This window comes from Notolepis coatsorum (assembly GCF_963971535.1).
Source record: "Notolepis coatsorum genome assembly, contig: SUPER_6_unloc_1, whole genome shotgun sequence".
Lineage (NCBI taxonomy): Eukaryota > Metazoa > Chordata > Actinopteri > Aulopiformes > Paralepididae > Notolepis > Notolepis coatsorum.
The window spans coordinates 399957-544135 of record NW_028174883.1 but is presented as its reverse complement, the minus strand read 5'-3'; the positions used below and the strand labels follow the sequence as shown (position 1 = coordinate 544135).

Genomic DNA, 144179 nt, shown 5'->3' with positions numbered 1-144179 from the left:
CAGAGCACACGCCCGCTGCGACTGCGACTGTTCACGGTCAAGTCCACTGCCGAAGAGAGCTTCCTGCTCCTTTCGCCGCCAGGTAACTCCCTCTTCCTCGTTGCTTTCCTCTCTCCTCCGCTACACCTGCCACCACTGCCACTCCGCCCCCTGCTGGCAACCTCCACTGATCCCACTCTAGGACCGCTCCAGAAAGGGAAAAGGTGCTTCAATGTTATTGTTAGTGACCCATACTGAAGCCGGAGAAGAGTAGCACCTCACCTCGTTATTAGACTGGGCGAGCTATCCAAAGGAACACTGTTTATCACACGTTATACACACACAGGGAAAGTAACAGTTAGTTAGCACTTCTGAATACTTAGTAGAATATTCAGGCTGCTACACCTGGATGATCCACGATGGAGCCGCTATATAGTAGAAACATTTCATCACCAGAATGTATCAGTGTTTTCTATTAGAATGTGGCCATTTTCACATTCACATCAAATCTAATTATATTCATCTTGCTTGAAAAATATTGTATTGTATGATGATACACAAATGGAAAATAACCAGATTTTGGAAAAACAGAAATAAATGTTTTTATTAAAAAAAGAAATCAATTTTTTCTTTTAAATATTCTATGTACAACATTAACACTATATACAATAACTTTAATGGAAAAACCGCCTAATAAAGGAGAAATGTCGAAATGTTGTTGTCAAGTCTGTAATGGAAAGTGTTGCGTTGAACTTCCACCGCACTTCCTGCTTCAGACTAAACACTTCCTGCTTCAGACGAAAGCACTTCCTGCTTCAGACTAAAGCACTTCCTGCTTCAGACTAAACACTTCCTGCTTCAGACGAAAGCACTTCCTCCCTCAGATGAAAGCACTTCCTGCTTGAGACTAAACACTTCCTGCTTCAGACAAAACACTTCCTGCTTCAGACGAAAGCACTTCCTCCCTCAGATGAAAGCACTTCCTGCTTCAGACTAAACACTTCCTGCTTCAGACAAAACACTTCCTGCTTCAGATGAAAGCACTTCCTCCCTCCGACGAAAGGCCCGACAACACACGTTAATGTCCCCATGGGCCGGACACGTCTTCTTTAAGGCCCGACAACACACGTTAATGTCCCCATGGGCCGGACACGTCTTCTTTAAGGCCCGACAACACACGTTAATGTCCCCATGGGGCCGGACACGTCTTCTTTAAGGCCCGACAACACACGTTAATGTCCCCATGGGCCGGACACCTCTTCTTTAAGGCCCGACAACACACGTTAATGTCCCCATGGGCCGGACACGTCTTCTTTAAGGCCCGACAACACACGTTAATGTCCCCATGGGCCGGACACGTCTTCTTTAAGGCCCGACAACACACGTTAATGTCCCCATGGGCCGGACACGTCTTCTTTAAGGCCCGACAACACACGCTAATGTCCCCATGGGGCCGGACACGTCTTCTTTAAGGCCCGACAACACACGTTAATGTCCCCATGGGCCGGACACGTCTTCTTTAAGGCCCGACAACACACGTTAATGTCCCCATGGGGCCGGACACGTCTTCTTTAAGGCCCGACAACACACGTTAATGTCCCCATGGGCCGGACACGTCTTCTTTAAGGCCTGACAACACACGTTAATGTCCCCATGGGCCGGACACGTCTTCTTTAAGGCCCGACAACACACGTTAATGTCCCCATGGGCCGGACATGTCTTCTTTAAGGCCCGACAACACACGTTAATGTCCCCATGGGCCGGACACGTCTTCTTTAAGGCCCGACAACACACGCTAATGTCCCCATGGGGCCGGACACGTCTTCTTTAAGGCCCGACAACACACGTTAATGTCCCCATGGGCCGGACACGTCTTCTTTAAGGCCCGACAACACACGTTAATGTCCCCATGGGCCGGACACGTCTTCTTTAAGGCCCGACAACACACGTTAAGGTCCCCATGGGCCGGACACGTCTTCTTTAAACAAGTCAAGAAGAAACATAACAATAAGTCAAGAATAAAACAAGAACACTATAAGGTCCAACAAATTTAAAATAAATGCAAATAAATGAATGAATGCAACACTCCCAGACATACCCCACGCGAAGGTAAGGAAAAACTCACTAAAACCTAACAATAGGGGAAAAAGCACCACAAGCAGTGTGGAGGAGAGAAACCTTAGAAGGGCCATTCAAGGGGGGATCTCCCTTCTTAGATGTCGGTGATAGTAGTGTTGCAGACTAACAGTTGGTAAGCATGCACTCGTGTGTGTAGTGAAACACAGATGAGTGCATGCAATAGCAACTGAACATTTTGAAAAATTAAAGATAGAGCTGATAGCGATAGCAACTGAACATTTTGAAAGATTAAAGATAGAGCTGATAGCGATAGCAACTGAACATTTTGAAAGATTAAAGATAGAGCTGATAGCGATAGCAACTGAACATTTAGAAAGATTAAAGATAGAGCTGATAGCGATAGCAACTGAACATTTTGAAAGATTAAAGATAGAGCTGATAGCGATAGCAACTGAACATTTTGAAAGATTAAAAATAGAGCTGATAGCGATAGCAACTGAACATTTTGAAAGATTAAAGATAGAGCTGATAGCGATAGCAACTGAACATTTTGAAAGATTAAAGATAGAGCTGATAGCGAATCTATTTGAGGCACAGGGGCGACGCAAAGAGGGTCGCGTCCTCCTTGTCTTAATCACGGGACGTTCAACACTCCGGTCATCGCTCCGAGACAGCCGGAGACAGGGAGATGGGGGGGGGGGGGGGGGGCGGCGCAGAGAGGGTCGCAACCTCCCCGACATCATCGCGGGACGTCCAGCACTCAGGTCAACACTCTGGGACAGCAACTCTGACAGGGAGCACTTCCTCCCTCCGACGAAACACTTCCTCCCTCCGACGAAACACTTCCTCCCTCCGACGAAACACTTCCTCCCTCCGACGAAGGCACTTCCTGCTGGGCGTAGATGGTGGGCGGGAGGGCGGGCTGAGCGGCAGACGAGGGCACTTCCTGCTGGGTGTTGATGGTGGGCGGGTCCTTGGGGCCGGGCTGGGCAGCCGATGAAGGCACTTCCTGCTGGGCGTCGATGGTGGGCGGGTCCTTGGGGCCGGGCTGGGCAGCCGATGAAGGCACTTCCTGCTGGGCGTCGATGGTGGGCGGGGCCGGCACGGAGACGAAGGCCACGGAGCTGCTGACGGAGATCACCCCGCTGCCTCCTGACAGGACGTCCTGCGGGAGAACAACTCAACTGTCACCTGTCACAGGGAGGAGCAACGCACCTATCACAAGCCCCGCCCTCTATCACAAGCCCCGCCCTCTCTTCTTGATCCTTTTTCTTGGAGGATCAAGAAAATAGGGCGGGTTTGAGATAGATGGGTCTATTGAGACTCGCATTTAAGCGGTGTCTTTGAACTTTAGACTGTGGGGTTAATAGGGCTAGATCCACAAAGAATGGATTGCACGGTGCTAATTGCACCCTTACTTACAATTCATTATGAATTGAAAATGGTGGACCCTGATGTAAACAAGACAAACAATCACTGCGCAGGTGATTGATTGAATGCACATTTTATTAACAGATTGCAGAATGGGTACAATACAGTACGGCTCAATACACACAATTGTTAAGGGGATGCAGACCAGAGAAAGACGTTTGTCTTGTTTACATCAGGGTCCCCCATTTTCAATTCATCATGAATTGTAAGTAAGGGTGCAATTAGCACCGTTCAATCCATTCTTTGTGGATCTAGCCCTTACTATTGTTTCTCTGTTTACAGACGATCCAGCCTTTCTCTTGCTGAGAGACGACAAATTCTGCCGTGACTGCAGACCGGATCGCTGAAGACGACCAGACCAGTACCTTGTGTTTACAGGTGAATGTAGTGTCTCTGTGTTTACAGGTGAATGTAGTGTCTCTGTGTTTACAGGTGAATGTAGTGTTTGTGTGTTTACAGGTGAATGTAGTGTTTGTGTGTTTACAGGTGAATGTAGTGTTTGTGTGTTTACAGGTGAATGTAGTGTGTGTGTGTTTACAGGTGAATGTAGTGTTTGTGTGTTTACAGGTGAATGTAGTGTGTGTGTTTACAGGTGAATGTAGTGTTTGTGTGTTTACAGGTGAATGTAGTGTCTCTGTGTTTACAGGTGAATGTAGTGTGTGTGTGTTTACAGGTGAATGTAGTGTTTGTGTGTTTACAGGTGAATGTAGTGTGTGTGTTTACAGGTGAATGTAGTGTTTGTGTGTTTACAGGTGAATGTAGTGTCTCTGTGTTTACAGGTGAATGTAGTGTCTGTGTGTTTACAGGTGAATGTAGTGTTTGTGTGTTTACAGGTGAATGTAGTGTTTGTGTGTTTACAGGTGAATGTAGTGTTTGTGTGTTTACAGGTGAATGTAGTGTTTGTGTTTACAGGTGAATGTAGTGTTTGTGTGTTTACAGGTGAATGTAGTGTTTGTGTTTACAGGTGAATGTAGTGTCTCTGTGTTTACAGGTGAATGTAGTGTCTGTGTGTTTACAGGTGAATGTAGTGTCTCTGTGTTTACAGGTGAATGTAGTGTTTGTGTGTTTACAGGTGAATGTAGTGTCTCTGTGTTTACAGGTGAATGTAGCGTCTCTGTGTTTACAGGTGAATGTAGTGTTTGTGTTTACAGGTGAATGTAGTGTCTGTGTGTTTACAGGTGAATGTAGTGTCTGTGTGTTGACAGGTGAATGTAGTGTCTGTGTGTTTACAGGTGAATGTAGTGTTTGTGTGTTTACAGGTGAATGTAGTGTTTGTGTGTTTACAGGTGAATGTAGTGTTTGTGTGTTTACAGGTGAATGTAGTGTCTCTGTGTTTACAGGTGAATGTAGTGTCTCTGTGTTTACAGGTGAATGTAGTGTTTGTGTTTACAGATGAATGTAGTGTTTGTGTTTACAGGTGAATGTAGTGTCTCTGTGTTTACAGGTGAATGTAGTGTTTGTGTGTTTACAGGTGAATGTAGTGTTTGTGTGTTTACAGGTGAATGTAGTGTCTCTGTGTTTACAGGTGAATGTAGTGTCTCTGTGTTTACAGGTGAATGTAGTGTCTCTGTGTTTACAGGTGAATGTAGTGTTTGTGTGTTTACAGGTGAATGTAGTGTCTCTGTGTTTACAGGTGAATGTAGTGTCTCTGTGTTTACAGGTGAATGTAGTGTCTCTGTGTTTACAGGTGAATGTAGTGTCTCTGTGTTTACAGGTGAATGTAGTGTTTGTGTGTTTACAGGTGAATGTAGTGTCTCTGTGTTTACAGGTGAATGTAGTGTCTCTGTGTTTACAGGTGAATGTAGTGTTTGTGTGTTTACAGGTGAATGTAGTGTTTGTGTGTTTACAGGTGAATGTAATGTTTGTGTGTTTACAGGTGAATGTAGTGTCTGTGTGTTTACAGGTGAATGTAGTGTCTGTGTGTTTACAGGTGAATGTAGTGTCTGTGTGTTTACAGGTGAATGTAGTGTCTCTGTGTTTACAGGTGAATGTATAGTCTCTGTGTTTACAGGTGAATGTAGTGTCTCTGTGTTTACAGGTGAATGTAGTGTTTGTGTGTTTACAGGTGAATGTAGTGTCTCTGTGTTTACAGGTGAATGTAGTGTTTGTGTGTTTACAGGTGAATGTAGTGTCTCTGTGTTTACAGGTGAATGTAGTGTTTGTGTGTTTACAGGTGAATGTAGTGTCTCTGTGTTTACAGGTGAATGTAGTGTCTCTGTGTTTACAGGTGAATGTAGTGTCTCTGTGTTTACAGGTGAATGTAGTGTCTCTGTGTTTACAGGTGAATGTAGTGTCTGTGTGTTTACAGGTGAATGTAGTGTTTGTGTGTTTACAGGTGAATGTAGTGTCTCTGTGTTTACAGGTGAATGTAGTGTCTCTGTGTTTACAGGTGAATGTAGTGTCTGTGTGTTTACAGGTGAATGTAGTGTTTGTGTGTTTACAGGTGAATGTAGTGTCTCTGTGTTTACAGGTGAATGTAGTGTCTCTGTGTTTACAGGTGAATGTAGTGTCTCTGTGTTTACAGGTGAATGTAGTGTCTCTGTGTTTACAGGTGAATGTAGTGTCTCTGTGTTTACAGGTGAATGTAGTGTTTGTGTGTTTACAGGTGAATGTAGTGTTTGTGTGTTTACAGGTGAATGTAGTGTCTCTGTGTTTACAGGTGAATGTAGTGTCTCTGTGTTTACAGGTGAATGTAGTGTCTGTGTGTTTACAGGTGAATGTAGTGTCTCTGTGTTTACAGGTGAATGTAGTGTCTCTGTGTTTACAGGTGAATGTAGTGTTTGTGTGTTTACAGGTGAATGTAGTGTTTGTGTGTTTACAGGTGAATGTAGTGTCTGTGTGTTTACAGGTGAATGTAGTGTCTGTGTGTTTACAGGTGAATGTAGTGTCTCTGTGTTTACAGGTGAATGTAGTGTCTCTGTGTTTACAGGTGAATGTAGTGTTTGTGTGTTTACAGGTGAATGTAGTGTCTCTGTGTTTACAGGTGAATGTAGTGTCTCTGTGTTTACAGGTGAATGTAGTGTCTGTGTGTTTACAGGTGAATGTAGTGTCTCTGTGTTCACAGGTGAATGTAGTGTCTCTGTGTTCACAGGTGAATGTAGTGTCTCTGTGTTTACAGGTGAATGTAGTGTCTCTGTGTTTACAGGTGAATGTAGTGTCTGTGTGTTTACAGGTGAATGTAGTGTCTCTGTGTTCACAGGTGAATGTAGTGTCTCTGTGTTCACAGGTGAATGTAGTGTCTCTGTGTTTACAGGTGAATGTAGTGTCTCTGTGTTTACAGGTGAATGTAGTGTCTCTGTGTTTACAGGTGAATGTAGTGTCTCTGTGTTTACAGGTGAATGTAGTGTCTCTGTGTTTACAGGTGAATGTAGTGTCTCTGTGTTTACAGGTGAATGTAGTGTCTCTGTGTTTACAGGTGAATGTAGTGTCTCTGTGTTTACAGGTGAATGTAGTGTCTCTGTGTTTACAGGTGAATGTAGTGTCTCTGTGTTTACAGGTGAATGTAGTGTCTCTGTGTTCACAGGTGAATGTAGTGTCTCTGTGTTTACAGGTGAATGTAGTCTCTGTGTGTTTACAGGTGAATGTAGTGTCTCTGTGTTTACAGGTGAATGTAGTGTCTCTGTGTTTACAGGTGAATGTAGTGTCTCTGTGTTTACAGGTGAATGTAGTGTCTCTGTGTTTACAGGTGAATGTAGTGTCTCTGTGTTTACAGGTGAATGTAGTGTCTCTGTGTTTACAGGTGAATGTAGTGTCTCTGTGTTTACAGGTGAATGTAGTGTGTGTGTGTTTACAGGTGAATGTAGTGTCTCTGTGTTTACAGGTGAATGTAGTGTCTGTGTGTTTACAGGTGAATGTAGTGTCTCTGTGTTTACAGGTGAATGTAGTGTCTCTGTGTTTACAGGTGAATGTAGTGTCTCTGTGTTTACAGGTGAATGTAGTGTCTCTGTGTTTACAGGTGAATGTAGTGTCTGTGTGTTTACAGGTGAATGTAGTGTTTGTGTGTTTACAGGTGAATGTAGTGTCTCTGTGTTTACAGGTGAATGTAGTGTCTCTGTGTTTACAGGTGAATGTAGTGTCTGTGTGTTTACAGGTGAATGTAGTGTTTGTGTGTTTACAGGTGAATGTAGTGTCTCTGTGTTTACAGGTGAATGTAGTGTCTCTGTGTTTACAGGTGAATGTAGTGTCTCTGTGTTTACAGGTGAATGTAGTGTCTCTGTGTTTACAGGTGAATGTAGTGTCTCTGTGTTTACAGGTGAATGTAGTGTTTGTGTGTTTACAGGTGAATGTAGTGTTTGTGTGTTTACAGGTGAATGTAGTGTCTCTGTGTTTACAGGTGAATGTAGTGTTTGTGTGTTTACAGGTGAATGTAGTGTCTGTGTGTTTACAGGTGAATGTAGTGTCTGTGTGTTTACAGGTGAATGTAGTGTCTCTGTGTTTACAGGTGAATGTAGTGTCTCTGTGTTTACAGGTGAATGTAGTGTTTGTGTGTTTACAGGTGAATGTAGTGTCTCTGTGTTTACAGGTGAATGTAGTGTCTCTGTGTTTACAGGTGAATGTAGTGTCTGTGTGTTTACAGGTGAATGTAGTGTCTCTGTGTTCACAGGTGAATGTAGTGTCTCTGTGTTCACAGGTGAATGTAGTGTCTCTGTGTTTACAGGTGAATGTAGTGTCTCTGTGTTTACAGGTGAATGTAGTGTCTGTGTGTTTACAGGTGAATGTAGTGTCTGTGTGTTTACAGGTGAATGTAGTGTCTCTGTGTTTACAGGTGAATGTAGTGTCTCTGTGTTTACAGGTGAATGTAGTGTCTCTGTGTTTACAGGTGAATGTAGTGTCTGTGTGTTTACAGGTGAATGTAGTGTTTGTGTGTTTACAGGTGAATGTAGTGTTTGTGTGTTTACAGGTGAATGTAGTGTTTGTGTGTTTACAGGTGAATGTAGTGTCTGTGTGTTTACAGGTGAATGTAGTGTTTGTGTGTTTACAGGTGAATGTAGTGTCTCTGTGTTTACAGGTGAATGTAGTGTCTCTGTGTTTATAGGTGAATGTAGTGTCTCTGTGTTTACAGGTGAATGTAGTGTCTCTGTGTTTACAGGTGAATGTAGTGTCTGTGTGTTTACAGGTGAATGTAGTGTCTCTGTGTTTACAGGTGAATGTAGTGTCTCTGTGTTTACAGGTGAATGTAGTGTCTGTGTGTTTACAGGTGAATGTAGTGTCTCTGTGTTTACAGGTGAATGTAGTGTCTCTGTGTTTACAGGTGAATGTAGTGTCTGTGTGTTTACAGGTGAATGTAGTGTCTCTGTGTTTACAGGTGAATGTAGTGTCTCTGTGTTTACAGGTGAATGTAGTGTCTGTGTGTTTACAGGTGAATGTAGTATCTCTGTGTTTACAGGTGAATGTAGTGTCTCTGTGTTTACAGGTGAATGTAGTGTCTCTGTGTTTACAGGTGAATGTAGTGTCTCTGTGTTTACAGGTAAATGTAGTGTCTGTGTGTTTACAGGTGAATGTAGTGTCTCTGTGTTTACAGGTGAATGTAGTGTCTCTGTGTTTACAGGACGTGTGAAGAGTTTAGATACCAAGCTGCTGGTGTTGCTGGTGATGACTTCTCTGATGCTCAGGATCTGGGCTTGAGGGTTGATCAAGGAGCCGTACTTGGTCCATTGAATCTCCAGGTGAAGAGACAGGGGGAGGCTGCAGCCATGTGCTTCCTGGAGAAACATGTTAACAACATGTTAGAGACAGACACAACATGTTAGAGACAGAAACAACATGTTAACAACATGTTAGAGACAGAAACAACATGTTAAAGACAGAAACAACATGAAACAACATGTTAGAGACAGAAACAACATGTTAACAACATGTTAGAGACAGGTGGGGGGGGCCTGTGCTTCCTGGGGGAACAACATGTTAACAACAACAATAAATCATATTCAGCCTATGGATTTACTTTGTCCTACATAATGCACGTCATAGCTACGCCCCGTGCGACACCTGTTTGAGCTGCGGGATGAGGCGCGCTTGTTTCTGATAGAATGCGTCCCAGCTCGCTGCCCACCTCCGATGCCGACTGGATAACAGGGCTAGCATATTTGTCTTGCATATTTGCTCAAATTAATGGACTTAATCTGTCACTACAAGGTGAAAACACAACCATCCTGTCGTTCAATGATAAAATACAAGCGTTCACAAGGAAACTTGAGCACTGGAGTAGAAACGGGCCGGAATTTATATGTTTCCAGAGCTTGATGAATTTATGGAGGAAAATGAACTGAGTGTGAGCAAGATGTCTATAACTCACCTCCGAGCCCTTCTTGAACGGTTAAAAAAGTATTTCCCAGAGGAAATCAAGCGACCTTAAAAACAGTGTTTCAGTCCAAGCCGCTGGCTGCGTTCTGGATATCAGCTGAGGGGGAATATGCACAGCTATCCACCATTTGGATCCACCTACCTATGCGAAAAAAACATTCTCTGCACCGACTTATATAAAAAATAAGTACAGATCACGTCTGAATGAATGTGGAGGATGATCTCCGAGTCGCGATCCAAAACGTTCCTATAAGCGATCCAAAACTATCCAAAGCGTGGTTCTAAGCGGTCAGAAAACTGTGTGCCCTTTCCCCGTCTACACCCCCCAGCTGATTCCCATCACTCATTTATGTCCTCAGCTGCGCCGTGGCTGGTCCGTCTGACAGGTGAACCACCCTGTTCATTCAATTGGCTACACAGATAAATCATAACATTCACATAAATCAATCTATTTGAAATAATAATAATAATAATAATAATAATAATAATAATAATAATAATAATAATAATAATAATAATAATAATAATAATAATAATAATAATAATAATAATAATAATAATAATAATAATCCATAACCAAAACACTCATACACTCATATCTCCCAGGTTTCGGCACCAAAATACTATTATAATAATGTGACATTTATTTTGCATCAATATCCATTCATGCCGCGACGGGCTGCTGTACCTCTAAGAGGGGGGGCTGTACCTCTAAGAGGGGGGGCTGTAAGAGGGGGGGCTGTACCTCTAAGAGGGGGGGCTATAAGAGGGGGGGCTGTACCTCTAAGAGGGGGGGCTGTATCTCTAAGAGGGAGGGCTGTACCTCTAAGAGGGGGGGCTGTACCTCTAAGAGGGGGGTCTGTAAGAGGGGGGCTGCACCTCTAAGAGGGGGGCTATAAGAGGGGGGGCTGTACCTCTAAGAGGGGGGGCTGTACCTCTAAGAGGGGGGGCTGCACCTCTAAGAGGGGGGGCTGCACCTCTAAGAGGGGGGGCTATACCTCTAAGAGGGGGGGCTATAAGAGGGGGGGCTGTACCTCTAAGAGGGGGGGCTGTACCTCTAAGAGGGGGGGCTATAAGAGGGGGGGCTGTACCTCTAAGAGGGGGGGCTGTACCTCTAAGAGGGGGGGCTGTACCTCTAAGAGGGGGGGCTGTATCTCTAAGAGGGGGGGCTGTACCTCTAAGAGGGGGGGCTGTACCTCTAAGAGGGGGGGCTGTACCTGTAAGAGGGGGGGCTGTACCTCTAAGAGGGGGGGCTGTACCTCTAAGAGGGGGGGCTATAAGAGGGGGGGCTGTACCTCTAAGAGGGGGGGCTGTACCTCTAAGAGGGGGGGCTGTACCTCTAAGAGGGGGGGCTGTACCTCTAAGAGGGGGGGCTGTACCTCTAAGAGGGGGGGCTGTAAGAGGGGGGGCTGTACCTCTAAGAGGGGGGGGCTGCACCTCTAAGAGGGGGGGCTGTACCTCTAAGAGGGGGGGCTGTAAGAGGGGGGGCTGTACCTCTAAGAGGGGGGGCTGCACCTCTAAGAGGGGGGGCTGTACCTCTAAGAGGGGGGCTATAAGAGGGGGGGCTGCACCTCTAAGAGGGGGGCTATAAGAGGGGGGGCTGTACCTCTAAGAGGGGGGGCTGTACCTCTAAGAGGGGGGGCTGTACCTCTAAGAGGGGGGGCTGTATCTCTAAGAGGGGGGGCTGTACCTCTAAGAGGGGGGGCTATAAGAGGGGGGGCTGTACCTCTAAGAGGGGGGGCTGTACCTCTAAGAGGGGGGGCTATAAGAGGGGGGGCTGTACCTGTAAGAGGGGGGGCTGTACCTCTAAGAGGGGGGGCTGTACCTCTAAGAGGGGGGACTGTAAGAGGGGGGGCTGTACCTCTAAGAGGGGGGGCTGTACCTCTAAGAGGGGGGGCTGACACGCCCTCAGCACCCCTACTTCCCGTGGCTGTGAGTACATGATACCTAAGCGCATACAGTACATATATCCTCATAAGTATCTATTCATTCGTATCAATTAGATACTCTTTGGGCTTGTTTTTATCTACTTATTCTGAAAGAGTTGAACTAATTATTTTCGCTAGCAAGATCTCATTTGATGATTCATGCCATTAAGCCTACTGCCAGCAGGCAAAGTTAAAGAAATAAAATCTGATTGATTGGGTTAATGAGGCACTTAAAAATGTGCCTATACATTTTCCAAACACTTACGCATTTAACTAGAACGTTAGTTAGAACGTTAGAAAATCATGGTTTCGGGGATCGACGCTTCCCCCTTTTAAAGTAGGATGGCCAGGCGCAATTATCCTGATTACTGAAGTCTGGTTCCAATTAACGAGATTGTTTGAGCGCGAATCAGCCTTTGAGAAACCGAGATAGCCTGACTTCAATCATCGGGTTAATTTAAGCAGCTGGCTAATGGGACTTTTGATCGGCTTAGTTGAACCAGCTTACGAGGAACGGGGCCCAGATCTCCAACAACATAATGTTCATTATCCATGTATCCAATGCCTCAGGCCACACCCCCCAATGCAGCAGGCCACGCCCCCAATACATCAGGCCATGCCCCCCAAGACATCAGGTCACCCCCCCAATGTATCACACGCCCCCAATACATCAGGCCACCCCCCCAATGCCTCAGGCCACCCCCTCCAAGGCATCAGGCCACGCCCCCCAATGCATCACACGCCCCCAATGCATCAGGCCATGCCCCCCAAGACATCAGGCCATGCCCCCCAAGACATCAGGCCACCCCCCCAAGGCATCAGGCCACCCCCCCCCAATACATCAGGCCACACCCCCGATGACTCAGGCCACACCCACCCCTGGTTTGGAGTTGCTGGTGACGGGGACCCAGTCCAGCGGGTTCTGTGTTGGGGCCGATCCGAAGGAGGCCACTAGGCGGGGCTGGTTCTGCCCCCGCAGGAGCCCCAGCAGAGCCTCCGACACCAGGGAGCAGTTAGCGGCCTCCTCCAGCCTGCAGGGACCAGGCGCCGGGTCAAAGGTCAGTCAGTCCTTTAACCCTTTCACTGCCACACCACAGAAGGTTAGCCCCTCCACTGTGACAATACAGAAGGTTAACCCTTTACTGTCACACAACCCACGGCGATGCTCCATCATTAGCATCATTAGCTCCGCATCCGCGGAGCATCGCCGTCGGTTGTGTGACGGTAAAGGGTTAACCTTCTGTCGTGTGGCAGTGAAAGGGTTAATTATAGTAACAACAACAATGATAATAAGTAGTGGTGGTTAATCGAATTAATCAGAGACTTTATAGTTACCAGACTAAGATGTATTATACTTTATACTTATAGCACTTAGAGTCTGGTCTCCTGTGAACGGTAACATTCTGACACAACAAAGAGAAATCATCGTGCCATTAAAAGCATCCATTTTGTTTTAACTTTTCATTCTTTCTGTAGTTAATTAATCTAAATGAATGTGATAAAGTCCCAGCCTTAATAATAACCAACACATTCCAGGTGTGTGGGGAGGCCAGCGGGGCAGCTTGACCTCTGACCTCTCTCACCTGAGGGTGCAGCCCCCGCTGGTGTCCAGGCCGAACAGGACCGGGGCGCGGCGCTGAGGTCCGTGGAGACAGTCCTGCTGCGCTGCCCCCTGCAGGACAGTCAGGGCGCCCTCTGGGTCTGCGCTCTGAACCATCCCCCCGGTGGAGAGAGAAGGGTTAAGGATCATGTGACCCGAGTCCAGATGGGTTCAGTGTGGTGGGTGAACCTCGGCCCCTCTAGGGGGGGCATGCCCGCTGTACCTTTTTTTTTGTACATTTTAAAGTTCGATGATCGATGTCATACTGTGACACTGAAATGAAAAGATATTTCATCACCTAAAATATTTAGTCAACAAAAATATTTCATCACCTAAAATATACAGTACGTCACGCCTCTCCCTGCCGTCTGCAAGCGGCTATTCTTGAGTCTCCGACCCCCCAGTAAGCTAACCATGGATAAATCCAAAAAGAGGAAAGTCTGAGGAAAATAGAGGGTTTAATTCAGCGTGGACAGATTAATTTTCCTTTCACGACTAACGATGCAGCTTACCTGTATGCCTGATATGTGGTGCGAAATTTGCGAACAATGACATTTTTACTTTTTATTTTATAGATTTTCCACAAACACGGGAAGGACTCTAATAGAGCTGCATAGTTCAGGGTTTTATTTCAAAGTAGGTCTACAGATGCCAGTGTTTTTTCTCCTTTTCTGTGTTTTATTTCAAAGTAGGTCTACATATGGTAGTCTTTTTTCAAAGTGGACTACTTTTTATTTTATAAATGTTCCACAAATAAGGGAAGGACTCAAATATACCTGAATAGTTCAGGGTTTTATTTCAGTCGGTCTACAGACACCAGTGTTTTGTCTCCTCTTCTGTGTTTTATTTAAAAATAGGTCTACACAGCCAGTATTTTTTCTCCTCTTCATAAGAGTTTGAGGTTTGTCAGGCGTTTTATGCTAAATGTGGGGTATGCTTGGGGATATATAAAACGAGTTATCTTCATTTTAAGGGTAAATAGGTTGTGCGGCTCCCTGAGCATTTAAATTTGTGGGAGGGGGGAAAAGTGGCTCTTTTGATAGTAAAGGTTGCTGACCCCTGGACTAGAGCAGACATTTGAGCCATCAAAGAAATGAAGCAAAAGTGTTCACCTGTGTTGAACTGGTTTATTTTTTAGAAAATATAAAAATATAGTGGATACTGGATACACACTACAGAAGGTTAACCCTTTCACCACCACACTACAGAAGGTTAACCCTTTCACTACCACACTACAGAAGGTTAACCTTTCACTACCACACTACAGAAGGTTAACCCTTACACTATGACACTACAGAAGGTTAACCTTTCACTACCACACTACAGCAGGTTAACCCTTTCACTACCACACGACAGAGTACAGCAACTTGCAATGGGCCTGGTCTACAAGATACACTACACGACCAAGGTACCCATGTACATGTCAAAATACTTCCCAAAGGTCAGTGAATACCACGATCACAACACCAGAGGGAGCTCCACAAATCATGTAAAACCCAGATTCGGCTCAAACAAGGGACTAAACACGTTTCGCAATTATGCCACAACAATGTGGAACGCCCTACCCAAAGCTGTAAAGGAATGTGAATCACTACCCACCTTCAAAAACGCTCTCAAAGAACACCTACGGGAGACTGCAATTCAAAACTGGCCCCTACAAATGTCCTAACCCAGTTGTACAATAAAGACCAAGCATGGCTTTGTCAGTATTCCAATGTACAGCCCCACCCAACCCCACCCCACCTACCCAACCTCCTCCAATGTACAGTTTCTATGTCAAATGTATGTCAGTATTCCAATGTAGTGTTCCCCCCCCCCCCCCCCCCCCTCCAATGTACAGCCCCACCCCACCTACCCAACCTCCCCCAATGCACAGTTTCTATGTCAAATGTATATACACTCTTTTTCTGGATTTTTTTAGTATCACAAACAGTACTGTATTTGAAAATCTGGTATGTCATAAATGTATAGATGTAGCAGTACTGTCTATCTGTATGTCGTGTGTGTCATATGATGAATTGAAAATGGGGGACCCTGATGGAAACAAGACGAAAGTCTTTCTCAGGTCTGCATCCTCTTAACAATTGTATGTATTGAGCTGTACTGTACTGTACACATTCTGAAATCTGTTAATAAACTTTTCAATCAATCAATCAATCAATCAATCAATCAATCAATCAATCAATCAATTCAATCAATCAAAACACTACAGAAGATTAACCTTTCACTACTACACTACAGAAGGTTAACCTTTCACTACCACAACACAGAAGGTTAACCCTTTCACTACCACTACAGGTTAACCTTTCACTACCACACTACAGACGGTTAACCTTTCACTACCACACTACAGGTTAACCTTTCACTACCACACTACAGATGGTTAACCCTTTCACTACCACACTACAGAAGGTTAACCTTTCACTACCACACTACAGAAGGTTAACCTTTCACTACCACACTACAGAAGGTTAACCTTTCACTACCACACTACAGACGGTTAACCCTTTCACTACCACACTACAGGTTAACCTTTCACTACCACACTACAGAAGATTAACCTTTCACTACCACACTACAGAAGGTTAACCTTTCACTACCACACTACAGAAGGTTAACCCTTTCACTACCACACTACAGAAGGTTAACCTTTCACTACCACTACAGAAGGTTAACCCTTTCACTATCACACTACAGAAGGTTAACCTTTCACTACCACACTACAGAAGGTTAACCCTTTCACTACCACACTACAGACGGTTAAGTGTGGTAGTGAAAGGGTTAAAACCATCCAAACTTTCTACAGAAAAGTGCATCTGCGCTACAACCACGGAAGGCCATTTTGATTGATTAATTTATTTGATGTTTGTAATTGATTGATTTGTTTGATGTTTGTAATTCAATCAATCAATCAGATTTATTTATATAGCACATTTAACATGACACGTGTCAACCAAAGTGCTGTACAGAGGGTAGATACACATAGATACGTATTGACAACAATCACACTCCGTTTTATGGGAGGGCACACAGGCAAGCACACAGGAAAACGGGGCATAAGTCAGTGAACGGGAAAGGCTAGTAGGTAGAAGTGGGTTTTGAGCCTCGATTTGAAGGCATCTATCGAATTGAAGACATTACACCTACTGTACACCTAAATGTAAACAAGACCGTTTGTATGTTTTTCTCTAAAACCAACACAATTCTGCATTGTACTGTATAGTATATTGTATTGTAACTCAGTTACTTTTCTACTCTGCATTGTATATTGTATATATGTATATATTGAACACTTTTGTCTATGTACTTGACTTCTATTTTATACTTATTATACTTATTTTATACTTTCACAAGCCTCACAGTTATCACCACTGCCATATTACCCAGAAGTATAGACTACTTTCTCTAGAGTATTAAATTGTACAGCAACGCTTGCCTTGTTTTAAATATGTTTCACGGACTGGCTCCCCCACCTCTGAGTCTGTATGTAGCCAGAAAGGACAATAGAAGACACACAAGGTCCTCAGGGAACATATTCTTATTTACAATCAGCTTATTATCTGATCCTGCAGCCAGTAAAGGATATTCTGCTGCTCTTGATGCAGCCACTAGAGGGAGCCCCACCACATAGCCAGGATTCCCACTGTAGTGGACCAACACCTCTTCAGCATTCTCCTGTAAAAAAAAAAGAGATATTTTAAAGAGATTATTGGGATTATTGTAGTTTTCCTTTAGTGTAAATGACACTGTAGATTGGCACAGGACTATAATCATGGATGTGTTTAAGTAATCATTTCTTTCTGGACTTTCACAGCTATATTAAAGGAACACACCAACTTTTTGGGAAATTAGCTTATTTGCCATCTACCCTGGAGTTAGACCAGCAGATACATCCAGGGGTGCAGTCGTGCACACACGCGGTTACACGGCGTGTTATTAGTAGTCACTCAGGGCAGAAGTGCGCGCAATGATAAGTACCCAGCCGTTGTAGAAAGCTACCCGGCCGGCGGCCGGCACTTCTCACCTAGACTTTGCATAATAATAGGAACCTACGAGAAGGTGGGGGGCTGCTTGATCTCCATTGTTATGCATAATAATCATCTGTTCTGTGCGCAACTGAGGGAGCGCGCGTGCACGTGGCGTGTAACCAGTTCCCATATTACGACTGCACCACTGGATACATCTACCCTGGAGTTAAACCAGCATCTACCTGGAGTTAGACCAGCATCTACCCTGGAGTTAGACAAGCAGATAGAAACCCTTTTCTTCTCTGTGCATGCATTTGGCTTAGGGAACAGCCGCACCGTTAGCCTAGCTAGCCATGGTTACACTGGTGAATCCAGCAACGTTTTTGTTGCTGAATGATTACGTTTGCTGTCCAAGTTAAAAAGAAACGCCGTTTTGGCAGGATAACTCGTTGTCCTACTGGCAACGCTGAAATTGTGTTTCCGTTTTGGATACTCGCCAAAACTTGCAGACAATGGTGCCATGTAATCTGCGCGAGCCGGATACGGAGCCATTGTTGCTCAACGCCCATGCGCAGTAGAGACCTGCACGGTTATTTCCAGTGTTTACAGCGGCTACCATGTGTTGTCAAGTTATTGTTATAAGGACCCCAGTCCAAGCTACAACAGTCTGCATCCCCTTAACAATTGTTTGTATTGAGCCATATTGTATTGTACCGATTCTGCAATCTGTTAAATAAAGTTTACATCCATTCATTCTGCTAGCATTAACGTTACCAAGCTGCTAGCCACAATGCTATACTGTTATACTGACATATCCCAATCACGTTAGCACGTAAGCTAACAAAATCAGCAACGATCTTTTTGTGAGACTAAACTCCGCTCTTGGTGGTCAATTGTGTTGATGTTAGTTTTGTTTCATCAACAAATGAGGCAGAACACACAGTGAATGTATCCGTTTTGTTTATTGCACTTTTATTGCACTTTCTTCGCTGAAAAAATGCTACGTTGGCTAAATGGCTCACGTGAGGCATTTAAAGATGGTGGACTTGTTGATTTTTTGCAGGAAGTGTATTGGCACATTCAACTTTTCTGATTGGTTGAAAATTGCCTTCATGTTCGCCACCTACTGCCAACTACTGCTTTGGCATTGTACTACATCACTGTGCTCAAGAGGCAAAAACAATGTCTAACTTGCCTGCCATTACGTTGCGTTCTGAAAAGCAAAACTGACCCTGACAACAAAACGTGTCATTCACTGGAAGTAGGTGTGCCAGTGTAGCCTAGTTCCCAACAGTCACAAAATGCACTCCAAATACAACTCCAAAACATTCCTGTAAACATGTTGTGACCTGTGTATTTACCACGTTGAGAAATGGAAAAAAAGAATTCGACATTTTCGTTTTCTAAGCAGATATATACTCTGAATTTTGTTTTGCCGAACCACTGCTGCCTGGGCATAGAGCTCAGTACCTGTTAGTTAGAGCTCAGTACCTGGACATTAGAGCTCAGTACCTGGACATTAGAGCTCAGTACCTGTTAGTTAGAGCTCAGTACCTGGACATTAGAGCTCAGTACCTGTTAGTTAGAGCTCAGTACCTGGACATTAGAGCTCAGTACCTGGACATTAGAGCTCAGTACCTGGACATTAGAGCTCAGTACCTGGACATTAGAGCTCAGTACCTGTTAGTTAGAGCTCAGTACCTGGACATTAGAGCTCAGTACCTGGACATTAGAGCTCAGTACCTGGACATTAGAGCTCAGTACCTGGACATTAGAGCTCAGTACCTGGACATTAGAGCTCAGTACCTGTTAGTTAGAGCTCAGTACCTGGACATTAGAGCTCAGTACCTGGACATTAGAGCTCAGTACCTGGACATTAGAGCTCAGTACCTGGACATTAGAGCTCAGTACCTGGACATTAGAGCTCAGTACCTGGACATTAGAGCTCAGTACCTGGACATTAGAGCTCAGTACCTGGACATTAGAGCTCAGTACCTGGACATTAGAGCTCAGTACCTGGACGAACGTGGCGCTGAACTCCTGCTCCAGCCACAGGGAGGCTCCATGGACGGTTCCGAGCACCAGGGAGGCCGTGACGTTCACTATCTCACCAGCCGGGTTGTACCGAACCACGTAGGCAACCTGAACCAGAAAGTAGTTTTACACATACAAGGAATTTTATTTGGCCGCTTTTGGTGCGACATTAACAGGACAGGCAATTACGGTAGAATAAAATAAAAAGGTAGAATAAATTAAATGGAATATAAACAAAAATAAAATAGAAGCACAATAGAATAGAATAAAATTATAAAAGAGGCCAGGGCTGTTTGTGCAGCAGACAATTCTACAAATAAATACTGTGGGGAAAAAACATAAAACAACCCCCCCCCCCCCCCCCTCACCATCCATAAACAGGGTTCCCACAGACATTGCAAAATGAAATGCAAGGACTTTCAAGTACTTTTTCAAGCACTATTTTCATTTTAAAAGGGCATTTAAAAGGATACAATTCACCTTTAAATGCGTTTTTTTATATAAAAAATATTGGATCCAATATTTATGGCTTAAAAACTATTTCCGACAATTAGTTACACTTTAAATTTAAAATAAATATTTCTTGATTCAGAACAATTTGATCATGGATGAACAAAACTGTCAATGCGAAGGGTTGATTTGAATTTCAAGGACTTTTTAAGCACCTTGTTAAAAGATTTGCTGTTTTCAGGGAATTCTAGGCCTGGACTTTTTTTTGTAAAAAATCAAGCACTTTAAGCACTTCAAGGACCTTGTGCGAACCCTGATAAAAGAATAACATTTAGGAAGTGAAGTGACTTGAAGGTCTCACCTGCAGAACCACGTTGGAACACACGGTGGCGCTCAGTAGAACCGGGTCGAGGTCTCGGTCACCGGCGCTGACCTTCACCTGGGCCCCTTCCACAGACTGCAGGATGACTGATGTCATCTCCACGGCAACCGCCTCCAGGGAGCAGAGACAGTCAGCCCGTCAATCAACATTCATCCGACTCCACATCTGCATAATGTAGTGAAAACCACTGGTCGGCCCCACAGCTGCGCTTCAGTTCAAACAGGCCCCGCCCACCAGCAGAGGCCCGGACTGACGAAGCAAACGTACCCTGGATCGACCAAACATGTTCTCTAGTCTTTCACCTTGTAGAGGAACAGAACAGAACATGTTCTCTAGTCTTTCACCTTGTAGAGGAACAGGACAGAACATGTTCTCTAGTCTTTCACCTTGTAGAGGAACAAAACAGAACATGTCCTCTAGTCTTTCACCTTGTAGAGGAACAGAACAGAACATGTCCTCTAGTCTTTCACCTTGTAGAGGAACAGAACAGAACATGTTCTCTAGTCTTTCACCTTGTAGAGGAACAGAACAGAACATGTTGTCTAGTCTTTCACCTTGTAGAGGAACAGAACAGAACATGTTGTCTAGTCTTTCACCTTGTAGAGGAACAGAACAGAACATGTTCTCTAGTCTTTCACCTTGTAGAGGAACAGAACAGGCCCCTCCCCCTGCCCCCCCCCCTCCCCCCTCCCCTGTGTAATATCACTGTTGCTCTTCAAGCCAAAACATACAGGATACAAAACGTTACTTACTGTAGCATTTCTGTCCTTCCCCTGTGAAGCAAACAAGACAGAACATATTAACTGTTACATATTAACTGTTACATATTAACTGTTACATATTAACTGTTACATATTAACTGGATCTGGATGCAGATTAGAGTGACTCACCGAGAGGATCTGGATGCAGATTAGAGTGACTCACCGAGAGGATCTGGATGCAGATTAGAGTGACTCACCGAGAGGATCTGGATGTCAGATTAGAGTGACTCACCGAGAGGATCTGGATGCAGATTAGAGTGACTCACCGAGAGGATCTGGATGCAGATTAGAGTGACTCACCGAGAGGATCTGGATGCAGATTAGAGTGACTCACCGAGAGGATCTGGATGCAGATTAGAGTGACTCACCGAGAGGATCTGGATGCAGATTAGAGTGACTCACCGAGAGGATCTGGATGCAGATTAGAGTGACTCACCGAGAGGATCTGGATGCAGATTAGAGTGACTCACCGAGAGGACCTGGATGTCAGATTAGAGTGACTCACCGAGAGGACCTGGATGCAGATTAGAGTGACTCACCGAGAGGATCTGGATGCAGATTAGAGTGACTCACCGAGAGGATCTGGATGCAGATTAGAGTGACTCACCGAGAGGATCTGGATGCAGATTAGAGTGACTCACCGAGAGGATCTGGATGCAGATTAGAGTGACTCACCGAGAGGATCTGGATGCAGATTAGAGTGACTCACCGAGAGGACCTGGACCCCAGTGTAGGTGTGGAGGCTCAGGGCCAGCAGAGAGCTACAGTCCCTCAGGAGCTCCAGGCTCCGGGAGCAGCGAGCGCCTTGCTGCTGTAAGAAGGCTGAGGAGACAACCAGGTAAATTTTTTCAGACATTTCCGAGTTTTTGAAATTTTTCGGACTTTTCCGATTTTATTAAATTTCTTTTGACTTTTCTGAGTTTTTGAAAATGTTCTGACTTTTCAGAGTTTAAAAAAAAATCTGACTTTTCAGTTTTTGAAATTTTTCAGATTTTTCAGAGTTTTTGAATTTTTTGGACTTTTCAGAGTTTTTTAAAAAAAAATTGGACTTTTCTGAGTTTTAAATTTTTTTTTGTACTTTTCCGAGTTTTTGAAATGTTTCTGACTTTTCAGAGTTTTTGAAATTTTTCAGATTTTTCCGAGTTTTTGAAATTTCTCTATGACAAACGGTTCAAGAGATACACTAAGGGGGTGTGGCCTAAGGGGGCGTGGTCTAATGATCGGGGGAGTGGTCAACATCGACCAATGAAAGAGGATATCCCTACCGAGTCCAATAGCACAACCCGCAAGTCTCTACGACAAGCGGTTCAAGAGATACACTGAGGGGGTGTGGCCTAAGGGGGCGTGGTCTAAGGATCGGGGGAGTGGTCAACATCGACCAATGAAAGAGGATATCCCTACCGAGTCCAATGGGTCAACATAGACCAATGAAAGAGCACATCCCTACTGAGTACAATGACACAACCTGCAAGACAGAGGGCGCTGTCAAGCAATTCAGTACTGCAACACAGAGGGTAACTTAAGGGTTAAGTCCATGAGAGGTCATTGGCAGGTCAGCTGTAGCCATGGGCCATGAGCCACACACCTGTTAGGCTGATGCAATCATGCATCAGGTGATGCAATCACGATTGACTCTGCACTTTCACTTTGAATGTATTCCAATGAGGGCAGACGCATGACTGCATTGTCACGATGATTAAAAGCAAACGATAAGAGATGAAGCGTTGTGACGCTTCAAGGAGTAGGTGAAGGGTTGTGTGCGATATTGTGGCATTCCGTCGACAATTGTGGCCGCGGTGATGATCGGAACAGAAGGGGGGAAAAGCAAAATAATCTGTTTTTTTCTAGAGTGGCTAGCCATTGGTGTCTATGGGGAGGAGAACCTTCAAACAAATGGTCATCAGTTGTGATAGAAATGTCCAATTCCATTTATTTTTCTTTTGTGAGCGAACAGACAGCCGTGTCATCGTTTTGATGTGTTTTTTTTTTCTACGTCCAAAATTTAGATCAATTTACCCAAGGTGGTGGAAAAAAAATTATTCCAACTCCTGCACTGTAACTTGCAATGCATTTCCAATGGGACCGAAATGTTCCTGTTTAAAGTCGATTCGTAGCCAAACGGTGCGGTGAAACTTTCCAAAAAGCAATAGCGATGTTGCCATAGTCAAGCCGGTCGTTTTGATACCTTTCACGTGTATGGGGCGCGAACGCTCTGGCACGAGTTGTGTTTGCAAAATCGGTGGAATAAAGAATAAAGAATAAGAAATAAAAAAGAGTATAGATTACTATAGTGTGGGTGGCAACCTGGCTTCGCCAGGTCACCCACACTAATAAAGAACCTGGGAGGACTAACCCCTTGGATCAAATCTGAGGTCACTAGTCTCGAGGTTATCATAGATTCAGAACTGAACTTCAATTCTCATATTAGCAAAGTGACGAAAACATCGTTCTTCCATCTCAGAAATATAGCAAAAGTACGACCATTTATTAATCAGAACGATGCTGAGAAGCGAATTCATGCATTCATATCTAGCCGGTTAGACTACTGTAATGCACTTTTCACAGGTCTCCCTAAGAAAACCACAGAGAGGCTTCAGCTAATCCAAAACTCTGCAGCCCGACTGCTAACTAGAACCAAAAGGAGAGAGCACATTAGTCCAGTCTTAGCTGTTTTACACTGGCTTCCTGTAACATTTAGAATTGACTTTAAGGTCCTTCTCCTTACATACAAAGCTCTAAATGGACAGGGACCTAGCTACATCGCCAACACTCTAATAAATTACACACCAGCAAGAACACTGCGATCATCAACTGCTGGACTACTAGAGGCTCCCAGAAACAGTCAAAAGAGGATCGGTAATGCAGCCTTTATCAACTATGCCCCAAAACTGTGGAACAAACTACCCCAAAACATCAGAGAAGCCAACTTGCTAGACATCTTTAAAAGACAGCTTAAACCCTATCTCTTTGCTCAGGCATTTCACTGTGGGGTAATGCAGGCAAATATCTGAAGATAGATATCTGCTACCACCTAGTGGCAAGGGTAAATATTATTATAGAAACATCAGGGATATCCTGACACAAATTGTACTTACCTGCACTATTCTTACCCTGCCTACTTTTATACACTGCCTATCAAATTTATGTGTCGGTTATCACACTTTTTACTTCTTACTGATGACTATTTTTAAACTGAATCATTTTAAACTATTTTTTATTATTTGTATTACTGAATCAAACTGTAAACAGAGCTATATTCTTACCCTACCTACTTTCATACACTTCCAATGAAATTCATATGTCGGTTCTATGATGTTCTGTTGTGAGGAGAAGATGACTTTTGACCTAAATCTAGCAAAGTTGTTTACCATTCCAGTTAGGTACATCGTGCCAAGGTTGATTCTCCTAACTGGGCCATTTTCATCTGCTTGAACAAGCTTATCACACTTTTTACTGTAACATTGCTATTTACATTTTAAATTTTTATGCTCGCTTATGCCTGTATTTTTTACTGTTGTTGTATGTCCGTTCCATTTTATAATTTTTAGACTATTTTTTAACTTAATAATTTTAAACTATTTTATTATTTGTATTACTGAATAGAGAGCCTATTAGGATGCTAGATCCTAATGTGAAACACTGTGATTCACCATACCTTGCTATGCTCGCTCATGCCTGTATTTTTTACTGTTGTGAAGCACTTTGAACTGCAACCTCTGTATGAAAAGTGCTATACAAATAAAGTTATTATTATTATTATTATTATTATTATTATTACCTACCTATAGGATTCATGTCAACATTACCTACCTATAGTATTCATGTCAGCATTACCTACCTATAGTATTCATGTCAACATTACCTACAGGATTCATGTCAACATTACCTACCTATAGTATTCATGCCAACATTACCTACCTATAGGATTCATGTCAACATTACCTACCTATAGTATTCATGTCAACATTACCTACCTATAGTATTCATGTCAACATTACCTACCTATAGGATTCATGTCAACATTACCTACCTATAGGATTCATGTCAACATTACCTACCTATAGGATTCATGTCAACATTACCTACCTATAGTATTCATGTCAACATTACCTACCTATAGTATTCATGTCAACATTACCTACCTATAGTATTCATGTCAACATTACCTACCTATAGTATTCATGTCAACATTACCTACCTATAGTATTCATGTCAACATTACCTACCTATAGGATTCATGTCAACATTACCTACCTATAGTATTCATGTCAACATTACCTACCTATAGGATCCATGTCAACATTACCTACCTATAGTATTCATGTCAACATTACCTACCTATAGTATTCATGTCAACATTACCTACCTATAGGATTCATGTCAACATGACCTACCTACAGGATTCATGTCAACATTACCTACCTATAGGATTCATGTCAACATTACCTACCTATAGTATTCATGTCAACATTACCTACCTATAGGATTCATGTCAACATTACCTACCTATAGTATTCATGTCAACATTACCTACCTATAGGATTCATGTCAACATGACCTACCTACAGGATTCATGTCAACATTACCTACCTATAGAATTCATGTCAACATTACCTACCTATAGTATTCATGTCAACATTACCTACCTATAGGATTCATGTCAACATTACCTACCTATAGTATTCATGTCAGCATTACCTACCTATAGTATTCATGTCAACATTACCTACCTATAGTATTCATGTCAACATTACCTACCTATAGTATTCATGTCAACATTACCTACCTATAGGATTCATGTCAACATTACCTACCTATAGTATTCATGTCAGCATTACCTACCTATAGTATTCATGTCAACATTACCTACCTATAGGATTCATGTCAACATTACCTACCTATAGGATTCATGTCAACATGACCTACCTATAGGATTCATGTCAACATTACCTACCTATAGGATTCATGTCAACATTACCTACCTATAGTATTCATGTCAACATTACCTACCTACAGGATTCATGTCAACACAGTGGGTGGTAACGCCTGGAGCCGGTAAACGCATGGCACGCCTCTCGCCCTCCTCGCCCACTGCTGCCACCACGTCCCCGAACTGAAACCACGAAGCCACAGCAGGTGAGACAACAATCTACACGCTTTGGTCATAAAGCAGGAACAATTAGGAATTAGAAACACAAAGTCATCAACTCAATAGTCACTCCATCAAGAGTACAAAACAACAGACAGAAATCGGATGTCTTTGCCTGCATCCCTTCAGTCCATTCACATGTACATCCAGGCCAGGAGAACTAGAGTGAGTGAACGTAAGGTTATTCTATAACCCTAGTTATATGAGTATAGCGAGCGCTCTGCTCTTAGTGGAACTATCCCTTTATCCACTCTAATAATGAATAATTTTCTCCACATGCACACACCCATCCGCCTGGCCACACCTACATTGATTGATTGATTGAAAAGTTTATTAACAGATTGCAGAATGGGTACAGTACAGTACAGCTCAATACATACAATTGTTAAGGGGATGCAGACCAGAGAAAGACTTTCGTCTTGTTTACATCAGGGTCCCCCATTTTCAATTCATCATAACATATATGACATACATGACATACAGATAGACAGTACTGCTACATCTATACATTTATGACATATCAGATTTGCAAATACAGTACTGTTTGTGATAAAAAAGTGTCCAGAAAAGGAGTGTATATACATTTGAGGTAGAAACTGTACATTGGAGGAGGTTGGGTGGGTGGGTGGGTGGGGGCTGTACATTGGAGGTGGGGGGGGGGGGGGGATTGGGTAGGGGGGGGACACACATTGTACACTGTACATTGGAATACTGACAAAGCCATACTTGGTCATTTACATCTGCTCCTCTACATAAGCGGGGGCGTGGCTACACCATCAGCTCCTTCCCAAGTCTTTCACCACCGAAGGCGAAGACCACAGGGTCCTCAGTGAGTCAGAGCAGAGCGCTCGCTATACTCATATAACAAGGGTTATAGAATAACCTTACGTTATAGATCGTATAGCTTACGCTCTGCTCTTAGTGGAACACAGGAGCTGAGCAGAGCGGAAGCTCGACAGATGTACCCGCTGAGGCCCCCCACAACCATCAGAACCGGGGAGGACGAGCCCCCTGAACCCCCCTAGTGGAGGACGAGAGGGAATCGGATCCGACTGTGCGAAGAGGGTTTAGCACCTCAAAACGCACAGGGTGAGCAGACCGTGGGACTTACCTTCACTCAGAAGGACCCGCAACTACTCAGGTGCGCATCCCACATGCCACCAGGGAACGGATGGGAAGCAAAAACACCTCCGTCACAACCCCCAACATCACAGGGTTGAAGGTCAAGAACCCAACCCCGTGGCAAGGCCGTAGCAGCGGAGTGCGGAGGTCCCAGCCCTAGGACAACCTGAGGGCCAGGACCCCCCGAAAAAAGGGGCCTGGTGAGGCCAACGAGGCCGCAGCATCGGGGCCCCACCAGACGGTCACTGGTGACATCACCCCCCACATCGCCAGCGCATCAGACAGGGCCCAAACAAGAGCAGACCCTTCCCCCCTGGCACGCCGCCCTGAAGCACCCTAGCTTACTGCACCTGGTATTCCCAGGGGGTCTCCCATCCAAGAACTAACCAGGGCCGAACCTGCTTAGTTTCTGAGATCTGACAAGATCGGGCGTGTCCAGGTTGGCATGGCTGTAAGCCCCGAGAGGCTACCCCCCCACAATACTGTGGGGCCAGACGGCGCCCCGGGGAGACAAACCGGGGAATAATTTCACCCACCCCCTCACCACTTCACCCCTGATACGACGCCAAAAGAAAAAACAGAGCGATGACACCAGGTGCATGGCGCGGCAGATGAAGCACATACTCACCTGTAGAGTAAAGCTTTACATCATGCACGCCAGCCACAGCCGATAACCTCGTTTGAAAACAGGTTTTATCCACGGCTCTGCTTATGTGTGAAATCTTGCCACTCGTTATTTTTACCATTACCCTTAAGTAAAGAAAATAACAAGCTAAAAGAGGGCTCAGGCCCTCGATCACATGCCACTATGTACAGCGCTGCAGGTTAACACCCAGCCAGTTGTGGACTTAGCCACGTTGTCTAAATGAACACACACACAACTTCTCATCATACAACAAAAAACCCCAGTTCATTTTTACTCACGTAAAAAATAACACCGTTTTTAGGTAGAGAGAACGACACAAGCCTTGGCAAATGCTAAAACCCAAGCTATACAAGACAGGGACCAAGACAATTCTCACACAGCACACGTCGTATCTCCAAATGCAGTGAAGCAACATATGTTTTGTTAAACAAAGACATCGTTATTAATCAAAACATTCGGGAGGGGGAGGAAGGAAGAGTGGGGCAATGTCCAATGGACATCTTACCTGCACCTCGTACGCAGGACGAAAGGCCGCAACACAGGCTGGTCTACCACGTTGACGAAGCCTCTCGCTGGCTGGGCCAGAAGCGGCGGCAGCTGGAGCCTCACTCCAGAGATGACGCCGCAGTCAGAGTGCCAGGGCCTGCTACTTCCTCACGGCTAGCGCCAATGGTTGTAGCACAAGCTAACAGTTTAACTCCAGGCTAACTGATAGCATCAAGCTAACGTTTCGAGCCGAGCGTAGCCGCCAGCTAACGTCGTAGCTTAACAGCTAACTGGCTAACAGTTAGCTCATACCGGCTATCGATAGCCACTAGCTAGCGCAGAAGCAAGCTAAGCGGCTACTACTGAAGCTGTACAACGTGGGAAATAGCGATACAGGCCAACACTACTGACAGCCGCCGTCTCTTCCTCTTTTTATCCGAAGAAAAAAAGGGGAAAAAGGCAACACACGTCCCACTCACAGGACGGTGTTTACCAACAGCGGTATCGGCAGCAAGCCCCATAGCAAATGCATCGCATCCACGCGGACTGCAGCCGACCTGAGCTCGGAGATATTCTCATAATGAACACCAAGCTCACCCCCCTCACGCCGGGTGTTTTTCGTCTTGAAAAGCGGGGCCAGCGCAGCGGCAGAGGGTATCCGTTTGTCCAGAGACCCGGGGAATTGAACCGCAGATTCGGAATCACGGTCCCAGGAAAACAAAGCTACAGATTCAATGAGGAGGATGCCAGGCGGATGGGTGTGTGCATGTGGAGAAAATGATTCATTATTAGAGTAGATAAAGGGATAGTTCCACTAAGAGCAGAGTGTAAGCTGTACGATCTATAACCTGCTATTGTTGACTGAGTTAAGAGAAGCGACCGGTGTCTACTGCTGAGTAGTTCCTCCTTCCAGAAGTAACTGTAGGTAATGAAGTTACTGAAGCCCAATGGATTACATTAAAGACTTTAACCCAGTGATCTGCAACAGATGACATTTTTAAAAGGAACCTTCCCAAAACTCAGAAACTCACCAGGTAGCCAGCGGACGCCTCCCCTGCAGACGCTGCTGCCCCAGCCTCCCTCTCAGAGCCATGGATGTAGTCTGCTGCCCTCCTGAAGAGCCCGTCAAAGTTCCTGGCTGACGGCACGGCGGGCGGAGGATGAGAGAGGCCGTCAACACCTGGATGGAGACAAACACAACACTTTAGGATGAGAGAGGCCGTCAACACCTGGATGGAGACAAACACAACCCTTTAGGATGAGAGAGGCCTTCAACACCTGGATGGAGACAAACACAACACTTTAGGATGAGAGAGGCCTTCAACACCTGGATGGAGACAAACACAACACTTTAGGATGAGAGAGGCCTTCAACACCTGGATGGAGACAAACACAACACTTTAGGATGAGAGAGGCCTTCAACACCTGGATGGAGACAAACACAACACTTTAGGATGAGAGAGGCCTTCAACACCTGGATGGAGACAAACACAACACTTTAGGATGAGAGAGGCCTTCAACACCTGGATGGAGACAAACACAACACTTTAGGATGAGAGAGGCCTTCAACACCTGGATGGAGACAAACACAACACTTTAGGATGAGAGAGGCCTTCAACACCTGGATGGAGACAAACACAACACTTTAGGATGAGAGAGGCCTTCAACACCTGGATGGAGACAAACACAACACTTTAGGATGAGAGAGGCCTTCAACACCTGGATGGAGACAAACACAACACTTTAGGATGAGAGAGGCCTTCAACACCTGGATGGAGACAAACACAACACTTTAGGATGAGAGAGGCCTTCAACACCTGGATGGAGACAAACACAACACTTTAGGATGAGAGAGGCCTTCAACACCTGGATGGAGACAAACACAACACTTTAGGATGAGAGAGGCCTTCAACACCTGGATGGAGACAAACACAACACTTTAGGATGAGAGAGGCCTTCAACACCTGGATGGAGACAAACACAACACTTTAGGACGAGAGAGGCCTTCAACACCTGGATGGAGACAAACACAACACTTTAGGATGAGAGAGGCCTTCAACACCTGGATGGAGACAAACACAACACTTTAGGATGAGAGAGGCCTTCAACACCTGGATGGAGACAAACACAACACTTTAGGATGAGAGAGGCCTTCAACACCTGGATGGAGACAAACACAACACTTTAGGATGAGAGAGGCCTTCAACACCTGGATGGAGACAAACACAACACTTTAGGATGAGAGAGGCCTTCAACACCTGGATGGAGACAAACACAACACTTTAGGATGAGAGAGGCCTTCAACACCTGGATGGAGACAAACACAACACTTTAGGATGAGAGGGGCCACAGTTTAACCCTCTACTGTCTGTACAGCCACAGTTTAACCCTCTACTGTCTGTACAGCCAGTTTAACCCCCTACTGTCTGTACAGCCACAGTTTAACCCCCTACTGTCTGTACAGCCACAGTTTAACCCTCTACTGTCTGTACAGCCACAGTTTAACCCTCTACTGTCTGTACAGCCACAGTTTAACCCCCTACTGTCTGTACAGCCACAGTTTAACCCCCTACTGTCTGTACAGCCACAGTTTAACCCTCTACTGTCTGTACAGCCACAGTTTAACCCCCTACTGTCTGTACAGCCACAGTTTAACCCTCTACTGTCTGTACAGCCACAGTTTAACCCTCTAACAGCCACAGTTTAACCCTCTGTGTGTGTGTGTGTGTGTGTGTGTGTGTGTGTGTGTGTGTGTGTGTGTGTGTGTGTGTGATTGATTGATTGATTGATTGATTGATTGATTGATTGATTGATTGATTGATTGATTGATTGATTGATTGATTGATTGATTGATTGAAAACTGTATTAACAGATTGCAGAATGGGTACAATACAGTACAGCTCAATACATACAATTGTTAAGGGGATGCAGACCAGAGAAAGACTTTCGTCTTGTTTACATCAGGGTCCCCCATTTTCAATTCATCATAACATACATGACATACAGCTAGACAGTACTGCTACATCTATACATTTATGACATATCAGATTTGCAAATACAGTACTGTTTGTGATACAAGAAGAGTCCAGAAAAGAGAGTATATACATTTGACGTAGAAACTGTACATTGGAGGAGGTTGGGTGGGTGGGGTGGTGTTGGGTGGGTGGGGGCTGTACATTGGAGGGGGGGGGGGGGTTGGGGTAGGGGGGGGGACACACTGTACACTGTACATTGGAATACTGACAAAGCCATACTTGGTAATTTACTGTACAACTGGGTTAAGACATTTGTAGGGGCCAGTTTCGAATTGCAGTCTCCCGTAGTGTGTGTGTGTGTGTGTGTGTGTGTGTGTGTGTGTGTGTGTGTGTGTGTGTGTGTGTGTGTGTGTGTGTGTGTGTGTGTGTGTGTGTGTATGCATGCGCACACATATGCGGCAGCAGCTATTGCGGATTCGCGCTTGTTAATGTTTTCTTAGGACAAAATGTAGTAGATTTCTTATATTGTGGGGCGGCGTGGCTCAGGGGTAGAGCGGGTCGTCCAATGATCGAAGGGTTGGTGGTTCGAATCCCGCTCAAGCCCATGTCCATCCCACTGCCGTTGTGTCCTTGGGCAAGACACTTAACCTACTTGCCTCGTATGAATGTGTATGCATGTGAATGAATGTTGGTGGTGGTCGGAGGGGCCGTAGGCGATGATTATTCGCCACGCTTCCGTGAGTCTGCCTCAGGGCAGCTCTGGCTGCAATTGTAGCTTACCACCACCGGTATGACTGTGTATGAACGAATAATGGACTCTGTAAGCGCTCTGGGGTCACTGGGGTGTCATGAAGAGCGCTATATAAATCCAATCCATTATTATTATTATTATTATTATTGTAATTGCAGCCCAGATGTAGAAAGCGCCCCGGAGCACTCTGTTAAACCTGACTTACGGTTCTGAGACTGAATACAGAAGACATCATAGTTAAGCTCCTTCTGGAGCGCGGTGTGCAGCTCAGACAGACCCTCCACGGTGCTGCCTAGAGAGTAGTACGCCACCTGCTGGCTGCACATCTTACTGCTTCCACTGGAGGGACAGAAGCAGCTGGGTTTAGCTGGGCAAAAAACATACTTACAGAAATGACCAAAATCAGAATTCACAGCACAGCTACGGAGAACATGGCCGTATCAACCCATCTCTTTACATGGGAGAGGGCACATCCTGTTGTCATGGTAACCTAGTCTACACCATGCCACACAATAAGGGCAAAATGGTAAATGGCTGCATATATATAACAGTACAGCTCAATACATACAATTGTTAAAGGAACACTCCAACATTTTGGGAAATTAGCTTATTTGCCATCTACCTTGGAGTTAGACAAGAAGATGCATACCTGTTTCATCTCTGTGCATGCAGTAGGAGTAGGAAGACGTTGGGAACTAGGCTAATGGAGGAACCTACTTCCAGTGACTGACGCTAAGCTAGGCTAACGGTGCGCGTCTTCCTACTCCTACTGCATGCAGAGAAGAAAAAAGGTATGCATCTTCTTGTCTAACTCCAGGGTAGATGGCAAATAAGCTAATTTCCCAAAATGTTGGAGTTTTCCTTTAAGGGGATGCAGACCAGAGAAAGACTTTCGTCTTGTTTACATCAGGGTCCCCCATTTGCAATTCATAATGAATTGTAAGTAAGGGTGCAATTAGCATCATGCAATCCATTCTTTGTGGATCCCGCCCCTAGTATTCAGGGACCAGGTTCAGCCACAGTGTGGTTCCCTTGGTGGTTCACTTGGTGGTTCCCTTGGTGGTTCACTTGGTGGTTCCCTTGGTGGTTCCCTTGGTGGTTCCCTTGGTGGTTCTGATAGTTTAGTTCATTGATCTAGAAATATTTGATGTTGAATGTCTGATATCTTATATCTGTGCTCGTGCAGGCTGCACCCTGTAGGGGGGCCTGGGCGTCTCTCTGTCTGTCTCTCTCTCTAGCTTAAGTGACCTGATGAATGAATGAATGAATGAATGAAAACTTTATTTAACAGATTGCAGAATGGGTACAATACAGTACGGCTCAATACATACAATTGTTAAGGGGATGCAGACCAGAGAAAGACGTTTGTCTTGTTTACATCAGGGTCCCCCATTTTCAATTCATATAGACATTTATGACATACACAACATACATGACATTTATGGCATAGGGACATATAGGTATTTAGTACTGATACATTTGTGACATAACGGTATTCAAATATACAGTACTGTTACCCCTAGATCCTGACAGAGTATATACATATGATGGGGAGGGGACTGTACATTAGGAGGGGGTGGGTGGGTGGGAGGGAAATATACATACGGCGGGGAGGGAATATATACATGCGGTGGTGAGGAGACTGTCTATTAGGAGGTGGTGGGGGTTTTGGGCATTTACGGTGGCCAGTTTCGAATTGCAGCCTCCCGTAGGTGCTCTTTAAGAGCGGTTTTGAATGTGGGCAGGGATTCACATTCCTTTACAGCTTTGGGTAGGGCGTTCCACATTGTTGTGGCATAATTGCGAATCGTGTTTAGTCCCTTGTTTGAGCCGAATCTGGGTTTAACATGATTTGTTGAGCTTCCTCTGGTGTAGTGGTTGTGGTATTCACTGACCTTTGGGAAGTATTTTGACATGTACATGGGCACCCCGGTCGTATAGTGTATCTTGTAGACCAGGCCCATTGCAAGTTGCTGTACTCTGTCGTCTACTCTAAGCCATCCTAGGTTGGCAAAGTGGGCAGGGGTGAGGTGGGTTCTGGGGTTCAGGTCAAGTAGTAGTCTGACCAGTTTGTTTTGTGATGTTTGTTATTTTGTTTTAAGCGCCTTTGAGGTGCTTTGGTACCATGAGGTGCACGCATAGTCATAGTACCCTTGAATGAGTGCTCCTGCCAGAGTCTTCAGGGTATTCTTGTTTACAGCACTTTGAGCTACATGACATGTATGAAAGGTGCTTTATAAATACTTACTTACTTACTTACTTACTTACTTACCAGAGAGGAGATCCGGTACAAGAATCTAGTTCGTTGGTTGACTTTTTTTATTACATTGGATGCCATTTTGTCACAGGAAAGATTTGCCTCTAGGATGGAACCCAGGTAGGTAATTTCGTCTTTCCTTGTGACAATATTGTCACCCACTGTAACTGAGAATCCGTCGGTCTTGCTGAGTTTGTTATTTGAACCGAAGAGAATGGACTCTGTTTTGCCCATGTGTAATGATAGTTTGTTATCAGCAAGCCATATGCAGATTTTGCCTAGTTCCGAGCTGAGGGTTTTTTCAACCTGCAACTTGTTCTTGTCAGAGACCAGCAGGGCTGAGTCGTCCGCAAACAGGAACAAGTTGCAGTCACAGGCTGACGACATGTCATTTGCATAAATTAGGAAGAGTAGCGGTCCTAGTATGCTTCCTTGTGGAACACCACAGTTTACTGTGAGGGGGGGGGATAGAGTACCGTTTACCTCTACCATCTGTTCTCTCCCCTCCAGGTAGGATTGCATCCAGCTCACTGATAGACTATCAAAACCAATTGCTTTTAGCTTGTCCATTAGAATGGTGTGATTGACAGTGTCGAAGGCCTTTTGTAGGTCCAGCATGACCATGCCGCAGTATTTGCCCGCGTCCACCTCTTGTTTGATGTGGTCGTTCAAATAGAGGAGGCATGTGTCAGTGGAGTGGGACGTTCTGAAGCCAGATTGGAATTCGTAGATTAGATTTTTTTCCACCAAGTACTTTTCGACCTGTTCATAGACTATTTTCTCCATGACTTTCGAGATGGAGGTAAGAATAGAAACAGGGCGGTAGTTGCCTGGGTCTAATTTGCTGCCCTTTTTGTGTAGAGGGGTCACTCTCGCAATTTTGAAGTCCTTGGGGACGTGCCCCTGTTTTATAGAGAGGTTTATTATGTGTGTGATGACTGGGGTGATGACCCCGTTCCTGCACCCAACTTGATTTGTTGGTTGTGGGGCTGTAGCTACATCTGGAACCCATTACCTCTAACCCCCCTTCTTCTGACACAGACAAGCACACACACAGACGAGCACACACACACACACACACACACACACACACACACACACACACACACACACACACACACCCCTCCCTTTTCTCTTTGTCCAGAGGGTATATAAATCGCTGTCATGTGTGTCTTCATTCTGGTGCGAGAGGCTGAGCCTGTGGGCTGCAGGAGAGTTCTCTTCTCTGTGTGATCAACAATAAAGACTCTGTTTGAAATAGAACTTTGTCGCTGTGAATCTCTGGTCAGCTGGTCCATACTATATCAATTAAAGAACTTGGGAGGGAGGAATTCCCTAACAGTTCCCTTGGTGGTTCCCTTGGTGGTTCCCTTGGTGGTTAGTTACCTGACTCTGGGGGTCGAGCAGCCGGTGAAGAGAGGCAGCTCCGCAGAACAGTGGGCGTCGCAGCAGCAGTTGACGTCACACAGGTCTCTCTGCTCGTCACAGGGACACAGCCTGGCGACTGTGATAGTAAAGGGTTAACCTTCTGTCGTGTGGCAGTGAAAGGGTTAACCGGCTGTCGTGTGGCAGTGAAAGGGTTAAGAGGACGGCACTCAGACATTTACATGGAGTCATTTAGCTCTTTCAGCTGAGTAACAATGTTCATCAAACAGTGTTGAAACGTGGGTGTTCAGTGAGTGCAGAGTAGTACAGACATACAGTATCAGTAAAGTAGGAAGAGTGCATGATAGTAGAAGACGGTAAGAAGGTTAGTTATTTTCACAATTTCAGATATTGATTGAATAAGTGCGTTTTTAGTCGACATGCACAGTGGTGTGTGTGTGTGTGTGTGTACAGTATGTGTGTGCCTGTGTGTGTACAGTATGTGTGTGCCTGTGTGTGTACAGTATGTGTGTGTGTGTGTGTGTGTACAGTATGTGTGTGTGTGTACACGTACAATATGTGTGTGCCTGTGTGTACAGTATGTGTGTATTACACACTATTACACTATTACACACTATTACACTATTACACTATTACACACTATTACACTATTACACTATTACACACTATTACACACTATTACACACTTACACACTATTACACTAGCACACTATTACACACTATTACACTAGCACACTATTACACTAGCACACTATTACACACTATTACACTAGCACACTATTACACTAGCACACTATTACACACTATTACACTAGCACAATATTACACACTATTACACTAGCACACTATTACACACACTATTGTACTGAGTACAATGGCACAACCCGCAAGTCTCTACAACAAACAGTTCAAGAGATACACTAAGGGGGTGTGGCCTAAGGGGGCGTGGTATAAGGATCGGGGGAGTGGTCAACATCGACCAATGAAAGAGGATATCCCTGCCGAGTACAATGGCACAACCCGCAAGTCTCTACGACAAACGGTTCAAGAGATACACTAAGGGGGTGTGGCCTAAGGGGGTGTGGTCTAAGGATCGGGGGAGTGGTCAAAATAGACCAATGAAAGAGGACATCCCTACCGAGTACAATGACACAAACCCCCACAAGTCTCTACTACTCAGAGGGCGCTGTCAATCAACTCAGTACTGCTACACAGAGGGGTAATGAAGGGTTAACTCCATGAGAGGTCATTGCCAGGTCAGCTGTACTGAGTTGATTGACAGCTTCCTTTGAGCCACGCACACCTGCTCACCACTGATTAGGCTGATGCAATCACCAATGACTCTGCACTTTGCGACCCAATGTATTTCAATGAGGGCAGACGCATGCCTGCAGTCACAATGTTTAAAAGAAAAGTATAAGACATTAAGCGTATTGCCTTTAATGTGAGCACCTGAGGATCCCAATGAAGGGTTGTGTGCGATATTGTGTCATTCCGTCGACAATTGTGGCCTCGGTGGCGATCGGGACACAAGGGGGGGAAAGCTAAATAATCTGCTTTTTGTTAGAGTGCAAAGCCATTGGTTTGTATGTAGAGCATAACTTTCAAACAAATGGTCATCAGTTGAGATGGAAATGTCCAATCCCATTTATTTTTCTTTTGTGAGCGAGGGGACAGCCGTGTCATCGTTTTGATGTGTTATTTTTATATCTACGTCCAAAATTTAGATCACTGTTAACCAAGGTGATGGTAAAAAAATTATTTCAGCTCCTCCACCCTAATTCGCAATGCATTCCCTATGGGACCGACATTTTCCTGTTTAAATTCGATTTGTAGCCAAACGGTGCGGTGAAACTTTCCGAAGAGTAATAGCAACTCGAGTTGGAGGAACCCGGTCGTTTTGATACCTTTCCCGTGTATGTGGTGCGAACACTCTGGGAGGGGTTTGTTGGCAAATATCGGCGGAATAATAAATAATAAAAAAAGTATAGATTACTATTATGTGGTTGCAACCTGGCTAAAGCCAGGTCACCCACACTAAATAGTATTACAATAGTGTGGGAGAACCCACACTAATAATAATATATACACAATTACACATAGCAAGAGGCACTTGCGTATTAACATCTAACTGAGAACTACTTCGTTTGTTGAGTGATTGTTTTGGACTCTGAAATGATCTTTTAATACTGGGTTATTATTACAACAAGAATATAGATATGTGTGGATATATCTGCGGCTTGGCTAACGTGATTGATTGAACATTTTATTAACAGATTGCAGAATGGGTACAGTACAGTACGGCTCAATACATACAATTGTTAAGGGGATGCAGACCTGAGAAAGTCTTTCGTCTCGTTTACATCAGGGTCCCCCATGTTCAATTCATCATAACATATATGACATACACAACATATATGACATAGCCGTGTTCTCTTACCCTCTGCAGGGGGGGTGGGCAGTCCCGTCAGGGCCAGGGGTTCTGCAGGCAGGAGCGGGAGCAGGAGCGGGGGCGGGAGTGGAAGCGGGGGCGGGAGCGGGGTGGGAGCGGGAGCGGGGGCGGGGGCGGGAGCGGGGGCGGGGGCAGGGGCAGGAGTGAGAGCGGGGGCGGGGGCAGGGGCAGGGGCGGGAGCGGGGGCAGGGGCAGGGGTGAGAGCGGGAGTGGGGGCGGGAGCGGGAGCGGGGGTGGGAGCGGGGGTGGGAGCGGGGGTGGGAGCGGGGGTGGGAGCGGGGGTGAGAGCGGGAGTGGGGGCGGGAGCGGGAGCGGGGGTGGGAGCGGGGGTGGGAGCGGGGGTGGGAGCGGGGGTGGGGGTGAGGGCGGGAAAGGGAGCGGGGGTGGGGTTGGGAGCGGGAGCGCGGGTGGGGTTGGGAGCGGGAGCGGGGACGGGGCTGGACGCCGGAGTTAATGTTGTAGCGGTGGAGGAGTTCTCAATCTTCGTGAAGTTGTGATCATAATACACATCTGTGAGATGATTGAATCCATGAATGACTGAATGAATGAATGACTGAAATAATGAATCCCCGTAGACCGTCGAGTTGTCCTCCTGCTGCTGTGTGACAGAGGAGCTGCAGCAGCTGAAGAGAAGCAGATATACATGTAAATAAAATCAGAATTCACAGCATAGAGAGAACATGGCCGTATCAACCCATCTCTTTACATGGGAGAGGGCACATCCTGTTGTCATGGTAACCTAGTCTACACCATTCCACACAATATGGTAAATGGCTGCATTTATATAACAGCTTTTATCCAAAGCGCTTCACTTTGTTCCTCACATTCACCCATTTGTTCCTCATGTAGCAGGTATATATAAAATATACTGTTATGTATTCCACAAAGAATCCCTCCCTCACGTTTTATTTTAATTTGTTTTATTATCCTTTATTCTCAAAGTCTTTTATTTTGAAATCGTCACTTCCTGCCGAAGTGACGTATTTCCCCTTGCACTTCCCCCTTCACGCCAGATTGTCTGGGTGCTAGAAGGGGTAAGATGGTCGTTCAGTGTCTGTAAATATATCTGGCTGAATGGATCACGGCCTGTCTTGACTTCACATACACGACCGACATTAAAGAGAGTGGCCTTAAACCAGCTACACACACCGACGGCGGAGGCGACCATGCAAGGTGCCGACCTGCTCATCGGGAGCAGTTAGGGGTTAAGGGTCTTGCTCAAGGACACATCGACACGCTGCCCGGGAGAGGAGGGAAACGAACCGGGAGCCTTCAGACTACCAGACGACTGATCTACCTGCTTGAGCCACTGTCGCCACCTAGAAGATGGGCAATATACTGCACTTTTACCGTGTGCTACGTTCAACTCCTAGGGCGGGATCCACAAAGAATGGATTGCACGGTGCTAGTTGCACCCTACTTACAATTCATTATGGATTGCAAATGGGGGACCCTGATGTAAACAAGACGAAAGTCTTTCTCTGGTCTGCATCACCTGCGTGGTGATTGTTAATAAGATTTTCAATCAATCAATCACCACGCAGGTGATGCAGACCAGAGAAAGACTTTCGTCTGGTTTACATCAGGGTCCCCCATTTGCAATTCATAATGAATTGTAAGTAAGGGTGCAATTAGCATCGTGCAATCCATTCTTTGTGGATCCCGCCCCTAGTATTCAGGGACCAGGTTCAGCCACAGTGTGGTTCCCTTGGTGGTTCACTTGGTGGTTCCCTTGGTGGTTCCCTTGGTGGTTCACTTGGTGGTTCCCTTGGTGGTTCTGATAGTTTAGTTCATTGATCTAGAAATATTTGATGTTGAATGTCTGATATCTTATATCTGTGCTCGTGCAGGCTGCACCCTGTAGGGGGTCTGTCTCTCTCTCTAGCTTAAGTGACCTGATGACCCCGTTCCTGCACCCATCTTGATTTGTTGGTTGTGGGGCTGTAGCTACATCTGGAACCCATTACCTCTAACACCCCTTCTTCTGACACAGACAAGCACACACACAGATGAGCACACACACACATAGACGCCTGCGCAATAGAGCACGGGAAGCGGGTGCTCTACGACTATTGAACATGGGGGGGCAAACGCTGGTTTTGCTCCCCAACTTTTTGATCATATGAAAAATATGATATACCCCCCCCCCCCCCCCCCCATATATAAATCTAAGCATAACTAAGTAATTTCAATCAAATTAATAATACGCAATGACACTTAATAGCAAGTTTTTAAGTTTCCAAAGATTGTGTGACCCCCCACTTTAATGGTTTGATCCAGTGCCCACGGGCCACGGTTCGTCGGCATGACGTATACGACATGTTGGGGGAGGCGGCTTTTTCGAAAGCCGTTGAAAAATTCAGGCTGGATATTGGATAACATTGTGACTGGATTATTCTTCGGCGTTTACATCAAAATGGAGCAAATCATCATGTAAGTCGAACACTGTGACTGTATACTAAATCCGCAAACAGATTGAAACTGAATATTTCTCGTATGGTGAGCCTCGGCGCTGCTGCGCTGCACCGAGTGAATCCAGAGATACGGGATGGTGCGCAGGCGCTGTGATCACCCAACGGCGGAAATAATGCCGCTTTGAGCAGTTTATAAAGAAATATTAAAAATATTTATTAGCAACGCCGAGCTTTCAAACCATCCCGTATCTCTGTGCGAACCCCTCGTGCAACTGTGAGCACCTTTGTAATGTCTCTGTGATACTTGTATAACGAACGGTTCGGCCAGAACCAGTCCTTCATGGTAAATCTAGGTTGGTTTCCCATTGAGGAGCAAGTGACTGTGGATTCACTCGGTGCAGCACAGTCACGAAAGGGCTTAACATGGACCCTGATGTAAACAAGACAAACGTCTTTCCCTGGTCTGCATCGCCTTAACAATTGTGTGTATTGAGCCGTACTGTATTGTACCCATTCTGCAATCTGTTAAATAAAGTTTTCATTCATTCAGCCGCCGCGCTCACTGGGGCTATTGATAGCGTCAATTAGTTGTTGTTGTTGTTGTTGTTGGTACTGCGCTGCGGATGTGAACGGGGCCGGAGGGGCTTTGGTAGGATGGGAAAGTTATTATTATTATTATTATTATTATAATAGTAATTGGCTATCATACGTGCCTAGCTAGCGTTAGCTAAAAGAGCCCTCGCAGTGAAGTTATTATTATTATAGCTATCATACTGCAATATAAACTGAGTTTTATAGTGAAAAGAGCAGCTTTATTTTGGTCAAGATTGAAGGCTCTATATTGCAGGAAATTGCACATACAGGTGTTCATTAAATGTTAAAAAATATGCCGTGGAGGGGGTCGTGCCGGACCCCCTCCAAACCACCCCTTGCACAAAAAAAAAAAAGGGTAAAAAAAAAAAAATACAAAAAAATTTTGCACCCCCACTTTCAACCATAACTAGGCGGCCATGCACACACACACATACATACATACATACATACATACATACATACATACATACATACATACATACATACATACACACGCGCACACACACGCACCCCTCCCTTTTCTCTTTGTCCAGAGGGTATATAAATCGCTGTCATGTGTGTCTTCATTCTGGTGCGAGAGGCTGAGCCTGTGGGCTGCAGGAGAGTTCTCTTCTCTGTGTGATCAACAATAAAGACTCCGTTTGAAATAGAACTTTGTCGCTGTGAATCTCTGGTCAGCTGGTCCATACTATATCAATTAAAGAACTTGGGAGGGAGGAATTCCCTAACAGTTCCCTTGGTGGGTCCCTTGGTGGTTCCCTTGGTGGTTCCCTTGGTGGTTAGTTACCTGACTCTGGGGGTCGAGCAGCCGGTGAAGAGAGGCAGCTCCGCGGAACAGTCGGCGTCGCAGCAGCAGTTGACGTCACACAGGTCTCTCTGCTCGTCACAGGGACACAGCCTGGCGACTGTGATAGTAAAGGGTTAACCTTCTGTCGTGTGGCAGTGAAAGGGTTAACCGGCTGTCGTGTGGCAGTGAAAGGGTTAAGAGGACGGCCCTCAGACATTTACATGGAGTCATTTAGCTCTTTCAGCTGAGTAACAATGTTCATCAAACAGTGTTGAAACTTGGGTGTTGCAGTGTTGAGTGCAGAGTAGTACAGACATACAGTATCAGTAAAGTAGGAAGAGTGCATGATAGTAGAAGACGGTAAGGTTAGTTATTTTCACAATTTCAGATGTTTGATTGAATAAGTGCGTTTTTAGTCGACATGTACAGTGGTGTGTGTGTACAGTATGTGTGTGCCTGTGTGTGTACAGTATGTGTGTGTACAGTATGTGTGTGTACAGTATGTGTGTGTGTGACATGTATGTATGAATGAATGAATGAATGAAAATGAATGAATGAATGAAAACTTTATTTAACAGATTGCAGAATGGGTACAATACAGTACGGCTCAATACATACAATTGTTAAGGGGATGCAGACCTGAGAAAGACGTTTGTCTTGTTTCCATCAGGGTCCCCCATTTTCAATTCATATAGGTACAGTATGTGTGTGTGTATATCTGTGTGCTACAAAGACACTGGAGCTAATCTCTACAATGTTCCACACGACTGCAGTCAGACATTTGCAACAATTGTTGAAAACACTGGTGGTATTAGAGCTCGAAGGGTTAGAGAGGAGTTAGATAATAATGATAATACTAGACAATTCCGCGGGGGGGATTTTGAAAGTTTCAAGTTTCTTTAATAGTTGTCATACAGAAGTACAGAATACTTTCATACAAAATGCTTCTTACTGTTACGCTCCAGAGACTGTGCTAGACAAGATAGTATCAAACATAGTATACGTGTAATTTAGAAGAAGAAAAAGAGGTCACAGTGTTCGGTATAGACATATGTACAATGTTCTGAGTTACCATATAATATACAATACTATGCAGTGTACTAATGTACAGTACTATCTAGTGCAAAGCAGAAATGGGATGAGGTACAGTTTAGGTAAAATTTACAGTAAGGTGTACGAGTTGTAGTGCAATCCTTCATCAATAAATATAAAGTGTGGGGAGTGGGTGCTACAGTGTGTTTGTTTAAAGTGGGTGTGTGCTATAAAGTGTGTGGAGTGGGTGCTACAGTGTGTTTGTTTAAGTGAGTGTGTGCGTGTGGATGTGTGTGCTATGTGCGTTTGGTGGTTGTTGTTGTGTAGTGTTCATTCATTGTTCGTTGTGTGTGGGTGATGCCTCTATTATGACATCATATTATGACATCATACTGTGACATCACAAATGTTCTAGAATGTTCTATTATGACATCATACTGTGACATCACAAATGTTCTAGAATGTGCTATTATGACATCATACTGTGACATTACAAATGTTCTAGAATGTCCTATTATGACATCATACTGTGACATCACACTGTGCCATTCATTCCTTATGGACCAAAATTTCCCGTTTAAAGTCGATTTGTAGCCAAACAGTGCAGTGAAACTTTCCACAAAGTAATAGCAACTCGAGTTGGAGCTGCGAAAGCTCTGGGAGGAGTTAGCGGACAGAAATCGGCGGAATAATAAAGAATAAATAAATAGTATTACAATAGTGTGGGAGAACCCACACTAATAATAATATATACACAATTACACATAGCAAGAGGCACTTGCGTATTAACATCTAACTGAGAACTACTTCGTTTGTTGAGTGATTGTTTTGGACTCTGAAATGATTTTTTAATACTGGGTTATTATTACAACAAGAATATAGATATGTGTGGATATATCTGCGGCTTGGCTAACGTGATTGATTGATTGAACATTTTAATTAACAGATTGCAGAATGGGTACAATACAGTACGGCTCAATACACACAATTGTTAAGCGGATGCAGACCAGAGAAAGACTTTCGTCTCGTTTACATCAGGGTCCCCCATGTTCAATTCATAGTGACATATATGACATACACAACATATATGACATAGCCGTGTTCTCTTACCCTCTGCAGGGGGGGTGGGCAGTCCCGTCAGGGTCAGGGGTTCTGCAGACGGGGTCGGGAGCGGGAGCGGGAGCGGGGGCGGGACGGTGCTGGACGCCGGGGTTAATGTTGTAGCGGAGGAGGAGTTGTGGACATAATCGATGAATGATTGAATTAATGAATTAATGAAAGAATAATAATGAAATAATGACTCCTCGTGGCCCGTCGAGTTGTCCTCCTGCTGCTGTGTGACAGAGAAGCTGCAGCAGCTGAAGAGAAGCAGATATACATGTAAATAATAATATAAACCGCTCAGAGACACTGCCTCAACCAGCGCCGCCATCTTCTTCTTCTTCTTCTTCTTGTGAATTTCCGGCAGTCTAGACACCTTTCAGCGTATTGCTGCCTAACTACAATCTAGTTTACAATCTTCTTCTAATCTTCAAACTGAATTACTATAGTCTGTCTGCTTCTTCTCTGCTCCTCTTGTCATCCTTTCCTCACTCTTAACTTTGCCTTCTCAATCACGCCTTATGAGCAATCGAAGTTAGAGTCAGTTCCCTGGGCTGCCTTTAAATAGGACCACAAATGTTCTAGAATGTTCCACTATGACATCATACAACATTCTAGAACATTTGTGCTGTCACAGTATGATGTCAGTCAGTGTTTCCCACAGGATTTTCAGAGACTATTGGCGCTTTTCCACTGCATGGTACCTACTCTACTCTACTCTACTCTACTCGGTATTTTCGGTTTTCCATTACCAAAGTACCTGGTACTACCTGGTACCAGGTACTTTTTCGGGTACTTTTTTAGTCCCTGCTCGACTCTGGTTCCAAGCGCGAGCCAAGCGGGTAGAACTGGTACCATAAATGTCACGTGAAAAACTGCAGACCACTGATTGGTCAGAAGAGAGACGCGTCACTGTTTGGAGAGTCTGAACGAAAACAGAGAGCCGCCATCTTGAATGTCTCGCATAGGATTTCATTATGGTTGCAGCAGGCACAAGTTCAATAAACAAACAATTCACTGTGTATTCTGCCTCATTTATTGATTAAACAAAACCGACGTCAACACAATTTGCCACCGAGCGGAGAGTTTATTCTCGCAAAAAGATCGCTGACTTGTTAAGGCTTAAGATTATGTTGTGCTGATGTTGTGCTAGCGTTTTAGCATGGCTATCGTACATAGCGCGATCAATATAACTCGCTATTGATTGTTTGTATGAGTAACGTTAATGCTAATAGAATAGACACAACGTGAGGTAATCACCATCCATTTTAAACCGGTTATTACCTAATGCTAACGTTAGCAAATAGACGCGACTGGTAACGTTACAGCTTGTTAGCCTAATGCTAACGTTAGCATAGACAGCCTAGCTAACGTTAATGCTTGTAGAATAGACACAACGAGAGTCTCGTTAATGTTGTTATTGATTGATTGATTGAAAAGTGTGTTTTACTCTGGCTTGCGCCTACTAGCTCACGGACATAGCTATGCTGGAGCTCTCACAGAGCTATGGAGCTCTCAGCTGTACACCAGCAGCCCCGCCTCCCCACACAGAGACAAACTGAGTACTTTATTTTAGTACCTGCAGTGGAAAAGGAACGAAGTACCAGGTACCTAAAGCGAGTAGAGTAGAGTAGAGTAGAGTAGAGTAGAGTAGAGTAGAGTAGGTACCATGCAGTGGAACAGCGCCATAAGGGGGGTGAACCGCCGACCCTCTAGGGGGGTCCGGGTGGCATGCCCCCCGGACATATTTTTTTGTGTGTACATTTTAAAGTTAAATGCATCAATCTGGTGCACTTTGAGCGCAAAATAAAGAGGATCTATGATGAACTTTGTGCTCAAAACACAAAATCGTCTAGACTAGTGCTTCCCAATCCTCTCCTCGAAGCACCCCAGCCGTTCAATGTATTTGTTAAATTCCACCACCAGCACACCTGATTCAACTTAACTAGCCCTTTATTAGTTGAATCAAGGTGTGCTGGTGGTGGAATCTAACAAATACATGGACCGGCTGGGGCGTCTCGAGGAGAGGATTGGGAACCACTGGACTAGAGCAGACATTTGAGCCATCAAAGAAATGAAGCAAAAGTGGTCACCTGTGTTGAACTGGTTTATTTTTTTAGAAAATAAAAAAATATAGTGGATTACTATTACGACTACTACCACTGCCAATACTATTGATACATCCCTATTGACAAACTTTATATTAAACATTTTTTTATATATTTTTATTACTTTTCTTTTCTTTTTCTCATTATACAACTGTGGCGGGACTAATTAGACACAGTCATAGGTGTCAAACTCATGGCCCGCGGGCCAAATGTGGCCCGCCACGTCATTTTATGTGGCCCCCAAGAGCTTTGGTAATTATTATTATTTTTTTTTAAACATTAATCTTGGGTTAAAAAATAGCGGCGTTAAAAGAATTGTGGGTTAATGCGTTAATAAACCTTTAACTTTGACAGCCTTAGTTATTACACATTCTTACACACATGTATGTTGAACATCTGAGGTATTGATGAAGTAACAAAGGAAAAAAGCCAAAAGCACTTACTCCTCAGACATTCTTTGACAATTTTACAGCCCAAAATACAAAAAAGATCCAGACGGAATAGGTAACAAAGGGTTGAAGAAATATTGTCTGAACTGTCAGATGCAAACTGGCTGTGTGACATAACCGAGCATCTCGCTCAATTGAATAAGAAGCTGTAGGGACGCAAACAAGTCCCACTCAAAACTTGACCAATATAGTTGTGAACTGAGACAACCCTTATTTTGTTATTTTTTAGTACAGTTACAGTTGTGTGTTCATGCAGACACATAATAGCAATTTCATTACGAATTGAAAATGGGGGGCCCTGATGTAAACAAGTCGAAAGTCTTTCTCTGGTCTGCATCCCCTTAACAATTGTGTGTATTGAGCTGTACTGTACTGTACCCTTTCTGCAATCTGTTAATTAAAGTTAATTAAACTATAATAATTGTAACTGAGGGGTACAATTCCCTGACTGTATTGATAAGTATGGTATCATTAAACCACTACCGCTTTATGTACTTTAATTACTGGCCATACAGTACACGATATATGAATATGATGAACACTTCCCACAATGAAATCGGTTCCAGTCAAAGGTATTAATCAAGTATTTAATGGAGCAAAAGGTACATAGGATACTTTACATTATTCTTTGAATGCACTTGTAAGGCAAAGGAGTATGCGTAGGCAAATCAATAACGAATGTCCATTCTCTGGTTACGCAGGAGGTAATTATACAACCTGAATCTTAGGGAATTATATCTATGGTACACTAGTAATAGCGGGAGATACTGGAAGGGGTTCCCACTGGTTGTAAGCCAGCAAGGGGGTAGAAGATCTGTCGGTAGTAGGACGTCTGGTCAACGATGACTAGGGAGACTTCAGGTACAGAAGCCGGTGCAGTAGTCTCTTGATCCACAGACGAATACAGCTTGGTTCTCTGGTAGACTGTAGCTCTACAGTGAAGAAAGCTAGGCGGCCTCAGGCTCTCTGAGCGCCGACTCGACTTGACTCCTCTCGGGGTAAATCCAACACGTGCAGGCGTCGGCGATTATCCGCTCCATAAATCATAGGACCAAAGCAAATATATTCCAGCCGCAAAGGGCTATGTAGTCGTCGGGTAGATTAATCCAGTTTATACAACGGCATGCAAATTTCTCGATTCTGATTGGCCATTTACACGTCTTTATTGGCAACAATCCACGGTCCTGGGCTCAGGACCCGCCCACAACCGAATCACATATCACTCCCCGGCTCATTCCGGGAGAAAACAAGATCGCGGACAACAAATGGATATGTTGATAGCACCATAACGACTAAATATGAAGCGATTCTGTCAAGGGGAATGTGTTAGTCCTTTAAACAATGTTGGATGATGTAATTGATGGGTCTTGAGTCAATCTAGAACAAAAGAAAAATCGCGGATTGATTGATTGATTAATTGATTGATTTAAATTTCTTCCTTCCTACTTTCTACTGACTGCAGCGTTCTCTCTCACACTGTCCGACGCTGGCGTACCCACAAACACACACACACACATACACACACACACACACACACACACATACACACACACACGCACGCACACACACACACACACTGTGACACACACACACACACACACACACACGCACACACACACACACACACACACACTCCTGTCTGCAACAGCGGGGGAGTCAGACTGAGAGAGAAGCAGCGCTGTTTTAAGTGAGCATGGTCTATTGAATTGATTGATTGGTTGATTGCTAATTTTATTACTGTACCCCTGGTTTCCAACTGGTTAAGTTTAGGCTAAAAGAAATAAATAAAAAAATAGGGCGAAGAAAACGTTTTTTTCCTATAGGGCAAAGAAAACGTTTTAATTTGTTTTACCTACTTTATATAGAAGCATCTAAGAATGAAGTTCTATGGAAAGTAGGTCTGCATTCCCTTAACAATTGTGTGTATTGAGCCGTACTGTATTGTACCCATTCTGCATCTGGTAATAAAATTTTCAATCAATCATTCCAATAATACACAGTTGGATGTGTTAGTTGGTTGGATGCACTTCAAGCTGCTTCCACATGAGGCAACTTCTCTCAATCATTCCAATAATACACAGTTGGATGTGTTAGTTTGGTTGGATGCACTTCAAGCTGCTTCCACATGGAGGCAACTTGTCTTTTTTGTAGTTGTGGGAACTACTTTTTCTGGCGGATGGTTTTTTCAATAAATCTTCGATTAATGTGTGTTTATTGTATAGAAATAAGGTTGGATGAATCTGGCAGTTGTATAAAAGCTTTACACCACTTGTAGTCGTGATTTGTGACCAATAAACCATGCCTAGGGGGGTCTAACGACCACCCCTAGCATGGTTTATTGGTCACAAACCACTCCTGCGCGTGATGTAATGCTTAAGTACATGTCCATACGGTTCTCGCCTAGGTCTCCTCGGGTGAAAGCGCCATGCGGTCGGCCCAGCCTGGATAAGAACTCTAGCTGATACGAGAAAGCGTTGGAGATGCTGGTCACTATAGAATTCTAACCGCACGATACACTATACACAAATAGACTATTAAAGACTCAATAGAAATATGTCGCACTCGACGGTATAGCGCCAAACTCTGACAATTCAGTTACTAATTCGCACGCGGTCTCGATGCTCTATTCTGAGGCCAAACAGGCCATACTTCACCGCACGTTGTATCGTGGGTGAGGCTTCAACTTATCGGTAACATACTAAATGGACGAAGGGTACGGAGGTAAGGGGCTATGGGGTTTCTACATTCACCTGCGCCGTATTTATACGCACGGTGCACAAATAGTGCCACTCTCATTTCTGTCGCCGTATCCCTGGGCAGGGCCGGGGCAAGTACAGACATGTCGTGTCGGTGACTTTGAACTTGGCTCCGGGGGCCGGTCCCTGGCGCCGGTGGACCGCTGTCCAATAGGAGAATGAACTATTATGGGCTGGACTAAAGGGATATTCCGTGTATATGTACAAGGAATATACAAGGGATATCAAACGATATACAAATACTATGCAATATATATCAATAAATAAATATATATATTCGGTTTAATCTGATCCTTTGTAACAGCCGCCCCCTAATTAGTCCCACCTAATTAGCTAAGCAGAGACAGATTAACCGCACTGTCCACTACTCAATGTCTGCTGTGAGGGTCAGTCAGTTCACAAAGTCATGGGGTCATGGTCGTCATCGATAGTATCGGGGAGCCTTGGCAGTTCTATTAGCCTCGCCACGGGTCGGGTGTAGGTCCGCCCTTGGACGAGCACTTCAGCTGCTCGGACCTTTCCGTCGGCACCGGTGATCACTTTGCTTACGCGGCCAGCCGGCCACATAGCTCGGGGTAGTGACTGGTCGATAATCATGACGACTGTTCCTTCTGTCAAATTGTCTCTCTCTTTCACCCATTTCTGGCGGGTCTGTAGAGACGGTAGGTAGTGGAGTAGGAAGCTGTTCCAAAACTTGTCAGCCAATACTTGACTGTACCTCCACATTCTTCGGCCGTTTGCTTCTTCAGGCCTGTACATTGTCTGGGGTAGCGCGGGGTCCAGCCGCCCCATCAAGAGTGTGTTGGGGGTGACTGGGTCGACATCTGCTACATCACTTGAGACGTAACCGAGGGGCTTTGAGTTCAATACTCCCTCGATCTCCGCGAGGACTGTCATTAGGACTTCTTCCGCCACGGTCTGGGCCCCAAGCACGGCGTACTTCTCGTTCCCAAGTTCCACCGAAGTGAGGTGCGTTCGGGGGATTAAACTGGAAGTCAATCTGGGATGGAGCGAGGTGGGTCTTAAGTTCTGGGCCCATAGCTTGGAAGCTCTCTCTCAGCTCTCTTTCTCCGCCTTTGAAGTTTGTCCCGTGATCAGACAACAATATAGACGGTTTGCCTTTCCGCGATGTGAATCTTCGGAAGGCCATAAGGAATGAGTCTGTGCTCATGGTTGGAAGGAGTTCTATATGTATCGCTCGGGTGGTCATGCATTTGAATACAATACCCCACCGCTTCTCGGTTCCTCTTCCTTTCTTTATATACAGCGGGCCGAAACAGTCCATACCGGTGGAGTGAAAAGGCTTGTCGCCGAGTCGGAGGCGACAGGGAGGTAGGTCAGCCATCCGGGGTATACTGGGCTGCGCTCGCCACTTACGACAGTCTAGACAGGTTCGCTGGAAGCGCAGCACTGCTTCTCTCCCTTGCAGTATCCAATAACGACGTCTGATCTCCGCGAAGACTCTCTCTGCCCCTGCGTGGTGCACATCCTCGTCGTATTTCTTTATGATCAGCTCTGTGACCTTGTGTCGGCTGTTCAAGACTATCGGGTACTTGACGTCATCCGGTAAGTCTGGGGCTCTCCGCAGACGACCACCCACTCTGATGAGACTATGGGCGTCGCTCTCGGGTGCTAGGTGGAGCAGTCTGCTGTCTGATGGGACGGGCTTTGCTCCCTGTAGACAGTCTAGCTCATCGGGGAACGAGTCTCTCTGGGCTCGTTGTAGTAGAAGAAGTTCTGCTTCTTCGTAGTCAGCTGCTGAAATGTCAGTAGTGGGCTGAACCTCTGGGTGGTGCCACAGAAATGTCTTTAGCTGCGCACTCTCTAGGGTGAGGCAATCGTCTATGTCGGGGTCTGTGGAGACGAGTGTGTTCAATCCACAGAACACAGATTTCTTGTTTTCGGCCTCCTCTTTACTCGCCTCCCGTGGGGTGGGTGTATGCCACTCTTCTTCCGGGAGCTTGAGGAACTCTGGCCCGTCACTGTATAGGTTGTGACGGGTGAGGTCATCCAGGGACATTCCCCGGGTGATGACGTCAGCTGGGTTGTGTTTTGTGTCCACATACCTCCAGCTTGCTACTTCTGTTAAATCTTGAATCTCTGTGACTCTGACTCCCACGAAGACCTTGTATCTGCACGAATCAGACCGGATCCATGTGAGTACTGTCGTGGAGTCTGACCACAAGATTGTTCTTTGCACCGGAATGGTGAGTTCACGTTGGATTAACGTGGCGAGGTGCGCTCCTGCTAGGGCTGCGCAGAGCTCTAGACGCGGGATAGATTGTTGCTTTCGTGGGGCTATTCTTGAGCGAGCCAGGATGAAAGCAGTATGTATTTCTCCTTCCTCCTCTCGGGCACGCAAGTAGGCCACCGAGCCGTAGGCTACTTCGGAGGCGTCGCTGAAGACGTGCAGGTCCATCTGGCACGTCTCCGGCCTCACTGTGGGTGGGAAGTAGCTGCGGTGTATGTTAACACCTGGGAGTGAGCTGAGTTCCGTCTCCCACTCTCTCCATGTGGATGCAAGGTGTTCGGGTATGGGGTCGTCCCAGCCCTGGTCCTTGTCCCATAACGCTCTTACAATCATCTTTGCCCTGGTGGTGTAAGGTAGAATACATCCCAACGGGTCATATTGTCTGGCGAGTGTTCTGTATACACTCCGTCTGGTGGTCGGTAGTGCAGTCGACCTTCCCTGCTCCTTGGTCAGGGGTGTGTGTTTATAATGGAGCGAGTCTGTTTTGAAGCGCCAGACTTGTCCTAATGTCATTTCTTGGGCTTCTCCTGGGATGGTCGCCATCCAGGTCTCGCTGCTTGCTGCCTTGTCCTCGGGGGAGAGGCTGCGCAATACTTGCGGGTCGCTGCTGGCCCACTGCCTGAGATCAAAGCCGCCTTTGATCAGGGAGGCGCGGAGCTTGAGTAGAAGGGCCTCGGCTTCTTCTGGCGTCGAGACGCTTTGCAGACAGTTGTCCACGTAGAAACTATTTTCTACACTTTTTCGGACCTCTTCATCAGCTGCTGGGTCCTCTGCGACGTGTTTTTGCAGTGCAAACGTAGCACAGCATGGGCTGCATGTGGTTCCGAAAGGGAGGACTTCCCATTGATAGATGGCTGGTTGCTCATCCCCGATCCTCTCTCTCCATAGGAACCGCAGCAGCGGCTTGTCCTCTGGGGAGAGGCTGCGCAATACTGGGGGGTCGCTGCTGGCCCGCTGCCGGAGATCAAAGCCGCCTTTGATCAGGGAGGCGCGGAGCAGCGCACGACGTCGCCAGTCAATTTTCTTTATGTGTCCCGCTGTGATTCGCTTGTTAATCTCAGCGCGGTACACAGTCTCTTGAGCGGGGTCTCTGGCTAGGCGCCGCTCTGTGTTCAATAGATACCGCTCCGTCGCTTCTTTTGGGGCGTGGAAGGTGGGCATACCCTCTCGCCTCAAGAGTGGAGTTGCGTATCTCATCACTCCGTTGACTTTGACTCTCTTTGTCCCTTGCTCGAGGAGGGCTATAGCGTAAATGTCTTCCTTGGAACGAATGTCTTTCTTTTCGTTCTTAAAGGGCATTGTCTCTAGTGTCCATAGCCTCTCGACATGCTGTAGGAGGGTGGTGTCTTCTTCTGTCACTCTGGAGTGGAGGCAGCTAGTGGCTGCTGTTCGGTTAAGAGACTTAGCGAGGGGGCCTTGTAATGTCCATCCTAGGCGGGTCTCGACTGCTGCAGGACAGCCTCTGGGCCCTGTGTGGACCCGGTCTATCGGGACTATGAGGTCTGCATGGTCGGAGCCTATCAGCAGGGTCGGGGTGGCACCGTCTATGAGCGGGATAGGTAGTTGACGCAGGTGCACATATTTATCCATCAGCTTGGCGATGGGGTAGGTGTACTGCGACAGGCCTATTTCTTGGCTGGTGAAAGCATTAGTAATCCTATACCGTCTCTCTGGCTGCCCGCTTGCTGCGATAGTGAAGGAGACATTCTCGCCCTTTATCGTCTTTAGATCTCTTCTTATTGTCCGAATCGTCATCTGGTTTTCGCTCCCCCGCAGCCCCAGCTGGGCCGCAGCGGATGCGAGGAGAAGGGTCTTCTCTGACCCGTCGTCAAGGACGGCGTAAGTGTCCATGACCTTGTCTTGGTAACTCAGTGTTACGCGGACCACCTTTAAGAGCACTCGGGCGCCCCCGCTGCTGGCGGGGTCAATGTACATAACACTTGCCTTTGTGCTGCTTGAGGGTGCAGGCTTTCTTCTGTTACTGTCGTGTAGGACATCTAGGTGGGCTCCGTCACACCGACTACACCTCTTCTTTAAGCGGCACTCGGCTGCCATGTGACTGCGCGCACATCGGTAACAGCGTCGGTTGGACTTTATCCATTGACCCACTTCGTCGGCGGTCATCTTCTTGAATGTGTCACATTGTGACAACCAGTGTTCTTTCTCGCATTACGGGCACACCATCTTCCACTTCTCTTTCATCGAGGGGGTACTGTGGTTCTTGCTGCTCGGTACTGGTTCTGATTGGTGCATGACAGTCACCAATCTTCGGCCATCGTTTGCTCTCCTAGGTCCCTCTCTGGAGCTTGGTGTGCTCCGCACGAACGTATCCAATCGCAGGCTGCTGACTTCTCTCGCCAGGAAGTCGGCTAGGTCTAGGAGGGATGGCTCGGGACCGTTAGGATCACGGTGGTCTCTTTGCCGCCTGAAGCGTTCTTGTCGGGCGGGCGGAAGCTTCTCTAAAATCCTCTCGACATTAGAGTTTGCGTATAGTTTGTGCATACCCTTTTCTCGTTGCGCCCCCAGCATCCCTACCAGGGATTGTACCTTGATAGATAGGTCGTCTAGTGAGCGATTGTCTGTTGCTGGGGGTAGGCGGTCAATATGCCTTATCTCTTGTATTACGTAGTCCCATATGCGTCCATATCTTTGGTCGAGTGCTGCTAGAGCCGCTGTGTATGGGGTAGTAGAGGTGGCATAGGCCAGCGCTATATTGTGCGCTCGGGGCACCTTGAGGTGCTTCAATAGGATAGCATACTTGTGGCGTTCATCAGCTACATCAGCCATCATTGTCTCTAAGCACATCCGTAGCTCCGTGTACTGTGCTCTGTTCTCATGGGTGAAGTCTGGAAACGTCGGTGTGCCAATGTATGATGCCGTAGATGGCTGGCACATCGGTGAGCGTTGGAAGAGAGGCCTCCTAGGCGAGTCTCCTCTTACGCCTCTCGGTGGGCTGGTACCGGCAGGGTACCATGGCCCGCGTATCCAGGTGCTATTCCTCGGGACTGGTCGTGCATCAATCTCACCCGTGAATTGAGTCGGGGGTCTGTAGCGCAGAGCCGCGGGGGTAGAGCCTGGGCTGTACTGGACCTCCTGGTCCTGTGGAGTACTGTGCTGCTGTCGGGCTTGACTCTCCTCCTCTCCCTCTTCTTCTTCCTCTGTCAGGTCCTCTAGATCCTGTAGTCGTCTATTTAGCCTCTCCGCGGTGTATACCGTTCCTTCCTTGTAGCTGGGTCTCACTGGGACCGGTCGGGGAAGGAGTTCGGAGGGGGGTATAGGCTCTCTCTGGTGGTCGGGCTCAGGGTCGCTTAATCGGTTAGGGGAGGGTGCCCTTGACCCGTGTCTTGACGAGGCCCTGGAACCCCGTGCGGAGGGAGGGGGTGTTGCCCTGGCGATCAGCTGCTCCATTAGCTGCGCTTGTAATCGGTCGCGCTCGGCTTCGCGCTTGGTGAGAGCGATGTCGCGCTCTGCTTCTCTTTGGGCACCGGCAGCGGCGCGCTGGGCTTCGGCGGCGGCGCGCTGGGCTTCGGCGTGGTCTCTTACCATATTCTCTTCCGTCTGAAGGCGTCTAATCTCTAGACGTATACGATCTTCGTCGCTCCGTTGCTGCGCTTGGAGGCGTTCTCTTTCCATGGAAGAATGTTCGCGCTCACTAAGCGTCTGTGCTTGGAGTCGATCGCGCTCTGTTGAGGCTGCTAGGCTGGCGAGGAACGCCTGTGCCAGCATCTTGTCCGCCTCGCTGGGGGAAGACGCTGGTTGAGGTGATCCGCTCCTGGCAGTACTCGTTGGAGATGCGTTCTCCTGCGGGGAGTCCTGGAGCTCTATCTCCTGGGCGCTCTCCTCTTCTTGTACCGGGCAGAGTTCCATCTCTGGAGGGTTGTCTTTCTCCTGGAGCTCTCCGGGGACTACTTCTTCGGTCTTGGCGGGGGGTAAAGTCGTGTCAGTTCCCTCCTGGTCCCTACCGTGAGCTTGGTCAGTTACATTAGAACCCACTAGGGCCTCTGTTGGCGGGGTAGCCTGGTTGATAGGGTCGGACATAATTTTACTTTCTACTTTTTCCGCGTTTACCGTCTGTAGAAGGCTAGGTAGTATACTGGCAACGTAATCCTCTAAGTACTGAGGTGGCTGCCGTCTACGCTGCGGGCGATCTACTTTAGGAGGACCGTTTTGTGGAGTGTTCATCATAGGCCATTTCAATATTAATACCACTATATTAATATTACACTAGTTACCCTCCGGCTCGAAGGACCAATTGTAACTGAGGGGTACAATTCCCTGACTGTATTGATAAGTATGGTATCATTAAACCACTACCGCTTTATGTACTTTAATTACTGGCCATACAGTACACGATATATGAATATGATGAACACTTCCCACAATGAAATCGGTTCCAGTCAAAGGTATTAATCAAGTATTTAATGGAGCAAAAGGTACATAGGATACTTTACATTATTCTTTGAATGCACTTGTAAGGCAAAGGAGTATGCGTAGGCAAATCAATAATGAATGTCCATTCTCTGGTTACGCAGGAGGTAATTATACAACCTGAATCTTAGGGAATTATATCTATGGTACACTAGTAATAGCGGGAGATACTGGAAGGGGTTCCCACTGGTTGTAAGCCAGCAAGGGGGTAGAAGATCTGTCGGTAGTAGGACGTCTGGTCAACGATGACTAGGGAGACTTCAGGTACAGAAGCCGGTGCAGTAGTCTCTTGATCCACAGACGAATACAGCTTGGTTCTCTGGTAGACTGTAGCTCTACAGTGAAGAAAGCTAGGCGGCCTCAGGCTCTCTGAGCGCCGACTCGACTTGACTCCTCTCGGGGTAAATCCAACACGTGCAGGCGTCGGCGATTATCCGCTCCATAAATCATAGGACCAAAGCAAATATATTCCAGCCGCAAAGGGCTATGTAGTCGTCGGGTAGATTAATCCAGTGTACATGTCCATACGGTTCTCGCCTAGGTCTCCTCGGGTGAAAGCGCCATGCGGTCGGCCCAGCCTGGATAAGAACTCTAGCTGATACGAGAAAGCGTTGGAGATGCTGGTCACTATAGAATTCTAACCGCACGATACACTATACACAAATAGACTATTAAAGACTCAATAGAAATATGTCGCACTCGACGGTATAGCGCCAAACTCTGACAATTCAGTTACTAATTCGCACGCGGTCTCGATGCTCTATTCTGAGGCCAAACAGGCCATACTTCACCGCACGTTGTATCGTGGGTGAGGCTTCAACTTATCGGTAACATACTAAATGGACGAAGGGTACGGAGGTAAAGGGCTAAGGGGCTTCTACATTCACCTGCGCCGTATTTATACGCACGGTGCACAAATAGTGCCACTCTCATTTCTGTCGCCGTATCCCTGGGCAGGGCCGGGGCAAGTACAGACATGTCGTGTCGGTGACTTTGAACTTGGCTCCGGGGGCCGGTCCCTGGCGCCGGTGGACCGCTGTCCAATAGGAGAATGAACTATTATGGGCTGGACTAAAGGGATATTCCGTGTATATGTACAAGGAATATACAAGGGATATCAAACGATATACAAATACTATGCAATATATATCAATAAATAAATATATATATTCGGTTTAATCTGATCCTTTGTAACAATAATAATAATAATAATAATGGCTTGGATTTATATAGTGCTCTTCATGACACTCAGAGCGCTTCACAGAGTCCATTATTCGTTCATACACAGTCATACCGGTGGTGGTAAGCTACAATTGCAGCCAGAGCTGCCCTGAGGCAGACTCACGGAAGCGTGGCGAATAATCATCGCCTACGGCCCCTCCGACCACCACCAACATTCATTCACATGCATACATATTCATAATCTTCCATTAGTTGGATGTATGGCCTCTGCAAGGTTGTGTGCAGCCATTTGTTTTTGTAACATCTGCTACATCTGTCCCACATGTTCTTTCCAGCTCACAGTTGTTAGTTCTGCCCCTCTTGACTGTGACAAAAAGGTTTTGAACAAACTTAATGTCATAGCTTGTATTTGATGATATTCTTCTTTGTTATTTACTTGAATGGTTTGATCATTGATTGATGGAGTAATATGGGGTTTTGATAAACTAAAATTATTTGTTAAAATAACATAAGCTAACATATATTTTTACATCTATGCAAATGCATGCAATATGTATAACTTGAATAAGTAATAAATACAGAAACAACATGTTTAACAATATGTAAATGAGTAGCTACATTTATTTTACATTACATTAACATTTATACGGTCTTTGGCCCTTTGAGGGCAACCATAATGCTGATGTGGCCCTCTGTGAAAATGAGTTTGACACCCCTGGTCATTGATGGGAAACCCTGTGTCAGTTCCCTGGGCTGCCTTTAAATAGATACACAAATGTTCTAGAAGTTATGAGTCAGTTCCCTGGGCGCCTGTAGCTGTTCCGCAACCGTTCCTACTTCCGGGGTAGGCCTGATTGGCCCCGACAGGCACGTGACCCGCCGCGGCCACGCCCCGCGGCAGCCCCAGGAGCAAGCGCGCTACTGCTGGAGTTCGCTTCGCCTTTCACATCGCTGCCGTTGGCGAAAGCAGGATGAGAGCAGGATGAGAGGCGAGAGCGTAGATTTAGCTGTGTATCATTTAATCATTTAACATTTGAAAGGCATACATTGTTGTCATACAGAAGTACAGAATACTTTTATCCAAAATGCTTCTTACTGTTACACTGTTAGAGACTGTGCAGTGCATGGCTTTAGTCTCACTCGAGTGAGGAAGACCGCTGGTTCTCCAACATACAGCCCGCTGGTTCTCCAACATACAGCGGTGTGCTCTTCAGAATGTACCGGGAGAAACGTTTACTGTACCCCGCAGATATAATAAGACCGCTGGTTCTGGCACATACAGCCCGCTGGTTCTCCAACATACAGCGGTGTGCTCTTCAGAATGTACCGGGAGAAACGTTTACTGTACCCCGCAGACATAATAAGACCGCTGGTTCTGGCACATACAGCCCGCTGGTTCTCCAACATACAGCGGTGTGCTCTTCAGAATGTACCGGGAGAAACGTTTACTGTACCCCGCAGACATAATAAGCATATAAGCAGTGCTTACTAAGGTTATTAGTTACCGAATTAGTCATTCATTTGTCTGCTTTCGCCAACGGCAGCGATGTGAAAGGCGAAGCGAACTCCAGCAGTAGCGCTCTTGCTCCTGGGGCTGCCGCGGGGCGACTGCTGGAGCAAGCAGTCACTTTTGGTGAGTTGTTTCTATACAATTCAGTTATATGACATTTAGGTATGACACAGGACTACACAAGCATTTTTAGTGTAGAAATGTGTCAACAGACTAAAGCAGGGAACCACAATATTTTGCATACGAATTATGCAGAATGTAATATCATAACTGTCTATTACTTTTCTTGCAATTGAGCCAATTTTCCTTAGGTACGGTTCTGAGGTGTGTGTTCAACAGAATGTAGTATCAAAAACACGTTCACAAAAAGTATGGGTTACTGAATGCTGAACTGCACTGTTATAATCACTAAGCCAGACCTTACCTGTGTCCCTGTATCACTTGTCTCTGCTGCCCTTTGATAAAAAAACGTCCCTATGTCCATTTTCCTTTTTTTTGGGCATATTTCAGTTAGTCACAGTAAAAGTCACCTAGTAAAAGTGAGATAATTGACAATATCAAAACATGCTAGGGCTGTACCGAATAGTTCGAAGCTTCGTTCATAATGTTGACATTCGAATTCTAAATCAACATAAAAAATTGTAAATAATTGGATGGATTATCCAAGGGGGGGGGGGGAGCGAGCGAGAGCATATATGTATATAGGGTATTAGATAGCAAGTATTAGGTGTATACCTTGTATATTACATTTATTTAAATGGTAATTTCATTGGATGTGCACTGTTAATTAATGCTTGTATATCTAATTTTATGTTGTCATGTTTATGTTTATGTGTTTGTTTAAAAAATAATAAAAAAAAAATATATAAAAAAAGATTAAATAAAATGACATACCTTGCCATACCTTGCCATACCAAATTGACGCCCCTGGGTGTAACGTGTGGAAGGATCACACTACCCCCCTTAGATCCTATCCGCGCTGAGCAGGCGCCCCGACCGAACTGTAGGAGTCGCTGTTTACAACGACCCGGACCCACCCCGCCAGCTTCTCCCACCCTCTAATACTGCCAATTGTATTAGTGTGAACGGCCAGCCAAGCTGGTGACAACGCCGGGAGCTGGATTCGAACAGGCGAATCCAGCGTCTCCGGCGTTGGTGACAAACGCAATCTCCGCTACGCCACCTGACCGCCCCGTGTGTGTGTGCTCCATTTTAATTTATTCTTTATACGTGTATGTTGACAATTTGAAATAGATATATTACAAAAATAATAATAATAAAAAAGGCCTATATATATATTTCAATCCCCATCTATTGGTGCATTCGGTTGGTCCTCGTCAACTTGTAAAGTCGGAAATGTATCATGTGACCAAATGGTGATAGCGTTCGAGTAGCTGGAACACTGTCAATCACACCATTCTGATTGACAGGCTAAAAGCAATTGGTTTTGAATCTTAAACAACCAATGGTAAACACCACGCTGAAAAGCATGTGCATATCGGTGTGTGGAGTGAAGTTGTGGAATAATTGACCCGAATACATCAAACAGAGTAAACATGTGGCACAATTTAAAAAGCAGCTAAAAAAATACACATTGGAAAAATACAGAAATGAGTATTGAGGATCAACAAAGTTATGTTATATTGTGTATGTAGTGCGGTACTATATTCACTGCTGTCAAGTGAATCAAGTTTTTTTCTTTTCTTGTAATCTTTTAATATAAGTAAAAGTATATTCTATATTGTAATACACTAAATTATGTTATATCTAGTCAAATTAATAATAATAATAATAATAATAATAATAATAATAATAATAATAATAATAATAATAATAATAATAATAATAATAATAATAATAATAATAACTTTATTTGTATAGCACTTTTCATACAGAGGTTGCAGTTCAAAGTGCTTCACATCAGTAAATATACAGGCATGGGTGAGCATAGCAGGGTATGGTAAATCACAGTGTTTCACATTAGGATCTAGCATCATAATAGGCTCTCTATTCAGTAATACAAATAATAAAGTAGTTTAAAATGATTAAGTTTAAAAATTATAAAATAGAACGGACATACAACAACAGTAAAACATTTAAATAGCAAGGTTACAGTAAAAAGTGTGAAAAATAGTTTAAAATGATTCAGTTTAAAAATAGTCATCAGTGAGAAGTAAAAAGTGTAATAACCGACACATGAATTTGATAGGCAGTGTAAAATAAGATAAAATTAGCATAGAAAAGTAGGCAGGGTAAGAATAGTGCAGGTAAGTCATTGAAATGCCTGAGCAAAGAGATAGGTTTTAAGCTGTCTTTTGAAGATGTCTAGCGAGTTGGCTTCCCTGATGTTTTGGGGTAGTTTGTTCCACAGTTTTGGGGCATAGTTGATAAAGGCTGCATTACCGATCCTCTTTTGAATTAATGGAAGAACAAATATAAACGTAAGGGGGTAGGGATCAATAAGCTTAGCTTCCCTCTACTCCTTTTTTGGACATGTCTGCTAACCAAACACATTGCTCTTGACCTTTTGTTTATAATTCCTTATTTTCTTCTTTTTTTAATGTTTTTCTTTTAATGTTTTTTTAATTTGTTGCTATGATTGTTTGGTTCGACGGAACAAGATATCGTGAGTTGTTTGGAGAAATATGGAGAATAACATGTCCAAAAATAAACATTTCATTCATTCATTCATTCATTCATTCATTCATTCATTCGTTCATTCATTCAGGGTGGAAGAGCTAGTTTGCTTCTGTGTCTATTATGAAATGACAATTGCGCGTTGACACGCCCACTGCGCGAAGCCTCTGTGCTCCTAAATAACTTTTTCCAGTTCGCACATATCTATTATCTATGACTAATTCTATCTATTTTTAGGGGCAAATGCGAGTGAAATAGTCGCGCTGTGGTTACATGACGTCATCGCTATTTTAGAGCTGCTCTACCGGTTACAAGGTATAGTCAAAATCCATACTGTAGAGCAAATTCATACCGTTTATACCGTGTACCGTTTATACCGTCCACCCCTACCTGGTGATTAACTACAAATTATTGTGAACTTTTTGATGTGTGTTAGCTAGCCAAAACTATCTCTGGCTAGTTGCAGCAACATCAGCTAACGTTAGCTAGCACGTTCTGGGTTAGCTAGCTAGCCAGCTAGCTAGCATTTTAGCAAATTTTGGTCAAACTTCTAAACGGTCTAACAAGCATAATTCATAGGATTCGTTTAGGACAAGACACATTTGTACTATTGAAAATACTTGAACAATGCTAAACAATGTTCAATTGTTATCCTTTCAGATTTCCATGTCGACTTGCTGGTGATTCTGATCACAATCATGTCAAAGCGTCACAGCTTGATGGACCCTACCCAGACCCCTTCATCCAAGCAAACCAAGCCTCCTCCCAGCACTAACTGGGACCTTTGTGTCCTCTGTCAAGTAGTTACAAAAAAGGCTATAAGCTTATACAATGATTTAATATGCTAAACTTAGTTTTAAATTCTTTAATTCACATTTGTTTATTTCATTTGATTTTTCCCGACATAATGCTACCTGCCCCGACCATATCCGTATAAGTGGCTATCTTTTATGTGTATTTTACCACTGGTTGAAAACCACTGCTGTAGATCACTGCCGGTACGTGCGCTGGGGAGGCGAGCCTTTATCGCTACCGGGGAACATAGGACCCGGGGAACATAGGACCCTTTTTTTGTTCGGGAGCGTTCGGGAGCGGGCGGGACCGGGGAACATAGAACCCTTATTTCAGGAGCGGGGAACATAGGACCCTTTCTTTGAAAAAAAAGCGGGGAACATAGAACCCGGGGAACATAGGGATGACCCCGTTACAAATTAACCTTTACAGTGCCCACTCCGAAACAAAACAAAACAGTCTGTTGGTAGTGGCTATGTGTCCCTGGCAGAAGACCTTCTCCGGTTCCGTACCCTTCAGCACACACCAATGGACCTCAACCTGGAGCTACTACACTGTAGATGATGGAGATGGCATAGAGTCCACTTTGAAGAGACACAATGCTGAGTGGCACAAGAAATGTAGGCTTAAATTCAACAAAAAAGCATATGATGAGCAAAGTCAGGGGAAATTAACTACAGCACAACAGGGCAGTACCTCATCTGCACACACACGGTCTGCCCACAGCCATTCACAGTCCACAGAACCTACTTGCTTCTTTTGCAATGAGCCTGCAGCAGGCTCTTCAGGTTTACACAATGCATCAACCTACAACATTGACAGAAATGTGAGGAAGTGTGCTCTTGAGCTCGAGGACACTGCTCTGTTGGCCAAGCTTGCAGAGGGTGACATGATTGCCCTAGAGGCCAAGTACCATAGTCTCTATCTGTCATCATTGTATAACAGAGCTACATCTAAACAGGCTACATCTAAACGCAATGATGGAAATGAGTCTGGCCTACATGGCATAGCCTTTGCACAGTTAGTGGCATACCTGGAAGACATGAGCAGTGATGAGAACAGTGCCCCTGTCTTCAAATTGACAGACATCGCTCAGTTATACAAGACCAGGCTGCCAGAGCCATCTGCCTGGGGCTGGACAAAAGAAACAACTGGGTGGCAGCCACTCTGGACCACTCTCCCTGAAGCAGCAAAGTCCTGCTCCCTGAAGTCTTGCCATGAGCTGGTCCGCTGCAACTGCCAGAAAGGGTGCACTGGACGCTGCTCCTGTGTCAAAGCTGCCCTTAAGTGTACAGATCGGTTTCTGTTCTGGGGACTGTTAAGATTTTAGATATTTAGTTCTCTGCTTCTCCGTCCCTTGATGGTTTTTGAACTTTTTGTTTTGTAAAGCGACCTTATGACCAATGAAAGGTTATTTATAAATCAGTTAAAAAATAAAAACATATTAAAAAGTTAAATAATAAATTAGTTTAAATAACTTATGAGACTTCCGGTTAAGCATGGAGACGGGATAGACAGAAGAAAGTGGCTCCCGCACAATTTGCAAACTATTTATTTATTTGACAAGCGACATGCTGCAATTCACCCTTTAAACTTTAAGACTAAAAGACGAATACTGCACTACGTTTCATAACATGACGGGAAGAACAAAGGAAACCCATAAAACGCTGAATGCAACTTCTACTAGCCTCCCAGCTACTGCACTTGCTAGCGGGGCTAACAACATGCCTGCTTCCCCAGCCAAAGCTAACACAGTGTCAGCCAGTGGTCAGTGGTCACCTCGCTGCTGGAATCAGCTCTCGCACTGGTGAGTGAATCCCTGGAGGCAATAAAATCCACGTTGGATATGCATGGACAACGGCTCACCTCCGTCGAATCGGGCTTGTCTGACTACAGCGACAGAGTCGTCGAGATGGAGGGCGCATATGCTCAACTCAAAACGGAGAACGCTCTGCTAGCCGACAAGGTGGATGATCTTGAAAACCGCAGAGCCAGGTTCTCTAGATGTGGGAAGAAGAGAAGGGAACCTAGGATGGGGATGGGAAGGGGATTATTTTGGGGGTTACTTACACCATATGCGGTCCGGGAAAGGTCTGTATTTTCTGTTGTTACTGTTGTTTTTGCAGATGTTGTGGTTACACATACATATGTTTATATTTACTTATACAACGGCATGCAAATTTCTCAATTCTGATTGGCTGAAACAGTCATTTTACACGTGTTTATTCTTCACAATTCCACGCTGCTGGCCCAGGACCCGCCCACAACCGAATCACATCACATCACATCACTCCGCCGGATCACAAGATGCCGGACAATAATTTAACAAATGGATATGTTGATAACGACTAAACGACTAAATATCAAGCGATTCTGTCACATCGAATGTCTTAGTCCTTTAAACAATGTTGGATGATGTAATTGATGGGTCTTGAATCATTGTGTAACAAAAGAAAAATCGCGGATTAATTGATTGATTAATTTGCAATTTTTTTTCAATTTCTTTTTCCTTCTCTCTGACTGCAGCCCTCCCTCTCACACTGTCCGACGCTGGGTCAGTCTCCACCCACCCCAAGCACACACACACACACACACACACACACACGCACACACGCACACACACACACACACTCCTGTCTGCAACGCGGGGGATAGTCAGACTGAGAGAGAGCTGGGTGCTGCGCTGTTCTAAGTGAGCATGGCCTATTGAGTTGATTGATTGATTGATTGCTAATTTTATTACTGTACGCTTGGTTTCCAACTGGTTAAGTTTAGGCCCTCTACAGTAGGTTTAAAAAAATAAATAAAAAAATAGGGCGAAGAAAACCTTTTTTTCCTATAGGGCAAAGAAAACGTTTTAATTTGTTTTACCTACTTTCTATAGAAGCATCTAAGAATGAAGTTCTATAGAAAGTAGGTCTGCATCCCCTTAACAATTGTGTGTATTGAGCCGTACTGTATTGTACCCATTCTGCATCTGGTAATACAATTTTCAATCAATCAATCAATCATTCCAATAACCACTAACTTCATAATTAAAAACTAAAGAAAAGTTGGATGTGTTAGTTGGTTGGATGTCTTAGTTGAAAGGCAGTTGGATGTGTTAGTTGGTTCGATGCCTTAGTTGAAAGGCAGTTGGATGCAATAACACACAGTTGGATGTGTTAGTTGGTTGGATGCACTTCAAGCTGCTTCCACATGGAGGCAACTTCTCTCAATCATTCCAATAACACACAGTTGGATGTGTTAGTTGGTTGGATGCACTTCAAGCTGCTTCCACATGGAGGCAACTTGTCTTTTTTGTAGTTGTGGGAACTACTTTTTCTGGCGGATGGTTTTTTCAATAAATCTTCGATTAATGTGTGTTTATTGTATAGCAATAAGGTTGGATGAATGTGGCAGTTGTATAAAAGCATTACACCACTTGCAGTCGTGATTTGTGAACAATAAACCATGCCTAGGGGGGTCTAACGACCCTCGGCTCAGCCTCGGGCCTAACGACCACCCCTAGGCATGGTTTATTGTTCACAAACCACTCCTGCGCATGATGTAATGCTTAATTATTTGTTATTTGTTTTTTCTTTATCACTTTGTGGAGTCTACAATACCCCTATACAAGGGGCCTGTATATGGGACAGTCAGACCACTCAAATCTTGAACTAAATCATGACTTCATCTAATAATGGGAGGGACAACTCTGTTAGACTGATCACATGGAATGTCAAATCTATGAACGGGCCAGTCAAACGTTCAAGGGTTTTTGCTCACCTAAAAAACCTGAAGGCAGATATCATGTTTCTACAGGAAACTCATTTATTGAAAGCAGAACAAATTAGACTACACAAACCTTGGATCAGCCAGGTATTTCACTCCAATTTTAATATTCGGGCAAGAGGTGTTGCGATACATTGTGATTTCGGACCATGCGCCTATACAAATGGACATCTCCTTTACTCTGAATAGAAAAGATCGCCCTCCCTGGAGATTCGATACCTTGCTACTTTCCGACAAGGGGTTTTGTGACAAAATTTCAAAGTTAATTGATGACTTCTTACTCATCAATAGATCGGATTCAATATCTCACTCACTGTTGTGGGAGACTTTAAAAGTGTTTCTGCGTGGTGAAATCATTTCCCATGTAGCCCATGCAAACAAAACTCAGAGAAAGCGGTTGCAAGACCTTACAGATTCTATTCTCCAGCTTGATGGTGAGTACGCCACAGACCCTTCACCTGAATTGTATAAAAAGAAGCTTGATTTGCAGTCTGAATTCGATCTATTATCCACAAAGAAAGCTGAAGGTCTGCTGCTCCACTCCCGCGGCCTGTCGTATGAATATGGAGACAAGAACAGTCGGCTGCTTGCACATCAGCTCAAGCGCAGAGCAGCCTCCAGGCTGATCCCACAGATAAGGGGTCGCTCTAATAACATGGTCTCCAAACCCCAAGACATTAACAATGTCTTTGAAGTGTTTTACTCCTCTCTCTACACATCCGAACCCCCTCCCGACAGAATATCTATGGATACATTTTTAAATGACCTAGAATTCCCATCTATAGACCCAGAGCTGGCTAAGGATTTAGACAGACCATTGAACATTGATGAGATCAAGGAGGCTATCAATGCTATGCAGAGTGGCAAGGCACCGGGTCCAGATGGCTAGGAGGCAGGTTTTTATAAAAAGTTTTGTGACAAACTCGCCCCACTTCTGATGGAAATGTTTAACGAGTCCCTGAAAAATGGGACACTGCCACATACACTCACCCAAGCAACCATTTCCTTCCTACTTAAAAAAGACAAAGACCCCACAGATTGTGGATCGTATCGCCCAATTTCGCTGATTAACAACGATGGAAAGGTCATTGCCAAGGTGATGGCTAGACGTCTGGAGAACATCTTACCTCTGATTATTTCTGAGGACCAGACTGGCTTCATTAAGGGTCGCCACTCCTTTTCTAACATTCACAGACTCTTGAATATTATACACACTTCAGGTCCTTCTCTCCCTCCTGAGGTAATTATATCTCTGGACGCGGAGAAGGCCTTTGACCGCGTGGAGTGGGAGTACTTGTTCACGACTCTGCAGAAATTTGGGTTCGGGGACACATTTATTTCATGGGTCCGGCTACTCTACTCCGCCCCTTTGGCCTGTGTTACTACCAACTCTATAAACTCCCCTTATTTCCCACTCTCCAGAGGGACACGCCAGGGTTGTCCTTTGTCTCCGCTACTGTTTGCCGTCGCCGCTGAACCTCTATCCATTGCACTCAAGTCCTCGCCCCACTTCCGTGGTATCACCCATCACGGAATCGAACACAGGGGTTCCCTTTATGCTGACAACCTTCTGCTCTATTTGATGCATCCTATTACCTCCATCCCTCACATAAAATCTATGTTGAGACAGTTTGGCTCTTTCTCAGGCTATAAGCTGAATTTTCATAAAAGTTAATGTTTCCCATTAACAACTGTTAACAACAAACTACAGTGACCCTTTTTTGTATCGACATCCTGTTCTCTCTCTGTCTTGTGGCACTTGTATGATGTAATATATTAAGCATTAACATATATAAATAGAGGATTAAATATATGTTTATTGTATATACTGAAGGACCATGTATTATCTTGTATATCACAGCAGTGCAATTGTTCCGTTCCCTGTTAATGCTGGGTGCTGTAGGAATGTGTGATTCCACTGTGTGCTGACCTTGGGCTTCTGCAAGGATGCCCCCTTCTGGTTCTGGTTAACCCTTTACTATCACACTACCGATGGAAAAGCCATCTTACAACGGGTGATGATTGAGCTACATGTGTGATGTGTAAACATATAAACATGATTAAGTATATGTTTATTGTATATGTCTGTATTGTACATGTATATATATATATCTGTATATATCTATAAGCGTACAGGCTATTCCTGCTGAAGGCCGGACCAGTGCAGATGCAGATGGAATCCTAGGGGGTTTCCACAGCACAGTAATCTGTTCCAGTAAAACTGTTACTTTTACTTTTTTTAGTTACTAACCATTGGAGTAGCGATGAGCCAATGACAAAGACACAAGTTGAAAGAAGGAGTGTTTATCTTTGCTTGCTATATGACGCTACGGACCTGTGTATAAAAAGTGATGTTCGCACATGAAAAGCTCCCGGCTTGCTTTCGTGACTTTTTTTATCTCCATTTCAAAGTCGTGCAGTGTATTGGGACTTGAAATTTGGATGTTTTGACTGTGAGCTTTTCCCTAGGATGGCATCACTATCTTTTCTGTTTTAGATTTGAAGAGCTGTGTTAGGCTCTTAGCTCATCTTTTGTGATGATTTTTAAAAACTATAGAGGTTTTATTTAAGCATTACATCACTTGCAGTCGTGATTTGTGAACAATAAACCATGCCTAGGGGTGGTCGTTAGACCCCCCTAGGCATGGTTTATTGTTCACAAATCACGACTGCAAGTGGTGTAATGCTTTTATACAACTGCCACATTCATCCAACCTTATTGCTATACAATAAACACACATTAATCGAAGATTTATTGAAAAAACCATCCGCCAGAAAAAGTAGTTCCCACAACAACAAAAAAGACAATTTGCCTCCATGTGGAAGCAGCTCGGAAGTGCATCCAACCAACTAACACATCCAACTGTGTGTTATTGGAATGATTGATTGAACATTTTATTACCAGATGCAGAATGGGTATTTTTGATTTTGATTTGAAGTCTTTATTTCGAACATGCAATGAATACAACAAACAATAACAAAAAAGAAGAAAAAAAAACTCAATCTGCATGTTCGAAAAGGAGTAGGAAGAAGTATACACTTATTTAATCCTACCCCTTTTCCACTACTCAAATGAGTGTACTATTTTAAACATAAAAAATAAATATATATATATATATATATATATATATATATATATATATATGCAAAACAAAAACTATATATGTATAAAATTAAATAAAATAGAAAACAAAATAAAAATGTAAACACCCGTGAATATCAAGTCCCTTCCTCATCCCTGTACCTTGTGAACATAATTTCCTTATACATCAGTTTGAATTGTCTCATGTTTGGACATTGCTTTAGCACCACATTTAGACTGTTCCACAGTTTCACTCCACATATTGAGATGCAGTGTTTTCTCATGGTAGTGCGTACGTTTAGCACCTTTAAATTGTGTTCTCCCCTCAGATTATAACCCCCCTCCCTATCAAAGAACAATTCTTGAATGTTTCTTGGAAGTGCATGACTTTTTGCTTTATACATTAATTGTGCCGTTTTAAATTCCACAAGATCATTTAACTTCAATGTCTTTGACTCCAAAAACAATAAGTTAGTGTGATCACGATAACCTGCAATGTGAACTATCCTTATGGCCCTTTTTTGGAGTATAAAAAGTGGTTGTAGTGTAGACTTATAATTGTTTCCCCAGACTTCAGCACAGTAATTTAAATATGGTAAAACTAGTGAACAGTAGAGAATGTAGAGTGATTTTCTATCCAGGATGTGCTTTACTTTACTCATGACTGAAATGCTTCGTGAGAGTTTAGATTGGACATGTTTTATGTGAGGTTTCCAACAGATTTTATGGTCTATTATTACACCTAGGAATTTATTTTCATAAACTCTTTCAATAATCACATCATTTATTTTAACTTGTACCTGAGTATCCAATCTACAGTTTCCAAACAACATCATTTTAGTTTTGCTCAAGTTCAATGATAATTTGTTTCTATCAAACCATTCCTTCAATTTCTTCATTTCAGATGTGATGACATCTAAAAGCTGCTGGACATTCTCACCAGAAAAAAAAAGATTAGTGTCGTACAATACAGTACGGCTCAATACACACAATTGTTAAGGGTATGCAGACCTACTTTCTATAGAACTTCATTCTTAAATGCTTCTATAGAAAGTAGGTAAAACAAATTAAAAAGTTTTCTTCGCCCTATTTTTTTATTTATTTTTTTAAACCTACTTTAGAAGGCCTAAACTTAACCAGTTGGAAACCAGGTGTACAGTAATAAAATTAGCAATCAACCAATCAATTCAATAGACCATGCTCACTTAAAACAGCACAGCACTCAGCTGCTTCTCTCTCAGTCTGACTCTCCCCCGCTGTTGCAGACAGGAGTGTGTGTGTGTATGTGTATGTGTATGTGTGTGTGTGTGTGTGTGTATGCGTGTGTGTGTGTGGGGGTGGGTGGGTACGCCAGCGTCAGACAGTGTGAGAGTGAGCGCTGCAGTCAGGGGGAAGGAAGAAGAAATTTAAAATAAAATTGCAAATAATCAATCAATCGCGATTTTTCTTTTGTTCTACAATGACTCATGACCCATCAATTACATCATCCAACATTGTTTAAAGGACTAATACATTCGCCGTGACAGAATCGCTTTATATTTAGTCGTTATGACGCTATCAACATATCCATTTGTTAAAGAATATTGTCCGCCATCTTGTTTTCTCCGAAGAATCAGCACGGCGGAGTGATGTGATTCGGTTGTGGGCGGGTCCTGGGACCAGGAGCGTGGATTGTGCCCTATATATACGTGTAAATGGACTGTTTCAGCCAATCAGAATCGAGAAATTTGCATGCCGTTGTATAATGTTCTTTAGGCGAAAGATGTTGATTTCGTCTTTGATGAGTCTTTTATGTCCTTGCTTTGTTTTTGCCTGGATTGGATCTTTCCAAGACAGTATTATTGTAACTACTTTTTCTAATTAAACCAAACTTTGTTAAATACTTTTATTCAACTCTTGGACCGCGTTCCTTTACCACTCCATCATGATCTTTCAAAACGCTGGCAACGCCTTGCTTTCATCTGAGTTAAACGGGAGGTAATTTATGTCCTGGTAGCCTGATTACAGATTCAATGCATTGCTGGTTATTGCTTCTAGCTAAAGTTATATCAATGACTATTCAGTAATTCTTACGTCTGTACCCGGGTTGGAGTCAAAAGTATGGCGTGTTTTCGACCTGGTCTTATGGAAATGATTATTAATATTATGCGCTAATATTACACTATTAATAGTACTACCTATTAAATAGTATTGCTGTGAATATGACAATTCAATGAAAGGAGTTTTCCCGGGCGGTCAGGTGGCGTAACGGAGATTGCGTTCGTCACCAAACCCCGGAGCGGCTAGATTCGCCTGTTCGAATCCAGCTCACAGCTCCGGGGTTGTCACCAGCTTGGCTGGCCGTTCACACTAATACAATTGGCAGTATTAGAGGGTGGGAGAAGCTGGCGGGGTGGGTCCGGGTCGTTGTAAACAGCGACTCCTACAGCTCGGTCGGGGCGCCTGCTCAGCGCGGATAGGATCTAAGTGGGATAGTGTGATCCTTCCACACGCTACGCCCTCTCAATGAGAGTCCGCGCTGCCAGGTGAAAAGAAGCGGTTGATTGGCTGGACGTGTGTCGGAGGAAGCATGTGATAGCCTCCACTCTCCCAGACCGACTGTGGGGGGTAAGTGCGCAGCGACCAGGAAGGGGATTGGGAATTGGCATAACGACTAACATTGGGATGGGAGAAAATCGGAGGAAAATGGAGGGGGAAAAAAGATTTAAGGGGTCAGGTGGACTTGCGCTCCCTAATTTCATGCACTATTACTGGTCTGCCAACATCCATCAAATTATTCTTTGGTTAAAAACCCCAGAAACTGACTGGTGTAGCTTAGAAGCGCAATCGTGCCGTTCATCCTCCCTGGCAGCTCTGGTCTACTCTTCTTTCCCTCTCTCTCCTGCCCGGCACTCCTCAAACCCTGTTGTTCTGTCCACTTTAAAGATTTGGATACAGTTTCGTCGCCACTTTAAACTCTGTGCAGCATCAGTCTTGGGGCCTATTAGTAATAACCACCTGTTTGTTCCCTCCACTCTGGACTCGTCTTTTACACGCTGGAACAGACTCGGAATAAATAGTTTCAAGGATCTATATGACGGTGACACTTTCTCCAGTTTTAGCTCCTTGTGTCTCCAATTTGGTCTTCCATGCTCCGATCTATTTCGTTATCTTCAGATATGTCATTTTGTACGTTCACAATTTGACTCATTTCCTAGCCCCCCTCAACGATCAAATTGGGAGAGACTCTTGGGTCTATCACCAAACCAAAAAGGGCTTATATCTGAAATGTATCCAAATACTATGTGCTTGACCAAAGACAAAAGCGCTAAGACGAGGTCCAGGTGGGAGGAGGAGCTGGGGTGGAGCTGACAGAGGGGTGGTGGGGGGGGAGCACTGGATAGGGTGAAGTCCTCCTCCACTTGTGCCCGACTCAGCCTAATACAGCTAAAGTTGGTACACAGAGTACACTACACAGCAAAGCAAGACTAGCTGAAATCTACCCGGCCAGACTCCAATCCCAATTGTGACCGCTGTAATAGTCCGCAAGCTGATCTCTCTCACATGTTTGGTCCTGCCCGGGGCTTAGACCATTATGGCTTAGACAATACTGTGCTGATTGATTGATTGATTGAAAAGTTTATTAACAGATTGCAGAATGGGTACAGTACAGTACAGCTCAATACATACAATTGTTAAGGGGATGCAGACCAGAGAAAGACTTTCGTCTTGTTTACATCAGGGTCCCCCATTTTCAATTCATCAGGACATATATGACATACATGACATACAGATAGACAGTACTGCTACATCTATACATTTATGACATATCAGATTTGCAAATACAGTACTGTTTGTGATACAAAAGTGTCCAGAAAAGGAGTGTATATACATTTGGCGTAGAAACTGTACATTGGAGGAGGTTGGATGGGTGGGGTGGGGTTGGGTGGGTTGGGTGAGGGCTGTACATTGGACGTGGGGGGGGGGGGGGGGGGGTTGGGTAGGGGACACACACACATTTTACACTACATTGGAATACTGACAAAGCCTTACTTGGTAATTTACTGTACAACTGGGTTAGGACATTTGTAGGGGCCAGTTTCGAATTGCAGTCTCACGTAGGTGTTTTTTGAGTGTTTTTGAAAGTGGGTAGTGATTCACATTCCTTTACAGCTTTGGGTAGGGCGTTCCACATTGATGTGGCATAATTGCGAAACGTGTTTAGTCCCTTGTTTGAGCCGAATCTGGGTTTTACATGATTTGTGGAGCTCCCTCTGGTGTTGTGATCGTGGTATTCACTGACCTTTGGGAAGTATTTTGACATGTACATGGGTACCTTGGTCGCGTAGTGTATCTTGTAGACCAGGCCCATTGCAAGTTGCTGTACTCTGTCGTCTACTCTAAGCCATCCTAGGTTGTCAAAGTGGGCAGGGGTGAGGTGGGTTCTAGGAGTCAGGTCAAGTAGTAGTCTGACTAGCTTGTTTTGAGATGTTTGTAATTTGTTTTTTAGTGCCTTTGAGGTGCTTTGGTACCATGAGGTGCAAGCATAGTCGTAGTACATTTGAATGAGTGCTCCTGCTAGAGTCTACAGGGTATTCTTGTTTACCAGAGAGGAGATCCGGTACAAGAAACGCGTTCGTTGGTTGACTTTTTTTATTACATTGGATGCCATTTTGTCACAGGAAAGATTAGCCTCTAGGATGGAACCCAGGTAGGTAATTTCATCTTTCCTTGTGATAATATTGTAACCGAGAAGCCGTCGGTCTTGCTGAGTTTGTTATTTGAACCGAAGAGAATGGACTCTGTTTTGCCCATGTGTAATGATAGTTTGTTATCAGCGAGCCATATGCAGATTTTGCCTAGTTCCGAGCCGAGGGCTTTTTCAACCTGTAACTTGTTCTTGTCAGAGACCAGCAGGGCTGAGTCGTCCGCAAACAGGAACAAGTTGCAGTCACAAGCTGACGACATGTCATTTGCATAAATTAGGAATAGTAGTGGTCCTAGTATGCTTCCTTGTGGAACACCACAGCTCACTGTGAGGGGGGGGGATAGGGTACCGTTTACCTCCACCATCTGTTCCCTCCCCTCCAGGTAGGATTGTATCCAGCTCACTGATAAACTATCAAAACCAATTGCTTTTAGCTTGTCAATCAGAATGGTGTGATTGACAGTGTCGAAGGCCTTTTGTAGGTCCAGCATGACCATGCCGCAGTATTTGCCCGCGTCCACCACTTGTTTGATGTGGTCGTTCAAGTAGAGAAGGCATGTGTCAGTGGAGTGGGATGTTCTGAAGCCAGATTGGAATTTGTAGATTAGATTTTTTTCCGCGAGGTACTTTTCGATCTGTTCGTATACTATTTTTTCCATGACTTTCGAGATGGATGTAAGGATAGAAACAGGGCGGTAGTTACCCGGGTCTAATTTGCTGCCCTTTTTGTGCAGGGGTGTTACTCTCGCAATTTTGAAGTCCTTGGGGACGTGTCCCTGTTTTATGGAGAGGTTTATTATGTGTGTGATGACTGGGGTGATGGCTGCTGCTGAGTCTCTGAGGAATTTGGAGGGGATGTTGTCATGGCCAGTGGCCTTGTTAGGTTGGAGGGCGCTCAGTTTTTTGAGTACCTCATCTGTAGTTACCATTTCCAGTTTGAAGTCGTCTTTGTGGACGCCTAGGTTCTTGTAGTATGCTACTATGTGTTCTACCCCATAATGCCCTGAGTGGGAGGGTAGTTTGTTTTGTCATTGATGAAATTTTTTTTAGCAGTTTTGATCATCGATAGTCGATTGCTCTCGATAGTACTAGATACCACAATACAAGTCCTCAAAAACTAAAACTAAAATGGCCAATTTTGGGTCGGCCTTATCATTCTTTTAACTCTTTTATTTTTTCTACTTATTTTATTGTTTGTGATATGCAATTTGTTTACAGTCATGCATTTTATTTCTTGTGTTGTCAAAGCACTCTGGTGCTTTATAAAGTTTATTATTATTATTATACCTTAAGACTACATGACGTGGAGGAGGGAGGCGTTCCTACTGTATACTGAGGGTACAGTAAAGCTACAGTCATGTAGCATCAAGCAAAAGCTGTGATTCTATAGCTACCATTGACATACAGCTTTCTATGCTGATGTTAAGATTAAATACATTTTTCAATGATGTTGCTAACTTTATAAACCCACTGATCCATACTTCCGATATCTACAAGTCTTCAGATATCTACAAGTGTTCAGATATCTACAACAGAAGTCTTCCGTTGGAAGATAAGCAGTTGGAACACTCCCTCTTGGGCAACGTTCTTAACTTCAGGTCTAATTATAAACACTGAGCCATTGGAGCGAGACACCAGCTGCTACCGTCATCCATCAAGCTGCTTGTGTATAAACGTCCGCCCACACAAACCCCTGCGGCCCTGCCGTGAGTGGCATCACAGCCCAGGGAGGGTGCGACCAGCTATCAGACCATCTCTGCAGGACTCAGGCCTGGCTCATTAATACACCCCATCCCATTGCCTTTTAAGATTCACTACATTTGAAACGTTCCAATATTTCTAAAAAGAAAAAAATACTATATTTTAGGGATGTCCGATATTATCGGCCTACCGATATTGGCATTCAAATGTGATATCGAAAATTATCGGTATCGGTTAAAAAATTCTTTAATTTTTTTTACATTTATTTAACCTTTATTTACCCAGGCAAGCAAGTAAGAACAAATTATGATTTTATTTATTGTCAAAAGTATGCATAATGTTGTGTTAATTCCACGACAAGAGATATGTAATGTTAATTACCTGAAATTATTCCGTTTTTGGGGGGGGGGGGGGGGGCCCTGCATATATCGGTATCGGAAATTAAGAGTTGGACAATATCGGTATCTGTAAAAAAGCCAATATCTAACATCCCTACTATATTTGAAATGCAAACATGTTTCACGTGATCTAAGGCTTCATGTTAAAGTCAAGCTCGTGAACAGCTAATCGTGGACAAGTTTCCAACTAGCAAAGAAATCACACATTGAATTGAAATACATGTCACTGAACTTATTGACAAATCACACAAAAAACACCACAAAACAGCAGAACTGGTGAAATAGTCATTTAATGTTTCATTTGTTTCTTATCCAAATTATTTGGGAGCTTTCAGAAACAAAGGATGCTACATACTTTCATGGCATGTAAACCTGAAGTGACACAAATATGTTTCTAGGGGACAGTAACACATGTCCACTACATTTAGTTGAATGGCAAAGGTGATTCAGTAGTTACTGAGGATCAATATCTTCATCTTTAACAGTAGTTACTGAGGATCAATATCTTCATCTTTAACAGTAGTTACTGAGGATCAATATCTTCATCTTTAACAGTTGTTATAAGAGGATCAATATCTTCATCTTTAACAGTTGTTATAAGAGGATCAATATCTTCATCTTTAACAGTTGTTATAAGAGGATCAATATCTTCATATTTAACAGTTGTTATAAGAGGATCAATATCTTCATATTTAACAGTTGTTATAAGAGGATCAATATCTTCATCTTTAACAGTTATATTTCTTAAATTCTGGGACTGGATTCTCAAATTATATATAATTTACAATTATTATTATTCATGTGTGATCACAGTACTATGGCTGATACCAAGTTGCATATTTCTATAATAAAACCCAATGCGATACTTATGATTAGGACACGTGCTGAATGCAGAAACCCAAAGGAAACAGAGCCAGGTTTCACCCTGAAACAGACCCGGGTTTCACCCTGAAACAGACCCAGGTTTCACCCTGAAACAGAGCCAGGTTTCACCCTGAAACAGAGCCTGGTTTCACCCTGAAACAGAGCCAGGTTTCACCCTGAAACAGAGCCAGGTTTCACCCTGAAACAGAGCCAGGTTTCACCCTGAAACAGAGCCAGGTTTCACCCTGAAACAGACCCAGGTTTCACCCTGAAACAGAGCCAGGTTTCACCCTGAAACAGAGCCAGGTTACACCCTGAAACAGAGCCAGGTTTCACCCTGAAACAGAGCCAGGTTTCACCCTGAAACAGAGCCAGGTTTCACCCTGAAACAGACCCAGGTTTCACCCTGAAACAGACCCAGGTTTCACCCTGAAACAGAGCCAGGTTTCACCCTGAAACAGACCCAGGTTTCACCCTGAAACAGAGCCAGGTTACACCCTGAAACAGACCCGGGTTTCACCCTGAAACAGACCCGGGTTTCACCCTGAAACAGAGCCAGGTTTCACCCTGAAACAGGGCCAGGTTTCACCCTGAAACAGAGCCAGGTTTCACCCTGAAACAGCCAGGTTACACCCTGAAACAGAGCCAGGTTTCACCCTGAAACAGAGCCAGGTTTCACCCTGAAACAGAGCCAGGTTTCACCCTGAAACAGAGCCAGGTTTCACCCTGAAACAGACCCAGGTTTCACCCTGAAACAGAGCCAGGTTTCACCCTGAAACAGGGCCAGGTTTCACCCTGAAACAGAGCCAGGTTTCACCCTGAAACAGAGCCAGGTTTCACCCTGAAACAGAGCCAGTTGTCACCCTGAAACAGAGCCAGGTTTCACCCTGAAACAGAGCCAGGTTTCACCCTGAAACAGAGCCAGGTTTCACCCTGAAACAGAGCCAGGTTTCACCCTGAAACAGACCCAGTTTTCACCCTGAAACAGACCCAGGTTTCACCCTGAAACAGACCCAGGTTTCACCCTGAAACAGACCCAGGTTTCACCCTGAAACAGACCCAGGTTTCACCCTGAAACAGACCCAGGTTTCACCCTGAAACAGACCCAGGTTTCACCCTGAAACAGACCCAGGTTTCACCCTTGTGTATCATCTCACGTGCAAAGTCTGGAACTGTTGTCACTGCAGCCACTTTGAGGTCGAAGCTAAACCATTATCATCCACCAGTGTTGGTCACACCACTAGATAAGAACATGGAGGCCAGTGTTGGTCACACCACTAGATAAGAACATGGAGGCCTCATCCACCAGTGTTGGTCACAACACTAGATAAGAACATGGAGGCCAGTGTTGGTCACACCACTAGATAAGAACATGGAGGCCTCATCCACCAGTGTTGGTCACAACACTAGATAAGAACATGGAGGCCAGTGTTGGTCACACCACTAGATAAGAACATGGAGGCCTCATCCACCAGTGTTGGTCACACCACTAGATAAGAACATGGAGGCCAGTGTTGGTCACACCACTAGATAAGAACATGGAGGCCTCATCCACCAGTGTTGGTCACAACACTAGATAAGAACATGGAGGCCAGTGTTGGTCACACCACTAGATAAGAACATGGAGGCCTCATCCACCAGTGTTGGTCACACCACTAGATAAGAACATGGAGGCCTCATCCACCAGTGTTGGTCACAACACTAGATAAGAACATGGAGGCCTCATCCACCAGTGTTGGTCACAACACTAGATAAGAACATGGAGGCCTCATCCACCAGTGTTGGTCACAACACTAGATAAGAACATGGAGGCCTCATCCACCAGTGTTGGTCACAACACTAGATAAGAACATGGAGGCCTCATCCACCAGTGTTGGTCACACCACTAGATAAGAACATGGAAGCCAGTGTTGGTCACAACACTAGATAAGAACATGGAGGCCAGTTGTACGATCCAGAGGAATGCATGCAGTGAAATGACAATAGAGTGAAATGAGACCATTAGGGGTTTGCAAATTGACTTGTGAAGAACACTCAAAACCTCACAACACAGAATCCACTAGTTTGATTTGTATCGCGTCAGTCCCAGTGTGGCTGGGCCCTACATGTGTCCACAAGGAGGCATCTAGAACGGGCTATTTACACATGATTTAACTGGTTAACTACTGGGAGGATAGACATTACGTTAAGTTACTGAATGAACAGCCCGTGTTCCCACCATGACCATCTTATTGATTAACAATAAAAGCGATGACTGATGAAAACTGGACGCAAATTAGAATTGAGCCTCTCTCTAGTTTTGAGGTAAGAGTTGAATAGAATCACCATCAACTCACAAAGGCAACAGAGTAAGAACAAAATATTTACAACAAATATATACTTTACAACGGGGGGTGCTCTTCAAATAATATACTTTACAACTGGGGGTGCTCTTCAAATATATACTTTACAACTGGGATGCTCTACAAATAATATACTTTACAACATGTGTGGTTGGGGAAACTAAAGCCAATACGGCCAGCGGCTTCAAGAAGATGTTATCTCTCCGTTATACCGCCGACATGGTGTTCCTCCTCATGGTGGTCATCACAAAGTTAGTGGCTAATTCTTTGAAATGATCGTAACCCAATCAAACCAATGCCAGGTGTCGAGTCGAAGCATGTCACAAACCCGTTGTTGGTAACGGATGAAAAAAAACAAATACAAATGATATACATTAAACTTTTTTGTCCCTGGCTGAAGAGAATAACCTTTTTAGCAGCACCTTGGCAATGTTGAACACACACACAAATGTTACATTAACTCAATGGCCGCCAACAACGATTTAATACGTGTTAGTCCGCCAATCGTTGAACGCCAACCACGTATATATACGTTATTGGATCGTTATTTCTTTTATTCGCTATTTTCCATTCATAAATCATCCAGGCATGCTGTGGTACTGTGTGGCAATGTGTCTGAGATCGCAACGGTCCGATACCGCCACCTGGTGGTATGCGGCCGATTCCTTTCTGACTCTGTGCGTAGGGTTGGGCACCGAAAACCGGTTCTAATAGGCAACTTCCGGTTCTGGAACCAGAAGTAACATATTTGCATTTCGATTCTTAATTTCGATTCTTAAAAAAAAATATATATATATATATATATTTTTTTTTTACTTTGTTAATTAATACCATAGTTACAGTACAGCAACCAAATTAATCTGTATCAAGTCAACTGAAAATGTGAATAGTATGAAAAGAAATTTAATAAAAAATAAAAAAAAAATTAAAATCTCCTGCGAAATAAGCTGTGACCTGTTTTGACCTGCACCTCAAAGAATCGGAAGCGAGAATCGTTTAGAACAGGAATCGATATGGAGAATCGGAATCGGAACCGGAATCGTTCAAATCCAAACGATGCCCGACCCTACACAGAGCGTCATTGAAAGTCATCCGGGCGGAGTTTTCTTGTAACGTGGATCAATATCTTCACCCAATCGCATTGAATCGCTTTCGGGACGCCGGATTCATAATGCAGTGGGGGGTTATGGCGTGGGCCAAATGGACATACGATCTAGCAGATGGCAATCAAATAATTGGAATATTCTTTTTGGAGTCTCATCTGCCACAGGTAAGAGCAATTTAACGTCAATTTCAGCTTGGTTGTGCATTGTTTTCATAGCCATCGCCTTGATCAGTGTATGGTGTTGTACTAACGAATGCCATTATTGACAATCAATGAGAAACGACCGCCCCCCCCCGCCCCCCCCCCCTTTCATGCATGCATGATGGAACATAATATACCGATCATATGCATTTGAATTTTTTATTGTAGCGTGTATAGGGACGAAATGCCAATGGATAAGTATAATATGCGTCGCGGGCTATTACTAGCCTTCCAGGAATGACCCCAGACCGCTCTAAAACCATACTTATATTCACCACGGTATAAAACGACAATGTATGGATGGAAATTTTTTTCCTTTTTCACATAAGGGATAAGGGATGTAACAGTGTTTATCAATTCAATTAAAAAAAATTTATAAAAAAAAAATATTTAGTCAGTATGAAAATCAAAATGTGATCTGAATAGTGAGATCTTTTTTTTTCTCTTCTCTTTCTTTTCTTTTTTATTCTTTATCATTATTATTATTATTTAAATGTTCTTGTTTAACTGTGGATTGTGTTTCTTTTATAATGGTATGATTATTTGTGTAAATAAGGTTATACGCCGACCATTAAGAAAATACATGTTAGTTTAGGAATAAGGGGCAGGTAATTATAAGATTTATTCTTCTTCCTGCTCCTTTTGTCCATGGAATGGCTATTTATGATTTTTTTATGAAGAAACTATGATTGTATTATTCCATGTGGCAAATAAAAACTCTGAACTGAACTGAACTGAAAATGTTTTCCTTTTTCACATCTTGAACGATAGATACTCAATGTCAAATGGGCCATAGTATTGCATATATAGCTATAATATTTAAATAGTTATAGCCCTGCAAACAAGGTGAGCGACTCCCACCGTTTACAGCGGTGGCGGTAGCTACTACAGGATGAGGATAATAGCTGGCAGTCAATGAGTTAAATAATGATGACAACAACAACAACAATAGGGAGAATTCTGCAAGGACTCTGACTGCGGGGCTGTGCCATTGGACCAGAGTCGAATAGTATTTGAAATACCTTTGGAATATTTTTAAGTGCTAGCTGTCGTCCCAAAACTACAATCCACGCTCATCGCAAAGCCTACAGGACCTCAGGCAGGCGCCAACAAACACCTGCTCCTCCGTCCTGAGGGGGGCGCTGGAGGTGCTCAGACACAGAGCCTGCACCATGGAGCGACAGCTAGGAGACTCATGGACACTGGGAACCCCCGCAGCCACAGGGCTGAGACGGCCAGCAGAGGAGCAGGCCAAGTGAGCCCACAGGTCTGTGGATCAAGGCACTGGGAAAACGCCTCGATGCAGCGTCTTAATGCTTTAACTCAACACCTTCAACCCGACTGACACACAGAGGCGTGGTCAGCGGTAATGAGCCGGACAGTGACGTATACATAATATTTACACATTTACAGATGGGAGGTTTACATGACAGTGCAATGATTCCCTTGGTAAAAAAAATCACCTACATTCTTCTTCCAAGCAGAGAAGCAATAGATTATGTTATATAATCCCTAACGGAGTGTAGCTGATCAACATGACCCAGGCTAACGGAGGCCAGGCCAGGCAGGGGTCAGGGGTCATGCCCCAGGCTAATGGAGTCCGAACAGCTCCCCTCAGCTGTCTGGCAAAGGGCTGGAACTCTGTTGTTTTTACATCGACTTCGCCGCCATCTTGGCCAATTCTGCACCTTTAGCCTAGAAACAAGAGGATAACATCAGGTCAGAGCTACAGAAACAAGAGGACAACATCAGGTCAGAGCTACAGAAACAAGAGGACAACATCAGGTCAGAGCTACAGAAACAAGAGGACAACATCAGGTCAGAGCTATAGAAACAAGAGGACAACATCAGGTCAGAGCTACAGAAACAAGAGGACAACATCAGGTCAGAGCTACAGAAACAAGAGGACAACATCAGGTCAGAGCTATAGAAACAAGAGGACAACATCAGGTCAGAGCTACAGAAACAAGAGGACAACATCAGGTCAGAGCTACAGAAACAAGAGGACAACATCAGGTCAGAGCTATAGAAACAAGAGGACAACATCAGGTCAGAGCTACAGAAACAAGAGGACAACATCAGGTCAGAGCTATAATCTATCACGTGTTCCGATACAAATACAAACAACATGTTGTGAAATATGAGATTAATTCAGTTCTATTTGGAAAATAATCATTCAAATCGTACGACATTATAAAGCAGCAGCACACAACAGCAACTTACAAGAACCAGCTGAGCTTCTGCGGAGGGCATGTCCGGCGCCTCCAGGATCCGGGCCGCGTCCAGAAGGCTCTCCATCTGGAGACATGAAGACACACGACGATCAGCCACGGTCCAGATGAGAAGGTACTCTTCAGCGATTGTATAATGTTAAACTTTAGATAAGTCACTTCTCCTTGAAAATAGCTCTCTTAAACTCAAGTCAAGTCAAGTCAAGTCAAGAGTTTTATTTGTCACGGCATACAAGTATACAATGAAATGTGGGTGGTCTTGCCCGCGGGTGGTCTTGCCCGCAACGATGTGCAATACAGTGGTACAACATATAATAGAATAGAATCCAATAAAACTCTACAGCTAAAATACAATCTTGGAATATTTGACAATGTGGTTCTATAGCGGAGAAGAAGCATCGCTAAGTTAGTCAGGCCATGACACCCTAACCACACCACCACGTGGTCACCACATAATACATCACATTTACATGGCGCTTTTCCAAACGCTCGAAGGCGCTTTAGATAGCAACCCAGCGTACTCGGCGAACCCGTGTCCCGTACCTTTCTGTCCATGATGATGGGGGCAGGGTCCACCAGGTGTTCTAGGGAGGCAGCGAGGGGCATGGCGGTCTCCACCGGAAGGGGGCTGGCTTTCTGCTGAACACAGTGGAAAAGTACCGTTGGGATTACTGGGCCTGAACAGGGGCTTTCAGAACCACCGAGCTCAGAACCGGTCAGCAAACAAACAGCAGGTGTCTCCCGACCTCCTTCACCTCAGGCTTCACGGAGCTGCTAGAGGAGCGTAAAGAAGCCGCTCACTGCTGCACCACTGTCGCCCTAATGGTTCAATGAATACAAGTTTTATTATATATATATATTAAGGATGAATTGATCAGTAACAGCTATATTAAGCCTGATCAAATTCCAATCCTTTTTTTGTTAAAGGGGACATGCATTGCTATTCTTTTCACTATTTGGGCAACTTTACACAATTCCTGTGAGTCTATGGAACACATCTGTAAAAGTATTTTTCAAAGAAATTCATTGTTTTATATTTTTAATCAATTACTCAAAAGCTACATTTTTCGACTTCAAGATTCTAAGCTGTTTGGGCTTGGCTCCGCCCATAAGCGCTTTGAGTGACAGTCGCCCTCAGTCTGCGACCGGCACAGAGAGAGAGGTGGAGAGACTGAGGGGGAGACTAATTAATTTGGCTGACCTGCAGCGTGGGGACGGCTGGGACCACCGGGGGGCGCTCTGACCTCCGTCAGGTACCTGGTACTGACCTGCAGCGTGGGGACGGCTGGGACCACCGGGGGCGCTCTGACCTCCGTCAGGTACATGGCCCGGGACAGGAGCAGGAGGGATGGAGGCACGTTCTCCTTCAGGTGGAGGTCCAACCACTAGAGGGAGACAGAGAGGTCAGAGGTCAGTGACCAGGACTGGAGCAAATAAAACATCAATTGCTCTTTTAGGAAATAGTGGCAAAAATGTTCAACTAAATGAGCATCACTTTAAATACTAATTAATTAGTCAACTGTTGTGCACCTTGATGACATCACTTTAAATACTAATTAATTAGTCAACTGTTGTGCACCTTGATGACATCACTTTAAATACTAATTAATTAGTCAACTGTTGTGCACCTTGATGACATCACTTTAAATACTAATTAATTAGTCAACTGTTGTGCACCTTGATGACATCACTTTAAATACTAATTAATTAGTCAACTGTTGTGCACCTTGATGACATCACTTTAAATACTAATTAATTAGTCAACTGTTGTGCACCTTGATGACATCACTTTAAATACTAATTAATTGGTAAACTGTTGTGCACCTTGATGACATCACTTTAAATACTAATTAATTAGTCAACTGTTGTGCTTGAGATCGAGAGACAGAGAGATAAAAAGAGAGACAGAGAGAGGCAGAGACAGAGAGAGAGAGAAAAAGAAAGAGGCAGAGATGGAGAGAGACACAGAGAGAGAAAGAGACAGAGACATAGAGAGACAGAGACCGAGAGATAGAGAGAGAAAGGAGAAAAAGAAAGAGAGACAGAGAGAGGCAGAGAAAGAAAGAGACCGAGAGAAAGAGACAGACAGAGAGAGAGACAGAGAGAAAGAGAATGAGACAGAGAGAGGACGAGAGACAGAGAAAGAGGGAGAGAGACAGAGACAGAAAGAGAGAGAGAAAAAAAGAAACAGAGAGACAGAGGGAGAGAGAGAGACAGAGGGAGAAAGAGACAGAGAGAGAGAGAGAGAGAGAGAGAGAGAGAGAGAGAGAAGTCAAGTCAAGTCAAGAGTTTTATTTGTCACAGCATACAAGCATAGTATAGTATACCTCGAACCATCAAAGCTATCGGTCGACTTGCCTTTAAATATAAAGCACCAGCTGATTGGAACAAACTGCCTAGTTCACTCAGATCTCTTACCGGTTATTCAAGATATCTTTGTTCACTCATCTACAGACTACTTGCACTTGTTATTGATTTACTGTGTTAGGGCTTAAATGTCGTTTTCAGATCAAATTATAATTTTGTTTGTGTTTTATAAGGGAACATATATACAGGGATTAAAGCAAAAAAAAATCTCCTGACTGAACTTTTTTTCTGGCCAAGTCATATTCTTATTTTAACCTCTACTGTATTTTTTTTTTAATAGCGTTAGCGTTTTAAGGGAGCCTACTTGTAGAGCGAGCCTACTGTCCTGACTGTGACTATAGAGACCCTACTGTTGTGTGCTGGAGAGCGTGAATGCAAGTCTTGTGGCTAGCTTCTGATTGATGGCGAGCTAGCACCCCTCCCCACTTTGAACCATGAACTAAATGGCTTGTTATCATACAAACAAGGGACTAAACACGTTTCGCAATTATGCCACAACAACAATGGACAGTCTCCTCCCCACCGTTTGTATATATTTATTTACCACCCACTCACTCACCCCCTCCTAATGTACAGTCTCCTCCTCATCATATGTATATATTTACTGTTAGGATCTCTGGGTAACAGTACTGTATATTTGCATATCGTATATGTGACAAATGTAACAGTACTATTACTATATACCTGTAAGGCATGTATGTCCCTATGTCATAAATGTCATGATGTCATGTGTATGTTGTGTATGTCATAAATGTCACTATGAATTGAAAATGGGGGACCCTGATGATGTAAACAAGACAAACGCCTTTCTCTGGTCTACATCCCCTTAACAATTGTGTGTATTGCTACTGGATTTACAAGATCCAGAGTGAATGAATGAATGAAAACTTTATTTAATACACGAGACCCTCTTCTTGGGACCAAGTAAGGTTTTGTCGATAATCCAATGTATAGTTACAACCCCCCCCCCCATCCCACCCAACCACCTCCAATGTACAGTTTCTTCGTCAAATGTATATACTCTTTTTAGACTATTTTTGTATCACAAACAAACAATAGGCTACTGTATTTGTAAATCTGGTATGTCATAAATGTATAGATGTAGCAGTATTGTCTATCTGTATGTCATGTGTGTCATATATGTTATGATGAACTGAAAATGGGGGACCCTGATGTAAACAAGACGAAAGTCTTTCTCTGGTCTGCATCCCCTTAACAATTGTGTGTATTGAGCTGTACTGTACCCATTCTGCAATCTGTTAATAACAATCAATCAATATTTAACAGATTGCAGAATGGGTACAATACAGTACAGCTCAATACACACAATTGTTAAGGGGATGCAGACCAGAGAAAGACGTTCGTCTTGTTTACATCAGGGTCCCCCGTTTTCAATTCATAGTGACATACATGACATACAGGTATATAGTAATGTTACATTTGTGACATATATGATATGCAAATATACAGTACTGTTACCCAGAGATCTCCCGGACAAATGGGAGAAAGACGTTTATTGAGCTTAAAAACAATTGATACCGCAAATAACGTTCTGATTAACAAAGTCATTCGTTTTGTGGCATTAACGTTATCTAGATTTATCAACATTCATACATTTATCAGAAAGCGAGCGGCGCAAGCACACACACGAAACACCACCAACAACAACAACAACGACAACAACACACTGCTTGTCGCGTAAATAACGTTCTGATTAACAAAAGGCATTCGTTTTGTGGCATTCACGTTACCTAGATTTATCAATAGCAATATATATGTTTCTTTAGACTAGAATAAGTCAAATGAACTTACGGTCTCGTAAAAAGTTGCCGCATGGTGTTGATGAGTCAAGTTTACTCGCGAGTAGAGCTAGACGCTAGAGAGTCTCAAAATGGGCGCTTCCCATTGGTGCTGAGCACAGCGGAGGCGGGTGAAAGGGCTGTAAACTCAGAACAATCTCGCCTTCTGGTTGGTTGCATTTGCCTGAGAATTTGCCGATTGCTCGCAAATGACTGTTTGGTGCGGCCGCGGTAGGGGAAAAAAGGATATTTGACGCCTCTGATTGGCTCAGGTTAAAATCCGTCACGACTCCAAATCAAATGACGGAATCTCCAAATCAAATGGACGGATATCCGTCCCAAGACGGAACGCTTTAATGCCTGTATATATATATATATATATATATATATTGGTGATCCTCTTGGGAGGAATCAGTGTGGATTGTGGGAGTGAGCTTGGGAGAGCGTCTGTCAGTGTATAAGTGCATTTGTTGTCTTGTTTTTTTGTTTTGTTATGTATTGTATTGTATGTTTTGTATCCTATGTTAAGGATCCCCTTGAAAACGAGATAGCATATCTCAAGGGGTTTATCCTTCAAATAAATTTCAAATACAGTGAAATGCGGGGGGTCATGCCCGCAGCGATTGTGCAATAATACAAGTAATAAAATAGGATGAGAATAAGACATTTGTGCAATAATACAAGTAATAAGAATAAGACATAACAGGTATAATGTACATAAGTTTACAAAAAGCATGGTAAGACATGCTAAGGTCCTGCGATAGTGCAATACACTGTTAGCTACGGATGAGGCACTGGGTCTTATGTACACTGCTATACAATACTATACAATACAATCTACAGTTATACTATGTATCCTTTTTTTTTTTTTTTTTTTTTTTTTATTATTGCAAAACAAAACTTATTAAAAGTCAGTACTCAACACACACTGTATAATGAAACTTTCAGTAAAGGTAGTTAAAATATATGCAAGTACAGAAACAGGATAAAACAAAAATAGTCAATAATAACATTTTAACCGTATACCGTGTATATCCAGCGAAGTTACAATTATATAAATGTTAGTATATAATATACCCCTAATACCTATTTTCTAAAACCCTACACACATATGCTCCAGCTCAAACCCCCCCCTCCCGGACCCCCTCTTGGATAGTACCTCCATTATCCCTCCCTCCTAACCAGACATCACCATTATAGGCTAGCTTTTATTCTCTCCACCACTTCTAACCACATTAACATTTTGGATTCATTGAGCCCCAGAATTCTTGCTGTTGATATTTCTTGATATATCACATCGAGATATGTAAGAAACCACACTTTCCGGCACATTTTTTCCGGTTGAAACCAACGTGATGCAATCAGTTTTTTAGCTACTGTGATACCCGATAAAACCAATCTTTTTAGTTGTGGGTTCACTGCAAACTCAAAAACATCATTCAATAGCAATACCGCGGGGTGTACAGGTATATTCCAAAATACGAGTATTGATAATTGTTGGGACACATCTTTCCAGAATGCCTTAACTGGTGGGCAGTCCCAATACATGTGCATAAATGTTCCTTCGTCCCCATTTGTACATTGGGAGCATTTGGAGTCTTGTATAAGCCCCATTTTGCACAGCCTTATAGGAGTCAAGTATGTCCTGTGAATATAGTTCAGATTGATTTGTTGATGATCCGGGTTCCTTGATGTAAGTCGGACATTTGCCCAGGCTCCTTGCCAATCAAAGTCATTTTCCAGGTCTGGTATATCCCTCCTCCAGACATTGTCTAGTTGAAGGGTTTCGTACGAGGACGTTAGTAATTGATAATAAAAACCTGATACAAAACCTCCCAATGTATCTCTTTCATAGAAAAATTTGTGGTATCTGTGGTGTTCAATTGGTATGTGTAATGGAACACCGTGAGATCTCATACAAAGTCGTAACTGTATGTAAAAAAGCCATGTGGACTCGGTGAGGTTAAACTTTATGCATATTTCGACATAACTACAGAGGCCCTTGTTATTAAAAATATCCCCTAATGAGTGTATGCCTCTTTCTTCCCATACAGGGAATCTTATAGGTCGTTTTCCCATTAAGAGAGCATTGTTATTGAATATGGGAGTGTGATTATGCCATACTTGATGGTTAGGAAATTTCCTTTGTGTTTCCCGCCATGTCCTGATTGCATGGGTTATTATTGGGCCAAATTCTCGCTCACAATGCTTGATTGAAAGTTTAGTGTATGCTATGTCTTTCAATCTCTGTGGGGCTACTATGTTTTCTTCTAATTTTCTCCAAGATACCAAAGCCTCGGGGTCAAACCATATCTTCTTCAATGGTCTTAATGTGAAGGCATTAAAATATTGTAAAAAATCTGGGACTGCCATGCCACCGTCTGCTTTACTTCTCTGTGCGGTGGATCTTTTTATGCGAGGTGGTTTGTTATTCCAAATAAATTTGTATGTGGAGGTTTGTAATCTTTTCCAGTAGCCCTCTGGAGGAGGTAACGGAAGCATTGAGCTGAAGAAATTGATTCTTGGTAATACATCCATCTTAACTATTGATACCCTTGCCTGTACTGAGTTTTTAAGTTTTGCCCACCTGTCCAGGTCGTCCTTGATTTTGTTCTGTATTTTTGTGTAATTGTGCTTCACCGTTTGTCTTATGGTGGGAAATATTTCCACACCCAAGCATCTGAAATGTTTGACCATGGGTATCGCACCTGGGAGGGTTGTCTCTTTTTTTGCACTGGTGTTAAGAGGAAGAAAAGCCGACTTAGGCCAATTTATTTTAAATCCCGATAAATCACCAAAGTTCTCTATCAACTTGAGTATAAGCGGCAATGTGTTGTTGGGGTTTTGCATGAACAATATTACGTCGTCCGCATATAAACTAATTTTATGATGTGTGCCCTTGATTACTATTGGTTCTATGTGTTGGGATTGTCTTATAAATTGTGCTAAAGGTTCTAATGATAGATCGAATAGTCCGGGACTAAGAGGGCAACCTTGTCTGGCTGAGCGCGATACCGGAAAGATATCGGAGATGAATGTGCCTGTTGTAATCCTGGCCGATGGGTCCTTGTATAGTACTTTAATCATATCAATGAAACCTTTTCCTAACCCCATCCTTTCCAATACTGCCCATAGAAACGACCATTCCAACCTGTCAAATGCTTTCATAGCATCCAGGGATAGTATCGCCTTAGGTGTGATGTCCTCTTTGTCTGTATCTAGTACGTGCAGTATTCGCCTTATGTTATCATTGATCAGGCGACCTTTTATGAAGCCTGTTTGGTCCGTATGAACTAAAGACGTCATATGCTTTTGCAATCTGATGGCTAATATCTTAGAGTACAGTTTGACATCGGTTCCGAGGAGGCTTAAAGGACGGTAACTACCGCATTCAGTGGGGTCTTTGTCTTTTTTGTGAAGAACTGAAATGAGTGCGGTATTTTGGTGTTCAATGAAGCTTCCCTCTTTGACTGAGTATAAGATCATATTTAGTAATAAGGGTCCAAATATGTCCCAGCAAGAAATGTACATTTCTGATGGGATACCGTCAATTCCCGGAGCTTTGCCGTTTTTCATTCCGGATATGGCCTTCTTGAGTTCTTCTAATGTGATCGGTACTTCTAACTGTTTAGCGTCTTCATCCGTAAGTTTAGGGAGAGTAATTTGATTAAGATATGTGTCTAATTTGTCTTGATCAAAGGTCGTTTCTGAGTTATATAAATCGGAGTAGAATTCTTTGAATGTATCGTTTATTATTTTGGGTTCTGTTACTAGAGCTTGTTGTTTCCTAATGGCAGTTATATCTGCAAATTTTGCATTAATTCTTAGTCGCATGGCTAATAGGTGACTAGGTTTAGAACCTTGGAAGTACTGCTGTTGTCTAGTGCTGCGTATTTGCAATTCCGATTTTTGTCTGTACATTGCTTTGATCTCTGTCTTTAGAATGTTAACTTGGTTATCTAGTCTAGTAGAGTTGTTGTATTTTAAAGAATTAAAAAGCGTTGAGTAAAGCGTTTCCATTTCAGACAGTTTTGTGTTTTGATTTTTGCGCAATATGGAGGTAAATCTATCCGAGAAATCCTTGATCATATTCTTTACCGACATCCATAATATTCTGGGATCTTGCACCGAGTTAGCATTATCTTGTAGGAATACTGTGAGAGCTTCTTTAATTTGTGTAATGAATTCCTTGTTGTTAAGCAGCATCGAATTAAAACGCCATCTTGGGGCCCGGGTAGAGTGTACCAAATGTTGCTTTCAGGATTAAGTAGCAGTGATCTGATAGCGCATTGGGTGTCATTTCCACTTCGTATTTATCAAATATTCTCGGGGATGCAAAGACGTAATCAATTCTGGATAGTGTGTTGTGTCTCGCCGAACGACAGGAGTACTTGCGGGTCATGGGGTTAAGTGAACGCCATAAATCAGTTACTCCTGTTGATTTCGACCAATCTTTTAATGCTTTAGATGAATTCTTTTGTTCGCTGGAGAAGGAAAGGTAAGTTTTGTCCATCCTTGGGTTCCAAATGGCATTAAAATCCGCACCTATTATATATGAGTACTCGGGATGGTTTAACATTTCTCCTGTTAGTGAAGTGAAGAAACCCACTTCGTACAAATTCGGGGCATATACCGCTGCCAATGCAATTTTCCTGTTATTGTGTATAATCCTAGCTATAGTTATGCGCCCCTCAGCATCCGACCATACCCCTTTCAATTCGATATTTAATTTGCGTCTGACGACTATGGCTACCCCTCTAGTTCTCGTAGCAAAAGAAGAGTGACCAATATTATGGTATATGTTATCCGCTAACGTATTTATGTCTCCCTCTAAAATGTGCGTTTCGCTTAATAGAGCCACGTCCACATGTTCTTTTTTCATCAGTGTAAGCACGCTTTTGCGCTTGTGTTGTTTGTTTATCCCACCGGTGTTCCATACCATTATATTCAAACTAGCCATAGTCTATGCATGTTTTCGTGTAGTTTTTGGTAATGTTTCTGGAGTATGAAGCTACAATAGATGCACATCCAATTAATGAGGTCCCGTTGAGAGCTGAGCTTAAAAACATATATATATACAAATAAAAATCCCCTATTTTCCCCTCTCCCAGAAAGTCGAACATGCCTGTGTTCCAAGAACACATCCTCCGCGATTGACTTTCTCCCATGGTCCACCGGATTGCCCAACCTGAGCATTGTAATCCTAATTTTCCTATGCTCATTGCCATAGGATCTAACATTTCCATTCTATTGCAATAGAATGTCGCTTTTGGTCTTGCACCTTCCCTTACTGTAATGAAGTATTGTGATAAATAACCTAAAGATAAAAATAAAAAATAAAATAAAAAGAGAATAAACCTTTATCGACATATTCCTTTGAACCCTCCACCAACGTGTGGGGGGGAAAAAAAAAGGAAAAGATTGTAGATCAATATTGACACCTTAATGTGAAGAACATTGGAAAAGAATAATGTAAGTTAAAATATATTTAAAAAATATATAGTAATATTGACACCTTAATGTGAAGAACATTGGAAAAGAACAATGTAAGTTAAATTATATTTAAAAAATATAGAGTAATGAGAAGAAAAAATTAAATAAAATAAAAATCAATGGAAAGATATAGATAAGGAATAAGAGATAAATAATTATCAACGTGGAGAAGCCACTAGAACCGATTTAACTGATTAGATAAGATAGAAAAGCAGCGCCTTTTAGCGCTTCAATGTGCCTTTAATGGAGTGATTACTTAAATTGTTAGAATAACCTTGCTGTGCTCATACGTTTATGTGTGGATAATTTTAAAGTATTATTAAGGGCTGATTGCACTTCGTTTAATTTATTATCTGCTATGTGTATGCACACCGAATGTTATTGTTAGAGTTGTATGCTTCGTTGTCATGGTGCCTTATATTCTAGAAGGTTGTAGAATATACTAGTGCCTAGACTATTTTACATTCCAGAATGATCTAAGAGACCCAGGGCATTTGAGCGATAAACCCAGAATATTCCAGATAGATCTTTTTGCATTGATATTTATTTGTCCCCTCAGAGACCAGAGACTGAAATTATAATGTATTATGAAACGTATTATACACAGTACACTTTGTTATAGACGACTTGCATATCGTTTGCTACTTTGATGAACACAACAATGTCATTCCAACACTGGTGGAATGACCTCATTGATGAACACAATAAAGTCATTCCAACACTGGTATATATTTAGAGAGAGGCTTAACTGATTCCGGCATTTTCGTCATGCTTTGGGTTATTTTCTGCATTTTGATTCAGGAAATCCTCAGCTTCAAAGGGTGTAAATGGACCTGACCTGCGGCCGTTATTGCCCAAGTATGATAACAGCGCCGGATATGCTAGCCTTGGCTTGTAGCCGGCTATGTACAGCTTTTGCATCACATCTTTGTATGGTTGACGTCGGATGATGGCCTCTCTGCTCAAATCTTCGTAGATAAATATTGGTTTATCACCATACTTCAGCTTCCCACGTTGGTTGCGAGCATATTTGATGATTTCATCCCTTGTTGTAGTTTTCCGCAGAGTGACAATGATGACTCTCGGCCCGTTGATATTTTGCCCCTGGGAACCAATTCTGTAAACTTGTTCCACTTCTGGCACTTTGTTTGGATCGGAGTTTTCCAAAATCGTTGATAACTCTTTTGGAAAGTTGATGTCATCGCAGTTCACTGATTCATCAAGCCCCACAATGCGGATGTTATTCCGCCTGTGGTAACGATGGGTTTCTAGTTGCCTCTCCATCACTTCGTTTTTAAGCAATTTTATTTCCCTCCGGTATTCATCTTTCACTTTTTCCATCTCTTCTCCCAACTCTGTCATGCTACCTTCGTTCGCCTTGACTGCTTTTGTGTTTTCTGTCACCGAAATCTCCACTGTCGTGATTCGCTTTGACTGTGCATCGATCGCTTTCTTGACTTCTTCTAATTTCTCATCGATGCGATCGAATTTAGCCTCGATGCGATCGAATTTAGCATCGACGTTTGCCTCGAGCGCCTTGATGTGTGTAATCTGCAGGTTAGACTGTTCTACCATCTGTTCTTTCATCAGGTTAGACTGTTCTACCATCTGTTCTTTCATCAGGTTAGACTGTTCTACCATCAGGTTAGACAGTGTGTTGAAATCGGGTGGATTTCTGCTTTCTTCAGTTGGCGGCATATGGTAGATAGATGCAGTGACGTTGGAATCCATAAATCTGGCTGCTCTCCCTTTCACGGAGCTTGAATCTGTACCTTCTTTTATGTTGGTCTCTATTGACTCTCTTTCGGGGACCGTAATCGATGATCCCGGTAAGTTGTCCTCTTCCTTCTCCTCCACGGAGCTTGTCGCCGTCGGCTCAGAACCAGCGACGGTTAGGACGCGTCTTTCTCGTTTTTTTACGTCCTGCGCCGTTGAAGTTGCCGTAGTTATTTTCTCTGCCTTCTTTCCACCTTTAACCATATTGTCTTTTGATATGGTTAGTAGAGGGTCTTAACAATACATACGATGTGGTCTATTCTCTTTCTTTACTGTCCAAATAATGTTTTTAAACGAAATTAGCGTTAGTGGGAGCGGAGCAATTGCAAAATGCGTGTGCTACATGTTGTAGCTTAACCGGAAGTCATACTATGTATCCTTATGTTGTGTACTATGTGTCCTTATCCATACTATACAAGAACCACTCCCGTTCAGAGGGAGAGAGAGGAGAGAGAGAGAGAGAGAGAGAGAGAGAGAGAGAGAGAGAGAGAGAGAGAGAGAGAGAGAGAGAGAGAGAGAGAGCTACCTGTTGCAGTTGCTCTGTGAGCAGTTGGCTCGTTAGACCCAGCGACCTCATGCCTCTGCTGTGGCAGGCAGCCTGTAGCTCGGGCACGCTCAGGGCAGACACTCCCTCTGTGGAGATCATCTGTGGGGAGGGGGGGGGGGGAGAGGGGGGGGGGGGGAGAGGAGAGAGAGAAGAGAGGGAGAGGGAGAGGAGAGAGAGAGAGGAGAGAGGGAGAGGGAGAGAGAGGGGGGGAGAGAGAGAGAGAGGGAGAGGAGAGAGGGAGAGGGAGAGGAGAGAGAGAGGGAGAGAGAGGGAGAGGGAGAGGGAGAGAGAGAGGGAGAGGGAGAGGGGGGGGAGAGAGAGAGAGAGGGGGGGAGATAGAGAGAGAGAGGGGGGGGGAGAGAGAGGGAGAGAAGAGGGGGGAGAGAGAGAGGGGGGAGAGGAGAGAGGGAGGGAGAGAGAGAGAGAGAGAGGAGAGGGAGAGAGAGAGGGGGGGGAGAGAGAGAAGAGGGGAGAGAGAGAGAGAGGGAGAGAGTGGGAGAGACACACAGTTACATAATGTTCCAAAACGTCGTGGCCAAAAGTACCCAGTGTTCTCACATCTCTGTGAGGTCTACAAACCAACCTGCCGAACTGAGCTGAACCTGGAGGACATTTATCTCTCATACCATCTACTTATTTTACTCTCTTACTAGTTTTAGCCCTTCATATTTTATGTTCTTTTACACTTTTACTAGTTTTAGCCCTTCTTATTTCATGTTATTTTACTCTTACTAGTTTTAGCCCTTCTTATTTTATGTTCTTTTACTCTTACTAGTTTTAGCCGTTCTTATTTTATGTTATTTTACTCTTACTAGTTTTAGCCCTTCTTATTTTATGTTATTTTACTCTTACTAGTTTTAGCCCTTCTTATTTCATGTTATTTTACTCTTACTAGTTTTAGCCCTTCTTATTTTATGTTCTTTTACTCTTACTAGTTTTAGCCCTTCTTATTTTATGTTATTTTACTCTTACTAGTTTTAGCCCTTCTTATTTCATGTTATTTTACTCTTACTAGTTTTAGCCCTTCTTATTTTATTTTACTCTTACTAGTTTTAGCCCTTCTTATTTTATGTTATTTTACTCTTACTAGTTTTAGCCCTTCTTATTTTATGTTATTTTACTCTTACTAGTTTTAGCCCTTCTTATTTTATGTTATTTTACTCTTACTAGTTTTAGCCCTTCTTATTTCATGTTATTTTACTCTTACTAGTTTTAGCCCTTCTTATTTTATGTTATTTTACTCTTACTAGTTTTAGCCCTTCTTATTTCATGTTCTTTTACTCTTACTAGTTTTAGCCCTTCTTATTTTATGTTATTTTACTCTTACTAGTTTTAGCCCTTCTTATTTTATGTTCTTTTACTCTTACTAGTTTTAGCCCTTCATATTTTATGTTCTTTTACACTTTTACTAGTTTTAGCCGTTCTTATTTCATCTTATTTTACTCTTACTAGTTTTAGCCCTTCTTATTTTATGTTATTTTACTCTTACTAGTTTTAGCCCTTCTTATTTTATGTTATTTTACTCTTACTAGTTTTAGCCCTTCTTATTTTATGTTCTTTTACTCTTACTAGTTTTAGCCCTTCTTATTTTATGTTCTTTTACTCTTACTAGTTTTAGCCCTTCTTATTTTATGTTATTTTACTCTTACTAGTTTTAGCCCTTCTTATTTTATGTTCTTTTACTCTTACTAGTTTTAGCCCTTCTTATTTTATGTTCTTTTACTCTTACTAGTTTTAGCCCTTCTTATTTTATGTTATTTTACTCTTACTAGTTTTAGCCCTTCTTATTTCATGTTCTTTTACTCTTACTAGTTTTAGCCCTTCATATTTTATGTTCTTTTACACTTTTACTAGTTTTAGCCCTTCTTATTTTATGTTATTTTACTCTTACTAGTTTTAGCCCTTCTTATTTCATGTTATTTTACTCTTACTAGTTTTAGCCCTTCTTATTTTATGTTATTTTACTCTTACTAGTTTTAGCCCTTCTTATTTTATGTTATTTTACTCTTACTAGTTTTAGCCCTTCTTATTTCATGTTATTTTACTCTTACTAGTTTTAGCCCTTCTTATTTTATGTTATTTTACTTTTACTAGTTTTAGCCCTTCTTATTTCATGTTATTTTACTCTTACTAGTTTTAGCCCTTCTTATTTTATGTTATTTTACTCTTACTAGTTTTAGCCCTTCTTATTTTATGTTATTTTACTCTTACTAGTTTTAGCCCTTCTTATTTTATGTTATTTTACTCTTACTAGTTTTAGCCCTTCTTATTTTATGTTATTTTACTCTTACTAGTTTTAGCCCTTCTTATTTCATGTTCTTTTACTCTTACTAGTTTTAGCCCTTCTTATTTTATGTTATTTTACTCTTACTAGTTTTAGCCCTTCTTATTTTATGTTCTTTTACTCTTACTAGTTTTAGCCCTTCATATTTTATGTTCTTTTACACTCTTACTAGTTTTAGCCGTTCTTATTTCATCTTATTTTACTCTTACTAGTTTTAGCCCTTCTTATTTTATGTTATTTTACTCTTACTAGTTTTAGCCCTTCTTATTTTATGTTATTTTACTCTTACTAGTTTTAGCCCTTCTTATTTTATGTTCTTTTACTCTTACTAGTTTTAGCCCTTCTTATTTTATGTTATTTTACTCTTACTAGTTTTAGCCCTTCTTATTTTATGTTATTTTACTCTTACTAGTTTTAGCCCTTCTTATTTTATGTTATTTTACTCTTACTAGTTTTAGCCCTTCTTATTTTATGTTATTTTACTCTTACTAGTTGTATCCCTTCACATGTCATGTTATTTTACTCTTACTAGTTTTATCCCTTCTTATTTTATTCCGTTCCCGAGAACGATAGTCCCCTCCCCCCTCCCCCGCTGGCCAGCTTCCACACTACCCATCTGGTTTAGTTCCCGAGCACACTTGAGGGAGCAACACCCCGATGTTGGTAAAGCTGGCACTGCCACAGACACGCTATAGCTGGCGCTTCAACCCTTCTTTGCTCTCGGAGAAAGCATTTCGGGAACAAATGAGATGGAATGGAAATACTTTATTCATGCTGAGGGAAATCTGGCACTACAAATCGCTCACAATAACCAGTAAACATTTAGGTAGACAAAAACAATGAGATCTCAGTGTTTCCCACAGGATTTTCAGACTATGGGGGGTGAACCTCCCACCCTCTCGGGGGGTCCGGGGGCATGCTCCCCTGGAATCTTAATTTTTTTGTACATTTTAAAGTTAAATGCATCAATCTGGTGCACTTTGAGAACAAAATAAAAAGGCTAGATCTATGATGAACTTTGTGCTCAAAACACAAAATCGACTAGAGCTTCCCAATCCTCTCCTCGAAGCACCCCAGCCGTTCAATGTATTTGTTAAATTCCACCACCAGCACACCTGATTCAACTTAACTAGCCCTTTATTAGTTGAATCAGGTGTGCTGGTGGTGGAATTTAACAAATACATGGACCGGCTGGGGCGTCTCGAGGAGAGGTTTGAGAACCACAGGACTAGAGCAGACATTTGAGCCATCAAAGAAATTAAGCCAAAGTTGTTACCTGTGTTGAACTGGTTTATTTTTTAGAAAATAAAAAAAATATAGTGGATTATTATTACGACTACTACCACTGCCAATACTATTGATACATCCCTATTGGCAAACTTTATATTTAAAAAAAATAGTTATACCAGGGGTTCCCAAACTTTTCAGGCCGCGACCCCCAAATAACGGTGTCAGAGAGCCGCGACCCCCACTATTATAGATAGAATAGAATAGAAATACTTTTATTATCCCGTGGGAAATTTGACACTGCAAATCGCTCAACATTTAAACATTTAGACGGGACAGGTCACGAATTAGAATAATAACACAAATCAATCAAGTTGCCTAGGATAAGAGTAGAGTAAATAGAATAAAAATGAAATAAAATATACAGAAATAAATACAGTAAAAATATACTGATAATGGGGGAAGGGCATGGGGCATGGGGGGTACAGGTAGTAAAAAACAACACAGCAGTGTAAACAATTTGGTCAATATAATTTAACTATCTAACTAAATGAAATATATATTCACAGTGTCACATAAGGTGCAGTATGCTTCAGGTAGTGTATTGTCCTCCTTGGGTTCCTATTAATCCAAGGTCAATGTCTGGCAGCCGTCGCTGCCCCCTGTTTTGGAGCCTGGAGGCCGCTAGTCGCCACTATTGAGGAGGTAGGAGGTAAAACATTTATATATTTTTTTATTTATAAATGGAAATGTATGATTGAAACATGCAAACGTTCAAACGCACACACACTAATAAGCATTGGAGGCTTTTAACCAGGGCCGGACTGGGGAAATCATTCAGGCCAGGAAATATAGTGCAAAATATAGCCCCAGTCAGGCCACTTTTTAAGCAGGGGGTCTGGGGGTCCCCCACCAGGACATTTTTTTGTTACAAAGACTTCATTTCCTGCATTCTGGTGCAGGAATCTTTTTATTTGTACCCTTTAAATGCCAGTGTTTGTGATGGCATCACAAATTATTGTTAAAAAACAGGCTAGCATGGGCGGCTACGTGGTGCAGTGGGCAAGGGGCTCACCACGAATACTGGAGACTGGGCTCGAACAGGTACGCCTCCCTGTTCGAGCCCAGCGCTCCACATTGCTTTCAGTTTAGCTGGTCGTCCGCACTAATACACATTGGCAGTATTAGGGGGAGGGAAACTGATGGGTGGGGATCGGGCGTTGTGGACAGCGACTCCTACAGGTCGGTTGGTGCGCCTGCGCAGTAGAATCAGGAAGCGACAGGGCTCCAAAGCCCAGACCCCTGACGCTGATAGATCGAGCCGCGCAGGTGGAAAGATGCGACTGCTGTTACCTCAAGTACCGGAGGGGACTCGTGCTATGTATGACTTAGTCCACATTGCAGCCGGCTTGTGGGAGGCAAGAAACAGCGTCCGTGACAGGGGAGGGGTGAATTGGATGATACGAAATTGGGATGGGAGAAAATATAGAAAAATGGGAGAAAAAGTGGATCAAAAAATAAACAGGCTAGCATATGTATGATTAGCAACAACACTGATTTTGATGGATTTTCTGTTTTTTTGTAATGTCAGATTGAAAAAAATACAATCTTTTATTCAACTTCAGCCCTGATCATAACACCACATAGTCATTTTATAATTCTAACACTTTAAAGGGGAACTATCTTATAAATGGCCTTTTTGAGTGTTTAGCATTGTTTCCTAGCTATGTGAACTTATATTAATATGATCTATGTCTCAAAATTCTCATATTGGCGCATTCTTCCAATTCTCCTCTCACAATATTCACCCTCACTGAACTGAGTCGTTTGAAAATGTGCCTATATGTGATGTCAGAGAGACTCTGCTGCATGTTAATGTTCAGCAGACGACGCTGCGCAGTGGTTTAGGAGCCCAGGCTCAAAACAGCTCGAGATCTTGAGGTAGAAAAATGCTGTTTTTGAGGACTTGATTAGAAATACAAAACAATGAATAAAAAAAATATATATATTACAGAGGTGTTCCATAGACTCACAGGAATTGTGTAAAAGTGCCCAAATAGTGAAAGAAATAGTAAAATAGTTCCCCTTTAAATGCCAGTGTGTGTGGTGGCATATATTTGCAATATATCAAATGCAAAGTAGTTTTTTCTGGGGGGGATTATTACAGGCTAGCATGTGTCAATGATTAGCAACAACATTTTTTTGTAAGGGTCCCGCCTCCACCAATCACATGCGGCTCCCTTTGTGTGTGTGAGAGCGAGAGCGAGAGCGAGAGCGAGAGAGAGAGCGAGAGAGAGAGAGCGAGAGAGAGAGAGCGAGAGAGAGAGATAGTTCTCCAACTTGTGTGAGTTGCAGTGATCTCCTGGTTGTTCCCCACCTAGGTTATCTAACCATTGCGCTGCTGCAACTAGAAACACTGGCCTGGCCTGCTTCTAAGTTCAGTGGCCTGACTGCATAATTTTTATAATTTCTTTTTTTAACATTTTTATTTTTATTTTTTTATCATCTGGCAGCTCACGACCCCCACGTTGGGAACCCCTGCATTATACACCTGTGGCAGGACTCATTAAGACTGTTGCTCCTCACCTGGTCGTCGGCCTTGATGCTCCTCAGCTGCAGCATCAGCTGGAAGCGCAGCAGGTTGTTGGTGCCGATGGGCTGCAGCTCCAGCAGCTTGCACAGAGCCACCAGCTGGGGGCGCTCCAGGTGCTCCAGGGTCAGCTCGTCCTCAAACAGCTTGGAGAACTTCACAATGTCCTTCGTCGTAGGCTGCTCCCCCGTGTGGCGGACCTGGGGGGGGGGGGGGGGGGGGGGGGGCGGAGAGGGAAACAGTTACTTCCTGATGACCTGCTGCTTCCTGCTACTTCCTGATGACCTGCTACTTCCTGATGACCTGCTACTTCCTGATGACCTGCTACTTCCTGCTGCTTCCTGCTACTTCCTGCTGCTTCCTGCTACTTCCTGATGACCTGCTACTTCCTGCTACTTCCTGATGACCTGCTACTTCCTGCTACTTCCTGATGACCTGCTACTTCCTGATGACCTGCTGCTTCCTGATGACCTGCTACTTCCTGATGACCTGCTACTTCCTGCTACTTCCTGATGACCTGCTACTTCCTGCTACTTCCTGATGACCTGCTACTTCCTGATGACCTGCTGCTTCCTGATGACCTGCTACTTCCTGATGACCTGCTACTTCCTGCTACTTCCTGATGACCTGCTACTTCCTGCTACTTCCTGATGACCTGCTACTTCCTGATGACCTGCTGCTTCCTGATGACCTGCTACTTCCTGCTACTTCCTGATGACCTGCTACTTCCTGATGACCTGCTACTTCCTGCTGCTTCCTGATGACCTGCTACTTCCTGATGACCTGCTACTTCCTGATCTGATGACCTGCTACTTCCTGATGACCTGCTACTTCCTGATGACCTGCTACTTCCTGATGACCTGCTACTTCCTGATGACCTGCTACTTCCTGATGACCTGCTGCTTCCTGATGACCTGCTGCTTCCTGATGACCTGCTACTTCCTGATGACCTGCTGCTTCCTCACGTTAGGGGGGGCTGGCCCCAGGGACTGACCTGCTGGACGTTAGGGGGGGCTGGCCCCAGGGACTGACCTGCTGGACGTTAGGGGGGGCTGGCCCCAGGGACTGACCTGCTGGACGTTAGGGGGGGCTGGCCCCAGGGACTGACCTGCTGGACGTTAGGGGGGGCTGGCCCCAGGGACTGACCTGCTGGACGTAGGTGGAGAACTGCTGGGTCTCGGCCCCGGCGCTCTGGGCCCTGTTCCTGCGAGCCATCTCACCGATGGTGTCCTGCAGGAACTTGGCCAGCTCCAGCTTGGCTGCCAGCCCCTTCTTCTGCTTCTCCTCCTGGTCAACACACACACAGGAAGCAGCAGCCATTAGCCCCGTCACTGGTCAACACACACACAGGAAGCAGCAGCAGCCATTAGCCCCGTCACTGGTCAACACACACACAGGAAGCAGCAGCAGCCATTAGCCCCGTCACTGGTCAACACACACACAGGAAGCAGCAGCAGCCATTAGCCCCGTCACTGGTCAACACACACACAGGAAGCAGCAGCAGCCATTAGCCCCGTCACTGGTCAACACACACACAGGCAGCAGCAGCAGCCATTAGCCCCGTCACTGGTCAACACACACACACAGGAAGCAGCAGCCATTAGCCCTGTCACTGGTCAACACACACACAGGAAGCAGCAGCAGCCATTAGCCCTGTCACTGGTCAACACACACACAGGAAGCAGCAGCAGCCATTAGCCCCGTCACTGGTCAACACACACACAGGAAGCAGCAGCAGCCATTAGCCCCGTCACTGGTCAACACACACACAGGAAGCAGCAGCAGCCATTAGCCCCGTCACTGGTCAACACACACACAGGAAGCAGCAGCAGCCATTAGCCCCGTCACTGGTCAACACACACACAGGAAGCAGCAGCAGCCATTAGCCCTTTCACTGCCACACGGCGGCCGGTTAACCCTTTCACTGTTGACAATACAGAAGGTTAGCCCTTTACTATCACACAACCGACGGCGATGCTCCATCATCGCCGTCGGTTGTGTGGCAGTGAAAGGGTTAACCTTCTGTCGTGTGGCAGTGAAGCAGAGGGTTAATAACATCGTTAACAGCTACTGGATCTTCTTCTGACCATGATGTGTGAAAAACAATATCCATAGTTTTACATATTTATGGTTTTAAAATGACCTGGCCACTAGGAGTGTGACGATGCATCGATTTGAATATGTTAGAATCGATTATAATTAGGGATGCTCGATATTGGCTTTTTTACCGATACCGATATTGTCCAACTCTTAATTTCCTATACCGATATCAACCGATATCAACCGATATATGCAGGGTTTCCCCGCCCCCAAAAAATTTAATAATTTCAGGTAATTAACATTACATATCTCTTGTCATGGAATTAACACAACATTATGCATACTTTTGACAATAAATAAAATCAGAATTTGTTCTTACTTGCTTGCCTGGGTAAATAAAGGTTATAGAAATGTAAAGAAAATAAATAAAATAAATTTGAAAACCAATACTGATATTTTCTGATATCACATTTTTATGCCGATATCAGCCGATAATATCGGTAGGCCGATAATATCAGACACCCCTAATTATAATCGAAATTAATCGAAATATTAAAAAAAATAAATAAAAAAAATATTTTTTGTGTATTGTTTTTATTGACCTATAGTCCATTCATGCTGAGTGAATCAGTTGCCCCTGCAGCCACATTTGTATATTAAAAAAATTTGGGGGAATTAACTGATTCGAAAATTTATCGAATCGAATCGTGGTCAAATGAAGAGATGCATTGAATCGTCGCCTGAATAATCATAATCGAATCGAATCGTTGTGAGTAGGGCTAAACGATTAATCGATTTTAAATCGAAATCTGGAACGATGCAATTAGCAAATCGCAATTTTCTTTTTCTTCATTTATTTAACCAGGAAGTCCCATTGAGATACAAGAGCGGTTTGGGGGAGGGAGGTAAGGGGTTTTAGATTGTGTTGTTGTGAAGTTTAGACTTCAGAGAGGGAGGTGAGGGGCTTTAGATTGTGTTGTTGTGAAGTTTAGACTTCAGAGAGGGAGGTGAGGGGCTTTAGATTGTGTTGTTGTGAAGTTTAGACTTCAGAGAGGGAGGTGAGGGGCTTTAGATTGTGTTGTTGTGAAGTTTAGACTTCAGAGAGGGAGAGTAAAGGTACCGTTGGGCACCGGTATCCACTCCCAGGTAAAAAGAAACATTTTCAGACTCGGTGTCCCGAACAGACCCAGTGCGTAGGCCAGATGCAAGCCGCATTTTACAATAAACCTCTGTGGGGCTGCTTAAAAACATTTTTATAATTGCAAATTTAATCGCAATATCTGTCCGAAAAATCGCAATTCGATTATTTCCCAAAATGGTGCAGCCCTAGTTGTGAGGTTGCATCGTTACACCCCGAGGCCTAAAAGAAAAAATGGTTTGTTTCCGGTTGCCGACCGACCCTGCCGATTTAGGTGCGACCCAATTTATTTTATGAGTTAAAAAAAAAAAAAAAAAATTATATATTTTTTTTAATAAAGTTTCATAAAAATCTTAATCAAACCTTTAGTATTATGGATATTAAACATGCTGGCAGAGTACATGCATCCATGTTGTTGTGAACATTTAAATTAAATTAAGAAATTCCCTATCCATAGTCGCCGTGGGAAAGAATAAAATAAAAAATAAAATAAAATAAATTCCCTACCTACCCATGGCCTTAAAGGATAACTCCACTATTTTGGGAAATTAGCTTATTTAACATCTTCCCTGGAGTTAGACAAGAAGATACATACCTTTTTTGTCTCTGTGCGTGCAAACTTGATATGCATGACCTTGGTGGGCTCTAGGTCAACTCCTGAAAAGGGGGTCAATGTCAGACTTTGCAATCAAAAGTTAGGGGGCTAATAACCCTTGCCATAATTTCAGTGTGCCCCTAACTTTTGATTGCAAGGTCTGACATTGACCCCCTTTTCAGGAGTTGACCTAGAGCCCACCAAGGTCATGCATATCAAGTTTGGTCAATGTCAGACCTTGCAATACACTGTAAGGCACTGTAAGGCTACTGTCCTGCCTCACTTCCAGTGATGAAGCTAAGCTATGCTAACGGAGCATCTATTCCCAAAGCTAAAATGCACGCACAGAGACAAAAAAGGTATGTATCTTCTTGTCTAACTCCAGGGAAGATGTTAAATAAGCTAATTTCCCAAAATAGTGGAGTTATCCTTTAACTGACAACCAACAGGAAACAAACAATATTTTCTTGTATGCCCTACTAGCCACACAGGTTGCATAATAGCTCTGTTGTTCTTAGGTAACCCTGGAGATGCACTTTGACCTCCCGTTGACAGCAGACGGTGAGGGTGCAGTAGAGGCCTCTCTATCTGTCGGAGCACTTTAGACGTTGCAATGCTACATCTTACAAACTGCTGCTTTGGGAGGGAAATGGGTCAGAAGTCTTGGTCCTGATATGGATCCTGCTGTAAGTACAGGAACCTAGGATAGTAATAATGCATTCACGTCACGCTGCATTCACGTGTGTTGACTTATTTGCTTCGGAACAATCCCAATTGCGAAGCAAAACACGTTATGAATGGAACATTCACGCTATACATCAGTGATCTCCCATCTCTCTTCCTCACTCACAGCGATCACCGGGGGCCCTCCCCATCCCCACAATGCGTATACAGTCCCCATTACTTTAGTAACACCCAGACCAGGCCTGTACAGTGAGAGATATATATCGCACGTGCTACAGCAACATCCGTCTGTGCGATGAATGGATTTACTTCAGTAGCACTGGTGCGATAGGCAACTCTTATTTTGAAAATCCTGTGGCGGGTCTCATTTCTGCCCAAGCGCAGCTCCAGCCATAATAACTATGGCTCCGGCAGCTAGCAACGCTCAGTTCATTTCGATACTCTTATTTTTTAAATCCGTGGTGTCGTAACTCATATCCGCTCCACAGCACACAGCAGTACTCGTCTCAGTAGCAGCAGTAGCGTCTGGAACGCGGACATTGAAACATAGCAAGGATAGTGTGCCTATTTCGCCACACAAAACAAATCCCTGCTGTTTTATTCCGCAACGGGTCAAATGCATATAACATGCTTTGCAATCCTCGCCATTCCGTTATGACCACGTCGTGTTTAAGACCGGAATTAACGTTACGTTAGCATAAGCTAACAACAAGCTAAAGCCCTGTTCAGAGCGATAGAGAGAGACAGCAGAGGGGACTGGGACGGAGGGGGGGGGGGCATTCTCTCTTCTGTGTGCGCGCGTTTGAAAAGATCAGATGAAGTCAGACGAGTATATTATATTGATAGTAAATGTACTGAGGGTGGACAGATAATGTTGATATTTAAACATAAAAAATACAATACATAATAAATGTATTCATCATCATCATGCAACATGAAACAATTGCAGGAACGGTTTGGGAGAGGAAGGGGTTTTAGGTTGCGTGTTCCAAAAATGTTTTACTTAAAGTTTAAAGCTCAATATATCAAAATGTGGCACTTTATAGTGAACAGGAGGTCTATTTGTATTAAAAACAATAAATCGTTTTTCATTTAAATGTCTGAAAGAGCTCAAATATTTTTTTCCAAATTATATTTTCGTTACCTTTTTTGAGTTGATCTAAATGTTACTGATTGTGTTAAATGGGCTTATGATATCATCTCATATCGATCGCAGGCACCTGCATTGTATCGTATCGTGGCAGATATCGGCAAATATCGTATCGTTGTCCAAAGAATCTATATCGTATCGTGATGAAACTGGTGATTCCCACCCCTAGTAGAGTCCATACACCCAACACCAAATCCCATAATTCCTTACACGTAACGTGTCTGGCTGTGTGACGTCAACTTGTCAGCATGAAAATGACAGCCAAACATGGCACTGCAACTAAATAACACAAATACAATAGGCACATTTGTGACTGTTACAAATAGAACACGTTTTATACTTGTGCTACAAGATATTGGCCTGTGCTACAAAACTATCAACCTCTGTAGCACCAGTGCTATGTGCAAACAAAGTTAACGTACAGCCCTGACCCAGACTACTCTTTTAGGATAAAACAGTTCACACAACACGGCACGTGTCGAACCAGCAGGAAGGGGGCAGAAACAGAGTAGCCTACTCGGAGGCTAGACAGAACGTTTTCAAGCAAAAAATTATAATAATAAAGAAATGAGCGACACTGAGGAAAATCCCGGTTGTTCCCTGCGGAAGAATGGTGTGCGTCACTAAGACAGTGGCTCAAACATCGTAAAAGCAGGACAAGGCTTCAGTGTTTTGGCCACAGGTGTGCTGTGTTTATTAATCATGTTTATGTATTTTTTTTATCTATGCCTTTTTAACTAAATACTGTTTTTAATTAATGGGACATTCCTGGATAAATAAAGGATACATAAAAAAAATTATGTATTTTAATAATTGTATATACAAATGTTATCTTTTTACCCGGACTCAGTAGTGCCCAAAAATTGCCATGCAATAAAGCCCTATTATAAATATGACCTATTAATGTATTGTTCTATATTCATGAATACCATTAACTTCAGTCTTCACCATACATATCAAATATTCATTCATTTTCAGAATTTTAACCCCCTAAATTATTTCAACATTAGTATTAGTTGCACAAAGAACAGATGCACACAGATAAAATGCTTAGATTATGCCAATACTCCACTGTGGTGTCCTGTGTAAAACCGAAGCGAGAGGACAGGTTCCGTCTCTGGGTTGTGGGGGTAGCTCAAAGAAGGCTGTTTGTTTACGTATATCGCTTCGTGCATCGTGCACGCCATGAGGTGTCTTGACTTCCTACTCTAGTGTGAAGTCACTAAACTACGGAAAGTAAAATGTTCAGATCAGTTCCGACCAAAGCGATCTGTATCTCATTGTGGCCGTACATGCCGTGGAAGGAATAGAAATGGCGCCATCTTGTGGAAAATAAACCTGCTCGTTTAAAGGGTCATGCCCACTAAAATAAACCTGCTCATTTAAAGGGTCACGCCCACTTGTGCATCAGAGAAACATAAAAAATATCAAAGAAGGAAGAGACTCGAGTTATTTTGTATGTTACAAGAGACTTTTAAGTTTACCCCGAAATAAGTCCCAGATTTTTTTTCTTCCCGCAACGGGTCAAATGCACCCAACATGCTTTGCATCCTCGCCATTCCTTTATGCCCACGTCGCGTTAAAGACCTAAACTAACGTTAGCTGCTTACGCTAACTAAGCTAAGCTAACCCTGATCAGAGGCATAGAGAAAACCGCAGAGACCATTAGTGGGGAAGGGGCATTCTCCCTTTCTGTGTGTGTGCGCGCGCATTCCATCTCTGGTCTTTGGAAAGACCAGATGAGGTCAGAGGAGTGTGATAGTATTTACTGAGGATGGACAGATAATGTTGATATTTAAACGTAAAAAATATAATAGATAATAAATGTATTCATCATCATCATGCAACATAAAACAATTGGGTTTTGAGGGTGAGAGCGTAGAGCCCAGAGGCCTCCTCACCTTCTTGCTCTGCGTCTCGAAGGGTTAGGGTTAGGGTTAGAGGGTGAGGGTGAGGGTGTGAGCGTAGAGCCCAGAGGCCTCCTCACCTTCTTGCTCTGCGTCTCGAAGGGTTAGGGTTAGGGTTAGAGGATGAGGGTGTGAGCGTAGAGCCCAGAGGCCTCCTCACCTTCTTGCTCTGCGTCTCGAAGGGTTAGGGTTAGGGTTAGAGGGTGAGGGTGTGAGCGTAGAGCCCAGAGGCCTCCTCACCTTCTTGGGTTAGGGTTAGGGTTAGGGTGAGGGTTAGAGGGTGAGGGTGAGAGCGCAGAGCCCAGAGGCCTCCTCACCTTCTTGCTCTGCGTCTCGAAGGGTTAGGGTTAGAGGATGAGGGTGTGAGCGTAGAGCCCAGAGGCCTCCTCACCTTCTTGCTCTGCGTCTCGAAGGGTTAGGGTTAGGGTTAGAGGGTGAGGGTGTGAGCGTAGAGCCCAGAGGCCTCCTCACCTTCTTGGGTTAGGGTTAGGGTTAGGGTGAGGGTTAGAGGGTGAGGGTGAGAGCGCAGAGCCCAGAGGCCTCCTCACCTTCTTGCTCTGCGTCTCGAAGGGTTAGGGTTAGGGTATGGCTCTACCAGAGGCCTCCTCACCTTCTTGCTCTGCGTCTCGAAGGTGGACGGCAGCATCTGAGGGAACAGCTTGAGGAAGACAGGCAGCAGGAACTCCATGAAGGGCACGATGATGAAGACCATGAAGGGCACCAGGCGGAAGAGGTCCGCGCACGTCCTCAGGAGCTGCAGGAGGAAGAGCACGGGCACTCAGCCTAGATACTCATCATCATCATCATCGTCATCATCATCGTCATCATCATCATCAGCATCATCATCATCAGCTGCTGCAGGAGGAACACCAAGGTCTCTGCTCCTCAGAGATGATGCCCCCCGGACCCCGGTTTTAAACGGGAACCGGTACTATATTAGAAAATACCGGAGTATTTATAAGCTCCGACGTCCTCGGTACTGCTATCGATACTCTAGAGAAATTATTATTATTATTATTATTTAAAAGTTGCGAACGATCTCTCCTCTCTCTGTCTCTGCACGAGAAGCGAGCCGCAGCGAGTCATTATTACACACACTCCTCGCGAGTCGCCCTACACATACGGGTACTTCGTTCTTACACATACGGGTAGGGCTGCAACGATTAGTCGACATAATCGACGACGTCGATTATGAAAAATCGTCGACGAGAAATTGTTGCGTCGATTAGTCATTAAAAAAGAAAAAAAAAATTATTTAATTTTTTTTTTTTTTTTGTGCACTACCTATCTTTGTGAGAGTGGCTTCTCAGGGTTCCAGACAACATCATAACATGATGATCCCATAGCAAATTTTGGACATTGAAAACATTGTTCCCCTGCAGGAGATGATGATCAGAGTAAGACACACACACATACTCCTCTCACTCACACACAGCGATCAGAGTAAGACACACACATACACCTCTCACTCACACACAGCGATCAGAGTAAGACACACAAACATACTCCTCAGTCCTCTCACTCACACACAGCGATCAGAGTAAGACACACACATACACAAATTACACAGTACAGTACACACACTCCTCTCACTCACACACAGCGATCAGAGTAAGACACACACATACACAAATTACACAGTACAGTACACACACTCCTCTCACTCTCACACAGCGATCAGAGTAAGACACACGCATACACAAATTACACAGTACAGTACACACACTCCTCTCACTCTCACACAGCGATCAGAGTAAGACACACGCATACACAAATTACACAGTACAGTACACACACTCCTCTCACTCACACACAGCGATCAGAGTAAGACACACACATACACAAATTACACAGTACAGTACACACACTCCTCTCACTCTCACACAGCGATCAGAGTAAGACACACGCATACACAAATTACACAGTACAGTACACACACTCCTCTCACTCACACACAGCGATCAGAGTAAGACACACACATACACAAATTACACAGTACAGTACACACACTCCTCTCACTCTCACACAGCGATCAGAGTAAGACACACACACACAATTACACACACACACGGACTCCTCTCACACCCAGCAAACAAAAGACCTAGAAGTCTGTCTGATCTGACTCATCCCCGTCTCCCCCTACAGCTGTTCCACGACGTCAGTACTCAGTAGTGTACGTCACCCTCCCCTCCTGGTCCTGGACCAAGTTACAGCCCCATCAGCCGTGGTGCTGGGGGCAGATGCTGCTGCTAGTTATTTCTTTTTTATTATTATTATTTTAGTTATTTAAACTTAAAGTACACTACACTTCCAATTTTGTATTATTTAATTTATTTATCTTGTTAAGTTGTTATGAGTGATTGCACTTGACTCAATGCACTGACTGACTGTATTGTTCTTGACTTCAACATTTCAAATACATTTCATTTAAAGTTGCAAGATCCAAATTCAAATGTTTCATGAGTCATTATTTTAATTTGCTATGGGATCATCATGTTATGATGTTGTTGTTTGGTCCTGACAAGAGTCTCAAAGTCTGGGGTGATGGTAGACAAGCAACTCTGAGGTCATGCTCAATGTCCAATCTGTTCCTCTGCTCTGTCTTCAGCTGGACCAGAGCTGAGAAGCCACTTTCACAAAGATAGGTAGTTATATAAAAAAAAAAAAAAAAAAAAATTGTTTGTTGTTGTTTACATTGGTTTTCGATTAGTCGACTAATCGAAAAAATAATCGGCAGATTAGTCGACTACCAAAATAGTCATTAGTTGCAGCCCTACATACGGGTACTCCTTAATGAAAGCGCTGTCTCCGTGCTGAAGCACGCTGCACACAGACACAGACAGCTCTGAGTCTGCATGCACCGAGTCGTGATGGCGGATAGAGCGAAGCGTTCTAAAGTATGGATATACTCTACAAGGGTCAATGCAGACAACGCACGTTCAGGGCTGTACACTGCGATGATATCGTCGCAAATTGCCCCTTTAATTGGCCGTTGCGATTGGTAAATATTATCTGGGGGCGGGCTTGCGAGTAGTGCTTTCAACTGCCTTGCATTCGCATTTCACTCCTAAATGATCCAAGGCGTGTGATGACGCGATGACGTCACTCACGCGAGCTGAGCAGTGAGCACTCAGCAGGTATGATCAGCGGGAACAATCGACTGAGCACTCACTCTGATAGACTGGCTGACTGTCTGACTTAGCTATGAAGAAAAGTAAAGTTAGTATTGCTTCATATTTTCGACGCGTTCGAACTCCTATAGTGAGCCGAACTGAACTGAACTCAGACACACGGAGAGAGCTGCAGCGTCTGCTGCTCCTCCTCCCTCCTGCACCCGTGGCTGTTGTAAACACTAGTCTAGTGGGACACTGGGACCTCGGTGAGCCTGCCAGCCGGCTAGCTACTGATAGCTATCAACAAATGCTCCAGTAAGTCTAGTAGTGCATGATAGCTCGCGTTAGCTTACTGTTCAAAACAAAACGTCCCATTAAACTAAATAGTTCAGATAGCTTATAACACTGAGTCGATGCGTATTCGAGCTGAGGGCACGCTGAGGGCTGGGCGATATGGAAAAAAATCATATCGCGATAACGATATGATAATTTTATTTTATTTCTCGATATCGATAATTATCGAATTGTTATAAGTATAAAAAAATAAAAAATAAAAAATATGTTTTTTTTTTCTTCTTCTTTTTAACAACAGATGTATGTTTATTTTGCAGCAATTCTTTGTTGTTGCCGCCATCTTCAGTGTTACATCCCCTCACACTCCAGTTCTCAGGCTGCAGCTGGTTTAAAAGCTAAAGTAAACCGGCTTCTCTGCTGGCTGTGGCTCCAGAGGAGTTGAACAGTTCTGGCTCTGCTAGTTTATTTTCGATCTTTTGGCGCTTTTTTGGTGGACAAACCACCGCACATGTGCACTGTGACTCGTGACTGGAGACTAGTTCTGCTAGCACACATAGCCTACTGTGTACAGACGGTTTCAAAATAAATGGACAAGAGAAAAATAAATCTGAATTTGGTCAGTATTGTCATTTGGACAAGCAAAGCCATTACTTTAAGTTGCAGGCAAGAAAGACAAGTCTGTCCACTGTCTCTGGTTTTAAAACTTAGGGGCAAGTGTGCCCCTAGTGAAAAAGCTTAGCGTACAGCCCTGACGTTGCCACAAGTGCAACAAAACATTTGCCAGTAAGAGTGGCAATACGAGCAATCTATCAAAACATTTGTTGGCAAAACACGATATTAGTAGAGATGTTCCGATACCATTTTTTCCTTTCCGATCCGATTCCGATACCTAAGCTTTGGGTATCGGCCGATACCGATACTTATCCGATACCAGTGCATACATTAAAAAAATAAAAAAATATTATATAAATTATAAAACGTTTTTTTTTTTAATACAGCTACTGTTTTATACTGTTTTTGAGTAATAACTATAAAGTAATGGTATTTATTCAACAACAGGTGATTGTATAGATTAGTATTAGTATCAGTAATTGAAAACTATCTCAATGAGTTCACCCACGGAAAGGTTGTTGGCACATTAGTTCCACACGGACATTATTCGTTGCTGCACTTGCTTCCACAAGAAGGCTCCGTTTAGTACCAGAGGCTCTGTTGTTGTGATTTTTGCACAATAAATATTCAACATTCTCTTTTGAGACTCCGCCTCAGACTCTTATCATTTGGCACTAAAAGCTAAACATTGTCGCCGATATGGCTGTCCGCAACATGTCATTAATTGTGTACGCGACGTGCAATTGTGCAATGACAACGTTACCGTGAGCTAGGTTAGCTAGCATGAGCTACCGCTATATGGAAAGACTGTAACGTTACTGCCGGTGACATTGTGATTTAACTTGGAATACTCCTTTGCCAACTTGCTGTACTTTGCTTGCAGATCTGCAGTCATTATTGCTGGATTATTAATAGCCCCAACTTTAGCCAAGGTAACGTCAAAGCTAGCTTTCGGTTAGCTGTTCAATGCTAATAACACCAGCCACCAAGCGAACTCATCAGAGCTCCCCGTCAACAGCGCTGTCGGGACAATGGCATTTTAAGAAAGTATCTGCTCTGCTGTTAATGGCAATTGACACTTTAATTCACGGTCGATTAAGCACACGTTTGTTTTATAATGCTCACCCAGCGAAGTATGAGTATATAAAGTATCTACAGAGCCCAACGTCCGCAGTGTTGTTGATAAATTACGTCATATGGTATCGGAGCGCAACATTAGAGGGTACTCGCCGATACCGATACCAGCATTTTAGGCAGTATCGGCGGCATTTCCGATACTGGTATCGGTATCGGAACAACTCTAGATATTAGTGTGCAGAAATGCGCCGTATTCGACTGCCTTGCGCGCACTGTTCCATCTGCATCCACGTCCACTGCAGCCGGTAAGCCAAGATACGGAGTTTCCTAGGCTAATAACGAATTATTACAAATAGGCTAATAAACAAAATAATTGTTTAGCTACAAATACTACAATCTAAAAACTTTTTATAGATGGTCAAGCTGAGGCGTCAGCCACCAATGTGTCCCAGGCCAGTGAGCCCAGGGCCACCACACATCCTCCCTCTACCTCCACCACCCAAAGTCCCTTCTCCCTACAGTAGCAGCTAGAGGAAGGATGACAGAGGATAGGGTGAACGAGTGTCACAGGGCTGTGACAAAGTTTGTTGTCAAAGGCCTGCACCCGTTCTCTACAGTGGAGTCCAAGGACTTTAGGTAACAACTAATCATTCAGTGTATATCGTTTTTTTTTTGTATACATAGTTGTCTAACTTGTCTGTTGTTGTTATAAGTTATTATTGAAGCAGCTATTCCCACCACTCCACACATTTACAATAATTCAATCATTTCTAATCTTTACTGTAGGGAGACAGATGACCAATGCTCTCAACTGCAAATATAAAAATCATTAAAAAATAATCAAAAAGATCAGTCAGATATGTAGAGGCGGAGCCAGCTGGCTCCTTGAGCTGGCAAGCTGTCTGCTCAACATGGAAGTCATCGCGGGACGGGAATCAGCCTGGAATATATATTCACAGTAGCCAATACTCAATCAATAAGCGTGATCGATATTTGGAATGGCGATCAGGAATTGGAATGATCTTTTTGGAGAACATCTGATCTGAGGTAAGGAATCTATTTTACCAGTCTTGGGATAATCAGAGTTGTATTCGCTGAGATCTCAGCGTTTGCCCTATGTGTGTGTGTGTGTGCGCGATCGCTGATGAGGAAATCAGAGAATCGATTTTTCAGCTCGCGTCTCTAGCGTGCATACGTACACATATACTATCGATAATCTAGCGTTTATTTGAAAACGATTCATAAATAGGCAGAAAAATTACAACGTTTTTGTGTATTCTAGAATATTCCAGTAAACGTCTTTTATCATGGAATCTTTATATTTTCCTTGAAAACGAGGGCTTTTCAAAATGCTATAAAACGAAAATGAACCGATAAAAAAACACTCCGCTTCGACAATGTTGACTGGAAAACTAGTCATTGATAAGCGACGGGCAGATTAGACACATAGCCATCATTTAAAACATAGATTAGGCGTTTTTAACGCTAACATTGAAGTGGATGGTGGGCATTCAACCGGTAAATCAAGGTTAAGCAAGGGCTCTGAAAGTGTTAAGGATATTATGATGTTTTTATACAGTTTTACTTTTATGTAATGCGTTTTAGATATTTGTGTGCTGGATAATGTGTTTAATGTTATATTTGTATGTCTCTGGACCGCAGGAAGAGTGGCGGTCCAAAATAAAATTTTTTAAACTTTGACCAGTCAGCTGGTTCTTTTCGCGTTTATCGCTTTTTCTGGTCAAGTATGACCGACAGAAACAGGTTGAATGGGGGTATAGATGGGGGGAAAGACACTGAGAAAATACGGCTAGTCCGGGAGTCGAACTCGCTACCCCAGATCCGTGACACGCACGGTTGTCCCCGACGCCGAAATAGCGTTCGAGGTACGCGGTGAGCTACTGGAGCTCCCCTTGCATTTTTTTTTTACTTTAGTTTTGTGTATTTTGTATAGTGTTTGGTCTTTATTTTTTATTTTTTTGTACTGTATGAAGCACAATCTTAGGGGGCTCATACAGAACCGAGCATTTCACTGTAATGTACGTTATACGTGACAAATGAAACAGAAAACTTGAAAAGCAAGGTATCCTGGAACACGTACCCTCCGCCGCTCCCTCCTGCTCAGCTGCTGTCCGTGCAGTAACCTCCATCCCATCCTGCAGGCGATGTTGGTGTCGATGGCCAGCAACCTGAAGCCATCGTAGTAGTGCTTGAGCTCTGCGATGACCCTCTGAGACAGAGACTTCCTGAGCGGGGCTGCGTCCACCGCGTTGACCGGGGCTGCTTCACTCTCGGAGACCCTCTGAGACAGAGACTTCCTGAGCGGGGCTGCGTCCACCGCGTTGACCGGGGCTGCTTCACTCTCGGAGGGGTCAAGGTCCACGCGGGAGGGCTTGACCTCTTGAAGCCTGGCGCACGACTCGTGAAGGAAGCGCACCGAGACGCCGGCTAGCCGGTGACTGCTGCTCGCGGTACATCCGAAGACAAGCGGCCGGAGAGCGTGGTGGATAGGTAGTACAGTCCGGCTCGTCAGCTCCGACAGTGGACGAACAAACGTAGTGGAGGGAAGACGGACGCGGTGGTGCCGTTTGGTCAGCAAGTACGAGCCCCTGAAGAACAACAACAACAAACACGAGGAGGGCATGAATTACATCAAACTTTCAAAGTGGTACTTTTAAAATAACCAAGTAATAAGGCTAGCCTATGACTAATAGAAGCTTCTATCGCCAGGCCATCAGGCTGCTCAACGAACAATAACACTATGCAACAACCATCAAATGCACACAGCACACGCATCCACACGCACACACTCACTTTAAACAAACAACACACTGCAGCACCCACTCTCCACACTTTAGAACACCTAAACACACTTTATATTTATTGGTAAAGGATTTGCACTACAACCCATACCTCAGTACACCTTACTGTAAATTGTACCTTAATTGTACCTCATCCCATTTCTGCTCTGCACTATATAGTATTGTATATTAGTACATTGCATAGTATATATTGTATATTGTATGGTAACTCAGTTACTTCTATTCTGCATCGAACATTGTACATATGTCTATACTGAACACTGTGACCTCTATTTTTACATGCTATACTATTTTATTTCATACTTATCTTTTGTCTAGCACAGTCTCTGGAGCGTAACAGAAAGAAGAATTTTGTATAAAAGTATTCTGTACTTCTGTATGACAACTATTAAAGAAACTTGAAAAAAAAATATATATATATTTATTCTCACCGCATAATACCTATCCTCGCGTGCCTGTACTTACCTACACATAGTCCTTTACTATATATATATATATATATATATAACTTTCACTTTATTTATTTGGACGGGACAATGCAAAATTAATGAACACCGGATTTCGCACGAGGCTAATTTCCATCCGTTGTCCCCAAAAATAAAGACAGGATATATTATAAAACAGTAAGAAATGTACAAATAAGTAGCAGCAATACACTAGAAAATACATAGCAGATATATCTGTACATAATATATCCTACTCTTACTAGTTACACTGCTGTCGTCGTCATACGGTCTTAATTTATATAATACAACTCTGTACATCATACACATCCGATTAGCACTACACTCAGTAGTACTCATTTGTATATCTTGTACCCAGTTTAATCACCTACATTGTATATTGCTGTTGCACTTTACTGCTACATTTGCACTCGGGTTGGATACCAAACCTCTTTACGTTGTGCCGTTACTGTTAGGGATGGGTACCGAATTCGGTACTTTTGAGGTACCGAACCGAAACACGTCGGTACTACCGAGTATCGAATCAAGTGAGAAACCAAAAAAAAAAAATAAAAAAAAAAAAAAAAAAAAAATGTTTACCTTTTTCTTTTCATGTCAACGTTCACACGCACAATATATGCTTACCTAGGATTTGACTTGATTCAACAATAAAGCAGTCGGAGCAATGACAAGCCGAAAACTGTCGAAATTGTAGTTATTTGAAGTTTGGATTTTTTTTTTACGACTGAGGTAGGTAAATTAAATTTCTTGAGACTAAAGTACCGAAAAAAGGTACCGTTGGGTACCGGTATCGATTCACAGGTACCGGTACCGGTATCGGTTCAAATGTGAAAGGTACCCATCCCTAGTTACTGTATGATCTAATCTACGACTAGTGGCAGTGCTTACTGCCCAGCAGCTCTGTTCATGGGTCAGACTAGACACCATAGTGCTTACTGCCCAGCTCTGTTCATGGGTCAGACTAGACACCATAGTGCTTACTGCCCAGCAGCTCTGTTCATGGGTCAGACTAGACACCACAGTGCTTACTGCCCAGCAGCTCTGTTCATGGGTCAGACTAGACACCACAGTGCTTACTGCCCAGCTCTGTTCATGGGTCAGACTAGACACCACAGTGCTTACTGCCCAGCAGCTCTGTTCATGGGTCAGACTAGACACCATAGTGCTTACTGCCCATCTCTGTTCATGGGTCAGACTAGACACCACAGTGCTTACTGCCCAGCAGCTCTGTTCATGGGTCAGACTAGACACCACAGTGCTTACTGCACAGCTCTGTTCATGGGTCAGACTAGACACCACAGATGCATCTCTTACCTGGAGCGAGTGGCAGCTATGAGAACCTGGGAGCCGAACACGACCATGTCGTCGGATGCAGGAGGTCGGGCCTTTCTGTCAAAACAAAAATGGCATCAACCAAGCATTACCCTCGGGTCTGTGCGATGACTAATACATGTGCGTATGTTCTTATGTACCCCAGTTGCTATTGCATGTACATATTTGTGTTTTATTACACGTATGTATGTACATGCTTACCAACTGTTTCGCCTGTTTTATAGCATCACTACTATCAGCGACATCTAAGAAGGTAGATCCCCCCTTGAACTGAAAATGGGGGACCCTGATGTAAACTAGACGAAAGTCTCTCTGGTCTGCATCCCCTCCCAATTGTGTGTATTGAGCCGTACTGTATTGTAATTTGTACCCATTCTACAATCTGTTAATAAGGTTTTCAATCAATCAATCAAACAAACGGCCATTCTAATGTTTGTTTCTCTGGGGTATGTCTGGGAGTGTTGCATTTATTTATTTATATTTTGGATTTCATGGTGTTTTTAGTTTTGTTCTCGATTCATCGTGTGAATGATGTTTCTTCTTGACTTGTTTACAGAAGAAGCCCATATTAACGTGTGTGTTGTCGGGCCTTACAGATACATTTAACTTGATTTATGATGATGTCTGCAATGTGAGTCGTGGTCGAGCCAGGTGGGACCAACAAACAAACAAACAGCCGGTCACGTGTCAGGATCTCTAGGGCAGTAAACAGCTGGTCAGGGACACGTGTGGACAGGCTGTCAGTCAGTGGTGTGGGTCGCATACTAGGCAGTAGGCATTGATTGATTGATTGATCATTGTATTAACGGATTTCAGAATGGGTACAATACAGTACGGCTCAATACACACAATTGTTAAGGGGATGCAGACCAGAGAAAGACTTTCGTCTTGTTTACATCAGGGTCCCCCATTTTACATTCATCATAACACACATGACATACAGATAGACAATACTGCTACATCTATACATTTATGACATACCAGATTTACAAATACAGGCAGTTAACCCTTCCACTGCCACACTACAGAAGGGTGACCTGGTGGTAAAGTTAGCTACGCTGCCTCCTATTTGCGGCTGAAAAACCCTCCCCTTGTAACACGATCCACGGTGCGATCCGTGTAAGTAAGGGCAACTAGTTGTGTAGTTACTAGTTAGTAATAATGTCTACACACAGTTATTAATAACGTTAGCTAACCTGGATCCATTCCACCAACAACACGGAGATTATGCCGTTAGTTAGTTAGTTATTAATGTTCTTCACACCGTGTCAGCTCGCAGTACACCGAGGTGAGTTGACACACCGCGTGAATGTAACACGTTAACGTCGACGGACTTCACTAATGTTACTAATGTTGACTCTGGCCGTGTTCTCACCTTGTAGTGGGTGTTTGTGTGGTGAGCTGTCTTCAGTCCTGTAACTGTTACTGTACTAACAGTTAGTTGTGTGTGTCGCAGCTCCAACACCACACTGTGTACCGCTGGAAGCTTCCACGGCGCGTGCGCAGCTCCAACACCACACTGTGTCCCGCTGGAAGCTTCCACGGCGCGTGCGCAGCTCCAACACCACACTGTCGGCCCGTTTATGCTTTCTACAACGCAGTTGGGTTTCCGGGTTCCTCTGATTGGCCACTAAGCCCGCCTTCTCTCTCTTCTTTTCGGGCTCTCTCTCTCTCCACCCGCACGTCTCAACCGAGCGTGGTCAAAAGGGAGGGGCTAGCCCAATGTGGAGTGACGTCCCCTCTCCGCCAATCAGCGCACGGTTCCCACTCCGCCAATCAGCGCGCGCTCTCTGTGGCCGTCAGCAGCAACGAGAAGGCAGTGCAGACATGCGCAGTGTTGATGGATAACGATAGCTAGCTAGCTAGCATCACGGGCTAACCTTGACACGGTCAGGATATTCCACATCCAACCCAACCCAGTGCAATAACAACAGATGTAACAACACACTCATTCACAATATGACGTGAAATCACACTGTAAGATTACAAATGTAATAACAATATAGCAACGATATTGGACATGTTGGTAGCTTAGCAGCAGCTCACTGCTAGCTACATAGGGGCTTAATGACAACCTTCCTAACCAATGAAGGTTTGCGTCCTTTTGAGAAGACCACCCATTAGAAAGGTTATGTTTCGCAAGGCTACCAATCAGCGAGGACTGGTCGTTTTTACATCCCGCCTTCTCCGCCTAGCCGCTTCTACCGATCTAGGATCAGTACCGTAGACCTATGTGTGCTCTAAACTGGTATCAGACAGATCTAGGATCAGTACCGTAGACCTATGTGTGCTCTAAACTGGTATCAGACAGATCTAGGATCAGTACCGTAGACCTATGTGTGCTCTAAACTGGTATCAGACAGAAATATTTCTGTCAGTACAGTATTGCTATTTTACGACTGGTTTGCAAAATAAATTAATTAATATGTTTTTGTCTATGACCGGTAGGAGACCACAGCCCCATCTACACCCATCTCGACTTGGAATTATGAAAAACAACACGCACACAAACACAACACAATAACTTAATTAACTTGATCAAACAAAAGACTAAAAACTTTTGCAAGCGATATTTAAATAATGAAAGAAAGAGAGTTCAGTTTCATCTGTGCTCAACACTTGAGAACGTAGCCAGTCTTTCAAACTGTTGCTTCTCCCTAAACGCAGCTGGTTCCTTGGACAATCAGTTCCATAAGTACAGTACGTTCTGTCCTCGTTCAGACTGTGGTACAGTATCCATCATCCTCTGGGTGGAAGCAGCCATCTAGTGGTAGTGTTTATACAAAACTGAAGTTTGTGTCGTTTTTTGGCGGGCCTTGGTACAACAACAGCAACAACAACAACTCATTTTGTATATTGTATATTTTGTATAGTGTTTGGTATTTATTCTTTTGTCTGTTTTACTGTATGAAGCACAATCTCAGGAGGCCCATACAGAACCAAGAACTTCACTGTAATGTACAACGTGTACCTTATATGTGACTAATAAAACAAAACTTGAAACTTGAAACAACTAATCATAATATGAATCATATTATTAAATACAATAAATATAAATAAACCATTTTCAGAAGAAGATGGAAATGCACTTGAGCAAAGAATATATATGTCGAAGTAGTAAAGGATAATACGTTACCTCTCCTTGACAATACCAGTGTTTTTTTGTTATTGTTTTACACATCATTGATTGATTGATTGCAAACTTTATTAACAGATTGCAGAATGGGTACAATACAGTACGGCTCAATACAAACAATTGTTAAGGGGATGCAGACCTGAGAAAGACTTTCGTCTTGTTTACATCAGGGTCCCCCATTTTCAATTCATCATAACATATATGACATACAGATAGACAGTACTGCTACATCTATACATTTATGACATACCAGATTTGTAAATACAGTACTGTTTGTGATACAAAAAGAGTCCAGAAAAGAGAGTAGAAACTCTACATTGGGGGAGGTTGGGTAGGTGGGGTGGGGGGGACGACTGTACATTGGAGGTGGTTGGGTGGGGGGGGGGGGGTTGGGTAGGAGTGGGGGGGGAGGTTGGGTAGGAGGGGTGGGTGGGGGACACTGTACAACTGTACAAGCAAAACTGTACATTGGAATATTGACAAAACCATACTTGGTAATTTACTGTACATTGGAGGGGGTTGTGTTAGGACATTTACAGGGGCCAGTTTTGAATTGCAGTCTCCTGTAGGTGTTCTTTGAGAGAGGTTTTGAAAGTGGGTAGTTGTTGTGAAGGATCAGATTAAACCGAATATGTATATTTATTTATATATATATATTTAATTGTATTTGTATATCGTTTGATATCCCCTGTATATTCCTTGTACAATATGCACTGAATATCCCTTTAGTCTACTAAACAGCCCATAATAGTTTCATTCTACCATTGGACGAGAACCTGGCGCCAGGTTGCCATACCCCTAGGTCCAAGTTCAATCGTGCCGCCTAACATGTCGTGGCAAGCCCCGGTTCCGCGCAGGAATATGTCGGGCGAAATACGAATGGTACTATTTGTTCATAGCGCATATATATATGGCGCAAGTAAAGTAGAACTTTCTTTTAGTCCAGTTCTTTACCCTCCAACAGAGTGACAGACGCAAAGCCTCCCCACGACGCACGTGCGGTGTAGTAAGGCCTACTTGGCCCAGAATAGGCATTGAGATATCGTGTAGATTAATAGTTGAATAGTCATAGTTTGGCACTATACCGTCGAGTTGGACGTATTCTATTAAGCTAATAATAGTCTATTTATGTATGGTGCATCGTTCGGTTAGAGTTCTAAAGTTATCAGTACCCCCATCGTTCCTGACGTTATCTGGACGCTTAACCAGGCTGAGCAGACCCCTAGTGGTGCTTGCATCCGAGGAGCTCCGGGCCAAGAGCGACTGGACCTGTATATTGGATTACTCTACCCGGACGACGGCGAGCCTTCCACGGCTTGGATTATGCTTTGGGTGCTTTGATTATTCCATGGATAAAGGCCAACACTGCGGAGTGTTGGAATTACCCCCCGGAGAGGACTCCAGGTGAGACGGCGCTCTACACCAGTGAGGTCGCCTCACGTCTCTCCGTTGTGGACCGGCAGCTACCGTCCACAGAGGGTCCAGCTGTATTCGTCTGCGGACCGAGGTTCTGTGGGCACCGTGTCCAAGACTTTGGATTCTCCCAAGACACCGTCGGCCAGATGGGATACCGCCAGCGGCTTCTCTAACCCCCCCCCTCCTACTGTCTTACAACCAGCGGGACCCCCCCCCCCTTAGTGTATCCAGCTATAATCATCTAAGTACCATCGCTATCGTTTCCTAAATATTCCAGGTTGTATACTTACTCCCTGCGTAACCAGAGATTGGACATTCAATGTTGATTTACCTACGAATACTCATTTGCCATAAAAGTGCATATTTCATATTTCAAATCATAAATGTAATTAAGTGACCGTTGTATACACCTTTTGCTGTATTAAACCTTCGATTTGGTACATTTGTGTGGATTCGTTTCATCAGGTGGGAAAGTGTTCATCATACTTATATCATGTACTGGATGGCCAGAAGTTAAAGTACAAGAGGTAGTGGTATTAAATATCATATCTAACAATACAGTCAGGGAATTGTACCCCTCAGTTACAATTGGTCCTTCGAGCCGGATGGTAACTAGTGTAATATTAATATAGTGTTATTAATATCGAAATGGCCTATGATGAACACTCCACGAAACGATCCTCCTAACCTAGAACGCCCGCGGCGCAGACGACAGACACCTCAGTACTTAGAGGCTTACACTGTCAGTCAACTACCTAGCCTTCGACAAACGGTAAACGCGGTAAAAGTAGAAAGTAAAATTATGTCTGACCTTAACGAACAGGTTTCCCCGACCACAGAGGCCCTAGTAGGTCCTAATGTAACTGACCAAGCTCACGGTGGGGACCAGGAGAGAATTGACATGCCTTTACCCCCCGCCACTACCCAAGAAGTAGTCCCCGACCAGCCCCGGGAGGAAGACAACCCTACAGAGAGAGAACTCTGCACGGAAGAAGAGGAGGAGAGCGCCGAGGAAATAGAGCTCCAGGACTCCCCAACGAGTACCCCCAGGAGCGGCTCACGCAGGAGCGGCTCACCTCCACAACCGCCTTCCCCCAGCGAAGCGGAGAGGATACTACAACAGGCGTTCCTCGTCAGCCTGACAGCCTCTACCGAACGCGATCGACTCCAAGCGCAGGCGCTTAGCGAGCGCGAACATTTTACTATTGAAAGAGAACGTCTCCAAGCGCAGCAACGGAGCGAAGAAGAGCGCACACGCCTGGAGATGAGACGCCTCCAGACAGAAGAGAATATGGCAAGAGACCGGGCCGACGCAGAGCGCGACAGACTACAAGCGCAACTAATAGAGCAGCTGATCAAAAGGACAACACCCTCTCCCTCCGCCAGGGGCTCAAGGAACTCGTCGAGACAACAGTCAAGGGCAGCGTCTCCTCAACGAGCAAGCGACCCTGAACTTGACCAACAGACCGAGTCGAGACCCCCCGCAGACCCCCTTCACAGACCGGTCCAAGCGAGACCCAGCTACAAGGAAGGAGCGGCATACACTGCGGAGAAGCTAAATAAACGACTACAGGATCTGGAAGATCTGATAGAGGAAGAAGAGGGAGAGGAGGAGAACCAAGCCCGACGACAGCACAGTACTCCACTGGACCAGGAGGTCCCATACAGTCCAGGCTATACCCCCGCGGCGCTGCGCTACAGACCCCCGACTCTATTCACGGGTGAACACGACGCACGACCAGCCCCGAGGAATAGCACCTGGACCAGCGGGCCATGGTACCCTGCCAGTACCAGCCCACAGCGAGGCGCAAGAGGGGACTCGCCCAGGAGGTCTCTCCCCCAACGCTCGCCGATGTATCAGCCATCCACGGCGTCATACAATGCCACACCGTCATTCCCAGACTTCGCCTATGAGAGTCGAGCACAGTACACGGAGCTCCGGATGTGCTTAGAGACAATGATGGTGGATGTCGCTGATGAACGCCACAAGTATGCAATATTACTGAAGCACCTGAAAGTACCGCGAGCGCACAATATAGCGCTAGCCTATGCTACCTCTTCGACCCCATACACAGCGGCCCTTGCAGCGCTGGATCAGAGATATGGATGTATATGGGATTACGTAATCCAAGAGATAAGGCATATTGATCGCCTACCCCCAGCCACAGACAATCGCTCACTAGACGACCTGTCAATCAAAGTGCAGTCCCTGGTGGGGATGCTGGGAGCGCAACGGGAGAAGGGCATGCATGAGCTATACGCCAACTCTAATGTCGAGAGGATCTTGGAGAAGCTGCCACCCGCAAGACAGGAGCGCTTCAGGCGACAGAGAGATTACCGGGATCCCAACGGCCCTGAGCCATCCCTCCTTGATCTAGCCGACTTCCTGGCGAGAGAAGTCAGCAGCCTACGACTAGATACATTCGGGCGGAGCACGCCAAGCTCCAGAGAGGGACCCAGGAGAATAAATGATGGAAGAAGATCGGTGACTGTCATGCACCAATCGGAGTCAGTACCGAGCAGTAAGAGTCACAGCACCCCCTCGAGAAAAGAGAAGTGGAAGATAGCGTGTCCCTACTGTGAGAAAGAACACTGGCTGTCACAATGTGACCTATTCACAAAGATGAATGCAGAAGAAGTGAGTTAATGGATAAAGTCCAACCGGCGCTGTTATCGATGTGCGCGGCCCCACATGGCAGCCGAATGCCGCCTAAAGAAAAGGTGCAGCCGGTGCGATGGAGCCCATCTAGATATACTACACGATAGTAACGGAAGACGGCCTACACCTGCACCACGGAGCGGCACCAAGGCAAGTGTCATGTACATTGACCCCGCCAGCAGCAGCGGAGCCCAAGTGCTCTTAAAGGTAGTCCGTGTGACATTGAGCTACCAAGATAAAGTCATGGACACTTACGCCGTCCTTGATGACGGGTCAGAGAAGACCCTTCTGCTCGCCTCCGCTGCGACCCAGCTGGGACTGCGGGGGAGCAAGAACGAAATGACGATTCGGACAATAAGAAGAGATTTAAAGACGATAAAGGGCGAGAATGTCTCCTTCACCATCGCAGCAAACGGGCAGCCAGAGCGACGGTACAAGATTACAAATGCTTTCACCAGCCAAGAAATAGGACTATCGCAGTACACCTACCCTGTCACCAAGTTGATGGATAAATATGTGCACCTGCGCCAATTACCTATCCCGCTCATAGACGGCGCTACCCCGACCCTGCTGATAGGCTCCGACCATGCAGAACTCATAGTCCCGATTGACCGGGTCCATACAGGCCCCCGAGGCTGTCCTGCAGCAGTCGAGACCCGCCTAGGGTGGACCCTACAAGGCCCCCTCGCTAAATCTCTCAACCGAACAGCAGCCACTAGCTGCTTCCACTCCAGAACGACAGAAGAAGACACCACTCTCCTGCAGCATGTCGAGAGGCTATGGACCCTAGAGACAATGCCCTTTAAGAACGAAAAGAAAGATATTCGCTCTAAAGAAGACATTTACGCCATCAACCTACTCGAGCAGGGGACAAAGAGAGTCACAGTCGGCGGAGTGATGAGATACGCAACTCCACTCCTGAGGCGAGAGGGAATGCCCACCTTTCACGCAAAGAAAGACGCCACGGAGCGCTATCTATTGAACACGGAGCGGCGCCTAGCCAAAGACCCCGCTCAAGAGAGTGTGTACCGCGCTGAGATTGAGAAGCTAATCACAGCGGGACACGTAACAAAGATTGACATTAAAGAGGCCGATCAGACGACCGAATCATGGTACGTGCCGCATCACAAGGTCCATCACAGTGTGAAGAACAGTTTCTACGTGGACAACTGTTTACAAAGCGTTTCGACTCAAGAAGAAGCCGAGGCTCTCCTAATCAAGTTACGCGCCTCCCTGATCAAAGGCGGCTTTGATCTCAGGCAGTGGGCCAGCAGTGACCCGCACGTATTGCGCAGCCTCTCCTCCGCGGACAAGGCTGCCAGCAGCGAGACCTGGATGGCGACAATCCCAGGAGAAGCCCAAGAAATGACACTAGGACTAGTCTGGCGCTTCAAAACAGACTCGCTCCACTATAGACACAAACCCTTGGCTCCAGAGCAGGGAAGGTCGACGGCGATACCGACCACCAGACGGAGTGTGTACAGAACACTCGCCAGACAATATGACCCGTTGGGATGTATTCTACCTTACACCACCAGGGCAAAGATGATTGTACGAGCACTATGGGACAAGGACCAGGGCTGGGACGACCCAATACCCGCACACCTTGCCTCAACATGGAGAGAGTGGGAGACGGAACTCCGCTCACTCCCAGGTGTCAATATACGCCGCAGCTACTTCCCATCCACAGTGAGGCCAGAGACATGCGAGATTGAGCTACACGTCTTCAGCGACGCCTCCGAAGTAGCCTACGGATCGGTGGCTTACTTGCGTGCCCAAGAGAAGGGAGGAAAGATACACACTGCTTTCATCCTGGCCCGCTCAAGAATAGCCCCACGTAAGCAACAATCTATCCCACGTCTAGAGCTCTGCGCAGCCCTCGCAGGAGCGCATCTAGCCACGCTAATCCAATGTGAACTCACCATTCCGGTGCACAGAACAATCTTGTGGTCAGATTCCACGACAGTACTCACATGGATCAAGTCTGATTCATGCAGATACAAAGTCTTCGTGGGAGTCAGAGTCACCGAGATTCAAGAGTTAACAGAAGAAGCGAGCTGGAGGTATGTGGACACCAAACACAACCCAGCTGACGTCATCACCCGGGGAATGTCTCTGGATGACCTAACCCGTCGCAACATCTACAGTGATGGACCAGAATTCCTCAAGCTCCCGGAAGGAGATTGGCCTACGCCCACCCCGCGGGAAGCAAGTAACGAGGAGGCTGAGAACAAGAAACCTATGTTCTGTGGACTGAGCACTGTCGCCTCCACAGACCCCAACATAGATGACTGCATTACCCTAGAGAGTGCGCAGCAAAGAACATTCCTGCGGCACCACCCAGAGATTCAGTCCACCACTGACATGTCAGCAGCTGACTATGAAGAAGCAGAACTTCTTCTACTACAACGAGCCCAGAGAGACTCGTTCCCCGATGAGCTAGACTGTCTACAGGGAGGAAACCCCGTCCCATCAGACAGCAGACTGATTCACCTGGCACCAGAGAGTGACGCCCATAATCTCATCAGAGTGGGTGGTCGCCTGCGGAGAGCCCCCGATCTACCAGATGACATTAAGTACCCGATCGTCTTGAACAGCCGACACAAGGTCACAGAGCTGATCATAAAGAAATACGACGAGGATGTACACCACGCAGGAGCAGAGAGAGTCTTCGCGGAGATCAGACGTCGTTATTGGATATTGCAGGGGAGAGAAGCAGTACGGCGCTTCCAGCGAACCTGTCTAGACTGCCGTAAGTGGCGCACGCAGCCCAGCATACCACGGATGGCTGACTTACCCCCCTGTCGCCTCCGAATCGGCGACAAGCCATTCCACTCCACAGGCATGGACTGCTTTGGCCCGTTGTATATAAAGAGAGGAAGAGGCACCGAGAAGCGGTGGGGTATTGTATTCAAATGCATGACCACCAGAGCGATACATATCGAGCTCCGTCCGACCATGAGCACAGACTCATTCCTTATGGCCTTCGGAAGATTCACATCACGGAAAGGAAAACCGTCTACATTGTTGTCTGATCACGGGACCAACTTCAAAGGCGGAGAAAGAGAGCTGAGAGAGAGCTTCCAAGCTATGGGCCCAGAACTTAAGACCCACCTCGCTCCATCCCAGATTGACTTCCAGTTTAATCCCCCGAACGCACCCCACTTCGGTGGAACCTGGGAACGAGAAGTACGTTCTATAAAGACAGCCCTGTACGCCGTACTTGGAGCCCAGACTGTGGCGGAGGAAGTCCTAATGACAGTCCTCACGGAGATCGAGGGAGTATTGAACTCAAAGCCCCTCGGTTACGTCTCCAGTGATGTAGCAGATGTCGACCCAGTCACCCCCAACACACTCCTAATGGGGCGGCTGGACCCTGCGCTACCCCAGACAATGTACAGGCCTGAAGAAGCGAACGGCCGAAGAATGTGGCGGTACAGCCAAGTACTAGCTGACAAGTTTTGGAGCAGCTTCCTACTTCACTACCTACCGTCTCTACAGACCCGCCAGAAGTGGGTAAAAGAGAGAGACAATTTGACAGAAGGAACAGTCGTCATGATTATTGACCAGTCACTACCCAGAGCTATGTGGCCGGCTGGCCGCGTAAGCAAAGTGATCACCGGTGCCGATGGCAAGGTCCGAGCAGCTGAAGTACTCGTCCAAGGGCGCACTTACACACGTCCCGTGGCGAGGCTCATAGAACTGCCCCGACTCCCAGATACTATCGATGATGACCATGACCCCATGACTTTGTGAGTTGACTGACCCTTACAGCGGACCTTGAGTGGTAGACAGTGCGGTTAATCTGTCTCTGCTTAGCTAATTAGGTGGGACTAATTAGGGGGCGGCTGTTGTGAAGGATCAGATTAAACCGAATATGTATATTTATTTATATATATATATTTAATTGTATTTGTATATCGTTTGATATCCCCTGTATATTCCTTGTACAATATGCACTGAATATCCCTTTAGTCTACTAAACAGCCCATAATAGTTTCATTCTACCATTGGACGAGAACCTGGCGCCAGGTTGCCATACCCCTAGGTCCAAGTTCAATCGTGCCGCCTAACATGTCGTGGCAAGCCCCGGTTCCGCGCAGGAATATGTCGGGCGAAATACGAATGGTACTATTTGTTCATAGCGCATATATATATGGCGCAAGTAAAGTAGAACTTTCTTTTAGTCCAGTTCTTTACCCTCCAACAGAGTGACAGACGCAAAGCCTCCCCACGACGCACGTGCGGTGTAGTAAGGCCTACTTGGCCCAGAATAGGCATTGAGATATCGTGTAGATTAATAGTTGAATAGTCATAGTTTGGCACTATACCGTCGAGTTGGACGTATTCTATTAAGCTAATAATAGTCTATTTATGTATGGTGCATCGTTCGGTTAGAGTTCTAAAGTTATCAGTACCCCCATCGTTCCTGACGTTATCTGGACGCTTAACCAGGCTGAGCAGACCCCTAGTGGTGCTTGCATCCGAGGAGCTCCGGGCCAAGAGCGACTGGACCTGTATATTGGATTACTCTACCCGGACGACGGCGAGCCTTCCACGGCTTGGATTATGCTTTGGGTGCTTTGATTATTCCATGGATAAAGGCCAACACTGTGGAGTGTTGGAATTACCCCCCGGAGAGGACTCCAGGTGAGATGGCGCTCTACACCAGTGAGGTCGCCTCACGTCTCTCCGTTGTGGACCGGCAGATACCGTCCACAGAGGGTCCAGCTGTATTCGTCTGCGGACCGAGGTTCTGTGGGCACCGTGTCCAAGACTTTGGATTCTCCCAAGACACCGTCGGCCAGATGGGATACCGCCAGCGGCTTCTCTAACCCCCCCCCTCCTACTGTCTTACAACCAGCGGGACCCCCCCCCCCTTAGTGTATCCAGCTATAATCATCTAAGTACCATCGCTATCGTTTCCTAAATATTCCAGGTTGTATACTTACTCCCTGCGTAACCAGAGATTGGACATTCAATGTTGATTTACCTACGAATACTCATTTGCCATAAAAGTGCATATTTCATATTTCAAATCATAAATGTAATTAAGTGACCGTTGTATACACCTTTTGCTGTATTAAACCTTCGATTTGGTACATTTGTGTGGATTCGTTTCATCAGGTGGGAAAGTGTTCATCATACTTATATCATGTACTGGATGGCCAGAAGTTAAAGTACAAGAGGTAGTGGTATTAAATATCATATCTAACAATACAGTCAGGGAATTGTACCCCTCAGTTACAGTAGTGATTCACATTCCTTTGGGTAGGGCGTTCCACATTGATGTGGCATAATTGCGAAACGTGTTTAGTCCCTTGTTTGAGCCGAATCTGGGTTTAACATGATTTGTGGAGCTCCCTCTGGTGTTGTGATCGTGGTATTCACTGGGGAGCGACAAGCGGACACTACAAATCCCACTTTATGTTCCCACCAGGGGAAGTAGTGAGGTGTATAAAGACTGTGGTCCAGACTAAGAGGAAGTAGTGAGGTGTATAAAGACTGTGGTCCAGACTAAGAGGAAGTAGTGAGGTGTATAAAGACTGTGGTCCAGACTAAGAGGAAGCAGTGAGGTGTATAAAGACTGTGGTCCAGACTAAGAGGAAGCAGTGAGGTGTATAAAGACTGTGGTCCAGACTAAGAGGAAGCAGTGAGGTGTATAAAGACTGTGGTCCAGACTAAGAGGAAGCAGTGAGGTGTATAAAGATTGTGGTCCAGACTAAGAGGAAGTAGTGAGGTGTATAAAGACTGTGGTCCAGACTAAGAGGAAGTAGTGAGGTGTATAAAGACTGTGGTCCAGACTAAGAGGAAGTAGTGAGGTGTATAAAGACTGTGGTCCAGACTAAGAGGAAGCAGTGAGGTGTATAAAGACTGTGGTCCAGACTAAGAGGAAGTAGTGAGGTGTATAAAGACTGTGGTCCAGACTAAGAGGAAGTAGTGAGGTGTATAAAGACTGTGGTCCAGACTAAGAGGAAGCAGTGAGGTGTATAAAGACTGTGGTCCAGACTAAGAGGAAGCAGTGAGGTGTATAAAGACTGTGGTCCAGACTAAGAGGAAGTAGTGAGGTGTATAAAGACTGTGGTCCAGACTAAGAGGAAGCAGTGAGGTGTATAAAGACTGTGGTCCAGACTAAGAGGAAGCAGTGAGGTGTATAAAGACTGTGGTCCAGACTAAGAGGAAGCAGTGAGGTGTATAAAGGCTGTGGTCCAGACTAAGAGGAAGCAGTGAGGTGTATAAAGACTGTGGTCCAGACTAAGAGGAAGCAGTGAGGTGTATAAAGACTGTGGTCCAGACTAAGAGGAAGCAGTGAGGTGTATAAAGACTGTGGTCCAGACTAAGAAGAAGCAGTGAGGTGTATAAAGACTGTGGTCCAGACTAAGAGGAAGCAGTGAGGTGTATAAAGACTGTGGTCCAGACTAAGAGGAAGTAGTGAGGTGTATAAAGACTGTGGTCCAGACTAAGAGGAAGTAGTGAGGTGTATAAAGGCTGTGGTCCAGACTAAGAGGAAGTAGTGAGGTGTATAAAGACTGTGGTCCAGACTAAGAGGAAGTAGTGAGGTGTATAAAGGCTGTGGTCCAGACTAAGAGGAAGCAGTGAGGTGTATAAAGACTGTGGTCCAGACTAAGAGGAAGTAGTGAGGTGTATAAAGACTGTGGTCCAGACTAAGAGGAAGTAGTGAGGTGTATAAAGACTGTGGTCCAGACTAAGAGGAAGCAGTGAGGTGTATAAAGACTGTGGTCCAGACTAAGAGGAAGTAGTGAGGTGTATAAAGGCTGTGGAGCAGTTGTTCAACCATGTGTCTGTATCTTTCCCAATACAAATAAACCATACTATACTTTTTCAGGAGTACAGTCACACTGATTTTTATCATTCTAACATTCTAATGAATGAGATTGTAACGGCAAAGGTTCATGTTCCAAAGTCCTGGTTCACCTTGCAGCACGTTACCTCACAGGTAGAGTGATGTCCTGGTTCACCTTGCAGCATGTTACCTCACAGGTAGAGTGATGTCCTGGTTCACCTTGCAGCACGTTACCTCACAGGTAGAGTGATGTCCTGGTTCACCTTGCAGCATGTTACCTCACAGGTAGAGAGATGTCCTGGTTCACCTTGCAGCACGTTACCTCACAGGTAGAGTGATGTCCTGGTTCACCTTGCAGCATGTTACCTCACAGGTAGAGTGATGTCCTGGTTCACCTTGCAGCATGTTACCTCACAGGTAGAGTGATGTCCTGGTTCACCTTGCAGCATGTTACCTCACAGGTAGAGTGATGTCCTGGTTCACCTTGCAGCATGTTACCTCACAGGTAGAGTGATGTCCTGGTTCACCTTGCAGCATGTTACCTCACAGGTAGAGTGATGTCCTGGTTCACCTTGCAGCATGTTACCTCACAGGTAGAGTGATGTCCTGGTTCACCTTGCAGCATGTTACCTCACAGGTAGAGTGATGTCCTGGTTCACCTTGCAGCATGTTACCTCACAGGTAGAGTGATGTCCTGGTTCACCTTGCAGCACGTTACCTCACAGGTAGAGTGATGTCCTGGTTCACCTTGCAGCATGTTACCTCACAGGTAGAGTGATGTCCTGGTTCACCTTGCAGCATGTTACCTCACAGGTAGAGTGATGTCCTGGTTCACCTTGCAGCATGTTACCTCACAGGTAGAGAGTGATGTCCCACCTTGCAGCATGTTACCTCACAGGTAGAGTGATGTCCTGGTTCACCTTGCAGCATGTTACCTCACAGGTAGAGTGATGTCCTGGTTCACCTTGCAGCATGTTACCTCACAGGTAGAGTGATGTCCTGGTTCACCTTGCAGCACGTTACCTCACAGGTAGAGTGATGTCCTGGTTCACCTTGCAGCATGTTACCTCACAGGTAGAGTGATGTCCTGGTTCACCTTGCAGCATGTTACCTCACAGGTAGAGTGATGTCCCTCACAGGTTAGAGTGATGTCCTGGTTCACCTTGCAGCATGTTACCTCACAGGTAGAGTGTTGTCCTGGTTCACCTTGCAGCATGTTACCTCACAGGTTAGAGCTGATGTCCTGGTTCACCTTGCAGCATGATTACCTCACAGGTAGAGTGATGTCCTGGTTCACCTTGCAGCATGTTTACCTCACAGGTAGAGTGATGTCCCTGGTTCACCTTGCAGCATGATACCCTCACAGGAGCTAGAGAGTGATGTCCTGGTTCACCTTGCAGCATGTTACCTCACAGGTAGAGTGATGTCCTGGTTCACCTTGCAGCATGTTACCTCACAGGTAGAGTGATGTCCTGGTTCACCTTGCAGCTGTTACCTCACAGGTAGAGTGATGTCCTGGTTCACCTTGCAGCATGTTACCTCACAGGTAGAGTGATGTCCTGGTTCACTTGCAGCATGTTACCTCACAGGTAGAGTGATGTCCTGGTTCACCTTGCAGCATGTTACCTCACAGGTAGAGTGAGTCCTGTTCACCTGCAGCGTTACCTCACAGTAGAGTGATGTCCTGGTTCACCTTGCAGCATGTTACCTCACAGGTAGAGTGATGTCCTGGTTCACCTTGCAGCATGTTACCTCACAGGTAGAGTGATGTCTGGTTCACCTTGCAGCATGTTACCTCACAGGTAGAGTGATGTCCTGGTTCACCTTGCAGCATGTTACCTCACAGGTAGAGTGATGTCCTGGTTCACCTTGCAGCATGTTACCTTCTTCACAGGTAGAGTGATGTCCTGGTTCACCTTGCAGCATGTTACCTCACAGGTAGAGTGATGTCCTGGTTCACCTTGCAGCATGTTACCTCACAGGTAGAGTGATGTCCTGGTTCACCTTGCAGCATGTTACCTCACAGGTAGAGTGATGTCCTGGTTCACCTTGCAGCATGTTACCTCACAGGTAGAGTAGTTTTCTGGTTCACCTTGCAGCATGTTACCTCACAGTAGAGTGATGTCCTGGTTCACCTTGCAGCATGTTACCTCACAGGTAGAGTGATGCTGTCCTGGTTCACCTTGCAGCATGTTACCTCACCAGTAGAGTGATGTCCTGGTTCACCTTGCAGCATGTTACCTCACAGGTGAGTGATGTCCTGGTTCAACCTTGCAGCATGTTACCTCACAGGTATGTCAGAGTGAGTTATGTCCTGGTTCACCTAGCAGCATGTTACCTCACAGGATAGAGTGATGTCCTGGTTCACCTTGCAGCATGTTACCTCACAGGTAGAGTGATGTCCTGGTTCACCTTGCAAGCATGTTACCGTCACAGGTAGAGTGATGTCCTGGTTCACCTTGCAGCATGTTACCTCACAGGTAGAGTGATGTCCTGGTTCACCTTGCAGCATGTTACCTCACAGGTAGAGTGATGTCCTGGTTCACCTTGCAGCACGTTACCTCACAGGTAGAGTGATGTCCTGGTTCACCTTGCAGCACGTTACCTCACAGGTAGAGTGATGTCCTGGTTCACCTTCCCGTTACCTCCAGGTAGAGTGAGTCCTGGTTCACCTTGCAGCAGGTCCTCACAGGTAGAGTGATGTCCTGGTTCACCTTGCAGCATGTTACCTCACAGGTAGAGTGATGTCCTGGTTCACCTTGCAGCATGTTACCTCACAGGTAGAGTGATGGTCCTGGTTCACCTTGCAGCATGTTACCTCACAGGTAGAGTGATGTCCTGGTTCACCTTGCAGCACGTTACCTCACAGGTAGAGTGATGTCCTGGTTCACCTTGCAGCATGTTACCTCACAGGTAGAGTGATGTCCTGGTTCACCTTGCAGCATGTTACCTCACAGGTAGAGTGATGTCTGGTTCACCTTGCAGCATGTTACCTCACAGGTAGAGTGATGTCCCTGGTTCACCTTGCAGCACGTTACCTCACAGGTAGAGTGATGTCCTGGTTCACCTTGCAGCAGCATGTTACCTCACAGGTAGAGTGATGTCCTGGTTCACCCTTGCAGCATGTTACCTCACAGGTAGAGTGATGTCCTGGTTCACCTTGCAGCATGTTACCTCACAGGTAGAGTGATGTCCTGGTTCACCTTGCAGCATGTTACCTCACAGGTAGAGTGATGTCCTGGTTCACCTTGCAGCACGTTACCTCACAGGTAGAGTGATGTCCTGGTTCACCTTGCAGCAGCATGTTACCTCACAGGTAGAGTGATGTCCTGGTTCACCTTGCAGCATGTTCGACCTCACAGGTAGAGTGATGTCCTGGTTCACCTTGCAGCATGTTACCTCACAGGTAGAGTGATGTCCTGGTTCACCTTGCAGCATGTTACCTCACAGGTAGAGTGATGTCCTGGTTTCACCTTGCAGCATGTTACCTCACAGGTAGAGTGATGTCCTGGTTCACCTTGCAGCATGTTACCTCACAGGTAGAGTGATGTCCTGGTTCACCCTTGCAGCATGTTACCTCACAGGTAGAGTGATGTCCTGGTTCACCTTGCAGCATGTTACCTCACAGGTAGAGTGATGTCCTGGTTCACCTTGCAGCACGTTACCTCACAGGTAGAGTGATGTCCTGGTTCACCTTGCAGCATGTTACCTCACAGGTAAGAGTGATGTCCTGGTTCACCTTGCAGCATGTTACCTCACAGGTAGAGTGATGTCCTGGTTCACCTTGCAGCATGTTACCTCACAGGTAGAGAGTGATGTCCTGGTTCACCTTGCAGCATGTTACCTCACAGGTAGAGTGATGTCCTGGTTCACCTTGCAGCATGTTACCTCACAGGTAGAGAGTGATGTCCTGGTTCACCTTGCAGCATGTTACCTCACAGGTAGAGTGATGTCCTGGTTCACCTTGCAGCACGTTACCTCACAGGTAGAGTGATGTCCTGGTTCACCTTGCAGCATGTTACCTCACAGGTAGAGTGATGTCCTGGTTCACCTTGCAGCATGTTACCTCACAGGTAGAGTGATGTCCTGGTTCACCTTGCAGCATGTTACCTCACAGGTAGAGTGATGTCCTGGTTCACCTTGCAGCATGTTACCTCACATGTAGAGTGATGTCCTGGTTCACCTTGCAGCACGTTACCTCACAGGTAGAGTGATGTCCTGGTTCACCTTGCAGCATGTTACCTCACAGGTAGAGTGATGTCCTGGTTCACCTTGCAGCATGTTACCTCACAGGTAGAGTGATGTCCTGGTTCACCTTGCAGCATGTTACCTCACAGGTAGAGAGATGTCCTGGTTCACCTTGCAGCATGTTACCTCACAGGTAGAGTGATGTCCTGGTTCACCTTGCAGCACGTTACCTCACAGGTAGAGTGATGTCCTGGTTCACCTTGCAGCACGTTACCTCACAGGTAGAGTGATGTCCTGGTTCACCTTGCAGCACGTTACCTCACAGGTAGAGTGATGTCCTGGTTCACCTTGCAGCATGTTACCTCACAGGTAGAGTGATGTCCTGGTTCACCTTGCAGCATGTTACCTCACAGGTAGAGTGATGTCCTGGTTCACCTTGCAGCATGTTACCTCACAGGTAGAGTGATGTCCTGGTTCACCTTGCAGCACGTTACCTCACAGGTAGAGTGATGTCCTGGTTCACCTTGCAGCATGTTACCTCACAGGTAGAGTGATGTCCTGGTTCACCTTGCAGCATGTTACCTCACAGGTAGAGTGATGTCCTGGTTCACCTTGCAGCATGTTACCTCACAGGTAGAGTGATGTCCTGGTTCACCTTGCAGCATGTTACCTCACAGAGTGATGTCCTGGTTCACCTTGCAGCATGTTACCTCACAGGTAGAGTGATGTCCTGGTTCACCTTGCAGCATGTTACCTCACAGGTAGAGTGATGTCCTGGTTCACCTTGCAGCATGTTACCTCACAGGTAGAGAGTGATGTCCTGGTTCACCTTGCAGCATGTTACCTCACAGGTAGAGTGATGTCCTGGTTCACCTTGCAGCATGTTACCTCACAGGTAGAGTGATGTCCTGGTTCACCTTGCAGCATGTTACCTCACAGGTAGAGTGATGTCCTGGTTCACCTTGCAGCATGTTACCTCACAGGTAGAGTGATGTCCTGGTTCACCTTGCAGCATGTTACCTCACAGGTAGAGTGATGTCCTGGTTCACCTTGCAGCACGTTACCTCACAGGTAGAGTGATGTCCTGGTTCACCTTGCAGCACGTTACCTCACAGGTAGAGAGTGATGTCCTGGTTCACCTTGCAGCATGTTACCTCACAGAGTGATGTCCTGGTTCACCTTGCAGCATGTTACCTCACAGGTAGAGAGTGATGTCCTGGTTCACCTTGCAGCATGTTACCTCACAGAGTGATGTCCTGGTTCACCTTGCAGCACGTTACCTCACAGGTAGAGTGATGTCCTGGTTCACCTTGCAGCATGTTACCTCACAGGTAGAGTGATGTCCTGGTTCACCTTGCAGCATGTTACCTCACAGGTAGAGAGTGATGTCCTGGTTCACCTTGCAGCATGTTACCTCACAGGTAGAGTGATGTCCTGGTTCACCTTGCAGCATGTTACCTCACAGGTAGAGTGATGTCCTGGTTCACCTTGCAGCATGTTACCTCACAGGTAGAGTGATGTCCTGGTTCACCTTGCAGCATGTTACCTCACAGGTAGAGTGATGTCCTGGTTCACCTTGCAGCATGTTACCTCACAGGTAGAGTGATGTCCTGGTTCACCTTGCAGCACGTTACCTCACAGGTAGAGAGTGATGTCCTGGTTCACCTTGCAGCATGTTACCTCACAGGTAGAGTGATGTCCTGGTTCACCTTGCAGCATGTTACCTCACAGGTAGAGTGATGTCCTGGTTCACCTTGCAGCATGTTACCTCACAGGTAGAGAGTGATGTCCTGGTTCACCTTGCAGCATGTTACCTCACAGGTAGAGAGTGATGTCCTGGTTCACCTTGCAGCATGTTACCTCACAGGTAGAGTGATGTCCTGGTTCACCTTGCAGCACGTTACCTCACAGGTAGAGTGATGTCCTGGTTCACCTTGCAGCATGTTACCTCACAGGTAGAGTGATGTCCTGGTTCACCTTGCAGCACGTTACCTCACAGGTAGAGAGTGATGTCCTGGTTCACCTTGCAGCATGTTACCTCACAGGTAGAGTGATGTCCTGGTTCACCTTGCAGCATGTTACCTCACAGGTAGAGTGATGTCCTGGTTCACCTTGCAGCACGTTACCTCACAGGTAGAGTGATGTCCTGGTTCACCTTGCAGCATGTTACCTCACAGGTAGAGTGATGTCCTGGTTCACCTTGCAGCATGTTACCTCACAGGTAGAGTGATGTCCTGGTTCACCTTGCAGCATGTTACCTCACAGGTAGAGTGATGTCCTGGTTCACCTTGCAGCACGTTACCTCACAGGTAGAGTGATGTCCTGGTTCACCTTGCAGCACGTTACCTCACAGGTAGAGTGATGTCCTGGTTCACCTTGCAGCATGTTACCTCACAGGTAGGGTGATGTCCTGGTTCACCTTGCAGCATGTTACCTCACAGGTAGAGTGATGTCCTGGTTCACCTTGCAGCACGTTACCTCACAGGTAGAGTGATGTCCTGGTTCACCTTGCAGCATGTTACCTCACAGGTAGAGTGATGTCCTGGTTCACCTTGCAGCACGTTACCTCACAGGTAGAGTGATGTCCTGGTTCACCTTGCAGCATGTTACCTCACAGGTAGAGAGTGATGTCCTGGTTCACCTTGCAGCATGTTACCTCACAGGTAGAGTGATGTCCTGGTTCACCTTGCAGCATGTTACCTCACAGGTAGAGTGATGTCCTGGTTCACCTTGCAGCATGTTACCTCACAGGTAGAGTGATGTCCTGGTTCACCTTGCAGCATGTTACCTCACAGGTAGAGTGATGTCCTGGTTCACCTTGCAGCATGTTACCTCACAGGTAGAGAGATGTCCTGGTTCACCTTGCAGCATGTTACCTCACAGGTAGAGTGATGTCCTGGTTCACCTTGCAGCATGTTACCTCACAGAGTGATGTCCTGGTTCACCTTGCAGCATGTTACCTCACAGGTAGGGTCTGGCAGTGATCCTACACAGTGGACACAGCAACACACACAGACGGATGTCCAGTCGTGATGCCAGGTTTAGGTGTATTTATTGCCTTGAAGTTGTACATTCCATTTATAATGCCGGTGTGGGTTCTGTAGTGATTCTCTGTTATTGATATCTCTGTCTGGGCTGCTGAGCTGCTGGTAAGAACGCTGTGCTCCTCACTACCTGTGTCCTCCCTAATCACTGCACCTGTGAGCCCCTAAATACATGACCAGTGCTGTCAAATCTAAAGGCCGCCACCAGGTGTCCAATAATAATATAACAAATAAATAAATAATATGCCACCATCATAATGGCTCCTACAGAGTTAATAACCGGTTATACATGCAAAATGGACAATTATAGAACACTGCAACTGGAAATCTTTTGAAAAAATCTTCAAACGGGGACTGACTTCGCATATAGACTATACTGTAGGCATTTACAGCTGTTCCAATGTAAATCCGCCCGCTCTGAAGTCAGACTCGCTGTGGACGGCCATGCGAGGCGTGAGACTAGAGACTTGAGGCCTGACCTAGTATTATAGGGATAGTTAGCACTAACTTGAGTATTATGGTCTGTTAGACAGCGGTTAGTTTGGAGGATTCAGTGGAGGAGGCGTATGAAAGGAAAAAGCTGAGATATGCAGACTTGGCAGCAGGAACTGAACAGTGAGGATGGAAAGCTATACGGTTTGTCCGGTGGAAGTAGGATGCAGGATTTATAGAACTTTATCATCACTAAGTCTCTACCCTCACAGCTAAACATCTACCCTCACAGCTAAACATCTACTCTCACAGCTAAACATCTACCATCACAGCTAAACGTCTACTCTCACAGCTAAACATCTACCATCACAGATAAACATCTACCATCACAGATAAACATCTACCATCACAGATAAACATCTACCATCACAGATAAACATCTACCATCACAGCTAAACATCTACCATCACAGATAAACATCTACCATCACAGATAAACATCTACCATCACAGATCTACCATCACAGATAAACATCTACCATCACAGATAAACATCTACCATCACAGATAAACATCTACCATCACAGCTAAACATCTACCATCACAGCTAAACATCTACCATCACAGCTAAACATCTACCATCACAGCTAAACATCTACCATCACAGCTAAACATCTACCATCACAGATAAACATCTACCGGACATCCCTAATTTGCACCTTACCTTAAAGTTCTGTACCTCACTGTCTGCATTTGTACCTCACTGTTTACTCATTTTTACTCACTGTACTTAGATTGTAATTAGGCTGTGCTTTAGATTGTATATTGTAAATTGTATATTCTTCTTTTACTTACTTTTTTACCAAGCATTTCACCGTAAAGTACATGTATTATTGTTGTGACCACTAATAAACAAACTTGAAACTTGAACTCAGGCGTTTCTTGGGGATGCTGTGGGGGTGCTTGGCCCCTAGGGGGAGCTATAGCACGTAGCTCAAACTCCCCCGTGAGCCGCCTAGGAGTTTGAGAAATGATTGAAGACCACATTTAATGCATGACCTGTTTTCATGTCCATCTTTCAAATAGCTGTTGGCCGTTTAGCTTTTCAAATTAAACTATTTGATTATAAGTTAAAATTATATATTTAAAATATTATTTTAAATATATATATATATATTTGCTCTTGTGTACTGTACGCATTATTGCCCAGATACACCTACATACAGGTTTCCTTTAGAAACATATCTTTAAAAACACAAACTTTAGTTAGAGAGATGATAGAGAATGAGATGAGGGTGGAGAAGAACTTTCTTTCGTTAATAATTATCATTATTATTATTATTATTATTATTGATAATTTGATATTATTATTAGTTATAAGTAGTGAGAGGAGTGTTTAGTAGTAGCAGTAACAGGGAGTAGTTTCACTGCATATATTTAAACGGGTAGTTTAACAGTATTTTATTTAAGATATAGTTTAATTTAACAGTATTTTATTTAAGCTGGTAGTTTAACAGTATTTTATTTAAACTGGTAGTTTAACAGTATTTTATTTAAGCTAGTATTTTATTTAAACTAGTAGTTTAACAGTATTTTATTTAAACTGGTAGTTTAACAGTATTTTATTTAAGCTGGTAGTTTAACAGTATTTAATTTAAGCTGGTAGTTTAACAGTATTTTATTTAAGCTAGTAGTTTAACAGTATTTTATTTAAGCTGGTAGTTTAACAGTCTTTTATTTAAACTAGTAGTTTAACAGTATTTTATTTAAGCTGGTAATTTAACAGTATTTTATTTAAGCTAGTAGTTTAACAGTATTTTATTTAAGCTGGTAGTTTAACAGTATTTTATTTAAGCTGGTAGTTTAACAGTATTTTATTTAAACTGGTAGTTTAACAGTATTTTATTTAAACTGGTAATTTAACAGTATTTTATTTAAGCTAGTAGTTTAACAGTATTTTATTTAAGCTGGTAGTTTAACAGTATTTTATTTAAACTGGTAATTTAACAGTATTTTATTTAAGCTAGTAGTTTAACAGTATTTTATTTAAACTGGTAGTTTAACAGTATTTTATTTAAGCTAGTAGTTTAACAGTATTTTATTTAAGCTGGTAGTTTAACAGTATTTTATTTAAGCTAGTATTTTATTTAAGCTGGTAGTTTAACAGTATTTTATTTAAACTGGTAATTTAACAGTATTTTATTTAAGCTAGTAGTTTAACAGTATTTTATTTAAACTGGTAGTTTAACAGTATTTTATTTAAGCTAGTAGTTTAACAGTATTTTATTTAAGCTGGTAGTTTAACAGTATTTTATTTAAGCTGGTAGTTTAACAGTATTTTATTTAAGCTAGTAGTTTAACAGTATTTTATTTAAGCTGGTAGTTTAACAGTATTTTATTTAAACTAGTAGTTTAACAGTATTTTATTTAAGCTGGTAATTTAACAGTATTTTATTTAAGCTAGTAGTTTAACAGTATTTTATTTAAACTGGTAGTTTAACAGTATTTTATTTAAGCTAGTAGTTTAACAGTATTTTTCTTTAAACTGGTAGTTTAACAGTATTTTATTTAAGCTAGTATTTTATTTAAGCTGGTAATTTAACAGTATTTTATTTAAGCTAGTATTTTAACAGTATTTTATTTAAGCTAGTATTTTATTTAAGCTATAGTTTAACAGTATTTTATTTAAGCTGGTAGTTTAACAGTATTTTATTTAAGCTATAGTAGTTTAACAGTATTTTATTTAAACTGGTAGTTTAACAGTATTTTATTTAAACTGGTAATTTAACAGTATTTTATTTAAGCTAGTAGTTTAACAGTATTTTATTTAAGCTGGTAGTTTAACAGTATTTTATTTAAACTGGTAATTTAACAGTATTTTATTTAAGCTAGTAGTTTAACAGTATTTTATTTAAACTGGTAGTTTAACAGTATTTTATTTGAGCTAGTAGTTTAACAGTATTTTATTTAAGCTGGTAGTTTAACAGTATTTTATTTAAGCTAGTATTTTATTTAAGCTGGTAGTTTAACAGTATTTTATTTAAACTGGTAATTTAACAGTATTTTATTTAAGCTAGTAGTTTAACAGTATTTTATTTAAACTGGTAGTTTAACAGTATTTTATTTAAGCTAGTAGTTTAACAGTATTTTATTTAAGCTGGTAGTTTAACAGTATTTTATTTAAGCTGGTAGTTTAACAGTATTTTATTTAAGCTAGTAGTTTAACAGTATTTTATTTAAGCTGGTAGTTTAACAGTATTTTATTTAAACTAGTAGTTTAACAGTATTTTATTTAAGCTGGTAATTTAACAGTATTTTATTTAAGCTAGTAGTTTAACAGTATTTTATTTAAACTGGTAGTTTAACAGTATTTTATTTAAGCTAGTAGTTTAACAGTATTTTATTTAAACTGGTAGTTTAACAGTATTTTATTTAAGCTAGTATTTTATTTAAGCTGGTAATTTAACAGTATTTTATTTAAGCTAGTATTTTAACAGTATTTTATTTAAGCTAGTATTTTATTTAAGCTATAGTTTAACAGTATTTTATTTAAGCTGGTAGTTTAACAGTATTTTATTTAAGCTATAGTAGTTTAACAGTATTTTATTTAAGCTAGTAGTTTAACAGTATTTTATTTAGCAGTCGCTTCAACTAAATTCAAATTGGCATCGTCATTTAAATGACTTGTTGACACTGGGGGGTTGACACAGGTGGAGTTGACTATAGGAGAAAGGACATTATTTGTATTTGTTTCTTTCACTGCTCCCTCGTCTCTTGAGTGAAACTCGACCTACTTCACTCCCCCTCTGCCTGGTTATGTACAACTGACATGCAAGTCCATTGTCGTGGTAAAGTTCAAGACCAGTTCAAGATGAACACGTTTTAAATGAACATCTGCATGATAGAGTTGTACAAGTTGACCTTTTGGCTGTCTGGCTAACAGGCAGCTATTAAAGGGGAACCGGGCCCAATTGACTTAACATTACATTACAGCACATTATTCTTCTTGTCTGAGACAGTCCACACACATTAGAAAACACACAACTCTGTAGAGTGAAGTCTCAAGCTGCTCCATAGATAGACAATGAATGGGGAAGGATTTGACAGAGTAGACGACAGAGTACAGCAACTTGCAATGGGCCTGGTCTACAAGATACACTACACCACTAAGGTACCCATGTACATGTCGGGGTACTTCCCAAAGGTCAGTGAATACCACGATCACAACACCAGAGGGAGCTCCACAAATCATGTTAAACCCAGATTCGGCTCAAACAAGGGACTAAACACGTTTCGCAATTATGCCACATCAATGTGGAATGCCCTACCCAAAGCTGTAAAGGAATGTGAATCACTACCCACCTTCAGAACCTCTCTAAAAGAACACCTACGGGAGACTGCAATTCGAAACTGGCCCCTGTAAATGTCCTAACCCAGTTGTACAGTAAATTACCAAGTATGGCTTTGTCAGTATTCCAATGTACAGTGGTTTCCGGCTTTGGGTAGCTCACGTTTGAAAATATTGACTGAACTTTCCAAGGCCATCATGAAAATAACATGTTGGAATTGATCATTTGCACATTGTTCGAGTTTTTGTTATTCACCCAGTGTTTTCGGTGGACCC

General features: G+C 44.1%; 1 protein-coding gene across 2 annotated transcripts; it reads right to left on the bottom strand.

The window, feature by feature from the left end:
- Positions 1–80416: 80416 nt before the first annotated feature.
- Positions 80417–119366, bottom strand: LOC311231273 (LETM1 domain-containing protein LETM2, mitochondrial-like). 2 transcript variants are annotated; one of them, XM_084338271.1, is made up of 11 exons: positions 119252–119366; positions 117859–117933; positions 115360–115867; positions 108773–108916; positions 101795–101935; positions 100645–100848; positions 94527–94646; positions 83834–83950; positions 83109–83204; positions 82558–82632; positions 80417–82029 (listed from the first exon to the last, which is right to left on the bottom strand). In XM_084338271.1, the coding sequence occupies exons 2-11, from the start codon at positions 117903–117905 to the stop codon at positions 81985–81987; spliced, it is 1497 nt and encodes a 498-aa protein (XP_084194397.1). In that variant the 5' UTR covers positions 117906–117933; positions 119252–119366; the 3' UTR covers positions 80417–81984. The 2 variants fall into 2 exon arrangements, with proteins under 2 accessions (XP_084194397.1, XP_084194398.1); XM_084338272.1 differs by having other exon boundaries at positions 83109–83201.
- Positions 119367–144179: the final 24813 nt, after the last annotated feature.

What these genes read in the sequence shown, in the direction of transcription:
- LOC311231273 (XM_084338271.1), bottom strand. Translation starts at nt 117,905, where the DNA reads ATGGTCGTGTTCGGCTCCCAGGTTCTCATAGCTGCCACTCGCTCCAG. An exon ending in TCGAGACGCAGAGCAAGAAG is followed by an intron (nt 101,936 to 108,772) that starts GTGAGGAGGCCT and finishes TGTGTTGACCAG; the next exon opens with GAGGAGAAGCAGAAGAAGGG. An exon ending in CCATCATCATGGACAGAAAG is followed by an intron (nt 82,633 to 83,108) that starts GTACGGGACACG and finishes TCATGTCTCCAG; the next exon opens with ATGGAGAGCCTTCTGGACGC.